Source organism: Lissotriton vulgaris, chromosome 5 (assembly GCF_964263255.1).
Source record: "Lissotriton vulgaris chromosome 5, aLisVul1.2, whole genome shotgun sequence".
NCBI classification, from domain to species: Eukaryota; Metazoa; Chordata; class Amphibia; order Caudata; family Salamandridae; genus Lissotriton; species Lissotriton vulgaris.
The window spans coordinates 1,963,950,177-1,964,094,355 of NC_141693.1; the positions used below are offsets into that span (position 1 = coordinate 1,963,950,177).

At 48.1% G+C, this 144,179-nt stretch overlaps 1 protein-coding gene across 2 annotated transcripts; it reads right to left on the minus strand.

Annotated features, from left to right (window-relative positions):
* Window positions 1–33,088: 33,088 nt before the first annotated feature.
* On the minus strand, window positions 33,089–96,498 carry LOC147717884 (CCN family member 1-like). 2 transcript variants are annotated; one of them, XM_086924653.1, is made up of 8 exons: window positions 96,239–96,498; window positions 88,931–89,150; window positions 78,728–78,907; window positions 71,576–71,833; window positions 65,518–65,697; window positions 47,555–47,728; window positions 39,688–39,881; window positions 33,089–33,700 (listed from the first exon to the last, which is right to left on the minus strand). In XM_086924653.1, exons 1-8 carry the CDS (start codon window positions 96,287–96,289, stop codon window positions 33,380–33,382), a joined length of 1,578 nt encoding a protein of 525 aa, XP_086780779.1. In that variant the 5' UTR covers window positions 96,290–96,498; the 3' UTR covers window positions 33,089–33,379. The 2 variants fall into 2 exon arrangements, with proteins under 2 accessions (XP_086780779.1, XP_086780780.1); XM_086924654.1 differs by lacking the exon at window positions 78,728–78,907 and having other exon boundaries at window positions 96,239–96,497.
* Window positions 96,499–144,179: the final 47,681 nt, after the last annotated feature.

Genomic DNA, 144,179 nt, shown 5'->3' on the forward strand with positions numbered 1-144,179 from the left:
CTGTTTAAGAAGAAAAAGAAGTCCCTTGTCGCCAAATGTAAAGTTACTGTCTCCAGGAAACTCAGGAACATTCAGAAGACGTTGTAGTTGAGAAAGGTGAGTTTATTCTCTAAAGTACTGAGTATCACAGGAGCACGTCTGCACACGGCAACCTCCAACTGTAGAAGTCACAGACCCACAGTTGAAGATTGCATGCGAGAGATGCCACGAGAAACGCATCTCTTGAATACAAACATTCTTCAAGAGATGCGCATGAACGATAACATTAGGCACGTGTATAAGAACATTAGGTACGTATGAACAAGGAACACTTAGCAGGATCTAAGAACTCTACACAGCCATATGCAAATCACCCTTAATCCTGCTCCAATGGGAACAGTCCATCCTGAACTGCCAAGGCAGGTCCTCCCTGATCCGGAACAAAAGCAACCCAGGACTGGTGTCACCCTCAGCCTCACTGGGGCTTGTCAGTCGGGTGTTGCTTAGTTCTAGTTGCACAGTAAGCATGGGGTCCACGTCTGTCACACTTAGGGAGTTATAATCCACATTTGTAAGGCGCACAATCACCCGTAAGGGTCTCTAGGCGCTGGGGGCCGTCGGGAAGATTAAGCAAGCTATTGCCCAGAGTTACATGGTGCTGGGCTGACCTGCTGCCGGTGCTGGGGATCGAACCATGATAAGTGTATACCAAAAAAGCGATTGGTCAAATGTTTGAATTAATCTCAGCCACTGGTAATTACTCGGGACACATCCCAGTCCTTGTTTTTTTGCCCACCATGCTGCGTCAGATTAGACCCAGCCATATGCAAATCGGCACTGCTCCTGCACCAGTAGGGACAGTCCAGCTGCTACGTTGTGTCGTATCTGAACCAGAACACGAGCAATCAAGGAAAAGAGTTCCCACGCACAGCCGCCATGATTCTTCAGGAATGGCCGACGGCCACTTGAGGGAACAGACACTTTCTGAAAGGGATCTTATCTTCTTCGTAGGAGGCATTCTGAATGAAGAGGTTGGAATCATGGCCGTCTCATGGTACAAACAAGTCCTGGACTCTGTACATTCTTCCGACTGTAGATCACAGATAAGGGCAATGCGGTCTCCACTCATCCCAGACCAGCTGCGGGCTGGAAAATAGAGTGAATGATCTTGCATAGAGGGTGTGGGACTTGCTGGTCAGCACCCAAAGCAGAGCCCAGCAACCAGGGGCGGCTCCTCCTTAAAGGCGGACGCTCGTCGCCCCACAGGAAAAATAAAATGATCACAACAGTATGTTATAATCATTTTATTTTTAAGTTCTCCTCTGTAGGGGCGAGGCGGGCTGGACTGCCCACAGAGCAGGGAGAAGAGTGATGTCACTCTCGAGTGCGCATGACGATTTGGCCAGCCGGCTTGGTCCAGCCGAACCGTCATAGTCACTTGGCATGTTCTATACCGGGCTGAATTGCGCAGCCAGGGTGGAGAACATGCCCAGTATTCCAGTGCCCATCTCAGCGCTGAACCACAGCGCTCAGACCAATCACAGTGCTGCTATGAGCAGCGTCGTGATTGGCTAGGGGAGTCTAGAAGCCTGATTGCTTCCTGGTCCTGCCTCTTGCGTCGACAGAAGAACATGAGGACGGAGGAGAAGCAGCGGCCGGCAGGTACATTAATTTATTTTGTAACACCCCCTGCCTCATCACTACTGCCCTGTAGCAGCTGCTACTGCCAGCAACAGGTAGGTGCCAGCGTCTGAACTGAACCTGGAGCCTTGTGAAGAAACTGTCTGCTCAGCCTTAGACGCGAGTGTGAGAAGTTAGCCTGACATATGATGTCCACTATTCTAGTGGGCACCCTGCAGCAGTCTAATCGACCCTTATTGATGGTGGTTGTAAACTCAACCTTATAGACACGCTATCCTAGTGGTAGCATGGACCAGCAGTCATAGGCTAAGACTTCAGAGAGCATGTGAAGCAAGCTGTTTTACCAATTATAATCCCTTGAATACCAAATGAAAAGACACCACACAAGGTATATATCAAATATATATGTATTTATTCTAAACACAACCCCTGTGCACTCTTTATGAGATCAGAGGTAAAAGTACATCACAAGTTACTCAATTAGTATCCAATAAGTTGCACAAATACAGTTATGCCCTAGGGGCCTCACAAACCATATACTAAAGAAGTGGTATAAGAACCACGTGAGAGTTAGACAGCAGGCCTAGGGCCTGTAGAATCGCTGGGGCTACACTAAACAACCAAGGGTTAGGAAGTAGGAGGCCCACGGGAGACGTGTGCAGTGTCTAAACACAGTTGCGAGTTGCCATTGACTTATAATGGAAAACGAAGAAGTTACAAAGTTACTGTTTTAGGACACTTCCGGATTGTCTACGATAAAACCCCTTTAGACTAGGACACTTCGAGAGTCAAGACCCACGGGAGCACTGGAGTACTCGTGTTACCTCACCCAGGGAAGCCGAGTGCATAGGTGCCTTTTGGTGTCGGGTTTCGTCGTCGTTTTCTATGGAGATCTGCAAAGAAGTGCTGCAGGTGACCAGAGGAAAAGTGTCCGGGTGGATCCAAGGGTGGATCAGTGATGTGAAGAACATGAAAACAGAGGGGACAGAGTCTGGGTCACTATCCAGTGACCAGGAAGGAACCAGGCGATGTTGCGTGCTTGAAGGTGAAGAAGGTGAGCTTGTCTCTTCAGCCACAAGGTCCAGGAGGCATCGACGATGACCAGGCGCTGGGTTCGACCTGTCCCACAAAGGATCTAGTTGACTGCGGTGTCGGTATCCGGATTGGACCCAACAAGGCTTGGCAACTGCAACCCACGCAGGATATCGAGATTGGCTCTGTTGCAGACCGTCAAGGTCTGTGGCGTTTCTCCTTTTAAGGGAAGCTGGAGCAAGCCTGGAGCAACCAGGAAAGCAGTTTAGTTCAAAAGAAAAGTCTTCAGGGGGTTCAATAGCTAACAGGCAAGAAACCGGGAAGACGCATCAAGCTGAAATGCAAGAGCGGGCCCCACGCAGCACTCGTGGAGTGTGGAGGGCTGAGCTATGGTGCAAATGGCGCTCGGGTCTGGGGCTTCTCGTACCCCAATGCACAACTGCGAGGGTACCTTGGTAGTTGAGCTGTTAGCAAAATGCAGAATGTCCAGAGTGTCCGGTCCCACGTCTCTCGTGTCCGCCACAGGTCTCAGCTTTGCTGTGGATGTGGGTCGGAGATAGAAAAGTCTGAGAGTCCAGTTCCTGTGTCACTGAGTCTTCGGGTTCCGGCAGGAGCATTGACAAAGCAGACCAGCAAGTTACTAGTGGTGCCTGTTTGCGCAGGGTGGTCACTCCTTGACCACAAGGGAGATGTCTTCCGTCTTCTAGTCAGAATAGAATGTCTAAGGTCCAAGAGTTCTGTATCAAAGTTTCTTTCCAGGATAATCTAAAGTCCTTGGGACACAGCTCCTATACTTATACTAAGCTAAGGGGCTGGATTACCTGCCTAGGTCCCTCCTATGGGTGGACCTGAGAAGGGGGTGGTTACACCCCTTTCCCTTTGTCCAGTTTCGTGCCAGAGCTGGGGCTGGAGTGCCCCAGCAACTGATTTGAACCGGCCTATGCACGGAGCACCTTGTGTGCCCCACGCAGTGTCTCAAAAAGCATCTGCTGATGCCGCCCTCCCTGTCCCAATACACATCTGCCTGTCTGGGGAGGTGCTGGCACCTCCCTGGACAGGAAACCTATTGTCCAGGCCTCCCCTGCTGGAGTTTCGTCCAGCAGCAGGAGGTCAGACTTGTGTCTGTGGCAGCAGCATCCATTTTGTGATGCTGGAGCGCTGTTTAACTTTAATCGGCTAAAGCAGTAACATACATGTCTTTTCCCTCTAGAAGAGTGGAATGCTACCCCGCCGCCAGAATTGGCAGAGGGTAGTATTCCAAAGTGTTTGACACCTGACACGACATGTTTTGATAAAGCCAAACCAAAGTTAGCATTAACCGCGAGGATTATAATGCACTTAAGAGTATATTGTATGGATATATCAGAACAGCTATAAGGAGATGGTTCGGAAGCTGCAGAGGGGCTCAGCTCATGCTAGGGTACCCTCTCACACAAAACCAAGCACTCTGCCTCCAGGATTGTCGAGGCCTACCATAGGAGTGACTTATAGGTGTATATGTGTCTATATATAAGGTAGATATAGGTATACTATATCTAAGTAAGGGGTGATTACACCACCTTACCCAATCTGAGTGATTAGCCTGTGGTGTCAGTTTGGAGGGCCAGCCAGGGGTGGTAGAATACATGCTGCAGCCCCTGGTAGGCCTTGGATGCACCTATGCCCTGGGTACCCATGGTACACTATACAGGGACTCACAAAGGTGACCCAATACCCAATCTTGTATGTACCTAAAGTACATGGTATCAATTTATAGAGAGAAAAGCTGGGCTGTGGGTCTGATTAGCAGGCCCACAGTCACACTAAAGTCGAAAAACCTGAAAATCACAGCAAAAAGTGGGGGTGACCATAGGAAGCAGACCCTACTCTCCTGCAGCGAGCAGCAGCGACAGTGGCTACAAGTTGGAGCAACAGCAGAGACTTGTGTTTGTACGTCACACAACAAATACCTCCTTTAACTAATATTTGTTGACTGGGAGAGAAGTCCCTTGTACAGCGTAATCACTTAATAACCAAAACTAGATGACATCACATAGTGGTGTGTAGTTAAGTGAGACAGCCTAATCCCCGATGAAGACAGTTGGCACAAGAAATTGTTAAAGGGCATTATGCAAGGCCTGCCCCTGTGTGTCGGCACAAAAAAACACAAGATTAACATCCTACAAAGCCACATGAGAGGCTTGGGATCAAAAGAAAAAAACATGATAGCAGTGCTCTTCTCAGAGAGGTTACATGCCAAAACTAACATCCACATCCTGTAAGTTGACACGTTTGGCCTCCACCCTCACAGCATACCTTTACACTTGTCTCTACAACAACGAACCACACCTTGTTAGTACACATTGTTGCTCCTATGCACATGGTCCCAAAATAGCACTGATGAGATTGTTCTCTGGTGACAGTCCCAGTAATAACAATGGCTGTGACTCCTGAAGCTAGTGTTCACCGGGTGTTACTTCATCCTCTGTTAAACCCTCACAACAGGATTGAGCATTGGAAAAAGGGATTCATTAAAAAGTGTAGGATTTTCACTCCCAAACGAATGCTATGCATGGTTCACCGTGCCAGGCACAAGGAAGGCCCCCGTACCCTTCATCCCCTGAAGAGCCCTTATTGTACCAAAAGAGAGCTAGGATCCAGTAACCTGAGCCTTCCCTCCATTCCCAGGGTAGGCGCTCTTTTGCCTATATTACCCCCAAACTTCTAACCCTTAGGCAGAGCGATAACTTTAGGAAACAACTCAAAACCTCTCTGTGTATAAGATCAGCTGAGCCTAGTAGACCTCAGCGCTGAGAAGCCTGTCTGGGTAGCCAAGCGCTCGGTAAATCCTTTTGAATTGAATTGAATTGAATTGAACGAATAAACAAAACTTGTGTGGATGCTGAGGTCTAATTTGTTCAAGGTTCTTCTTTCATTTACAACAACCAATAGACAGACGGATGTTACTGCCTCACACGTGACACTGCACACGAGGAACCCGAAAAGGAGGATCCCCCATCAGCAAGCCGTGCTCGCCCTTCTAGATGTACATCATGGAGGACAATATTCTACCATTCTACCACCTGCATCATCACCACCACCACCACCATCACCACCACCGCTGCTGGACCAACACCAGCTGTACCAGTGCTCCCACCGCCTCTACTGTAACCGTATAAGCAACAACCTCACTGTCCACCAACCCTGCTGGAGCAGCAGCTGCCATCGCTGCAACATCTCTGACCATCACATCTCTCACACGAACCTCTACCTTTTCGGTACCTAAAACAACTCCAAGAACTGCACCCACATCACTGCCCCTTGGTGTGACATCCCAAGTGTCACACAACCAGGATAGGGCACCTTAGGGCAGTGGGTGAGGGGTTGCTCCATGAAGCTTTTGCTGGGCAGAGACAGAACGGCACTGAGCCTGGTCAAGGGCATACAACAACCTTGCCTAGCGATGCACAGGTCCACGGACACAGAGACCTGCCCAGGAACCCTCAAAGACATCAGTGTTATACTCAGGAACACCACAGAGTCAGGAGTCAAGATCAGATCCTTGCCATGTGTACAACAGCGGAAGGTTTGTACAGGATCACACTGTGCTAGAGCAGCATCTCTGGAGAATCACCCAGTGGTGTGGCACCCTGCTCACCCTGGGCCTTTCATGTCACCTCTGGTCTTGGTTCAGCTGCTGCACTCACACTTGCAGTTCCATGAGTAGAAACTCAGACCCAGATGTATGTATCTCTCACGCACCGCAGCGCAGCACCCAAAGTTGCTGCATGCGTAGACTGCAGGACAGTGCCATAGCTACTAAGATACAGCACCCCTCCCCCTCCCAGGCACGGGTGCACAATCAGGCTTCTGAGCACCACGCGCACACCTTTGCAACTCGGTGCAGAGGTCTTTGCGTGAGTCTAGCATAGGTTTTATAATGGAAGGGCGCACTCCCCGTACAATATATTATACTTAGACTAACCTTACTACCTTTCCCACATTGTGTGTGTGCAGTACAGTGCAGCACGCATGCGAAAGGAGAACAATTAGGAGAAATAAAAACATTCAACATTTTTATCACATGTTTTCAAGTGGCGTTCATTTTTGGTGCAAAACGTTGCCTACTATTGTTAGTAGATAGGGTTTTGCATAAAAACCATGGGTGGTTGCGCAGGAACGCCCATGTACCACTCGTGGAATGCCCCCTTGATGCAGAGTAATGCAAAGGAGCGCTTCACACTGGTTTGCCTTAGATTTTCCACAAACCAACGCAAATACCAATTTGCGTTAGTTTGTAAATCCTAAGAAGGATTTTGCCTCAGGTCTGTGTTATTAAAGTAACACAAAACCTTTGTAAATCTGACCCAAAGTGTTCCCTTGATGGAAGTGACACTGTTAGTGCTTCGTCCATGTTCTTCCGTTTACTTTCCACACACTTTATAAGTGCATAACTTCCCTTCTATATGAAACATTTGCGACCAATTAAACAAATATTATTGTTATTTTTAACTGAAAATTAATATTTAAGGAAGTTGTCAATCCATAATTGCAAATTTAAGGTTTGATTTTACTCATTTCGAAAATGACCATTTGAATAAGCTGATGGTTTACAATTACAAATCTGCACAGATTCATGCTCCAATTTTGTATGTGTTCAATACTTCTTATAATACACTGGTCATTCCTTAATTTAAGGTATTTTTCATTTTCAATTATGAAATACGTGTAGGAAGCTGGCTCTGTATATACTATACCAAAAGTGAGGTATAGTGTGCACAGAGTCCAGTGGAACCCCAAAGGTAGGCAGAGGTAAAGTAGATAGCACCTCACTCTCTATTTGTGGTAGTGTGGGCGAGCAGTAAGGCTTTATCAGAGGGTAGTGTTAAGCATTTATTATACACACTCTGGCAAAAAATGATTTCACACACTCAAAGACTGAACACTGACCAATTTGTTTTGTATAAAAATATTATTTTGTTGTATTTTATTTCTAGGACCAAGCCAGGCCTGGTGCAGGTAAGTGAAATAATACTTTACAGGAACAATTCAGTTGAATGCAGTTGTATGGAATTGGTTTGGATACAGGTAGGACAATTCAGAAACAGTTGAAATTAATTTTCAGTTACTTTGCAGTTACTGTAGGATTACTTATTACTTTTCAAGTAACTTTTTCTACTCCGTGTGATATGCCTATATATCACACTGAGACATTTCCTAAATAAAAGGTAAGTTTATCAGATTTTGTAAGTTTACAGTTTCTTAAGGTTTCATACAATTTTCCAACTCCACACTTAGAAGATTTTTCTCAGAAAAGCAGTCAATGCAATTCTATGGGAGGAAATGAAGTTATTGGTTTAAAGGTCAGTTCTTAGTTTTGGGAGTTGGATTTTTGGGGTTAGAACAAGGGTTCCCCGAGGATCAAGGATGCACTCCAAGAGCACCCTCAGCGGCACTAGGGTGGCCGGGTGCAGAGTGCTGAGGCCCAATGTTATCCAATTGGGAATAGGGGGCCTCCACAGGGTGGCTACTCACAAGCAGGCCACAAGGTTGAGGGGGGCAAAGCTCCTGGACTTAAGCTCAGGGCAAAGGGGGCGGGGGGGTTCAAGTTAGCACCCAAGGTGCACCCACAGCGGCACTAGGGCGGCCCGGTGCAGGATGCTGTTTTGGCATCGGGTGCCCTGTGACTTTCAGTGGGGATTCTCCGGTTTGAACAAACACTGCAGGCTTGGGCACAAAGATCTTCTGGTGGTGACCACCGGTTGGAGAGGTAAGTTGGGATATCGTGAGATGCCGGGACACCGTAGGTTGGGCCGCTCAAGGCCGTGGGGTGCAGGGGTGTGTTTTGGCGTCAGGTTTTTCTTACTGGCTCTGGTCGCTTGGGGGGGAATCGTCCAGAAAGGGGTTGCAGGTGACGTTGGGAGACTCAAGGCAGGTCAGGGATCACCAGATCCCAGGTCAGGATCACCGGGGAGACCTCCTCGTGGTGTGGGGCCACTGGAACCCAGGCCGTGATCATCCTGTGCAGAGTGGTGCAGACTCACGAAATTGGCTGGAGCCAGAGTCTGTTGGTGAGCAAATCCAGTGCTCACAGGAGACAAAGTCTGGTTAGGGAAGGCAGGGCAGTTCCTCCAGGTTCTGAGGCCGGCTGGCTGCAGGACACACTAGGATTCTGCTGGAGCAGGTTGAGGTCGCAACAGGCCCGTAGGGCTGGGGCCGAGTCATGGTGTCCTCCTCTTATTCCTTCAGTACGGCTCTTTGGTCTTTCTTCTTTCTTCTTGTATGAGGAGGCAATGTTCGCGGTTGCCATTAAATACAAGATTTAAGGGTGTTTCAGGTAGGTAAAGGTTGGGACCAATGCGTCCCTTCCTTGAGGTGGGGACATATCCCCCCTCCAGTGGGAGGGGGGATACGCCTCACTCTGGTTGGCTGGATCTCCCCATCTTCAAGATGACGGGGACTGCTAGTTGTGCTTCATTTCACTTCCACCACCTGAGGGGTGGGGTTGGCAGCAGCAGCGGTGCTTCCATTGGGGCGTAGGGGCGTAGCCCCACCAGCCACCATGGACCCGCATCGCGGCCGCCGGCTAATCTACATTGCATTGCAACAGATCAGCCGCCGGCCGGAATTGCACAGGGGGGGTGGCCTGCTGCAGCTTGAGTGACAGTCCACACTCAGGCTGCAGCAGACCGTCCCGCTGGGGAACTTACAGTGCTTGGGAAAGTTGGTAACTTTCTCAAGCATGCGCACTGTAAGTTCCCCAGTGGGACCCAGAGGTGGTTGTTTGCTGCCACAGCCCAAGTTTCCAAAGGGCGACAGGGCGAGCAACAAATGTGCCTCCCTAGCCAATCCTGGCGCTGCTCCAGCGCCAGGATTGGCTGAGGACGGAGGGCGGGGTTTCTGCTCCAGTGAAGGCAGAACTTAGAAGATGCAGGCGGCGCTGATCGGCGGTCAGGTAAGTTTTCCCTTCTTTATTCTAATTCCCCGGTCCCCCCTCCCACCCCGCAATTGTCTTTCTTATGTTTTGGATATCGGTCAGATGAATTAATACTTGGGGGAGGCGGGGTGTTAATTTTATGGGAATATGGAGGTTCCCTCAATTGACCCTCTTTTCTGAGCATGGAGCTCTCATGTTTGCCAGAGGGGGCTCTGTCTGCCGATTGGGCATTGACTGGTGAGGGATTACCCTGTCTGTCCTGGGAATGCTTTTGTCTGTGTTTTTTGCGGGCGCGGGGGGGTGAGGGGGGCTGACCCTGGGAGCTGCGTTTGCCTTAAAAATAAAAAAAAGCCCTCGTCGTTATCGGTGCGAGGGTCACGATTTCGGTGCGTGGTGCCCCCATAAGATCTCGCTGCGTTTCCAATTACCGCCTCCTGGGCCGATTGACAGCAGAACTGGTCAGACCTTCAGTGTCCGGTTAATTTACCCGAGAATAGAAGTGTGCATAATAAGTTTCAAATGTTTGAGCTATGGCCCAATCACCCTTACAAATTGCCTATATTATCACTGGAAATGTATGAAACTGAATCATGTTTAGACATGTTATGACACAGGTGACATACGGTCTTGCCAGCTTTGTCCCCCACTGACAGACAGGACTTTGTGTCACAAGCTGAGCCTACTTCGCCTCATCTAATAATATTTGGTGAAGTAATGTTTTAGTAAGCAATTATGGCGGATGGAGAGGCAGAGTGTGTGTGTGTGTTAGCGCCCGAGTGCAAGGAGACGGATATCCATGTCTATCACCTCCCGCTGCTACCAACAATTTTTCCTCAACTTTAAAGCGGATCGGGTGCCCTTGCAAAATGGCTTCAAAAGCTTCCCACAGTACCCCAGGAAAAGTCATCGATCTTTGATTATCTGTGTAGTATGTGTCAACTGCCTCTCCAATATATTTTCTACAATGTTCTTCTTGTAGTTATGATGCACTTAGGCGCCACCCTAGTGTGGTCCTTCTCGAGCCCATCAGTAGGTCAAGCTCCACAGATGAGTGACCTGAGAGACCACCAGCTAAGATGTGAACCCGCCACCCCGGGTAACTTAGCGTTTTTTTAAAACAAACTGTATCGTTTTTCCTTGTGTAGACATAGGCCATCGTGTGGCTGGCAAAGGTACACTATAGACATTGAGCAGCAAAATAAATTAAAGTATGAACAATTAACTCCCACCCTCCCTGCCCCCAAACCTGTCACAGTCTCATGTGCAAATGTGTACCACATGAAGGACTGGGTTCTCTAAGACCCAGCGGTGCCAGGGCACAACACCTGAAACCTTCGTGGGTAACCTGCTCCGGCGTACGAATCACAGAGACACGGGACACTTCCTTCGACGTCAAAGAATCAAGGTTTATTTGCTGCAGGGAACACAGAGATCACGACAAGTACACAGCGTGCAACTTGGGGAGACTGCTTCAAATTGGTTCTGTGGATCGCTCCTTTTATACAGTTTTTACCCATAGGATTACATTGAACACAAAAGTTTACAACCCGGTTCTCACAATTATCCCCCAGAGGGGTCGCTTTGGTCACTTTGAAACACATGAGGTCCGGAACATAAGTGCGGAAACATTTGGCGGTTCCCAACTGTAAAAACCATCTTCCCACCATTAGCAAATTCCAATCAGCAGTAAAACAGATCGAAAATAGGAACAAAGACAGGTGCAGAGGAAGACGGAGACAGTGGGGAGAACGGAAAGGGTGTAGAAGGGGAGGTATCGGGAAACACGAGATACAGGCATCAAAGGGACGTGCCTAATGAGATGCACGGCTGAGACAATAAGTCCGTGCGGCAAGATGAGCCTCGAGCGGCGCCATCTGCCTTACAGTAGCAACCCCCTCGTCATAAAGACACTCACAAAGAACATGTGTCTTCCGCAAATATTTTGGGAGTCCCAGGGTCGCGAAGCGGACAACGTCCGTTCGCTGGCTACTTGAGGGCAAGAGACAAAATGGATGCCGTATCTAAGATGGAACCCGTGGGCACAGATGAAAAAACCCACATAACAAACGAACGGTTTAAGTTAGCACAGCGAAACTGCGCACACTTACTAAACTCGTCATTTGCGGTTCAGAGATACCAGACTCGACTATATTCGTGCGAGTCGAAAACACCACTTACAATTGTCACGGAACCTCAGACGCTCCTTTTGCCCTCATGTAGGCAAGCACTAGTCGGAATCATATTCGATATTCATCAGACCATCGAGATGTTGTTGCAGCATAGCTCTGTCCAACTGAGTCCCCTTGGTAACAGATGGTTGTCTCATACACGTTGTAGCACAGAGGCCACATAAGGCAGGACCACACTGCACACAAAGGCAACACGTGAACAGGAACACTACAACGACTCCGATGATCATCAGAATTTTCCAACCCCAAGTCGACATCAGGCCCCAAAACCATCCAAGTAGCGTCCAATCCCCTACATCCACGTGTATGGATTCGGAGAGCTTATGCAACCTCGAGATGGCTTGATAGACAGTAGGAGCATTATCTGGAATGAAAATGCAGCAGCTCGAATGGATCACCTTACATACCCCACCACGATCTGCTAAGATGACATCTAAAACCATACGGTTTTGTAACGTCATAAGTCTCTCCGCCTGAAGTTCTGTGGTGATATTACCAAGGGCACTGGCAGTAATATTAGCTGTCGATTCTACCACTCGAGTCAACTGTCTCAGGTTCCTACTATTGACCATAGGTCCCCAAAACGGGAGGAAACCCTTGAAAAAGTCTCCTGCCTCTTGACCGGCAGTATCCTCTTCGCTAATTACGCCTCGTACAACTCTAGTCTTGTGATAATCAGCATCTACAGTGAACGTCGGAGGCAACAGATTTGCAATGAAACATGAGCCCATGAAGTCAGCGGGCAACCATGTGTATGCACGATCATAGCAGATAAAGTATGTACCCTTGGCAGCCAGAAACACAGGGGACGAGGACATCGGCAGAATGTAATTTTCAGTGCAAGCACTTGCTCCAAGTCGGGCTTGCGATCTTCGGCCACGACCCATAAGACAAAAATTACCAGTGTGGGGTACGACCCATATCGGAAGCGAGCTTTTAAGCTGCTTTTCGCTAGTGAACACACTATATTCACCTCTACTTAGGACCCTATAGGCCTGTACCTCTTCTTCGGGAATAAGCGAGGGATCATAGATCTCACTATCTAAATCCTCTATTGCTATCGACAAAGGTTTTTGATACGAGGTAGGACCAGAGTAGGGGGAACGTGGTTCTCGAATGGGGTGGAAACCCAGTGCACTTCGAAACATTGTTTGAAATGCTCGAGCTGACCCTTGGGAACTATACGGTAACACCAGATATGGAATTCCCTTATCCGTAGTATGTGGCATCAACCCACACACCCAACAATTAGTAGTATTAACCACTAACTGATGCTGATGGAGGAGCTGAATAAAGGAATTGTTGCGGAATTCTACACGTCTAGCCTGTTCGTGTTCCGGTAACATGTGAAAGGAATGGGGAGAGGGAGTAGAGGTAAGATTAGGGTAAGGAGTAGGAATAGGTGTAGCAGATAAGAAGTAAGACATCGTGTAATACACCCCACCCGCCAATAATGCAGAAGCAGTCAAGAACAATACAAACAATTGGAATATGAAACATTTGGTACGACTGAGTTGCTGCAGCTTGAATCTGTGGACTTGAGCTCCCTCCAAATCATTTAGCTTCGAGAATGCCATTCCCTATGACCGTCCGCAACGTTTCTTGACGCACTTCGTTCTGTGCAGTAATAGTCAATCCCTAGGAGTTCCCAGGAACCGACGGCCTTTAACCTAGCGTCAAGACCTACTGTCCAGAAGGAAGTACGCGCGCGGCCCTACGGCTTTCAATGTACAATATGTATGTATGCAAAAACAAAGTCTCTCAGCTGTAAAGGCAAAAATACAAGGAATGAAGCTCAATATATATACAAAAATAATTACAGTAATACGAAGAGTTCAAAACTGATCACGGAAAATGGGATAATGCAATCGTCGGTACAGCAAAGCAAGATCTTTTTATTTGTCCTTAGTGCGAGATCGCAAAAAGTATCGAGTTTTCCCAGGACGTGTCTGCTCGTCAAACAAAGGATCCGTTGAAGAGACAGCGTCCTGATGATCAGTTGAGCGTTCTGGTCTTGAGTCTTTTAATGCTAATTGTTCAACAGTGTCTTTCTGCTGCGCTGAGGGTTCTTCAACAAGCTGTGCGTCGCTAAAAGGCACAAACGCCGGCAATGTTTCTGTTTCAGATGACGCAATGCCTCTCCTTACCCACGGGTCTGCCGGCAAAGGGATGGGGACTCGTTTGGTGTGCGTAGCATGCACCCAATTTTTACGTCCCTCAAGACGAACGGCAGTCCTCGTGGCCAGGAGCACTTGATGGGGTCCGGTGAACCTCGGGTCCAGGTTATTTTTGCGTGAAAAGTTCCTTGTCACCACCCAGTCTCCGGGCTGGAGCTGGTGGCCTGGACCCTCTGTCTGCGTCGGCAATGCGTCGTGAACCTGTTGGTGAATTAACCTCAGTTTAGCAGTCAAGTCATGTAGATAATCGATCAACATTGGATACTCAAGATCAGAAAACATTCCTGGCCTGGGAACCCCCCACACATTCGCAGGACGGCCGAACACTATTTCATAGGGACTAAGCCCTACTCGGGAGTGTACAGTCGCCCTAGTTGACAGTAATGCTAAAGGTAAAGCGTCAGGCCACGAAAGACCAGTCGTAGCCTGAATCTTCGCTAACTTTAGTTTAAGGGTGCCATTGTACCCTTCAACCAATCCAGCTGACTGGGGATGATTGGCGCTATGGAATTTCTGATTAATTCCAAGGCCCTTACACACACTCTTCATCACACTTCCAACAAACTCACTTCCGTTATCTGACCACACGACTCTAGGCATTCCATACCGAGGAAAGTATTCCTTCAGTAGGATTTTCGCAGTAGACAAAGCAGTATTGTCTTTGAGAGGATAGGCCTCGATCCATCGGGAGAATGCGCAAACCACAACTAAAACGTATTTCAGGTTATTGCATCGCTCCATATGGATGAAGTCCAGTTGAATCACCTCAAAGGGATACGAAGGGGGAGCAAAACTGCCAGGAGGAGTTGGGGTTCCTTTGCCAGGATTGTACATTATACACACCATACAATTCTTCACCAAACGTTCAGCACATTTCGTAATGCCATCATTCTTCCATACAGCAGCCAGCAACTTGCAAATACCTTTCGCGCTAATATGTGCTAACCCATGCGCCATTGTCACAACGGCCAGCACATACGCATCAGGCAACAGCCATCTTTTCTGATCCGACAAATCAATCCAACAACCATTCGCATCCAACTTTCCCGTACTTTCTTTCCACTTCGTCTTTTCAGTCTCGGTGGCCTCATTCTGAATTGCTTTCACACTCTCAATAGTGTCTTCACACATACTCGATTCTGTAGGCCACCTAACCGAACTCGTCACATACATTCGAGTGCTAAGGTTCCGGGCAGTCTCCTTAGCAGTCTCATCCGCAAACGCATTACCACGACCAACATCATCCGTCACCTTCCGATGCGCACTACATTTAACAATCGCAACTTGCGTAGGCAAAGTCAATGCATCCAAAAGATCATTCACAAGCTGGCCATGCTGTATCTTCGTACCGTGCGACGTCAAGAAACCTCTCTCTCTCCACAATCGTCCAAAACTATGTGCAAAACCAAACGCATATTGACTGTCGGTAAACACATTCACACGTTTCCCTTTCGCCAACACACATGCTCTAGTAAGAGCAATCAGCTCCGCAGCTTGGGCAGAATTCTGATTCAACCTTGCAGTCTCAACAACAGTATTCAATGTTACAACAGCATAAGCAGTAGTCTCATCACCATTCGGCAACTTAAAACATGACCCATCCACATACAGAGTGCCATCCGGATCTTCCAATGGGGTGTTTTTAAGGTCCACTCGACCTTTCGTTTCCTCTTCAGTCCTCAAGTAGCAGTCATGTTCTGCTACTTCATCTGACTCTGTGCTAAGTGGTAACAAAGTTGCCGGGTTCAGAACGTTACAACGTTTTATCTGAATGTGGCTTGCCAAGAGCGTCAACTCATACCCAGACAACCTCGCACTCGTCAAGTGCTGAGTTTTCGTTCGATTCAAAAGAGTATCGACTGCATGCGGAACCATCACCGTAAGCATATTATCCATGACCAATCCTGCTGATTGTCGGATGGAGACCGCAGCTGCCGCTGTTGCTCGTAAACAACTCGGCAATGCTCTAGCTACTGGGTCCAAGGTCGAGGAAAAATATGCACATGGACGTTGCTTACCACCAAAAGGTTGCGTTAAGACACTCAACGCACAACCTTCCCTCTCGTGAACATATAACGTAAACGGCTTACTGTAATCAGGGGTACCTAACACAGGAGCCGAACACAATGAATCACGTAGTTCAGAAAAACTTTTCTGACATTCTTCCGTCCATGGTAAAGGAGTTGAAACATCCTTACACGTAAGAGCCACCAATGGTTTCGCTAGCAATGAAAAGTTAGGAATCCATTGCCTGCAGTACGACGTGATACCTAGAAAGGCACGCACATCTCTTTGGGTTTTTGGCACAGCCATTCGCGCAATCGCTGCAATTCTCTCTGGGGTCAATCTCCTTCCCTCCTTTGACAATAAGTGACCTAGATAGGTTACTTCTTGACAACAATATTGGAGTTTAGAAGGTGACACCTTGTGATTTAACTCACAGAGATGTTGCAGCAACGACACTGTAGCAATTTTGCAAATGTCCTGAGTATCAGCAGCCACCAATAAGTCGTCGACGTATTGGATCAAAGCCGCACCGACCGGCAACCTAAACGCATCCAGTTGACCCTTCAAGGCTTGGCTGTAAATAGATGGACTTTCACAGTAGCCCTGAGGAGCGCGTTTGAACCGGAAGCTGCGTCCACCGAGAGAGAAACCGAAAAGGTCCCTGCTCTCTTCGACAATCGGGATGCTGAAAAACGCATTTTTCAAGTCAATCACCGAAAACCATGATGCAGAAGCTGGAATCAGAGTCAGTAGCGCCGTGATGTCAGGCACAACAGGAAATTGAGGAACCACAATTTTATTTACCTCCCGTAAATCGATAACAAAACGATAAACAGGTGGTTTGGAAGGATCTGTACGTTTAAGAATGGGCAGTACAGGGCTGTTGCACACGTTTCCCCGAGTCTCTTCAATAACATCCTTCTCGATCAAATCATAGATGATCTCCAATAGTGCTCGTTCACCATCAAGGGAGATACGATATTGGGGAATACGTGGCAGCCGCACATTAGATTTCAACTGAACAACATAAGGGGAGATATCAAGCAGGCCCACGTCATTTGGACCTGTTGCCCACAAAGACGCAGGAAGAGAACTCAATTCCGGTGGGAGCTTATCAAGGGACAAATACATGGGAGAGACAACCCTCTCTCCTAACGTAAGCTTTACACCCGCAGGAGAACAATACAAAGTTGCGTACAAACGTTTAAGCAAATCCAGGCCCAAAAGATTTTCACCACAACCCGTGGTTAAAATCAACGGAGCTTCTAGCTCACGTGGCCCAATTTTAAGGGGCAAGGGGCGCGAAACTGGATTGCTAACGGGGGCGCCAGAGAATCCAACGGAAACATTTGTTAAGCCAGACAAAGGTGCGCCAGGGAGTTTCGAATGCATGATAGAACTTTTCGCTGCACCAGTGTCCAACAGAAAAGGCTCAACGACGCCCGATGTAGCAACTGCGACATAAGGCCCTCTCTGATCAACCGGAACTGATACCACTCCCTCTCCTTGTCTTTGGCTGTCCTAGTAATTACTGTCGTCAGTTCCCTGATCGACGTAATAATCGTCTACATTGTACTGCGCAGATCGTCCTTGCGATGATCCACGTTGATCGAAACAATTATTAGAATTGGATGAATTATCTGAGCGATCGTTCTGAGCACCACGGCCTCTACCTCGTGACGTTTGCTGCGAACCATCACGACCTCCTCTAGATGAGTTACCATTGTTACGTTCATTCAAAACAGGGCAATTGAATTTAATGTGTCCCTCCTGTCTACAATAAGCACATTGATTGTACCCTAACGAGGATCTTTGGGAGGAGGAATCGTTACGGGTTTGGGATCTGTTCGATTGTGGCTGCGACCTATTCTGTTGCGGATTATTCTGATTTGAACGTGGAGGATACGCTTGCTGAAGCAACACTTTAGTTTTTAGCTCTTTCGTCTTCTTATCCGCACGGTCGTTCTCTTCTTTTTCTCTATTCTCATAGTATTGTGCCGTAGCCAATATCTGAGCCGAAGTAGAAACGGCCCATGCACTCTCCGAATTTCTCAATTTAGTGCTCAAATCGGGCAATAAATTCGAAACAAATTTATCCACAAACAATCTCTGACCACCCTCGGTGCCCATATCCTGACCACTATGGTCGATGAATGCTTCCTCGAACCTCGTAAAGAAGTCGGAAACACTCTCATCTTTCTTCTGCTTACAGGCTGACAATTTGTCCCAGTTCACCTTCATAGCTGGCATAAGAGTCTTCATTAGCGTAATAATTCTTTGAGGAAGGTCAAGAATCAACTGATCGGGTTTAGTAGCCGCTACTTGTCCGGCGTCTGCCGCTACAATGGCAGCCCAAGCACCGCCTAATTCAGCCGGGTGATTTTCCTGTCGAATCTTTGCCCATACCGGTTGCGGCACGACATTGCCAAACAACATATCGATATCGGCAAGATTCATTACCGTAGCATCTACAAGCTGTGATAATTCTTTGTAATACCCTGTAGGATTCTTGCGTGGGTCAGGCAAAGATTGCTTCACCTGTAACACTTCCGAGCGTTTCCATGGGAGATGTATCCATACTTTCTGAAAATGCGCCAATACCGGAGGTTGAGCATTCGGATCAGCTGGTATCCAAACCGGCGGAACTTCACGCATAGGATATTGGCCAGACTCGTCTGGTTGTTTTTCAATATCCTCAACAAATAATGCATGAGGGATGGGAGCGGGACGAAGAGATAGCAATCGTTCAACAGCACGTCGAACGTTGGTATCCACTATCAGCCCATTCGCGAACTGAAGCTGAAGATCAGACAGAGCGGCGAGCACCTCGTCAGGCGCATCGGCCACTATTTGATCATAAAGGAACTTACACATTTCATTAAACACATATCTCTGGGTTGGTATATTGAATTGACAAAATGTTTCGAGGACAACACGGGGTGGACATCTAACAGGATTTACCATCCAACCCATCGCCATATTATATAGGGCAACGCGTTCTCTGTTTCCAGGAAGCTGACTACGTCTCTGAGGACCATCGGAACCAGCGGACCCATGAACAGGTCCGAGCGAATGAAAGAAGCTAGTCGCAAGAGGAGAATTGCGACTACGAACAGAGGGAGAAGAATAAGACACAGGGCTAACAAGAGAAGGAGTAGAAACAGTAGCAACAGCAGGAGTTAACAAAACAGGAGCAGTAGCAGGAGCAGTAGCGGGAACAGGAGTATGTGGAAGCGGAGGAGCAGTAGGAATAGAAACAGACAAAGGAGCAGGAACAGTCGGAAGAACGGGTGCAGGTTGAGGAACAGGCGGAGGAGGAATAGGCGGAAGAACAGGTACGGCAGGGACCACAGGAACTGCGGTACCCTGTACGTACGGAGGTGGCGACTTCATAAGATAAGACATTAAGGGATCCTCAACTGGCTCTTCCTTCTTTTCCGACTCCGTAGGTAAAGCGGGGTAACATTTATCTACAGTCATATGCTGTAATCGATCAAACACTTCCTTATCCTTAACCTCCTTATCTCGCTGAAATTGCTCTGCTTTCTTCACTATAGTAGCAACGTTATCTCGCTGACTACGTTTAGTCTGTCTGATTTCTTTCTGTCGGGCTTCTTTGCGCCACAACCGAAAGGCATCAAACATGGCCGGCCTTGACTTTCTTTCGAACAATTTAATCTCTAGATTATCTAAAATCGGGGCCTCGAAACTACCATGAGGTGGCCAACGAAGGTCGCCGTCCTTTTTCGTGTATTTAATCCAGTAATCGTTAAAGGTAACTGGGCCTAGCCCATGCTTACTATAGAGTTCATACGTGGGAGTTCCAACCGGAGGTATCGGACATGAGTCCTCCAATCGGGAATCCATACCACAAGGTCTGAAACAACTAAACAAAGTGCTACGACCAGGCATCTTGCACACTAGCCGAGTTTCACAAACTTCAAGGGTTACGGGATTTACCAAGTCCCAGCAAAGAACAAAACCCTCGGTTTTTGGCGGCTGCAGTCGTCAAACAACACAACAAAGTACGCTAGCAAAGTGTCACCGACAAAAACACTCACACAGCGCTAACAACAAAAACACTCGCTAAAGTGTCAACAACCAAGAACTATGGGAGCGACCCACAAATACTTAACTCAAAAATCGATGGCGTCTCCAGGAAGGCCCGTCAATCGTCTCGCTATACCAAGGTCTACGCCAGGCGCCAAAACAGGTCTACAGTCAGGGCAGCAGTCCGTCGCAGCCGTCCGGAGGCGGGAATCTTCGCGGGAAAAGTCTTCGGGCCACTTATTTCGACAACAGGATCGATGAAGCGGAGTGCACCTTCCCTCGGAGATTTCACACGAAGTTCCTCACGATCGTCGGGCTTGGACCGGTACCACTGATGCAGCCCCACGTTGGGCGCCAACTGAAGGACTGGGTTCTCTAAGACCCAGCGGTGCCAGGGCACAACACCTGAAACCTTCGTGGGTAACCTGCTCCGGCGTACGAATCACAGAGACACGGGACACTTCCTTCGACGTCAAAGATTCAAGGTTTATTTGCTGCAGGGAACACAGAGATCACGACAAGTACACAGCGTGCAACTTGGGGAGACTGCTTCAAATTGGTTCTGTGGATCGCTCCTTTTATACAGTTTTTACCCATAGGATTACATTGAACACAAAAGTTTACAACCCGGTTCTCACAATTATCCCCCAGAGGGGTCGCTTTGGTCACTTTGAAACACATGAGGTCCGGAACATAAGTGCGGAAACATTTGGCGGTTCCCAACTGTAAAAACCATCTTCCCACCATTAGCAAATTCCAATCAGCAGTAAAACAGATCGAAAATAGGAACAAAGACAGGTGCAGAGGAAGACGGAGACAGTGGGGAGAACGGAAAGGGTGTAGAAGGGGAGGTATCGGGAAACACGAGATACAGGCATCAAAGGGACGTGCCTAATGAGATGCACGGCTGAGACAATAAGTCCGTGCGGCAAGATGAGCCTCGAGCGGCGCCATCTGCCTTACAGTAGCAACCCCCTCGTCATAAAGACACTCACAAAGAACATGTGTCTTCCGCAAATATTTTGGGAGTCCCAGGGTCGCGAAGCGGACAACGTCCGTTCGCTGGCTACTTGAGGGCAAGAGACAAAATGGATGCCGTATCTAAGATGGAACCCGTGGGCACAGATGAAAAAACCCACATAACAAACGAACGGTTTAAGTTTGCACAGCGAAACTGCGCACACTTACTAAACTCGTCATTTGCGGTTCAGAGATACCAGACTCGACTATATTCGTGCGAGTCGAAAACACCACTTACAATTGTCACGGAACCTCACACATCGTGCTGCTGGGTGAATGTATCTATGTGCAGATAGGAGCAGTGAAGCATAGGAATCCATCTGGAAATGGCTGTTATGGAAGAGAGTATTATATGACACCAGCCATTCCGCTATATGTCACCACAGATCATAAGTGGGTCAAATAGGGGTGGTAATATTCAAGAAAAGTTTGTGGTGTTATGCCTTTGACCGAAGATGGGTGATTTAGCATTTGGCATTGATAAGTAGTTGACATGGAAGAGAGTTCTGTGTGCCACAGAGTAAAATGTAAAATGCTTTTCTTTCTGATGGAAGGTTTGTCAAATGTCAACAAATCTCAAAGACCCAGATTGTGGAATCGGCACCCATCAAGAAGTATTTTTCCTAATAGTTAGTGTCCTTCAATCAATAATTAGAGTCCATTTCAAATGAACAGGTCCGAACTTGATAGTAGTATACTTTCAATTCTTTATTATGATTTTCAACAGTAGAAAAACGATCCAATTCACAGCAGATTTTCTTTTCTAGCCTCTTTTTTAGCCAACGCGTTTCGTCTCAAAAATGAGACTTCTTCAGGGCTAAAGATAAAACATACAAAATTTCTTTATAAATTCACATATATATATATATATACACATACAAGATATTTACATAGAAACATTTTAACATATATATATACAAATGTTTAAGACAAACTGGATCAGTCCGAGTTATTCTAAGATACAAGGTGGACTGTATTGGGTTTTTTTAAAAACAAAGCACATCTTTATATTTAAAAATTACATTCTTAAGACATGATGACATTTCTGCACAAAACTTACATGTCGGTTTCTCAATGAGCATCAGAGAAGAGAATGTTACGGCGAATATGAAAACAATATTATATGCATAGTACAGATCAACCACATATTGAAAACCATACCTCAAAAACCTGTCTTTGTGAAGTTTAGTGTGAGCAGGAAAGTTTCTTTAGTTCAAGCATATATTGGAATGGTCTGAAAGTGTACATAAATTATATTAAGGCGATGATTCTATCACATGTTTTATACTCACAAGATCAATGTTTCAGTACTTTACCTAAGGAACATGTTTAAAACTTACAAGATCAATATTTCAGTACTTAGCCCAAGGAATTTTATACTCTTTTAAATATAGAAAAGGAACAGAATGTGCAAGAACAAAAATAGAAGTAAGCGATTCAGAATTAAAAAGACAATTTTCTTATCATGTAATTCTATGTGGAGTCAAAGCGCTTTCAGACTAGGAAACAAGAATTAACCTTCTACCTGGAACACTTTGGTAATTGTTTCTCAATATGGGTTGTACCATATTTATTGCAAACATAGCTTATTTCTATACTATATAAGATTCTCTTGCGATTACAGGAATTTCTGTTATATAAAAGTCATCCTGAGCCACCTGAATATAGATATAGTGGTTACATTCTTAAACATATATACACAAGCCATGGTGGTGTTAATACAAATGTAAGTGCCTGATTATATGTTTCCAATATATCTCAAAGAACTCTCATTTTGTGATAGTCCAGTTTATGAATTGAATCTTTGAAAAGATAATGCGTATGACATTGACAAAGCTTTGGAGAAAGAGTTATGCATCACAAGAGTATATGTTTAGGTTTATCCCAACTAAACAATAAAGACCTCAATATTTTTTAGACAGATTTGTGTAACGAGACACCTCAGTGGATTTGAAATTACATCCCACGTTGTCAAAATCAGAAGGAACAACCCATGTAGAAAAATATTATTTAAACATATAGACCTATTGTTACAAACAAACTAAGAAAACAACTGCATCTGAATGCTATAAAAAATAAGTGTACCTTTCATTTCCGATGAGTATTCAGAAGAGACTGTTGAAGAAAACAAGAAAGAATATATATGTCTATCAGTGTGTAATCATGAAATGAAATAAACCCAGTATCATAAACTATTCCCCTGAGAGTAACTTGGACAAATGGACAGTTTCCTTAAGGTTATTAATCAAAAATGTCTGTATTCTTGGTTGATCTTGGAGTAAAAGCGGTCGTTTATAACTGACCCGAAACTCAGAGAGATTGTTAGACACTTTTTATACAGCTCAAAACATCACATTATAAAGCCTTACTTTGCAAAACGTTCGATACAGAGGAAGACCTATCGAATTCAGCCGACTGGAAACCCTCACAAACTGTCAGACATCTTGTAACGATTTACCAGCTCACACAAAGCAGCCTTGTATTGTGAAAGCCACTCAATAGCCGATTAGAAATTGTACTAGTTCAAAAAGTATGGAGTGAATTCCTAAATCGCAAATCACTGACTAAAAACCCAAAGAAACTGTCGGACCACTTATAAACAGCTTTACGCATCGCATAACCTTATATTATAAAACACCACTGGATGTTACCCTCGTTAAATGCAGAGGAAAGCCGATCGTTTTTAACCGACCCGAGACCCACGTAAACTGTAGAAGTATAAAAAGGATACTTCTTTTTTGTATTATTGTTAAGTAAAACGCATTGTGTATACTCATATAATTGACCTTACAAGATGGCCGCTAAATTTACCTTTCACCACTTGCACTGCTATTCATTTCCGGTTTACGTGATCGGGATTCTCTGTCACACAGGTTCAATTAATTAACTCATCTAGTCTCCTATATAAACCAGTGGCTCTGCCCCTTTTTGTTCGTCATTGCAGAACTTTTACTGTTCGTGTTTCTCAGGTTACCATGCCGTTTTTTTGGGTCTGCCTCAATACCAGGAGGACAGATTTTGATTTGGTGTTATTTCGTTCCTACTTGGACATATCGATTTTGTGATTTAGAAACTCCCTTTGTTCTTTTATTCAACATCGTTTTTCAGTGGCCTTTATATTTTAAGGGTGTACTGTGAGAGTTGGTAAGCCTTTACAAGATGTCCGACAGTTTACGTGGGTCTCGGGTCGGCTTTGACTCCACATAGAATTACATGATAAAAAAATTGTCTTTTTAAGTCTGAATCGCTTACTTCTATTTTTGTTCTTGCACATTCTGTTCCTTTTCTATATTTAAAAGAGTATATACTTCCTTGGGCTAAGTACTGAAATATTGATCTTGTAAGTTTTAAACATGTTCCTTAGGTAAAGTACCGAAACATTGATCTTGTGAGTATAAAACATGTGATAGAATCATCGCCTTAATATAATTTATGTACACTTTCAGACCATTCCAATATATGCTTGAACTAAAGAAACTTTCCTGCTCACACTAAACTTCACAAAGACAGGTTTTTGAGGTATGGTTTTCAATATGTGGTTGATCTGTACTATACATATAATATTGATTTCTTATTCGCCGTAACATTCTCTTCTCTGATGTTCATTGAGAAACCGACATGTAAGTTTTGTGCAGAAATTTCATCATATCTTAAGAATGTAATTTTTAAATATAAAGATGTGCTTTGTTTTTAAAAAAAACAATACAGTCCACCTTGTATCTTAGAATAACTCGGACTGATCCAGTTTGTCTTAAACATTTGTATATATACGTTAAAATGTTTCTATGTAAATATCTTGTATGTGTATATATATGTGAATTTATAAAGACATTTTGTATGTTTTATCTTTAGCCCTGAAGAAGTCTCATTTTTGAGACGAAACGCGTTGGCTAAAAAAGAGGCTAGAAAAGAAAATCTGCTGTGAATTGGATCGTTTTTCTATTGTTGAAAATCATAATAAAGAATTGAAAGTATACTACTATCAAGTTTGGACCTGTTCATTTGAAATGGACTCTAATTATTGATTGAAGGACACTAACTATTAGGAAAAATACTTCTTGATGGGTGCTGATTCCACAATCTGGGACTTTGAGATTTGTTGACATTTGACAAACCTTCTATCAGAAAGAAAAGCATTTTACATTTTACTCTGTGGCACACAGAACTCTCTTCCATGTCAACTACTTATTAATGCCAAATGCTAAATCACCCATCTTCGGTCAAAGGCATAACACCACAAACTTTTCTTGAATATTACCACCCCTATTTGACCCACTTATGATCTGTGGTGACATATAGCGGAATGGCTGGTGTCATATAATACTCTCTTCCATAACAGCCATTTCCAGATGGATTCCTATGCTTCACTGCTCCTATCTGCACATAGATACATTCACCCAGCAGCACGATGTGGTACACATTTGCACATGAGACTGTGACAGGTTTGGGGGCAGGGAGGGTGGGAGTTAATTGTTCATACTTTAATTTAATTTTGCTGCTCAATGTCTATAGTGTACCTTTGCCAGCCACACGATGGCCTATGTCTGCACAAGGAAAAACGATACAGTTTGTTTTAAAAAAACGCCAAGTTACCCGGGGTGGCGGGTTCACATCTTAGCTGGTGGTCTCCCAGGTCACTCATCTGTGGAGCTTGACCTACTGATGGGCTCGAGAAGGACCACACTAGGGTGGCGCCTAAGTGCATCATAACTACAAGACGAACACTGTAGAAAATATATTGGAGAGGCAGTTGACACATACTACACAGATAACCAAAGATCGATGACTTTTCCTGGGGTACTTTGGGAAGCTTTTGAAGCCATTTTGCAAGGGCACCCGATCCGCTTTAAAGTTGAGGAAAAATTGTTGGTAGCAGCGGGAGGTGATAGACATGGAAACCAGATAGGGTTGTGTTCCTTGGTTTCCAAAGCACCATCACAATATTTGTAAGTCACAGACCATAACAGGTGCAGGTTTTTTGCCTCAACCCTTTTGTTTGTAAGTGTATTTCAAATCTCAAAGACCCAAAGAACTTTGCTAGTATCGAAGGGTTACATTAAAGAACCGCAAACTCACTTCACCCTTAATGGTTCCTGTCAACCAAACCATTCAGATCCCAAGAAGCAGCCACTCTTAGAAGCCTACTAATAATAACTTCCAGAAAAGACATAGATAAAGGGGCTTATGTGGTGCGTATATACTAAAAAGGGACAATGGCCTTCCATACAACAATCTAGTGACCATGACATCATGAGAAAAACGATCATACATATATGTGTAATCTGCAGAGGCAGATGATGATGAGGTAGGATGGCAACTCCCATTGAGCCTCTTGTGAAACTTTAATGGACCACCTACGAAAATTCCAGGCGAGGCAAAAATAAATATTTATTGCCCATGAGATGGGCCTTTTACAGAAATATGTCTGGGTTTTGGTATATTGCGGCCTTAGGTTTGAACCCCTTTTGACTTTGACTAGCAAGCCGTTTACTTTCCAAGTAAGTGTGCCTAATTGCCCTTTCTCAGGTTCTATGTCATGACTGACAATAAGGGGTAGACAATACATAGATTCCTGTGATACATTCTGTGTTGCTTTATGCCATAGTAGTATAATGAATGGCATCTGACAAACACCATGTCACTCTCTCCACCCTACACTTCTTGAAAATGAAGTATCTATCACTGGAATGAACCAATACTGCTGCCAACAGGGCAGAACAAACCACGTGTCTCAACTTTGCATATCCCAACCACCCCTACCAATAAAGGGAAATAAATGAGAGAGACAGGAGATAGAGAGGAAAGAAATTCCAAACTATCCAACCAGAGAAGGGGGCAGAGGACCATGCACCCTTAGTTACTGAATACCTAGCTCACACTTAAAAAAATAAATGAATGAATGAAGGTTACGGCTGTCAGTGTCCTAGATAATTCTCGCTAATCTGTAATCAGTAGAACAAATTCGATGCCCAAAACCTTTTTAGTAGGATGCAGTTAAACACTGGGTATACCGATTAACAAGGGCACCTCTTCTCAGAGGCAACAGAGCTATCATCATTTATATGTAGATTTCGGTGTGTGGTGCCCCCATAAAATCCTTAAGTTTGCGTGAGGGGCTCTTGCGTGAGTTAAGAGTTAATCCCTGTGAGAGGTGTCCCCCTGTCTATATGAAGGGTCACCGGCAGGGCCCCGTGTCTTTGCAGCTAAGGAGTTACATTTGTCTGATATATTTTTTTTTAAATTAAAATTAAAAGCGCTTGGCTAACGCAAGACCTAAAAAGCAACGTAGCAAGTGTCACCGAGGCAGCTGGAAATACCGTGGATTTAGGCCCTCCTTGTGCTTGTGACAGTAGCCCGCCATGGGCAGGTTGCCAACCTTGTATCCTTTAGATTCCCCACCCCCCGCACAGCCCCGGCCAAAACTCTACTCTTCCATTTCTATGTGACTCTTAGAGTACATCCATGTGTATCCCTTCCCTATGTATATAGAGATCACAGGTGAGGTCCAACAGAGTACAGTTGGTAGCCCAGGCATTTTCTATTTAAGCTGTGCAGTCTAACAGCCTTGTGGTGTTCACTCAGGAGAGTTTGTTGTTTTGCAAACTCGACCCAAAGGTTTTGGTGGGTATTACCTGTGCACCCACCCTGGCTACATTACACTAGCTCAGAGGTTTGTAAGCACCACAAGGCGAAGCGATTTGCCCCGAATCACAGGATCTATTAGAGCCGGCGCTGAGACTCGAACAGCACTTAGTGATTTTTTGACTTTTTTCACGGACCTCCAGTTAGCCACATGTATACATATTTTCACTGTATGGAGCTATAGTCTGTACATAAATATGTATACATGTAGCACACGACACAATGTGAAACGGAGACTCAAGAAAAAGCACTAAGTGTTCGAGTCTTAGCCTCTGTTGACTAAGATAATTTAAAGGCTTACTGACAAAATGTGTTTGAGCTGGCAACATCTTTATTTCACATTTTTCATAACAATTTGGAAGGAATGTAGACGTCACTGGAATTCAATAGTAATCTCTCGAAGCTCGAACAATGTTTCTTCAGTGCCTCGACTGTGTGTATGTGACAGGACTGCACCATCTTCTGCACATGATAAAAGAGCTCTGCATACGGCGTGCGAACAGCATAAATATTGAAGGCTGCAGTCTGGGAAAGCTAGGAGATTTCATTGTATGAAAGCTTGTGAAGGTGTTTGGCATTTGTCCAAACCGGTGAACCCTTGATTGTCACAACCCAATACTTTGTAAATTGCTGGTTTTATTGTTGGGAAGTCAAATTGTGAGCTGGATGTGTTCCTCCCTGGTGATTGCAGCCTGCTGGAGTGTGTAGAGTGAAAATAAAGGGAAAGGCGAAAGCTGGTCTGAAGTGACATTCACATTTGTAGTAATTAAGTTGCTTTTTGTGAGCTTTTAAGCCTTTTAATTGCTAATTGGTGATCTGACAGTCAAAGTGTTTATTTACAGCTGCCAAGACTTCAGATTGCTTACTTGTGACAGTTCCAGAGTTTCGGTGTACTTATGTCCACTTGTACAAGTGGCTCACTCCAGAAACTGTTGAATGTTTTTAATGCAGTAAGGTATGGGGCAGTTCTGATGTACCAAGTCAGACCCAGACCAGTCCCCACAGTTCCTCCGGATTAAGGGACATTGTCATGTCATCTCAGGCGCGATGTAAAGACTCCCAGTGAGCTGAGGACTATTTTGGCTCAAGAACCAACTAGCTGGAGACCCTTGTGGTTGCTAAGATAAGCCTGTAACTTAGTCTTGAGCTGGGTGGGTGACCTCGATTACAAAGTGGCTGTGCCAGATGTCCCATTATGACCCCTTTTGCCTGTCTCCCCTTCAGGCACACAGGTTATAAAATTGGGGGGTGCTCAACCCTGCCCAAAAACTGACAGCTGCCATCCTATCAGGGGTGGGATGCTTTGGTGTGCTGGTCTGGTTTTCTGGGTGCATTGGCTCAAGTTTTTTTCCCATGTAATTGATTGGGTGTCTTGGTAAGTTGCTTTTATGTGAATGTCTGACTTATGACTGCGCATTCCTTTCAGTGTGCACTTGCTTCAGTTTACTTTTTGAGTCACTGTCTAGTTTGCTGGAAGTATTGCTTTCATTTTTCTTTCATTAAACTGTTTGACTTGCTTGGTGCTTTTATGTTGGTGGCTGCATGCTGAGGTGTACTCTTCTTCAGTTTAAATGTATGTGACTGGCCTGTTGACTAGCACCCTGCTTTCAAAGTGAAGGTTCACACTTGCTTTAGTTTACTTTTGTATGGTTGACTGCATGCACTGTTTTGCTGGATGCATTGCTTTAAGTTACAACTTGATGCATTGCTTTCAGTTTGCTTTCAAGTAATTGCCTCTCATTTTCCCAATGCTTTGTGAAGGCTGTTTCCCAACTGCTGTGCAAATTCTTCTACTCATAGAGCTGAGATTTTCATGAAAGTCTTATAGTCTGAATTCAGCACCTGAGCGTAATAGGACGGAATGTGTGAAGCTCTGTGGTTATACTGAATAATCTGCTACCTATGTTATGCCATCTATTAATGTAATAACTGCACTTTCACAATTGCTTTATTAACCTTCCTGCTTTCTCAAATTTGCTTGAAAATGCACGATTTTTCTTCTTTTTTTCAAAATTTTCTTGGGGGGGTAATCCCCCCAACCCCCCTTTTGGGGTTCAGGCTCAGTCGCTGCACTCGCTCGCTATGGTGAAGTACATGCGGATACCGCTAATGATTTTCCGCATAAAGGTATTTCTAGATTTGGTGTCACATATGCAGAGCTGAAACTTATATAGAATATGTGTAACCTCTCCACTCAACTCATATTCCGAGACATCAATCAGGTTAAGAAAAAAGTTTGTCCCTGGAATTTGAAATAAGGTGTAGATTGAAATTACTGGGTCTAAATCCGATGCAGGGCCCCAATTCTGGGGATAAATCGGTTTCCACCTGCTCTGTGGTGCATGGAAGTGGGAGAGTTTGGGAGTAGAAGATAGGGATTGGAGAGGGTGTTAGGGGACAGCAGCGGCTTTAGGCTGGCAGGGCACAGGGGTGCCATGGAGGGGGTAAGCAGGACGCCAGGTACCCACACCGGGCAGTGCTGGAGACTCGAGCCTCGTGTGATTTTACCGGCCAAATTTACAAGTCAGTAAAATTAGGTGCAATTTTCCTGCACCTTGTAGTTCCGGAATGCTGGAATGCTGGGCTGATTATGAGAAGTGTGGAGAAGTGTGGCTCAGGGGTTAGAGGCGGCAGACCTGGAGCTTGAGTTCGGCCCTGGACCAGGGTACAATTCCCCGCCTCAGCGGGACTTGGGCTCAATAATTCCACGGACTCGTTAATTCTCGCTCTGGTGCCTTCTCGACTCATGGGTTCACACTCTGCGACTCTGGGCAATAGCTAGCTTAAACTCCACATCGGCCCCTCGCGGTGGGATGCCTGGCTTTCACCTTGTGGATACCCTGCCAGGGTTATCTCACAGGGGAATACCAGGACGGGTTCCCTAAGCAAGCGCGGAGATGCCCCAGGGTAAGTCATGCGCTATATAAGCTTCATACATTTACATTTACATTATAATTGGAGGCAGCGGAATCTCACATGGGAATTACGCTTCACCCAACTTATAATGATCTGAATACCACATGCAAATCCAATGCCATGGGGTTTAATGCACACATTTACCACCTCCTCAGAGCAGATGAGTGACTAGTGCCGGGCAGGGGTTGGTGGCAGAGGGATGGGTGGACGGTGTCTGGAATACAGCAGCATTGTATGGTCAGTATGCCTTGGTGGAGAGTTTAATTTTGGGTACTAGGGCCGGGCCAAACCTCAGTCCATTCTCAATAAGATTGCATGAGCGGGTAAAGCCAGGTGCATGAAGAGAAACCCCCTTATAAATGCACAGAGCGGAGTTCCTTCTACCTGAGGTTTCTGATGCGTTCAAGATGCAATTAGGGCCTTCGACCTTCAGTGCTACAACGCCAGGGAACATTGTCGAAGATAATTGCCATAAAATATATGTGTTTGTGTTAGATAACATGCTCCTGAGACTTAGTGTCTCTTGGGCACACAACATTCTTGGTGGATAACCATAACTTGACGTTTGTGTCTTTCTGTTTCACAGACCCAATATGTTGATGCCCCTTACTTCTACAGGTGCAGTATGTGCCATGGACACCACTGCAGCTATAGCTTAGAGTGTTCTGTGCCCGAGGCAGAAACATCAGATCCTATCTCCTGTTCTATGGTTTGCAAGAGCCCTTTGCTGACCTGACCTGTGTGTACACCTGAACCATCATGGAACCCCTGTTATTATATTTTAGGGAATATTTATCAACATTTTGCATCACCCTTGCACCATGCTGAGACTTTTAAAAGCCACGCAAGGCCATCTCGTGTGACCTTGCGTTCTGGAGGTATGAAAGGCAGCACAAGTCACTGCCTTCCGTTACTCTGCACCAGGGAGGTGTTCCCTGCATGGAGCGTAGTGTTCCTACGCATCCACCAATGGATTTTGGCACATTTCCAGATTTACCATGAGTGGTAGGCCTGAGAATGCCTCAAAATGCTACAACAGTGGGAAATAATATTTCTCCTTGTTTTTTTATGCAGCACATGTAGAAAGAGAAAAACGCCTCAATTTATTGTTTTTGTGCAGGAAGGTGTCCCTTCTTGCTCAAAAACAATTGTGCCCACAAAGCAGGCACCCGTGTGCCATGGTGCAAGATTGCCTGTGTTGGCACTAGGCAGCCGAAAGTGCGCCACCGCAAGGAAAGAGCATGAGTGCTCCATATCCTGATAGATATGGAACATTCCTCTCATCTCTCTTTTACACAGTGCAACGCAGCAAGGTGCCTTGAGTTGAGTGAAAAAAAAATGATAAACATTGGCCAGTGTTTGAAATAAAAACACACAAAGGGGTCCATTGCATTAGTTATCAATGCAACAATGGCCATGATAATCTTTAAAGAAGGCCATGGTCTTTCTGCCATATACAGTTTGCTCCATCAGGGGCCTGTGCCAGGTAGCCTCGGGGGGTAAAGTTTTAAGTTTTAGCTTTGAATCCTTTCAAGGTCTACTCCATCTCAGCACATATCCTCCCTTTCGCTGGTGGTGGCAGTGTATTATTGCTGATTTCTAAAACAATCTCTTTTATTGGATACAAGCACACACCTCTTTTTAGCACTCTGTCCAAGATGCCCTTTGTGCCAGGGAAACTGAACTAAATGTCTACTGGGCAGTTAGTGACAGGGGTTTCGTGGCAGCCAGTGGTCATGGTGTGTCACATGGATATCCAGGCGGCCAGCTTGCTAGCCTGCTGGTCACCGCCTGATGTCTTGGCCCCTGCATGTGGACACCGTGTCATGGGAGCATTAGCCAACCACATGGTCGGCTTCAGCAGCAGACGGGCAGCATTATCAGGTTACCTCACTAATCATATCATATGCCGCGGGGGCACGGGTTAGAAGGCTGGTAAGAAGAGGCTTGGATGTTTGGTAGACAGACTGAAAGCTGATGAAGGAGTCTTGTAAATAGCCAAATGATAGTGCCAAATGCCCATGTGGATTACCTGCCGACACTTCCATGAACTGGGGCGCCCATGAATAGCGGCACAAGAATCTCTTGGAGTCAGCTCTGGTGGGTTTTAACTCCCTATTCCTAATACTTCACTTCTCTCCCATCACTGCTTCTCCTGCCATATTGGAAGCTACCAACAGTTCTGAATTTTGGTTTGTTATTTCTTCAGGAGGATATTATAGCTTCATTTGAGGAGAAGAAATGTAACAATTCACCCACATTTGAGAGATCAGTGACCTCAAAGAAGACAGTCGCATCATGATTTGATGTGGCAGCAAAGGTTGTCCAGAAGAACCTTCATTTGAGACTGCAAACCATTATGAAGAAGAACACAGGAATATGAGACAAGCATTAACCGGAAACTACGGTGACATTGCAGCCACCATGAGATCCAGACCTTTCTGCCTAATCTAGAATAGGATATCTCCTCAGTACCTGAGCACATGAGGCGATGTGTGGCCAAATAAGGAACACAACACTTGATAGCATATCTGCTTTATTCCTGGTCGCCAATTTCCCTCCAGTCTTAAGTGGCTGCATGAACATTGGTAGATATGAATGTCAATCAGTTTGCTGTGGACGGAACATGCATGTGTACATATATGGGTGCTAGGTGTGCGTGCTAGTCTGTGTCTTCGTCCAAGTGGCTGTGCGTACATGGGAGGATGGAGATAAGGGCTGAATGGTAAGTCAGCTAGAGCGCACGCAACGTATTTCCGTTCATCTACTGAAGGTGATGGGGCATGAGGGATCAGATGCGTCTGGACCCATCACCCTTCACTCCAGGTGTCCACGCGACGCCCCTGGGCCGGCTTCTTCCGTTGCAGCCCATTGGGTTTCTTCTTAATTCTGGTCTCCTTGCAGATGCAGTTCTGCACCCACATGACTTTGCGCGAGACCTCGGCTCCGCCCTCACACTGGAACTTCAGTGGGACGGTGTGGGTTTTGGAGGGCACGCAGCTGCGCCCATTGGAGCAGTATCCGCAGTAGTTGGGGATCAGAGGACGTTGAGTCTGGCAACCCTTGAAGGTCCACGTCTCAGCCTCCACCGGGCGGACCAGTCGAGTACACTTCTTCCCACCCTTGATGACCTATCACAAAGAAGAAATAAGGCAGGTGAGATGGGGCACCAATAGGAGGAGGTCAAGTCACTCACATTGTGCCCAAGTTTTTAATAAACGAGTGGTCAAGGTGAGTGTGTAGTAGTCACAGTGAACACTGGAGTATGTGGCTTTTTTTCCTCATGAGCCCGCGGCAGGCACATTTCAAGGCCCAGCGTGCCTACTACAGAGTACAAGTCCACCAGACAAAAAAAACACCATAAGCAAATCCAAATTACGGTTATGAGTGAGCAAAATTCTAATTTTGTCTGCAAACTTTTGCAAAGGTGACAATATTGCCAAGTTTGTCGCCAGTTGGTGAAATTTCTGTACCCCAAAAAGGTTCTGCAGGAGATTTTTAAACAAAAACATTCTTGAAATAGAACTCTTCTTCAAGAAAAGTAACTTTTCTGAGAGTTTCACCCTCTTTTGTGAAAGCTATTTTCTTAAAGAAAAACTCGACTACTTTCCCAGTTGGTTTTAAAAACACTTGCCAAAGTTGTAAGAAGCTACAATTACAAATCTTATTCATCCTCAGTTAAGATCACCTGTGCCAGTCCCTCGTGGTGGAATCTGCCCAATAGAACCAATAAGATTTTATCATAAGGGCAACCCTATAGTTTTCAATAAAAGTCAAAGAGGTTCTAATGAGAAGACAGTTAAGACATAATATTTTTTATTTTTGCCATTATGGGTGTTTGCAGCTGAACAGGGTTCAATGGGCAGGCGTGGGCCACAAGTAAACTTTTTAATGGGCACTTTTTTAATATGTTTTAGAAAAGGCCAATATAAATAGCGTTCATCGTTATATGTTTTAGTCGTACTACACCTTGAATGCAGGTGGTCACCATGGCCAACATGATCTTTGTTAGCAAGATAAATAAAAATAGAGCATTAACGTCGCTTTCAGTTCAGCTTGATATTTTTCTGTCTCTGGAAAGCGAGAGTTACACAGCGACTCCTGCAGGTGGTTAGAGTTACTGCACTTTTAGGACTATGCTCCATCTCGGCTAAGAAGGCCAGGCACCACTGGACCTGCCAATGATGGGGGAGCATACACTACACTTTAAAAAATATTTTTACTGGGTGATCAGCATGTCGCTAGATAAAGCCCTGTCACATCTTAACCTAACGCTATTGTGTTTGAAATTGGTTGGAGCCACGTCACCGGACAAATGTGGGTTCGGCCAAAAATAGAGAACCACGAGCCCTCATCCAAAGTTAAAGAAGGGTTTAGTGAAGTCAAAGGCAGAGGGATGCTGCAGACCCTCTGTAGCCCGATGGAGTCTTCCCTAAACAAACTAGATCAACACCTCCACAAAGACATACCCCTCCACAAAGACATACTCCTCCCGCCAATGATGGTAGATTCTCCCTCTCCCCCTCTTTCATGTATAAACGATGGACTGTTTAAAACCATGGCCCATACGTACGAAACTTTCTTGCAGTCGTAAATGCTACGACTTAGACATTTTGACCCATGTGCCAAACTCATCTTAGTAGTTAGACAGACTTGTGAATTGAAATTGCACCTTCCATGTTGGACTGGTAACTCACTGCAGAAGGGAAGGGGGTCCCCTTTGGAGACCTCCCCCTTTGTGTATTGTGGCAAAGGTTTTAGGGAGAATAGGCCATGGCCCAGGAGACCACTTCCAACTCCACTGTAACTTTAGGAAGACAGAAAACTTTTTTTTAAACCAGCCCTATTTCTTTTTTTATTTCTTCTTATTTTACTAAGAAACAAGCACAGGCATGGTGGTCTGCTGCCCCTTGCAGGCGGCCAACCCTATTGCTTTGACCAATCAGAGAGTGTTGCAATTTGCTACAAACATGATGAATATTTATTAAGTAGGTCAGACTGCTACCCACTCAGATTCCTTATTTTGAGAACTGACCTATTAGTACCTAGGTTGGCATGCAAACTAAAGGGCAGATGAACTAACATTTGATGCAGCGCAAAGCAGCACGGCAACAGCCTGCGCTGTGCTACTCTGCGTTAAATGGAGAGGGCAAGAATGCACCATATTTACCAAGATATGCAGCATCCCTGCTCGTTCTCTATGCTGGTGCACTAGTAGCGGCTGAGTGCCAACGCGGGCAACATTACACAATGGTGCAAGGGTGCATAAGTTGCATGGCAGAACGGTGGGTGCATAAGTTGCATGGCAGAACTGTATTTGGGAGGGAGGGGCACCTTCCTGCAGAAAAACATTAATCAGAGCTTTTTTTGCCTTTCTATGTGTGCTGCAAAATAGAAAGATGAAAAAACGAGGAGAAATAAACATATTGCTTCTTGTTATGCCCCACAGGGTGGGCATAGCATATCCACGCATTTGCAGGTTTACTATTATTAGTAAATCTGGCAATGCCCCAAAAAGCATGGGTGGATGTGTGGGAAGGCCTTCCCAGGGCACAGTAATGCAAGGCAGCAACTTGCGTTACTCTAGGTATATTATGCCGTGCAGCGCCACCTTGCGTGACTCTGCGTGACACAGTTGTGTTCACTTATGGCCTGTGTTGCCCATGCTTCAGCTTGTGTGATGCAAGGCGACAGAAGCCTGTAGTAAACCGTGGCCAAAGTTTCAGGCCACAAGAAGACTGGATGAAAACTGCAACCACTTTTTGTGACCAGAACAACAATACTTCTAGTCCAAAGTTCCCTCTCATGCAGCGCTGAGTGTGGACTCTCCCAAATAGGGGACCCCAAATGATAGAGGTTAGGGAAGCAACCTCGGATTATATTTTTTCAAGGCGATGTATTGGTTTACAAACACTGTTTGGAATAACAGACTGATAGGATAAGGAACTTTCTGGAAATCTTGAAAGTTAGTGGTATTATCTTGAATGCTAAGATGTTCAAGCTCTTTTGTTCAGTATGAAACTATCTTAGTCCTGTGATATCAGCTGAAAGAATTTGTAGCTAAGATGAATTTGTCTCAAAGATAAAATTTAAAAATGAAAAACAAAACAGATTTTTTGAAGAGGGAAAAGCATCAAATTTAATGACAGTTCCAAACTTTCAGAAAAGTTTGTTTCCTTGCTAAATAAATATAATTTCAACGCCGTTGTTGATAAAACAAATTCACTGGGAGCTGGACCAACGTTAATCCATTACATAGGAGGCCGCGGTTGTTTAAGTCAGTTCATTTGAGCCTCAGTCGTCTGATCATCTAATGGAAGAGTTTGTTAAATGGGACCGCCTTGCTCCCAGGAACATGACAATTTGTTTTCACCCCAGTAATTCTGGGGTCTCCTTGGGACTAGGATCTAGGAGTTTTCTCCTTATACTCAATATATGCCATCAAGGGAACCCACCTACTCATTGGATAAAACGTCAATGTAGAAACCTTCTGGTGTTGTTAAATAGCGGCTGCGTGTTGCTGTGATGCTTCTACCCTCAACCCGTCAATGCGAGGTGCCTGAATATCCCTTTAGTCAGGGGTGCTTTAAATGGGCAGGTACTATCCGGTACTGAGGCCCTGCACTTCTTTAATTTGAAAGGGAGAGTACCTACACTTGTCAGCACTGCTACAATATATTTAATTGGAGACTACTAGCACTTCTCAGAAGCAATCAGGTTCTCTAAAGAGTGAGTATTTGCACCTCTAGATTCCCATTTGAAGCACTGGGGAACACTCGTACACTATGGCCTTGACTTTGTGCATAGAACAAATAGCCGTACTTTTCTAAAAGTTGGGAACTGACATTTTATGTTTGATGCTCTTTCTTCTTTGGTAAAAATGTGTTTTTGTTTTTCATTTGTTAACTGATTCACATTCACGGGTGGCAGAGTAATCACACATTTCACCTTTAGAGATTGGATATGAATGCATTGCAATATGAATGAATTGATTAGTGTCCAATAAAGCTAGAAATAATAATACATTAAATAAGGTTTTTCTGGGATCTCTACTATATAATACAAATAATTTCCTGTGTGAAGTACTATTTGTGTATGCATAACAGAAATTTGAAGAAATTATCAAATCTCTTGGTTGTGCTCACGATTTACAATGTTTTATGCCTGGGACGCCTTGCCATTTGATTAAAGATGCCAGTGATAAGGGCACAGAAGAGAGAGAAGTTACTATTGCTTTTGCTCCAAGAATTTTGAGAGGAGCATGACAGAACCACTCTACCAGAGAGGAAGAGGGTGTGGCTGTTCCCTGGGCCATCAGAAAGTTCAAAAATCTTTTGTCGGTGATACAGTCAGATGTTTATTTAGACCTCAAACCCCCTACAGGAACTTTTAGGACACTAAAAATGTCTTGATTCTGTGTCTTCTGGAATGTGCAAGTGGAGTGCAACTTTGAAGAACTACCAATTCAGCGTGAAATACATACCTCGGGTCACGAACAAAGCAGCTGATTTCCCTTTAGATTGGTGAAGGAAAAGACTGATGATTGTGAAGAAAGAGATGAATGGTGGACAGATAATGCCAAAGTATGCACGTTTATTGATGGATGTTTTACAGGTTTACAGGGGACGAGTGGACAGAGGAAATAAGCAAGGACATCATTCTGTAGGAGCATGTGGAAAGATTCAGAGCAAGTGACATTGGACAGTTGATAAAGAAATTGTTAAGATGTTTGGTAAAATCGAAGATAAACCTTTTGTTGCAGAATGGTCCACTGTTGAAAGGGACAAGACTGGTACCTCTGGAGAGTTTGAGGATGTGTCTTACTGGGTTGGCGCATGTGGACACCAAGCTGTGCGTAAAACCAAAGAGCACTTGAGAAGTAGTTGTTGGTAACTGGGCATGGATATAGAAGTCGAGAGAAAGGTGAGAGTGTGTAGATGATAATCTGAGCGTCAAGGTGAAAAAAAGGGAGAACTCCACCAGCGGCCTATTATGAGGTTCCAAGTGACCCCTGGGATGAAATTGCATTTGATATTCTGGGACCTTTAATGTAAGGTGCTACGCCTGCATACTTGTTCGTATTATGGACATGCATTCCTGGGGCTCAAAAATTACCATAGTGAGAGAGTTACTCATGTATCTTGTGACTACATTTTTCAGAGAGAACCCCTAAGACACTTCAACCTGATAATGGTGTACAGTTGATCTCAAATCAAATGGATGACTTCTTGAAATTGTACATAAAATGTGCGCTAGGCACCATCTCCAAACCACCAGAATAGTGGAAAGGTTCAATAGGACATTGAAGTAATGCATATGGTTGTCAAAGAGTGTGGAGGGGAACTCGAAGAGTGAAGTTTACAAAAGATGGAAGAGTACAGGTTCACACTGCATGTTGTGACTAGCCTCACTCCATTTGAATTATTTGGTAGAAGGAAGGCTGCATGAAGATGTGCCCTCCAAAATTGGATGAGGGACCTATTTGAAACCTCATTTGAATTTGTGTGATAAAGAACTAGAATATTGTGTCTTTCCCATAACTGCCACAGGGCCATTCTGCATGTTTTTTTCTATGCTATTCGTTTTTCATTACATCGCTTACTGATTTATTTGTTCTTGTATCTTTTCCTTGCCCTTTTTCCCCTTATTTTCCTTTTGTTTGATGTGCAGGGGGATGTGTGGCATTTAGGATTTGTTCTAGTTTTTCTTTAAGAAACACTATTTGGTTCTGATTTGGATCATTTACATATAATCCTGCACTGTGGGTTCTAGTATTGTCAGTTGGCTCAGCAGGACATGTACTAGGGTGGATGAAGCTCCTTGGAATAAACCTGGAGTTAATCACCAGCATTGTCTACCTCACATCTTTGTGTTTCAAATTACTACCAGTTCCACTCTCACTGCTGGGGGTGCCTTTACTGCGATATACCATATGATGAGGCACAATCGCTTGGTTTCTAGCCATTGGTATCTGAATATTCCTCTATAAGGTTCTCCTTGAATTTCAGGAATGATCAGATAAAATTAATAACCTTGAAATTTGGAAAGATTTGCCGACGGTCAAAGATGGTCACACAAAGTGCTTTTTCTAAGATAGTTTAGAAGGCTGAGCACTCACCGTGTACTGACCATCCTGCAGAAACTGTCCACATGGGCGGATCATACAGACCCTCCTCTGAACACGAGGTGTGCAGCTTGCATTGCTCCAGAGCAGGCGGGTGGAGATACCCGTACCGCACGTCTTGGAGCAATGGGTCCACTCCGTGGGCTCCTTCTGGCAGTTACCCTGCGTATCACTGCTGGATCTCGTGCCTAAAAAAAATGAAAAACAAACAGGTTGGTGCCACACTGTGACCTCCATATACTAATAATGTATCTCAAGATCCTTCTATGCACACTGGGACCTCAATCTCTACCTCAAGAACTCCTTCCAAACTGAGACCTCCAGATAGCCTCAATGCACCACATTTTTAGACCTAAAGACACTTCCTTCCACATTGACTTCTATAGACTGCCAATGCACCTCAAACAATGTCAAAATTCCTCCATCCAGACTGGAACCTTTCAGATAGTGGCAATGTACCTCATTTTCAACCTCAAGACTGTTTCTTTCACCCATGGCCCTCTACCCCAACCTCAAGATCCATCCATCCACACTGTTATTTTGCTCACCACGCCACCCTAGGTTGGGCTGTCCCCATGGGGAGCAGGGTCAAGGCTGGTTTCAAACTGCGGTGGCGTGGTGAGCAAAAAAATGATGAGTTAAACTCAGATCTGTGACTAGGGTGAATGTTTTATTTGTTCAGCATTCCATCCATTATCTGTTATTTTTGCTTTTGTCACCCTAAGTGGGAAGGGTATGTCCAGTTATGGGTCCTGTGCTCACTGTGCCACTGGATTCAAGTTACCCTGGCAGATGAGGTGTGATAACCCGAAACCGGTTCCCAGATGCTTGTTTACAGTCTAGGGAGGACCTGGCTTGGCAGTTTGGGCTGGACTTTTCCCCTGGGGGCAGGGTCAAAACTGATTCACATTTGACATACTTCATAGAATCTGGTACAGGGTAATCTTTGGGATGACCCAGAAGAGGCATGTGCCACAGTGTCCAGGAAAGAGTTGAAGGACTGTTATTGGGAGTATAAATTGGCTCAACTCCAGAGCAATCCCTTAGTAGGCAAGCTAACTGCAGCTTTTCTAGACATTAAGGATTGTTATAGCTTAGAGCTGGCACTGAACGACATCAAGCCAGCAACTGCTAGAAAGCTTTACCTGCAGTTTAGATATGGGGTGATGCCACTCCGCTCCTTTACAAACAAATGAGCGGGCTCGCAAACTCTGGGGTCTCCGGCCTGTGACTGTGCCGCAGACTCAGATTACCATGTGTTCTTTTGCTGCCCCGGATTCCTCAAAGCGAGAAAACGGTGGTTGGTGCAGATATGCAGAAACTTAGGAACCAGGCGCTGTTCAGCGGCCTACAGGATATTGAAACAGGACACTAGCCTCCCCATAGTATATTCAGTAGCAGGCTTTCTATTTTCTATGTGGTGCATTTGTAGCGCATTTTTAAAACCAATTTTAAAAAATGAGGACTTAACTCCTGCACACCAGTTGTCAAACAAAGGAATTTTAAAGGAATTAATTGTTTAATTGTTTAATCTGGAACTATTTTAACGGTGTAACCTATTCATACTATGAATTTATTGACATACTGGATTGAAGTTCCTGAGAATGGACCATTTTTACCGGAGAAGATAAAGCCCTGATCTCTCAAATTTTGACTGGTGAACTGTTCGTTTATTCTGCACATGCACTTTAAAAAGGCAATACCGCTTTCTACCTCTGATTGCTACAGCGATATTACATGAATAGAACCCCCACTCATTGAGCTGCTATTATAGATTGTACTGTATTTCACACTCTTCTTGGCCATACCTGGATATGTCTTATTCAAACTCCTATACTGTTCGTACCCGTTTTTTAAAAACTTGATTTTAAAGTAAATGAACTGTATGTTATTCTATATGTGCTTTTAAGGTCAAACTGGCCGAAATAAAGTTATTATTGTATTGAATTGATTTGAATATGGCTTGGTCCAAACGTGTCGAGCAAAATAACATTGGGTTAAACCCAGATATGTGACTGGGGGTGAGTGTTTGGAAAGTTTCAATGCTCCGTCCATCATTTTATTTTGTGATGTTGCTATGTGTGCCCTATACCCAGACGTGGGTCAATTGCTCACTGCACCACTGGATTCAAGCGTGCCTGGCTGATGAGGATTGATACCCTGAAACCGGTCCCAGGATGCTTGTTTCTGGACCAGGAAAGATCCGGTTTGACAGTTTGGGCTGGACTGTTCCCATGGTAAGTAGGGTCAAGACTGATTTGCATATGGCTGGATCCAAACTGGAGTGACGCGTGGAGCAACATAACGATGGATTAAACCCAGATCTGTGACTGGTTGTGAGTGTTTGAAAAGTTTCAACACTCCGTTTATCATTTGATTTTGGGATGTTGCTATGTTCGCCCTAAGTGATGGTGGGTATGCCCAGACTTGGATCCCTTCTCGCTGCACCACTGGATTCAAGCTAGCCTGGCTGATGAGGGGTGATGCCTGTCCCAAGATGCTTGCTTTCTTTACAGGGAGGGCATGACAGTTCGGTCTAGACTGTTCCCATGAGGCACAGGGTCAAGACTGATTTGCATATGGCTGGGCCCAAACTGGGGTGACGTAGTGAGCAAAATAATGGTAGATTAAACCCAGATTTGTGACTGGGTCCACTATCCATCCATTATCTGTTATTTTTGCTCATATCCACAGTACAGAAAATACCTATGCTTAGAACCAACCAAACCGTGCCTAGAACTACTCTCCCTTAGCATAACCACAGTTAGAACCACTTCACTGTAACAAAATGATGCTAAGTATCACTCTAGTGCAACCTGTCCACAACATCAGTGGAATGAACTGCACTCTTTAAAAAACATAAATATAAGGGCTGCAGGCATCTAATAAATGGTAGAACACAGAGATATGAACATGTGAGGGAGAGCCAAAACTTGGAGTGCCAGTCGTAGGAACTCTACAAGTATGCCGACTAGCAGCTACCACTGATCAGTCACACACACACACACACACACACACACACACACACACACACACACACACACACACACACACACACTCACACTCACACTCACACTCACTCTCACTCTCACTCTCACTCTCACTCTCACTCTCACTCTCACTCTCACTCTCTCTCTCTTTCTCTTTCTCTTTCTCTTTCTCTTTCTCTCTCTCTCTCTCTCTCTCTCTCTCTCTCTCTCTCTCTCTCTCTCTCTCTCTCTCTCTCTCTCTCTCTCTTTCTCTTTCTCTTTCTCTTTCTCTCTCTCTCTCTCTCTCTTCTCTCTCTCTCTTTCTCTCTTTCTCTTTCTCTTTCTCTCTCTCTCTCTCTCTCTCTCTCTCTCTCTCTCTCTCTCTCTCTCTCTCTCTCTCTCTCTCTCTCTCTCTCTTTCTCTCTCTCTTTCGTTTCTCCCTCTCTCTTGTATCTCTTGTCAACCAATGATACAACTCTATCTTCATGTAGATGGGTGAGGAAACTGGCAAATAAAATCAAAGCCCACACCCACACTGTAGAGCCTCGCCCCACTTTATCCATCAACACATTTCCCCAAAAGTCCCCAAAACAAGGTGAATTGCCTGAACGGATCTCTCCTCCAGGGCACAGTCTGTACCATTGGAAGCAGGACACAGACACCCTCGCTGAAGAAACCAATAGACGACCCCTTAAGTTTGGCTTATTTCCAATCTCTCATCCAGAGTAAAGAGTCTAAAACAGAAGTCATAGGACAGCAGCAGGAATACTAGGAACAATAAGCATTAGCAAAGCCAATAGCTCGCACCTATTTTACCTATAGGGTTTGCTAATGCTTTTTTGTCAATGCTATGCGCCAAGATAGTGGGTGCCAGTCTTTGAGCAGTAGGTAAAAAAATATACTGGTTAAAAAGCAAATGGCAGCGGCATAGGCCTCCAAAAATCATATATCAACTTTTATAAAAAAGACCATGACAGGAGGGACATGGGAGCAATGCAGGAGGGCTTGGGAGATAAGTCAATGAGGAGTGGACGTGGGCGATGAGCAAGAGTAAACTTGAAGGGAACGGGAGAGAAAAAGAACACATTTGTATTTTTTGTATTTTGTGTATTTTGTAAAGCGCGCAGCTACCCCAACTGGGTGTCCCGCTGCTAATGCTCAGGATACTAGATCTTGTCAGAGGGGGCGATTAGCCAAAAAGAAAAGTTTTAAGGGCTTTACGAAATGGCAGTTCTTCTTGAATCATGCGCAGAGAGGGCGGACGTTTATTACACAGAGAGGAAGCGCATACTTGGAAAGTTCTGCCACCGGAGCGAACTTTTTTAAATCTAGGAGTTACAAAAAATGCCCGTGAGGGATCGGGGCAACAATGGGTGAGCAGAGGGGAGGAAGAGGGAGCCACAAAGCCCACATGGGAGATAGGTGATAAGAGCAACAAAACAAAAGAAAAAATAGTACCCCAAAAGTGAGAAGTGGAAGGATACAAATTATCCAACTACAAGGATGGTAAATAAGTCATGCTCCTGAATTGACAAGAAAGCCAGCCAATAGCAGTGAGCGGCCATCACAAAGCCCAGTGTTAGTTTTGGTTTTGTCTACAATGTATTTTTTTGATAACAGTCAGCTTAATGAGGTCTGCAGGGGAGACTTAAAAAGTTTTTTTTTGTGGCGTATGCATGTACCCCCAAAACATCCTGGACGCCACTTGTCTTCAACATCCCTGTGTACTCACACTCAGATAACTGACCAACAGCACCTACAGTTTCAGGCGCTGGTAGAGTATGTACCAATCCATATCTGTTCATATGATGAGACTGCAGAATAAAACCATTCACACGGAGCATCTGGCGAACACACCTACGGACATTGTTATTGCTCCTTTCCTTTGAGATGGTGCTTGTACTCCTCATGACAGATATAAGTTTACTTATATCTGAGGTCACTGTACTGAAAACATATATAAGTCACCCATATGGCAGGCCTCTTCAGTCCTGAGAGCAGGGTGCTTGGTTACAAGTGTGAGGGTGCCCCTGCATGAGCAGGACACCCATACAAACCCTGGAGTCGATTCTCCAGGCTTTGTAAGTGCGGCCACCCATATTAACATATATAGTGGACACCAGTCATTATGAGATGTCTAACTATATAATGGTCGCACCGAACCCGGTAATGTTTGGTATAAAAAATGTTTGAATCATACCCCAACACCGATTCCAGTGTTGGGGGTATGATCCCATGTACTGGTGGGGGGCCTTACAGGACCACCCTGTACACTTGGTAACAGCCTTCCAGGGTCTGCTAGTAAGCTAGTGCTGCTGACAATTACAGACACAATTCCTGCTCTGGAGTGAAACTGGACAAAGGACCTGAGTCATCCCAACCCTTTGGGGTGAGTCCTCAGATTCGTTGTGGGACTAGACTTAACCCTGAAACTACGTGACTCTTCAATCGTCTGGACACTTGAACTTCGTTGGACTTTGTCTGGAGCCAAGACTGCATCAAGAAAGACTCCTGCTGCTCCTGGTCTCTCTGTTCTTCAAGCCTTCTGCGTCATCTGTGCTTCATCCAGATTCTCCAAAAGACCTGTGGGCATCAAGAACATCTGAAGAAATTTCCCTTGGAGTGAAGGAGTCACTTCCCTGCATCTGCAGGCAAAGCAACTAAGGTAACCGATAGGCTACTCCTGACATCCCATGGAGCCCGAGGCTCAGCAACACAGATGGTGGCTCTGTGGCTCCTTAGAGGCCTGACCTTTCTTCCCTGAAATTTGGAAGACAGTATCCCTCGTCTGGGTTGCTGGGACCGAACCTCTGTGCACTGCGTCAAATTGCCATTGCCAAGGCTTGTTGCCCTCTAGCACCTCACTTCCTGAAGAACAGATTCCTCCCTGCATACCTGCATATCCTGCATTATGGGCCTCTGACTTTGGTGAACTGCTTGAGGTCCTCTTGTGACTCCTGTGCCTCTGGCTTCCGGTCTGCTGGTCTTCTCGATGGTCTTCCTTTGGTTTAGTCGGCTCCCCTGCTTGCTTGGACCTGCTCTTACTCTTGCAGTTGGTAAGTCCCTTGGAGCAAAAGTTGGGACTAGCAAGGTCCTTTTTGTTCTCTACTCCTCCCACCGGCCACCTAGACACCGACATCCGACACGGGACCGCTCGTGCGCGGCTCCTGCTCTTCCTCAGCATCGCCTGGCCCTCACAGCTGTAGTGACAAGGTCACTGTTGTCTCTTCTGAACCTCTTGCCATCAGTGGTCATTGGTTTTCCGTGCCTCCCCGTCACTCCTGAGTGGCATAGACTCTGTCCCCTCTGCTTGCAGGTTCTTCACTTCAACAATCCACCTTTGGATTCTGCTGGCATTCTTCAGAGTTTTCTCCAGAGGCATCTTCTGCTGAGCCTCCCATTGTTTCCTGCTGCAGGTTCCGTAGTCACTTTACCCCTATGCACCTGTGTTCCCTGGCGCAGGTAACCTGGTTTCTGGGGCATCTACGGGCGGGGTGGCTCTCCAACCCTTTGTCTTCCAAATGGTTTCTTCGGGGTCCTATGGGAAGAACCCTTCTTCTTTAAAACTGCAACCACCACTACTCCATTGGCTTTGATTGGGCACACAGCTGTGTTTTCACTCTGCACACAGCCTCTGTGGGGTTCCTGGGTACTTAACTTGGGTGGTTCCTTGTGTCCCCAGCTCCTCTGAGTCTTTTGGTCCAAGTCCTGTTCTCCTTTGCAGTTTGCATTCCACTTGCTTAGTATATGTTTGGTCTCCACCTGGAGACCGCTGTGTTCTGTGCTACTTACCTGATTGTTTTCCAAGTGTCCTTGTGTGTGCTATTGATATCTCTCAGTAGGACATATACCAATGTGTTAGTGATTGTTTTATGTAATAAATAGACTTACTTTTAATGACACTGTGTGGTTCCTTTTCTTCTAATCTACACTATTGATTAAAGTTGATAAGACAATCTGTTTACATTCCGCCAAGATAAGCCTGAAGGCTGCTCTCCACAGGTACCACTTTGAGAGCTTTCTATGGTTATCAAAGACCACTAAAATCACCATAAGGGTTGCCTGGATTAGTCCAAGGTGCATCCCTTGAATAAGTCTGCACCATGTACTAAGCCAGCCTCCTACATGAAGGATCAGAAGATCCAAACAGATCTGATAGGCTGCCACAACCTTAAATAAATAGTGGCCATTACAAGACTCAGGAGGGAATTAGTCCTACTCTGTCATCCAAAAAGGGTACATAAGAGCCACTGTGAGCAGAACCTAACACCCAGGCCCATGTGAAGGAGGCAGAAGGATCCTGAGTTTTTCAGTTTTTCTCTTCCCATATCCAGCACCTGTAAAGTCCACTGATGTGGATATGCAGATCCACCCTGGATGTGAGGATCTAATGGAGGAAATTGGGATAAAAAAATACATTTACAAAAATCTGGCGATCCAAAAATAAATGTCATGTAAAAAGGAAGATGGGTCTGTCCATGCACCAGACCCTGCAGACAATACTAGTTGCTCAGATTTTGCGTAGTAGGAGTTGGCCGCCTGCGGAGGGTTGTCGAGAAGCATTCCAGCTTTATGAACTCAAAACAATGACTACTATTACACCGGGAAGAAGCAATAGCTGGTATTTAACAGTGGTACAAAGTGCTATAAAGACCCACTGGAAAAGGGAGCGGTGTGCTACCACACCGCTCCCTGTTCCAGTACCAGGAGTGGGCGCCACAAACAGCTCTGCTGATGCACCTCAACATTAACTTGCAGCACCCTTACTATTGTAGTATTGGCACTCACACACAGCTGTTTCATTCTTCTTCAATCTACTTCAATCTACTATGCTGGTTCTTGGAGGTGGAACAGCTCTGCTGACTCTCCTCCATCCTACTGCAACATCTTACCTTGGACTCTTTTCCTCCTGGTCACTCTTGCGCCTCTGCCGGACAGTCTCCTGCTCCTCATCTGTAACCCGGTGTCTTCCAGGAGCTGTGCACCCAAGGGAGTCTCTTCTGCCTCCTCCTGGTGTACATTGCTGAACTCCAGGCACCTCCACTGCTTGCAGCACTGCCCGGGCACTAGATGGAGACAGAAAGCAGGGGCACATGAAGAACACTATCAATGTGGTGTCCAAGTGAGACAAGGGTGTAGCAAGGGTGATAGAGGCCCTAATGGAAGTGAGAAAAATACCCCCATCCACTAGTTGGGAAGTAAAATAGAATCAGAATTGGAGTTCAGTGGGTCCCTCAAACCCCTGGGTCTGGGTGCCATTGCACCTGCTGCACTAGCAATACTACAGCAGGCGAATATCTTCTTCCACATGTACACGGATGGCACTCAACTTTACATCAAGTTCACTTCCATTGAAGAGATCAAGATGATGAATCAAGCTCTTGAAAAGACTGTCCACTGGCTAACTGCCAACTTCCTCAAGCTAAACTCACAAATAATGGAGGGCCTCATTTATGAGGTTTTGCCATGGGGAAGCGCAGCGGACCCTCCTGCTGTACTTCCCTACGGCAAAAGAAAAGGGCAGGAATGTGCAGTATCTATAAGGTACGGCACATTCCTGTCCTTTTTCCCTGCGCCGGAGCACAATGGGCTGCCTGCGCCAACGGAGGCACCTTTGCACCTGCTTTCACCTCAGCTATCTCAGAAAAATGAAAACATTCATCGAGAACCCGGACCCTTAAAAGTGCAGTTCAGGCTTTAGTCATATCAAGGTTGGAGTACGGGTGTACCACCCTGCCTGGGCTTCCCAAAATCTCAACAGCCCCTTTAAAGGCTTGTCTCAATGCAGCAGCAAGACTCCTAACACGATCTAGAAAGTTTGACCATATCTCGCCACACCTGAAGGCGCTCAACTGGCTACCTTACAAAGCTAGAATCCACCTAAATATGGCCTGCATCACTCATAAAGCTTTACACCACAATACCCCCCATTACCTATCCCAGAAACTTACTATATTTGGAGGAAACAGACACTCTAGGAGCTCCGACAATCTACTCCTGTAACACTCACGCTACAGCAAGAAAAAAACTATTGAGAGAGTATTCTCTGGATCTGTACGAAGAATATGGAACTCGCTACCTCAGTGCATCAGAAAAATCTCCTCAATACCATTATCCAAAAGGGTGGCCAAATCATTCCTGATGAGCAATTTCCTCCCTCAGCTCCTTAACAATCTTCTCCATTTGAGGCCCTATTAAACACACTAGCTAATTCACTGACTTGCCCCTCACCGAATCCGATGGAGACTCTACTCTCGTTATCACTCCTGCCTGCTTTGAATCATTCTACTACTTCAAACTTGTTTCTACACTTCACTGGATGACACCCTCGCTTCTATGATTTACTCTTACTTGAACTTGTTCCTACTGCACCGAACAAATCATCTCTATTATCGTTTCTGCTATCTGCCGAACCTTGCTAAAATGTTTTTAAACTTTCTCTGCTCTGTATTGCAAAATGTTGTTATACTTACTCTGCTTGGTATTGAAAAGCACTCTCAGGGTCTTGTTCGCGCTATAGAAAACTCTAAAAAAAATTATAAAAAAATAAAACCTAGAGCCCTGTCTGGGCTAAAATACAAGAAAATAGGCACTGTCAGCTGTAGCACTGCCTCTTATTCTGTGGGTTGAGGGGCTCACCTTAAGGCCCCTCAATGCAGACTGACTTATGAGTAGAAGACAGTGCACTTCTTCACCGAAGTAAATTCTACCAAGATGTGGCCTACAGAGGAGGCGGCGCATTCTATCTGGAGCCATGTTCTGCTGAGGAGGGGGCGTGCTCTACATTGAGCCGTGTCCCGCTGAGGAGGGGGCGTATTCTATCTGGGGCCATGTCCTGCTGAGTAGGGGGTGTGTTCTATCTGGATCCGGGTCCTGCTAAGAAGGGTACGCGCTCTATTTGGAGCCGTGTCCCGCTAAGGAGGGGGAGTGCTCTATTGATAGAGATTATCTGGAGGTGTATACTGCTGAGGAGGGGGTGTGTTCTATATGGAGCCATGTCCTGCTGAGGATGGTGCGTATTCTACCTGGTGCTGTGTCCTGCTGAGGAGGGGAGCATGTTCTATCTGGAGCCGTGTCCTCCTGAGGAGTTGGCATATTTTATCTGAAATAATGTCCTGCTGAGGAGGGGGCGTGCTCTACTAATAGAGATTATCTCAAGGTATATCCTGTTGAGAAGAGGGCGTGTTCTATCTGCAGCCGGGTCCTGCTGAGGAGGGGGCGTGCTCTATTGATAGCGAGATTATGTGGAGGTGTATCTTGCTGAGGAGGGGGCGTATTCTATTTGGAGGTGTGTCCGACTGAGAACGAGGCTTGTTCTATCTGAGGTGTGGCTTGCTAAAGAGGTGGTGTGGCCTGTTTGTCTGAAAGTGTACGTTAGAGAGGAGAGCATGTGGTCTATTAATGGAGATTATCTTGGGGCGTGGTCTTTTGATGGAGATTATTCAGAGCAGTGGGTGATTGAGGAGGAGGCATCATTTCCTGATGGGAACTATCTGATACTGTGGCCAACAGGGGAGGTGTTGCTGTAATAATAATAAATTCTTTATTCGGTTTTTATCATAGTAAAACCATAAAAGCAACAATAAAAATTGTAACATAGTACATTTAGTAAGATTTCCGAAAGAGAGGTAAATTCGCTCAAATTTAAAGATTATTACAATGCCTGATAATACATTTTAAAAAGTTCAGTACATGGTAACAGGTGCGCTCAGAGTCTAGCATCTGTAGGGATAGCATAGCCGGGCGACATTGTCTGAAACCCCAAGACTTTAGCAATGGGAATAACCAAATTTTTCTGTGAGAGTGAAAATATTTACAAAACAGTATCGTGTGCATACACGTCTGTAGAGAAGTCTCGTCACATGGACAAAAAGTCAGCTTTGGATCCCAAGTGTTCTTTTGTGGGAAGGCCACTAGTCTGTGGAAAAGGTTGAGTCTGAATCTAGTCAGGAGCATCTTATCATATGTGCTGATTTCCAGTGTGAGATAGGGCTGAATTTGTGGTGTGAGCTGTACCATATTTGCATGTTGTACAGATTGTTTAGTTGAAAGCAGAGTAATTCTGAGAGCCTCTAAATGGCTCATGGCTTTCTGCTTCAGCTCTTTCTTAGTTATCTCAGTTAGAGTTGCTGGGGTGAGATAGTATATTTCCAGGCCCAGGTCTGTGAAGAAGCGCCTGACATAGGTGAGCCAGGCTATTTTGTGCGCACGATCCAATGCCATTGAGTCCTCTAGGATGTTTTTAGTCAGCATGTTCTTGTCCGATAACCAAATGCGTCTCCAGAGTAACAATGGCTGAACTTTTATCAAATCCTCTATGTAGGGGATTCCCAGTTCCGCGTGACATGCGTAGATGGAAGCACACTTTGGGGCAGATAGAAGAAATCTCATAAACAAGTTCTCAGCTATTTTGAGAGATCCAACGTCAGCGTGTCCCCATACACCGGCCCCATATAGAGCGATGGCTTGGCATTTTGCGGTGTAAATTTTTAGCAGCTCAACTGGTGGTCTCCTTCCGAGTCTTTGTGAAAAGTTTGTCAAAGCAACGATAGCTCTCTTAAAAAGATGTCTCCTGGACTCAATGGCTGCTTTCCAATTTAGTCTTTCGTCAATCATTATGCCCAGGTAAGGGTACTGGGGAGTTCTCTCAAGTTTTTGTTCATTTAGGAGGATGTTCTTTGTGCGTTTTCGCCCTCCACCAGCCACCATTACAAACGTTTTTTTGACATTTATGTGCAGATCTAAAGCGCGCATAAATTCAGCATATTTGTTCAGGGATTTCTGGAGTTCTATTGGTGTGCGGGCCAGGATAACTGCGTCATCCGCGTAGAGCAGTGCGGGGATCAGGCGTTGTCTTAGTCTTGGCAGGTCCTGCCCCCCCTCAACATCTTCTCTTCCAGCCCATTTGTATACAGGGAGAAGAGGAAGGGGGCAAGGACGCACCCCTGCCTGTCTCCTCGCTCTACTCTAAATGACACAGTAAGCTCTCCCTTTGTCCCATAGCGCACTCTCGCAGAAGCATCCGCGTATAGTTCTCTTAAGAAATCCAGGAGTGGAGGGTCCACCCCCATGTTTCTCAAAAGGGTCCATAGCTTCGCGTGGGATACGCAATCGAAAGCAGAGGACAAGTCCACGTATACCATGTACATTGTCCCCTGCTTCGCGTGAATGTACTTCGACACGGTTAGGCTTAGGTTGAGGGCCTGTTCTACGGTACCAAACCCTTCTCTGAACCCGAACTGTAAATCCGATAGAATCTTTCTTTCGTCTGCCCATTGCTGGAGTTGTTCTAGGACTATACTACCAACTACTTTTCCTAGAGAATCTAATAAAGAAATGGGACGGTAGCATTTAACATCTTGGCGGTCCCCCTTTTTAAAAATAAGTACCATGATGGAGTTGGACCAAGACTCCATCAATCCCACTTTCGCTGCCGCAGTGCATACTCTTGTCAGTATGGGGGCCCAGAGATCCGGAAGTTGTTTGAAAAGATCTACAGGTACCCCATATGGTCCTGGCGCTTTGCCCCCTTTGCTTAAGTTCAAAGCCTGCACTACCTCAAGTATATCAAATTGTAGGCTGATTGGAAAGTCGACGGGACGAAGGGGATAATGTGATTCTTCTGTTGGGGATGTTAATTTAAAAATATGAGAAAAATGGTTTACCCAGGTTTCCTCTTCTATTGCTACGTCGATCTGGGGTCTATTGGAATCAGAGAGAAAAGGGGTTTTTACTATTCGCCAGAAGGACTCGCTGTTTCTTGTGAGTGTGCTTTTATGTAGGTCGTCCCATAGAGCCTGTTTCAGCTCTTGTTTCCTCAGTTTCCTAGCCTTTTTTTACTGAAGCCTTAAATGCTGTATCAGTTGTTGATCTCTTTTCGATTGTCTGAGAGCCTCTTTTAACTTGGTTTGCGAAATGGTACAATCGTGGTTAAACCAGCCTAATGGTTTTGTGTTATTTTGATAGTTTTTTCTGGTCAACATTACTTTTATTTTATCCAAGATGATCTTAAAATTTTCGAGAATGGTGTTATCATCTGTTTCCAGGTCTAGACATTTTATTATATTAGGATATAATGTCTTTATTAGGTTGTTGGTTAGTTGGATTGGGTCTATCTTCCCCCATTTTAACGTGAATCCATTTATTCTGCCCAATTCGAGTCGATTTTGGGATAGAGTGTGTGCGATTATTGTTGTGTGCGTTAATTGGTTTAAGAGATCTAAATCCAATCTAAGCGCTGAGTGATCGCTTAGAGTGTTTGCCAGTAGGGTGAAGTCCCTAATTAGATGCCTCAGCCATCCGTTGAAAGGATGTAGTCAACGGTGGTCTCGTGCCCCCTCCCTAGGTATGTGGGGTCTAAAGCATTGTTAACAGGGTTTTTCTTATTTACTATTGATAATTCCAGGTCTGTAAGAAGGTTGTTCATTGCTTCCCCTGTTCCATTATGGTGAAAGTGCACGAGAGGGTTATCGTACTCGTCCACTAACCTGCAATTCTGGTTGTTCAAACGTGGGCAGGGGTGTAGATTAAAATCCCCTCCCCATAATAGATGGACAGTGGCCTTTTTTTTGTACTGTTGTCTATATTTGGCAATTTTTTCCTGAATTATCAAGAGGGTGTTAATGAAATGGTCCTCCTCTAAATTATTATAAAAGTTTATTAGGATAACAATGGCCTCTTTACCTACTGATAGGGAAAGCAATTGAAAATTTGGCGTGAATTCTGTTTTTAGTAGCTTCAGGCTGGGAGTTGTATTCGCTATATATGTAGCCAAGCCCCCCTTAGGCCTGCCCGCACTGCTAGGGAGGGCTGGGGAGAAAAATGTTTTATAACCCACAATGTGTAGCTCTTTCGTGGCCCATGTTTCTTGGAGGCATATTATGTTGCCTTCTTCAAGAATCTGGGCAGCTGAGCCGTCCTCTATTTTGGGTCGGAGACCCGCAATATTCCAAAAAATAACGGACAGGGGTTGTGTCCTATTCTCTTGGACTGCGGTCGTCTTCCGTGCCAGATCTAGGGGTAGAGTAAGCTGTTCATCAGTGGGGGTTTCGGGTGATGGTCAATCGACCATTTCTAGGCCGCTAAACCGATTCATGGTCGGTATGCCCGACCAATTTTCCCAGTGTGGTACTTCTCTATAGCTAGATCTGTATGGTCGCTGCGGTGGTGCACCCCATTGCTCCCATTCTCTTCCTCTATTACGGGGTCCCATGATCTGCCATGGACCATCCTGTTGGTGATAATTGGGGTCTACCAGCCACCAAGGGGTCTCATGTTCATTATGTCGCGGGCCATTTTTGGTCTAAGGATGGTAAATTCCCAGGGCTGTGGGACTGCTTTGCGCCAAATATTGTCATTTAATTAAAGTGGTGTTGTAGTGTTTCTTAGGGTAGAAAAAGGAAAGACACTTTGTGTCAATCCCACCACTTGTATTGTGTTGTTCCCAGTAGCATATGTACTCGACAACTCTAGGATCCTCGAAAGTGATCACAATGCAGTCTCCCTGTACTACTTTTTTGGTGTGTCCCACCCATGGGGTCCTGCATACTGTTGCTATCCTACTAGACCAATTGGGGGGAGTAGGTCGATTTGTGTTTAGCCAGTATTGGACCTTATTTTTTAAGGACCAATTAGGCTCTATGGTCTCCCCCGTTAGTTCTGGTACCCCCGTCATCACAACCACGAATGGTGATGCTTCAGGTGGCCGATTCGTATAGAGTCTGCCCTCATCAACTCCTCTCGTGGTTCCTTTGTTCACTATATGGTTTTTTTTTTTTGGGCAGAGTTTGTGGGAGCTGGTGTTTTGGGGGCTGGCGTCTTTAGAGTTGTTGTTTTTGTTACAGGGGTTTTTGAAGCTATATTACTCAGAGGCGTTGATATTGTGGCTTCCGGGAGGGATTTCGCTGCTGTGGGGACTTTTGCTACTAATTGTTGTTTGGGTAGATGACAGGTTAAAGTTGTTTTTTTCTTTTGTGGGACAGGTGCGGGCGGGTTGTCTATTCCCTTTTTTTGAAGTTCTTGAGTTGGCTTGGATTGCATGAATGTTGATATTTTTAGCAATTGATTCTCGATGTTAGTTAATCTGGTTTCAAGAGGTAGAAAGAAAGAGTGTAATAATGAGGTCATTTTGTTTACCAGGTCCGGGGTGTCAGGTTCGTTGCTGTGAGGGATTAAAACAGGTGAACCTGAGACAATGGTGCTTGGGATATTGTTAAATGAGGAATGGTGTACCAGTACCTGATGGTCAGTAATATCAGCCGTTTTAAGGGTAGGACCTACTGAGTTTGAGGTTGCAATTAGATCATTTGTGTCAGCTGTGTCAATAACTGTGGTTTTGTCTACTTTTTCCTTGTCCTTTCTTTTCTTAACAGCCCCCTCCCTCCTCCCTCTTGCTTGTCTTACTTCCTCTGGTGTGTGGTCACGTAGAATTTCGGGTGTTTTTTCAAGATCAGAGTTTGAAAGTGATAGAGAAAGTTGGGAGGCTGAAAGGTCTACAACATTTGGGAGACTAAGTCTTTTGTTACCTTGCAGCGATTGTGCTAAGGAACCCTCTGCCTCTGGGGATCTTGCTGTAGCCAATGGCCCCATAGAGGATCGCCTCGCGATCGCGAGGTCAGTGGATACTCTGCCCTCTATTAGGCTGATGCTTTGGTCGATAAAGGTGTTTGCCTTGGTGATAAAATCGTCCATAGGCCCTAACAGCTGTTCGCCAATCCCGCCCTTTTTTACCTTCTTAGACTTACTACCCCTGGTGTTCATTTTCGAAAGAAGGGTTTCGCAAAGTCTTTTTACGTGGGTGGACAATAGTTGGTGTGGAAAGTATGTTTATGCAGAACTTAGAGGGAGGGCCCGGCCCGGTCTCCTCACGTTCTCGAACGGCCTCAAACGGCCCGCTCTTTGCCCGGTCTTCGCCCCGGACTACGACCAGCGCGCGTCCCGCGATGCGCGTTACTGGGCTTACTTAAATCCGATTTGGCAGAGAGGAGGCGTGGCACTGGGAGGGGGCGCGGCTCAGGCGGGAAGAGGACCCAGCTGTTGATGGTGAATGCTGGTCCTCGCAGTCCCGGGGGCCGTGCCTCTCACCTCCTCTGCGGCCACGCAGTTGGTCCTTTACACACTCTCCATTCAGTGGCAGATGGACGGTCTTGAAAGCTACTCCTGTAGCGAAGGGCAATGTTTAGTGGAACAGAAATCCTCTAGGCGAGCGGCTCCCGCGTAGCGGGGGCCGCGAGAGGTTATCAGCAAACCGGTGGAGGCGTGGCACTAGGAGGGGGCGCGGCTCAGGCGGGAAGAGGACCCAGCTGTTGATGGTGAATGCTGGTCCTCGCAGTCCCGGGGGCCGCGCCTCTCACCTCCTCTGCGGCCACGCAGTTGGTCCTTTACACACTCTCCGTTCAGTGGCAGATGGACGGTCTTGAAAGCTACTCCTGTAGCGAAGGGCAATGTTTAGTGGAACAGAAATCCTCTAGGCGAGTGGCTCCCGCGTAGAGGGGGCCGCAAGAGGTTATCAGCAAACCGGTGGAGGCGTGGCACTGGGAGGGGGCGCGGCTCAGGCGGGAAGAGGACCCAGCTGTTGATGGTGAATGCTGGTTCTCGCAGTCCCGGGGGCCGCGCCTCTCACCTCCTCTGCGGCCACGCAGTTGGTCCTTTACACACTCTCCGTTCAGTGGCAGATGGACGGTCTTGAAAGCTACTACTGTAGCGAAGGGCAATGTTTAGTGGAACAGAAATCCTCTAGGCGAGCGGCTCCCGCGTAGCTGGGGCCGCGAGAGGTTATCAGCAAACCGGTGGAGGCGTGGCACTGGGAGGGGGCACGGCTCAGGCGGGAAGAGGACCCAGCTGTTGATGGTGAATGCTGGTCCTCGCAGTCCCCTAGGCCGCGTCTATCACCTCCTCTGCGGCCACGCAGTTGGTCCTTTACACACTCTCCGTTCAGTGGCAGATGGACGGTCTTGAAAGCTACCCCTGTAGCGAAGGGCAATGTTTAGTGGAACAGAAATCCTCTAGGCGAGCGTTGCTGTAGTCTAATGATATAGATCAACCGGAGGTGTGGCCTACTGGAGAGGGGTGCAGCCTAATGATATAAATTATATGGAGGTGTGGGATACTGGGGAGGGTGTGGCCTAATGATATTGATTATCTGGAGGTGTGGCCTACTGGGGAGGGGTGTGGCCTTATGATATAGATCATCCGGAGATGTGGCACACTGGGGAGGGTGTGGTCTAATTATTTTGATCACCTGGGGGTGTGGCATACTTGGCGGGTGTGGCCTGCTAATGGAGGTTAGCTGGAGGTGTGCTCTACTGAGATGTGTTGCCAAGGAATGCAGATTGTGTAGAGTTGTGCTCTACAGAGATAGCAGCATAAGCTATTGATGGAGATTGCCTGGTGGTAATGTGACCTACAGATGTAGTGTGGTCTACTGATGGATGTATCTAAATGTGTGCTCTACTGTGGGAGGTGTTCGGCCTGTGGATGGAGATTATTGAAAGGTGTGGCCTACAAAGGGGGAGGTTTGGACTACTGATGGAAGTTATCTGGAGTTGGGGCCACCTGAGGAGGAGGCCTGTTAATGGAGGTTATCTGGAGGCATGACCAGCTGAGGAGGTGTCGCTCATCGCCTGCTGGTAAGGAGCTGTGCCTGTTGATGGGGTCTGTGTTTGGTAGACAGGGAGGAGGGGGCAGGTTTCTTCTACAGACATGTTGCTGTAAGAAGATCTGGGACCAGAATATGTAAAGTGCGCACTGCCCTGGTCTTGCTGTGGTGAACCTTTAACTGGGTGCACCGGGCACAGACCGAGCCATTGCACTCTACTACAGTTAATGTGTTGCCCCCAGGGCAGCCACGAACTCAAACGTGCCCTGGGCTGGGAGCAGTGTATTAGAGAACGGTGGACCATCTGTTTGAAGCGGCCAGCAGCGCTCGTCCATCCTTCACTTTGAAACAGCAACAGTAGCTGGTTTTCAAAGGGGGAAAGAGATCCCCCTTGAGGCAGGTACAGTTCGTGTATTTATCCACCTCCAGAGGAATGCCATGGGACCAGGGCTTTAAGTGGGATAAAAAAAACTGCAGGGTCTCTCAAAGGGGCGTGGCCAATGTAATTAAGGGCGGGCTTAAAAACACATAAGCCAACAATCTGTGCTTGGTATAGTGTGCCGCCTGACTTGTAACTAGCTGTTTCTGTTATTGCATCCAGATATATGATACAAGTAACATCATACCAACAACAAGTCAGGACTATTGGCTTTGTCAATGGGTGTTAGTTGCATAAGATAAATAGGCAGCAACTATGGCTTTTATATTATATTGAAAAAGCTTCCACTTAAAGCCCTGGTGGCACCCAGAAAATGTTGCTGCTCCTGAGTTTCAAAAAGAGAAGGGAAATCCAGAGAGAAAATGACTCTCTTTACAGGATTTCCCTTCCCCTACAACGCTCACCTGGCATGACGTCATGCCTTAACTTCTCCACTAGTGAGAAGCTAGCAGTGTGAGGACGCGCACATCGATGTGCCTGCTGTCACTGCAGTCCGTCAAAAAACGGACCGCCTGTGGCAGGGCACAAAACAGAGCCCGATAGAGACCCGTTTCGAGCCCCCTTTTAAAAAACTGCTGGTGCTCAGCACCGGTGAGACCCGACCCATTTAAAGCCCTGCATGGGACCACCTTTCGCTGCTTTCTATGGGCACCTCAGAAGGTCAGTCAGTATGTCCCAAACAGCCCCTTTGCCTCAGGGCCGGACTGAGAACACAAACCATCTCTTTGGACGGTGGGGGAGAGGAGGGGGGAGGTGGAGAGGGGGAGGAGCTAGCAAGAAGCAGCACTGCTTCCACTTTAGCACTGCTGCCGGTTTTGTTACTGATATTGCATCACTGCTGCAAAACCGGTCCCCAGTAACAAAACCTGGCCACACTGCTTAAAAACTGGCCCCACCTTTCCGGCCCACCTGAAAGACACCCTGCGACTGCTACAGCCAGTCCGGCCCTGGTTTGCCTCCTCGCCATGTTTAAAATATGGAGGGGGTGCCGAGGCAAAGCGTTCCCTTTTTTGCATTGAGCCACACTGCAATGCAAATGGAGGCACATCCGTTTGAGACTATGACGGCATGATCTGTAGTACAAAAGAGACTGCACAAGCGTTTGCGGCTGCTTCTGTAAAACAAAAGGTCCCCAGAGGAGCAGAAAGCGGGTGTACACATGCCCACTATGATCTCACGGCACTTTGTGTAATCCGGCCACATGTTTAGTGTGGATGATGTGGGATCCAGTGGAAGAAATCTATACTAGTGTAGAAGGTGTGCTGTATTGGAAGACGACTGGTGTGAGGAGGGTAGAGATGTGGTTTAGTGCAAGAGGCGTTGTGTAGTTGACAATCGTAGAGGGTGTGGTCTAGTGCAGGAGGTGGTCTGGTGCAGGAGGTGGTCTGGTGGAAGAGGTGTGGTTTGGTAGAGGGGTGTCACCAAGTGATATAGGAGGTAAAAGAAGTGTGCTGAAATAAGGGAGAAGGCCTGGTTCAGTGAATGAGGTTGGCTCTAGAGCGATGCTTCAGTGATGGAGATGTGGGCTGGTGGAGTAGCAGTGGCTCAGTAGCAAAGACAGCGTACTGTAGTGCAGGAGGAGCAGTGTCATAGACACAACACAGTGGCTGCAGCTACGTCATGACCTGATAGTCTGGTGCATAAGAAGTGTCAGTCAGTCAGTCAAAAAACTTTATTCGGTTAATTAAAACCATAAAAGCAGTACATGATACATAGAATCAGATTTAAAAAAACAATTAAACAGATGAGAAGAATTGATTGCTACTCCTTCTAAAAACAAAAAGGGCACATTCATTAAGAAAAGGGGTTTGATAGATGTGGGGAGCACCTATATCAGCATATAAAAGACATTTCTCGCCAAAGTTTATGCAGGAAGTCAAATTTGATGATTTAGTGGTGCGGCAGCTCTTAGTTTATTCTGTCTGGCGGCTGCTACTACAAAACAAGCTACGCCATATGCAACCAGCACCGAGTTCAGCATCTGAAGGTATAGTAATGCTGGCCGTACCTGAACGAAATTCAGAGGTTTCAAAATGGGAACAAAAATTTTTTTTCGCGGCACCAGATAGTGCTCACAGAACATGACCAAGTGCAAAGTGTCCTGTGTTGAAAAACAGTCACATGTGCAAGGGGGAAAATTTTCTGGTGTACCCCATTCTGTGTGCGTGCCAAGAATAAGATGGATCAAATTGAATCTAAACCTTATGAGCAAAAAGCGGTGGTAGGGCTTTGTGACATATTTTAAATAGGGTTCCATAGCTGTAGTTGTGGAAAGTTGAAAAAGTAATCTGACCGTAGGTTTACTAAGTTCAACCGATTCTCTTTCGCATTCCAACAAAGTCCGAAAGTGCTGCTTCACCCACTTTACATCCTCTTTTTTAAGATGTTGCGGTAGAGAGTACATTTCCGGGCGCCCTAGCCTCGCACATGCCGCTCTAACATATGCCAGCCACGGAATAGTATGAGCTTTGTCCAGAGATATACAATCTTTAAGGATGCAGTGATTCAAGCTGATTTCTTCATTTGTCCAGGTTTTAATCCAGCAAAGTACTGGGGACATTTTTAGAAGATCAGAGACATAACCTATGCCTATTTCGTTATGGGTTGAATGTGTGGGAGAAGATTTCGGGAGAGTCAGCAGGGCCCGTATGAAGTTGTTTTCAGCGATTTGTATTCCTGGAGTTGGGACATAGCCCCAAATCAACAACAAAAAATACAGAGTTCCCCGGACAAAGTCAACTAAATGACTAGCGTTAACCTCTCTCTCATTGGGTTCAGCAGAAAAAGTGAATGTTGTGAACCCTTTTCAGAATTTAGGGATACCTCACACAGGTCACCGGTTGGACGACACTTGTAATCCCACCCGGTGATCGTCCAGCGTCATCATCGGTATCCTGCCCCTGCGACAGACTGGCGGTGCAATGCCTGTCGGGCAACAACGGATGCTGCACTTTGGCGGGGATCTTCTATTCCTTAGCCAAAGGGTGTGTGGGTGTGAGGGGCCTAAAAAAAGGGGGTGCAATAGTGAGCGTGAGTGTAGTTTAAAAAAAGTCAGTAGAATCCATAGGGTGAAATTTTAATGGCATGGCTCACTGCTTTATTAAAAGGAAAAATAAGGGGTATTGAGGCGGGACAATCAAGGTAATCGAGCCTCATTCAACCCTTAGTGAACGTATGGTCAACATGTTTCTTGCCACTCAGGCAATTCGTCAGGACCAAAACAGTGCTCATATAATTGCTGGGGATCCCTCAGTGATCAGAGGAATCGAGTATACGACCTGGTGTGTGTCGTAGGACAATCCTTCGTCCAGTCCCTTCCCAGAACCGTATTCCCAGAGTAGGAAATCCCTCGCGCTGACCTGGTGGGGCCAGAACTGGGTGTGAGACACCTGTTTGTTGCTGGTAGAGGGCGTCTAGACACCTACCCCTCCCACTTCGGTATTACCGCAGGACATAGCCCCAAATGTCTGCCCCGTAGGAAGCGATTGCCATACATTTGGCTCTGTAGATCCTGGTCATGGCTTCCATAGGTTTCGAGCCCAATCTTTTGGAGAAGCTCAGGAGTGCTGTTGTAGATCTAATGACTCCGTTTTCCTTAAGTTTCATTTGTGGCTTCCAAGTTCCTCTCTCGTCAAAAGTGACCCCCAGGTAGCAGAAGGAGGGCACCCTCGAAATTGGTGAGTTATTAGAGCTGAAAGATCTAATCTTCATATTTTTCTTTCGAGAGCCTACGACCATAACATGGGACTTGACGGTGTTAATTTTTAGATCAAGGGCTTCCATGAAAAGGCCGAAATTGTCCAAAAGTCTTTGGAGACCTATGCCAGTCCGCGCTATAAGAACAGCATCATCCACGTATAGGAGGACCGGGATAGGTAGCCCCCCCATACGCGGAATGTCCAGGGTGGCTGGGTTCAGAAATTTCCCCAAGGCGTTGATGTACAGTGTAAAGAGAAGGGGGGCCAGGATGCACCCTTGTCTGACCCCTCTCCCTGATCTAAACTTTGCTGTACACCTACCATCCCTTGATGCCCTAACAGACGCAAACAAATTTGAATGAAGGTCATGTAAAAAGCTAACCAAGGTAGTGTCCAAACCCAAATTTCGTAAGATAGACCATAATTTTGAACGATTAACCAAATCAAAAGCGGAAGATAAGTCCATAAACCCCAAATAAAGAAGCCCCCCCTTCACCACAGTGTATTTGCTAATGATTAGATGAAGGTTCAAACATTGGTCAATTGTCCCTCTGTGTGCCCTGAACCCGTACTGCAAATCTGAAAGGATCCCGCTCTCCTCCAGCCAATCCCCCATTCTGTGCAGGATGACTCTGCCTAAGATCTTAACGGCAGAGTCCAACAGGGAGATTGGTCTATAGCAGGCCGGGTCCGCCCTATTCCCTTTCTTGAATACAGGCACAATTATAGAGGTGGACCAGGAAGGTGGGAAGCCAGCTGTCGGAATAGCATTAAAAACGTTGGTTAAAATTTTTTACCAGAATTGTGGGTACTGTATATAGAGATCTGCTGGTACCCCATCGGGTCCCGGGGCCTTGTGTTTGCTGGTATCTCTAATCGCCCTTTCGACTTCCATGATGTTAAAATCCATAACCAAGTTGGAGTGGTCATGGGTTTTGGCAGTTGAGGCAGGGACTGTAGACTCATAGATTTTGCCAAAATGGGCTAGCCATCTGTTATCCTCTATGACACAGTCTAAATCCGTTGGCCCGTTGTCAGAAAAAAAGGGCTGATTTACAATGGCCCAAAACTTTTTACTGTCTCTCAGCACATCCACAGATAAAAGGCTATTCCAAGCTTCCTCCTTAATTTGGGTTTTGCGCTTATGGATTATGGTTTTGTATTCCCTCCTTAGCTTGGCCACTAATGACGTGTCTCTGGGTTTTTGTTTAATGGCTTTCAGCAGAGCACTATGTATCCTTGAACATTCCTTGTTGAACCATTTATGGGTCTTTGTTTTCCCTTGCCCAGCTGACCTTCTTTCCAAATTCTAACTGATCCTGGAACAGATCTCCTCATATGCGATCAAGACCTTGGGGCCCTCAGCAGTTGGGTCCAAACACACTGCCATACTGGCCCCCGACTCTTGGGCGAGTGAATGAAAGAATTCGTCTGGAGCAATCATCTCCCATTTCAGGCGCCTTCCCTGCTCTTTAGATTTCAAATCCTTTGTGGCTGCCATACTTGGCGGGCTGCCAGTACAGAAACAGTCTAGGTCCAAGGTCAGGAGGACAGGATAATGATCCGATGAAATAAGGTCAACCACGCTGTACTCATGTGCCTTTGCCAAGGCCCCATTTGAAACAAAAATATAATCTATGACTGTGTTGGCATCTCTCCCAACAAAAGTTGGGGCTCTAGGCTCGCTAATGCCTTGGTCGAATTCGAAGAGGTTTAGGTTAGCTAGAAGGGACTCTAGGTACTCGCCTTCGGTTGTATGCTCGAAATGAGGAATGGCTTCGGATGGTATACCCCCATATCTATCGTTAAAACAACCTCCCTCCCATAAGAAGTGGAACTGCTGATGAGCAGATGTGCCCTCTGCTGGAGAGAAGGGGAACTTCAACTATGGAAGATCTATCTTTAAGTGGGTGATAGATTTTGATATGCCCCCTGATATGCCCCCTGATGGTAAGAAGTGCTACTGCACGTGCAGGAGATCACACAGCTGGGTGTGGGATGGTTGCAGTACCTCACCTGTCAATAGTTCTAACTGTACTTAGAGAAGATCACACAGTTGCCCCATGCTGCGAATGATCGTGTGCAATGCACTGCAGCACGCAGCTTCACTTTGCATTAGGAAGGCATTCCGTGGATGGAGCATGGGCGTTCCCATGCATCCGCCCATGACTTTGAGAAGTATCATTATTTCCTCTTTTCACATGTGCTGCGTTCTGTAGCATGCATAGAAAGAGGAGAATAACTTTAAAGACTCTATTTGTACAGTACAGTGTTCCTTCCTGCACCAAACCCACCCTGACTGTAATACAGGCCCCCCTACACCATGATGCAAGGGTGCCTGCGTTGGTGCTCGGCGGCGCACCATGCGCTAGTACAAGGAGAAATGCGCCTTATGTCAGAAGGAATTGCACATTATGTACTGTGAAAAATGTGTTAAATGTCACCCCATGCCTCAAACACTGCCTGCACCTCTTCCAGACCTGGGTGTCAAGAGCTTACCTGAAACTCAACCCAAAAAAGAGAGAATTCTCATTATTCACCAAGAATTACAGACAAGAAACAGAACAAATCTGGCTCATTGTCATGAAACTTAACAACATTTAGTCCCAACTTTCACCGAATGACAAGGCACTTGGACTCACCCTTGACTCCAACCTCACCCTGCAGGAACACATTGGAAAAATCGGAAAGAAAGCCTGGTGTTAGCTCTCTTCCGATTCTTCGTGAAAGCAACGTCAGAACTGCTTTTTAAGCACTCGTTCTCTTGCATCTGGAAGGTGGTAACACCTTACTCCATGGCCGCCCAGACTGTATACTGGCCCCTCTTAAGGGCACCCTACACACTGCAAGACGCCTGTTCCAGGGCCTAAAGAAATATCAGTGGCGGCTCCTCCGCTATGGTGGAGGAGCTTCACCCCACTCCTTTTAAACAGTGTGAAGAAGAAACATAAAAGGATAATACCTTTGAGTTATCATTTTGTACTTTGTGTCCTGTTGCTTTGCGGGCGGGGCTGCTCTACTCTCGGAGCAGAGCAGGGGAGGAGTGTTTTGCGCACTCCTAAATGCGCAATGACTGCTTGGTCGGCCCTCTCGGGCCTTCCAAACCAGTCATGCGCACTTTCACCCTTCTCCATGCAGGCTGCATTACAGCCAGCATGGATAACATGCCCGCCCCTCCAGCCCTGGCTGAGCACTCTGTCACAGTGCTCAGACCAATCTCAATGCTGTATTGCAGTGTTGTGATTGGCTTAGGGGCGGGAGGCTGGCTGCCTGCTTCCTGTTCCAGGAGCAGAGACGCGGACCCGGCCTAGAGGTAAGTTTATGTTTTTTTAATTTTACACCCCCTGCGCAACACCCCGCCACCCCCCCTCCCCCCCCCCCCCCTACGAGCCATGCCGGCCGCCGCTGAGAAATATGGTCACATCACCCCCTCCTGATGGAAGTCCATTGGCTCTGCTTGCTGTCCATGTCTGATGGATCTAGGCACGCTCCATCCAGACCACCATCAGACTGTAGACTAACAAGTGAAAAAAAGAAACAAACAGGGCAGCAGGTATTTTCCATCTGTGTACCCAGTATCTTGAACAACATCCCTGTATCCATCAGGACCGCCCCGACGCTGCTCTAATATAGTAAGGAGATGACGATTCAGCTCATTAGCGCTGCATTACAATGCATTAATCGTCCACAAAGTGGCTACCTCTCCTGTCACTAATTGGCGTTATGCTGGTCATATGCAGACATATATGTGTCCCTTCAGATGTTAGCAGGGAAGTTGTGTATGTACATAGAGAACGCGTGATCATCTTGTGAGGCTCCAGTGAAGTAGAGCCCATCCCTTTGTATGTATGCGGCATATTTATGAGTGTAGAATTATTTTTCTGTATGAACAGACTCCCTTATGATATAATTTGCGCACCCCTTGTCACATTTTAGAGCACAGAATGGATTTGTTCTGTGGAGAAGGTGAGAAAGTTCTAAAAACATTGAAAGGGACTGGAATAGTGTTTTAACTCATCATACAGGTTAGTCAATGTCTTGAAAGTCTGGTAGTGTATGTTATCAGCGGGTAGTGAGTGTGTACATACAAAGACCCTGCCTGTGCAAAGGCATGGCACGTACCTTCCACCTGCTCCATGACCAGGCAGCCAGGCACCGGAGCGGGTTGGGTGGGTGGACACAGGGACACGCAGGCCACGGATCCATCAGTGCAGACACAGGAGCCTTTGCAGCCTATCTGGAAGTGCTCTTCGTGCTGGTAGGTCGCACCTTGGACGGTGCAAGGCCGGCCATCTGAGGTACCTGTGGGACAGCGGGTACAGTGTTTACATATACCATACATGCCAACATTTTAGGACAGGGACGTGGGAGATTTAAAATAAAAAATCGGGAGAATAAAAATTCCCCATTGATTTCTTTTATAGAAAATGCAATTTCAGGCGGGAGACAGCTCAAATAAAGCCATTTTTGGCTTGAAAAATCGGTAGTCTCCCGCCTGAATCGGGTCTATTGGCATGTATGCATATACAGAGAGAGAGAGAGAGAGAGAGACGGATAGAGAAAACCAGAGAGGAACGTGAGACAGGACCGGTCAAGCATGACATAATGCGTATTTCCCCACATGCACCGCACGATTGTGGTCCGTTTGACTACCATTTACCGTCTGTCTTTACTTCACAGTAGAAAGACAACCTGCTTTGTTTACTGAATGTGCAGGCGGAGCAGATAGCTGTCTTTCTTCTGTGTTAACATAGAAGGATTATAAACTTTGTATAAATGGCATGGACACAGCAGAAGATAGTCTTTCTTCTATGTTTATAGCTCTGGCTAGAAGGTTTTCAAAAAACGAAAATAAACATAAGGTTGTATAAAATACATTTCAAGTTGTAAGTACTGCAATAGTTACACACCTGTTAGCAGTCAGGAAGAAGTAGCTTCAAAGGCCATTGTAATTGATAATTATATTTATTTAATGTTTGCAAAGTGAGAAATGGAGGGAGAGTGAAGAACACATTAAATATGTGTGAATGTCACAGAGACACTGGTGTTTATGGTTCGATTGGTAATTCCATTGATAAAACACACTTTGTCTTCCTTATCTTCGCACAGTGACCCCCCATCTATCTTTCCGGAGGCTCCTAAATACTTAGGGGTATATTATCAAGAACGGCGTTAAAATTGTCACCGACAGGCCCATGTTCACACAGAACATGGACTTCTATGAGAATTCACAAGGGCATAATATCAAGCCTGTTATCGCCGCTTTAGCTGCAATTTCTTGCCGCTAAAGCGGCGATAATTTTAACGCTGTTTCTTCATAATATGCCCCCAAGCTGTTTCAGAATGCGACCGTATAACCACTCTGCCTACTGTTCTGCCTGATGTTTCTAGCGCTGGGATGCCTCTGGGTAGCCATGCGCTCAAAAAATGCTGATAATAATAATACTGATGTTTGATGAAGTTGCACAGTCTCACAAAAATGTATTTCACTTATGTTTGGTGTTTAAAAGCTTTGCTAGGGTGAGTTAAGAATAAGCAGTTCTGGGTGAGTCCAGACCCTGTGGCCAGAGGTCTCTGGCTAGGGCCGGACTGGGAACCGAAACCAGCTATGGCAAACTGCTCGGCCGGCCCCTCTGGGGGGCTGAGGCTGAGCTGTTTGCAAGGGCCAGTTTCGGCCAATTTTGTTACCGGGAGCTGATATTGCTGGCCCCGTGTAACAAAAACAGCCTCCAGGGGCCCAAACCCGGCACCCACCTTGGCAACCCACTGAGGAAACGCCCGGTGCCCGCTACAGCCAGTCCGGCCCTGTCTCTGGCCTTAGTGAAAGGCAGCTCCCAGTCACTTTGGAACTGAGCTCAGGTCATGCTTAATGGCCGTGGCCAGTACCCAGTACCCTTCGGACAGAGCCAAAGGCTGTGCCATGTGGACACTGAGGTCAGTGTATTGGGCACATGCCAAAAATGGTCACCAGTGGACCCAGGAGATGAAGGGAATATGCAGGGTACGGGCTAGGGCTGCTCTTTCTGCACAGTACAAGTTGGGCATGGCTTCAGTGCATGTGGCCGGGTGTGGTACTGGAAGTGAAATTGTAAAGACATTCTCTGAGGACCATGAACGTGCTTCAATGTAAGATGTGTCTACCCACAAGTATATTCTAAATATAAATTACACCTGAACATTGTGTCTGTAATCAAGTTTTTAAACTTTGTACTGTCGTTTTATCATGTAAACTTTGTAATAATTTTAACTAATTATGCAAATAAAACTATCTGATATCTGATTGTGTCTGTAGTCAAGGTAAACACCCCACTTCCCAGGAAATTCCCTTTTCTGTCCTTAATAACGCTGACTCCCCATTACACAATCTGCACCACACTTAGAGCCTATGCTTTTGGTGAGCCGGGTCCCAGCAGGTAGTGATTGAAAACAGACATTGGAGCGGATCCCTATCGGGCCCTCCATTCATGCCTTTAACTTTAATGGCAAACACACTGATCGTATTCTGAACAACCATGTCTACGATTTACTTCCTGTTTATATTTCATATGCTTTACTTAATCTTCAATTCCCTAAGGGTGTTAACTGTTTCTGTATTTTTTCGTGAAGCATATTGCTCTAGTATAGTGCATACTGTGAACTGAGTCGCCTCCAGGTGTTTAGAACGACCAGGATTGAGAGCTATGGAGTTGAGACTGAAGTCAGCGCAAGTGTCATGGTGCCTGCCAGTGGGTCATAAAGGGGTTCAGAATACAAGTGGTCATGCAATCCTTGGCCTCTCTGCATGACAAAACATATATATATATATATATATATATATATATATATATATATATATATATATATATATATATATATATATATATATATATATATATATACAGAGAGCTCAGAAAAGTACCAAAACAGGGGTTGGCTGGCACACATTGGGAAACAGAGAAATGTAGTTAATCTCTTTAAGCCAAACCCTTAATTGCATAGCCCATGTCCCTTTTAGACCCCCCCCGCCTACCCCCTATTTCCATACCACTTAAAGCCTGCTTATAAGGAATGGAAGACATAACCCTACTTCTCATCTCTCATCCTTGCTTCTAATGCATACTCCTCATCCATCATTCCTACTTCTCATCTATCTTAGCTACTTCATCCATTGTCCCTACTTCTCTTCCATAATTCCTATTTCTTATTTCTTACCCTACTTCTCATGAATCATCCATCATTTCTACTACTCATCCATCATCCATTATCTCAACGTCTGATCCTTACTTCTCGAATATATCATCCCTACTCCTCATCCATCATCCCTACTCCTCATCCATCATCCCTACTTCTCATCCATCATCCCTACTTCTCATCCATCATCCCTACTTCTCATCCATCATCCCTACTTCTCATCCATCATCACTACTCCTAATCCATCATCCCTACTTCTCATCCATCATCCCTACTTCTCATCCATCATCCCTACTCCTCATCCATCATCCCTACTTCTCATCCATCATCCCTACTTCTCATCCATCATCCCTACTTCTCATCCATCATCCCTACTACTCATCCATCATCCCTACTTCTCATCCATCATCCGTACTTTTCATTCCTCATCACTCAGTCACACCAACACACCTTGAATGCTGTGAAACACACCTTCACACTGATTGGTTGGCAACAGCCAATCAGAGTTGAGAGAAAGCTGCATTCTATTGGGCTAGCCACTGAAAAAACAGCGTTCTTATTGCACAATGTGTAGCTTGCTTACAGTAAATCCAAGGAAGTACAGCATTTAATTTTATTTGAGTGCTTTTAATTTACACTGGTCTCTGCGGAAAACTCTGATGGTTTGGGAAAGACAAGGGTCCTGGCCTTGGTCATAAATCAGCACCTGGAGACAGGGGTATATGGGTCATCAGAAACCTTGTCTGGTTTTATTTTATTATTGTAACAAAGAAAATGTGTAAAATTAACTCTTGGAGACAGGGTAATACAGTTCATCAGCAACCTTTTCTGATTTCACTGCGCTGCTCTGCGGTTTATTGGAGCATGGAATAGAAGCCCCGCCCATTCTCCACCCATATTTGTCATTGGCTTGTGTCATTGCCCTTCGTAAATGCTAGCTTCGGATTCGTTAATTGTCTTGTAAGTCCCTCCTTAGTACAGCCTTGTCTTCATTTGTAACCTCCGATGAGGACTGGCCCTTTTACTTCGGTTGTTATCCGGTACGTCTTTTTTAGTCTGTAAGCACTACTTTTTTTAATGAGTTTCTCTTACTGAAGGCACAGCATGCATTCCTGCAACATACAGCGCGTCATGCGCGCTTTCACTTTCCGAGCAGCCAGGACAATGGCGCCCGCTTCTCTGAATATGTCTCGCATTTACAAGAGTTTGAGCTATTGGCATTGTAAATGACAATGCCTTTTATTTATGTGTTAATTAGTAAAACAGATAAATAAAAGGCATTGTCATTTACAATGCAAATAGCTTAAACTCTCACAAATGCAAGACCTATTGCATTCAAAATGCTTGTTATCTTTCTTTGCAGTTTCCAGATTTTAGGGCTGGGCTTCAGTTGTGAAGAAACCAGGACATGAGAGGTCTGGAGTTGTTACATGTGAAACTGAAACTAAAAAGGTTTCTGAATGAACTGTAAAGCCCTTTCTCCAAGTGTTGATTTATGGTCCAGGAGGGAGGACCTTGTCTTCCCCAACCCAGAGCTTTCCATAGAGACCTGTGGAAACAGAAAAACACTTAACTAAATAAATCAAAGTGCTCTACAGCCTTGGATTCACTGAAAGAAAACACCAGTTGGGATTTCCTCTCCCCTGTCTTCAACCAGCATGTGTATTAAACCAAGCAAAAGCATCTAATTCAGTAGACTGGGCTGCTAGGAGAGCTATTTTTAGGCAGTTGCACAGCTACCAGTAGCTCGTGAGCTACCCACTGGAAAAGCCTGAGATAGACCAAGATATTACAGTCCTCTCTATTAACTCTGATTGGGTGTTGCCAACCAATCAGCCTGAAGGGGTGTTTCACAGCATTGAAAGTGTGTTGGTATGGCTGAGGGATAAGTACTGAGAAGTAGGGATGAAGAATGAGTAGGAATGACAAGTAGGGAATATGGATGAGAAGTAGGGATGATGGATGAATGAGAAGTAAGGGTGAGAAGTAGGGGGGGTGGATGAGAAGTAGGGATGAGAAAAAAGGATGATGGGTAATAAGTAGGGATTATGGATGGGAAGTAGGCATAATGGAATGAAAGTAGGGAAGAGGGTTGAGAAGTAAGGATGATGGATGAGAAGGAGAAATGAGAATCAGAAATGAGGGTTGAGAAGTAGGGATGATGGAAGTGAAGTAGGGATGATGGATGAGAAGGAGGGATAATGCAAGTGAAGGGGGGATGATGCAAGAGAGGTTGGGATGATGCAAGAGAAGTAGGGATGAGAATCAGGAATGAGAGATGAGAAGCAGGGATGATGGGTGTGAAGCATGTATGAGAAGTAGGGATGATGGAAGAGAAGTAGGTATGATGGAAGAAAAGTAGGGATGATGGAAGAAAAGCAGAGCTAAGTAGCAAGGATGAGGGGTGAGAAGTTGGGATGGTGGAAGGGAAGTAGGGATGATGGATGATAAGTAGGCATTATGGGTGAGAAGTAGGGATGATGCATATAAAACAGGGAAGGGAAGCAGGGATGAGGAGTGAGGAATGAGGATGTCCTAAAATGGATGGTGTACGCAGGAGATTGTAACTTTTTCCCACAAACTCTGCCCTTGACTAGCTGCTCATTTATTTTAAATCCCACCCCCGCACATTTTCAGTCAATTTTCCGTCCCCTCCCAATGCTGGTGGTGGCTTACCCCAGTATGACTTTTTAATGTAATTTTTTAAGAGGGCCCTAGGGCTGCAAAACGCGGCAGGGGTGCTGGCAACGGTCTCGTGCTACCTGCACTTATTTGTATTTCTTTTTCAAATATTATAATTTGCAGATCTATCATGGGAGTTACTAAACACAAACCACGACATACACACATGTGCTGACACAAGCCACGGGATGGATACACACGCACACACACCCACATACACACACCGTTGCTCTTCAATCCTGGCCTCTAGCTGCCATTGCTATTCCAGTGGTAGGTTCCACATTCAGCGCTTAGGTTCCCTGACCCACAGCCTCGCAGCACCTCTCACCTGCACCGCTCCCATCTGGGTCTTCCTCTTCGGCCACGAGTGCCTGTCCCCCCTCGGTTTCCAGTATGGCTCTGCTCCTGAAGGATTCAGCGGGATGATGATGGTCCCAGCTGGTCCTGGTCTCGACTCCCCATGCCCTCCTGGGGGTCTCTCCGATGGCATTCCCCCTGGGGGGTCTCTGCATGTCCGAGCTGTGCAGCCAGTCCTCCAGCCTGTTGGACTCCACGCACCTCCATCGCTTGCAGCACTGCCCGGGCACTGGAGGGGAGAACGGGGTCAAAGGTTGGCATGGTGTAACCAGGCAGCGATTGATGGCATTGGACCCGGGAGTGCATAACAGGTGGACTGGCCTATCATGGAGCTGGGAGAGTTCCAGATAGGTCAGTGCTTTCCGCAATGCTTCTAGTGCAGGGCAGTCAGTCACCTGCCAGTCTAGTCTTGGGGCAACTATCAGCCACAGGGGTCAGTACTGCTTCGGTTCCTCTGTCAGACAACTAGTGCCCAGTCACTGTATAGATCTGTCGGGGGAGTCTACCCTAGGCTCTAACGGCATGACAGGGTCTGTCTGCCTGGAAGAGCAGTGCCACCTAGTGGCCAGTTATACACTATGCCATTGAATAAGGGGCTGTAGTTTCTCTTTCAGCCAAAGGCGGGCACCTTCAATCTGTCTCTAGCACTGAGTAAATGTAAATGTACATGTATTTATATAGCGCAAATCACTGACTGAGGTCGGTATCTAAGCGCTTGCTTAGGGAACCTGTCCTGGTATTCCCCTGTGAGATAACCCCGGCAGGGTATCCACAAGGTGAAAGCCAGGCATCCCGCCGCGAGGGGCCGTTGTGGAGATTAAGCAAGCTATTGCCCAGAGTCGCAGAGTGTGAACCTGTGAGTCGAGAAGGCACCGGAGCGAGAATTATCGAGTCCGTGGAATTTTTGAGCCCAAGACCCGCCGAGGCGGGGAATTGAACCCTGGTCCAGGGCCGATCTCAGCTTCCGGGTCTGCCGCCTCTAACCCCTGAGCCACATTTCTCCAGGCAATGCCACCTGGTCCTTCAGCCGCGTGTACCTCTCCTGTCCTACCATGTCTATAGATAGGATATATGACGGTACCACGCGTACTTTTACAACGCGTACCGTTACAACGCTACTTTTACCACGCAAGTCGTTACAACGACTTGCGTGGAGGGGCGCTGGATAGTACATTTTTTAATTTACTATTGCAACTCCAGTACCCGTGGACTCTTGGGAAGGAGTTGGATAGTAAATTAAACTATTTACTATCCTGGAGCGCCCTCCAGCGCAAGTCGTGGTAACGACTTGCGTGGTAAAAGTAGCGTGGTAACAGCACCGCGTTGTATAAAATGCGTGCTAACCGCTGTATACCCTATAGATACTATGGTACCTAGTGGGCAGCCACTGTGTGGCACTTATTGAGGCCACACAGGGGCTGTTGTCTTCTTGTAAGTTGCAGAGGAGTGGTGCAGCGACCAAGGCAGCTGACTTCGGAGTACACAGTTCGATCCCCGGCTCCAGCGGCAGCTCAGCTCAACACCATGTGACTCTGGGCAATAGCTCACTTAATTTCCATGACAGCCCCAAGCGCCTTGAAACCCATAAGGGTGATTAGTTCGCGCTTTACAAATACGGATTTACATTTACATTTTTACATTTTAACCTGCCATTACCATTCTTGCACCTTCCAGGGCATGGAAGCGGTGACTCCTGGTGGACTGTCACGGTATGACATTGGATTCCCTTTTTCAGGGCTCTACAGTCTCTTTCTCAACCACATGGGTCCATCTCATGCATGCCCATCTATGAAAACAACACCTAGTGGACAGTCATAGAATGACATTGGATCAGTTACTGCAGAGCCCTTCTGTCTGCTTCTTAGCAACAGTGGTTCATCTTCTCACTGCATTGTCCATGGAAATAGTGACACCTACTGGACAGTCTCAGTATGACACTGGATGAATTCTTCCAGCAGGATCCGACAGTCTCCTTCTCAGCCACAGTGTGTCTCCTATGTGGATGCAGTGCCATCTAGTGGTCAGTTACAGTAGGATAGTGTAATAGTACACTAGCTTTGCATAGTCAGGGTCACTGGAATTGTGTGCCAGGGTTGATTCAATTAAACGGCAAGGAAGGGCAATTTATGTGGTGTAATGTGGAACATATTTATTGTTTTTACACAGTTTAACACTGTCTCTGCAAAGTTACTCCCTCAATAGTCCCAGTTTAACACGCAATTATAGCAATAAGCAACTGAAAAGAGACCAACACACCTTTGCAAAGGGCCTTCTATACCGCTGCAACACATGTCGCCGTGCTTTATGTAACTTCGGATCCGTTTCAGCTACACCCAGCATTGTTTTTAAATCTACAAATTACGCAATGGATGATGGATTATGTGAGAAATGCAACAAACCAATAATTATGTGGAAAACGTTACAGCCACTTAATCGCATAACACCAGTGAAGTAGTGTGGCTCACTGGTTAGAGGCGGCAGACCCGAGAGCAGAGGACAGCCCGGGACCAGGGTTCGATTCCCGGCGCGGCAGGTTTCTGGACCAGGGTCAGCGGACTCGATAATTCTCTCGCCTCGGTGCCCACTCTGATCAGCGATCACACTCGGCAACTCTGGGCATTAGCTTGCCTCATCTTCACTAACGGCCCCACCAGACCGCCGGGGATGCCTGGTCTCACCCTGGAGATACCCATTAAGGGACCATCTCTCAGGGAAGCCAGGAAGGGTTTCGCAGCGGTCGAAGCGCCTTGGGACCCTCCGGGTAAGTAGTGCGCTATATAAATGCCTATACATTACATTACATTACAGTAGGGTGGTCTGAAAACTGGTTTCAAGCAGATATTCGGTGGAAGTTCTAATGTTATTCAGATTTTTGGCTTGGACCCAGGACGACGGGATAACACATATATTTGTGATCAGGACTGAAAGATCAGGGGCCATATTATCAAGAAAGGGCGATACATTATCGCCAGGAAACTGCTGCTAAAGCGGCGATAATGGGCTTGATAACATGCCCTTGTATATTCCCATAGAAGCCCAGGTTAACACCAGAACTTGGGCTTCTATGGGAATTCACAAGGGCTTTTTATCAATCCCATTATTGCCGCTTTAGCGGCAGTTTCCTGCAGATAAAAGCGGTGATAATGGATCGCCCTTTCTTGATAATGTGCCCCATGTTTTTTTAGGGGTGGGCGGAGCTCGCGATGTTGCACTATGTGGAATTCTGCGGCGTTGCTTAAGAACTCTGTGGAATTCCATGGAGTTCCGCCCTGCCCTACTTTTGAACAAAAGCTGGCGAGCCCACATGCTCTGGTGTGGGAAGCCTGATGTCTCTCCCTATCTCCCGTCACATCAACGGGCTCTTCGAGGAAAAGGGAGGGAAGAACGCATGAGTGGAGACAGCTGGATATCAAGCCAAAGGCATGGGTGTGGCTCCACATGGTATCTCTAATAGCTGAAACAACAACTGACAAACAATTAACAGTCAATAATAGTTGTCATTTTTTTCTGAAGACTCTTGTAGATCTTTTACAGTAAAATATTCTGCTTCCCCATTGTACAGTCTGGTCTCTTCAGACATGCCATTCACTCACTCTGCAGACTTTGAAACTCCTAAGAAACCAATGTGACCAACTTGTCAAGTGCGGAAATCAGTCTGGGCAGTGGAGTGGCTCGAAGACCTTCTCCCTGGGCTGAAGCTCCTTCAGATTGGCTCCTGCAGCCGGCCTCTGGATTACCTCACCCTGCCTGTTGCTCCATATCAGTGATATCACTGTATTGTGGTGTGAGTCCTGCATATCCTCTTGTCGTTCGAACAGTGTAGCTTGCAGGGGGATACCGGATATGGTGTCCTGTAGGGATTATTCTGTTGCCTCGGTGGGGTGTAGGCAGGGCCGGACTGAGAACCAAAACTGGCCCTGGCAAAGTGCTCGGCCGGCCCCCTGGGGGTGTGCAGGGCCGGACTGAGAACCAAAACTGGCCCTGGCAAAGTGCTCGGCCGGCCCTCTGGGGGTGCGACTGTGCTCTTTGCCGGGGCCGGTTTCGGCTGATTTTGTTACAGGTCCGATTTTGCGGCTATGCTACAAAAACGGCCCCCATGGCCCAAAACCGCCCCCCACCCTTGCGGCGCACCGGGGGATTGCTCGGTGCCCGCAGCGGCCAGTCCGGGCCTGGGTGTAGATTGTCGTGGGGTCTCTCCGGCTTGTCTCGGAGATCCTGCAGGACACCTCGCTGGTTGCAGGGTCTAAAATGTAGTGGTGGGCGCACCAACTCCTGTCCTTATTGCACGAAGAGGTTGGTGAGGGTAGCGTCCAGCAGGGCTCTGATGTCCGGGAGCCGTCCGCCCTACACCTCTGAGAGCCCGAAGATAGGGGACACCCCCTACGGGGCTATGACAACATCCAGGCCCCCTCCAGCTTACCCCCGTACAGCAAGGGACTTCTGGGAGGAAAGGAGGGAGGAGACTTGCCAGAGTCTAGACAACGCAGGCGTGTCTTCAGAGTCAGGGGCAGGGTCAAAGGGGGTTGGTGCTCCACGGCGCAGTCTGACGCTTATAAACAGGCAGACGGGGCATAACACTCAGGCCCTTATTTATGAGGCCTTGCGTCAGTTTTGCGCCGCCGGTGCGTCACTTTTTGTGACGCACCAGCGGCGTACAAAATGCGCCTTGTTGCGCCATATTTAAAAAGTGACGCATCTAGGTAGATGCGTCACTTTTTAAACCCCTGCGCCACATTATACCTGCGTCAGGTATAATGTATGCAGAAGGGGCGTTCCCCCGCAAAAAGCCTCGTAATAGTGACGCAGTGAAATCTATGAGATTTCACTGCGTCCCTTTTAGGATGCTGTTGCGTCAAAATCTTGCGCCTGCCTCACAGCAGGCGTAAGACTGACGCAAGCCCTTTCACATGGGGCTTTCCCCATGTGAAAGGACGCATTGCTTGAGTTGCGTCACTTTTGTGACACACTCCAGCAATGCGTCACTTTTGCGCTTACAGATGCGTCAGAAATACTGACGTATCTGTAACTCCTTGCGACATGATGCGTCATACATTAAATATGACGCATCATTGGTGTCGCAAGGAGTGCGCAGTGAAAAGTGACGCATCGCTGTTTTCACGCAGCGATTCGTCACTTTTCATAAATGAGGCCCTCAGAGTGCACAGAAAGGGGTGAGTGGCAAGAAAGTCGGGAAACTCCGCTCTGCCGGCGTTACGCAGGGTTTTGCAAACTCCGCACTCCAAATGGAACGCGGAGTGGGCAAAACTCTGCTAATTCTGCTGGCGGAGCGGAGTTTACCGCCCACCCTTAGTTTTGTTCAGTTTATTAGGATACAGATTGAAATCAAACCGCAGTCGCTGGCAATGTAGCATTTTCTATCTTTAAAGGTTTAACGCTTAACTTCTGCTGAAAATAATTCCAGAAACAAAAGTTACAAGAGTGCTTTGTTTTTCTCCAACTTTGTTTACCAAGTTATGAATCTTCGCTTTTAATAAACAGTTTTGCATCTTAATCGGTTTTGTTCCGGTGCTTGCCCACAAAATGTGCTTTTCACTGCTCCCCCGACACTGAGCAGCCTGTGCCAGGGGGCATTCGCCGGAAGCTGTTTCTCAGAGTGGGATAATTCACCAATTATTTTCGCATCTTAGTTCAGCACTTTCCAATACCTATGAGGACCATCCTCATTATGAGATGCACTTCTTTCGGATTCTTCCACAAGTAGGTTTGCACAGGAGCCTAATCACGAGTGTAGTGGTAATTAACGCACTCCTGCAATTTTACCCGGGTGAATTTCAGCAGGTCAAATCTGTTGAAATGTACTGGGGGAACATGTCTGGTAAATACAGGTATATTTGGATGTTGGGGCATGTCATACTGCCAGTCTGGATAGGGAAAACTATCCAAACTTGTTGGACCCCATAAATACTGATGCCTGGGGGGTCGGCAGGGCCACTGGAATTGTGAGCTTTTGTGTCTGCAGCATTTTCCACATAATTATGGATTTGCCACATTTCTGACATAATCCATTGTTTGCTGCATAATCTGGAGATTTTATTTAAAAAAATGTTCTAGCTCTAAGGTCCAAAAGTTACTAAAAACAGAGTGAAACGTGTTGCCGCTCAGTTGGAGGCCTTTCACAAAGGTTGACTGATCCCCTTTCGGTTGCTTATTGCTTTGAGGTCAAACAGGTGCTAATGATGTGAAACCCTTGCCCAGCTAGTGTTACTATTTGAAACAAAAGAATTGGGTAATAATAGTAAAAAAACGGCAGTATTATGCCTCATAATTTGCCTTTTCGTAGCACATAATTTAGTAAAACCCTGGCACTTAGTTTGTTCCTGCTCTGTCGCATACTTTCAGTGACTCTGGTTATTGCTTTTTCATCAGATTTCATTAACATCTTATTCTCCCCAGCTGGCCTCTCAAAATGAGGAATAAAGGCTTAGAATTAAAAAAAACAAAATTGTATGGCAGACAGCCTCCAAGCGCTAACACTGCCGGGCAGGAATGTCGCTCTCAGGAGCATATTTTCAAAAAGTGTTGGAGCGCGGTGTTACGCTGACTTTGCAATGCCGCGCTCCGACATTTTTAAAATGCTGGGACGCACCATATTCCCAAGAATACGGCACACCCTTGTGTTTCCGCTAGCGCTAAAAAAGCTGCCTAGCGCCAGTGCAGGCCACCTGCTGCCATATTGCAATGGTGACTGCACTGCAGGGGTGATTGTTTATGTGCAGGAAGAGACACCTTCCTAGACATAAACAATCAATAATGGTGATTTGTTTTTTCTATGTAAAACTGCCGCTTTATCAGCAATTTTCTGCCGATAAAGCGGCGATAATTTTATCGCCTGTCTTGATAATATGCCCCCAGGTTTTACCTGGCGTTAGTTTTTGGCGCTGCCCCAGCCTTGTAGATCTAGGACAGCATCAAAAAGCAATATATGTTGTGGTAGAACGCCACCGCAACACTCACGTAAGTGGCTTAGCGCCACCTTGTAAATATGGGGAATGCCGATGTGCCACTGGAGCGTCAAAAAAAGTGACGCACTGGTGGCAATAGAGGCTTGTAAATATGGCCCTCTGTGCGGCACTGCGTGCATGATGACATCGCGCGTGCATACCTTCCACCTGCCGCATGTCGCTGCAGCCAGGCACAATGACCGGCATGGTGAGCGGGCAGAGGGGCACGCACCCCAGCGCCCCGTCGCGGCAGACGCAGGAGCTGTGACAGGCGATCTGGAAGTGCTCTTCGTGCAGGTAGACGCTGCCGTTGAAGAAGCAGGAGCGGCCCTGCTGGGAGGCTGTGGGTGCAAGGGACAGACAGTGGACACTCATCACTGATAGAGCAGCTGGTCAATGCGCCTGTGGCAGAGATCTGTGTGTAACTTACAGTTCACGGGCTCCAGTTCCAACAAGATAGCTCAGTCTGACAACACAACTAACTCAGAAATATCCTAGCCACGCCCAATGCACAATTTTTCTTCAATTTCAATATGTGGGTTGCCAGTGAGTAGTGTAAAGGGAGCAAGGACAGTGCAAGAGCCGTGACAGTTACAGACCAGAGGGCTTTACGAGCATAGTATTATTATTATTAATATTATAATAGTTATTAGTAGGACACACTGATAGGTTAATATCCACATTTCTAATACAAGCATTACCTCCCGTCCCTCCCTCGCCTTCCTTCAGTACAATTGAGGCCCCGCCTCCCACCCAGACCCACCCCCAGCATAAAAACTCTGCCCGCCCCCACCTCCACCTGTTTTTTTCTGTCTCACTGGTGAGACTCACCCTTTCAGTTCCTCCCTGTGGCGGTGCCGGGGAGTCTTCGGTTTTGCTCTCTGCTGTGGCGGTGCCCTCTGCTGAGTTCTCCCGGCGGCGCCTCCTCTCCTCGTCTCCCTCGTGGTGTGGGGGCGGAGCGGTGGCTCAGGAATCCGCAGCGGTGCTTTGGCGGTCCTCCTGTGGCTGGGGCTGTGTTTCCGGGTCGGGCTGCGTGGCTGCCTCCTCCCGGTATGCTGTGTTCTCGGAGGCCAGGTAGGACGGGTTTTTGCCCGTTTTTTTTTTTGTTTCTTTTCCATTCCGGTTGGCCTTGAACATCCCCTTGACCTTGTCCATGCTGGGCGACACAAGAGGGCTAGCTGCTGGACCTGTGGAACGCGGTTGTCCGCTCTCCTGGATGTCGATTGCAAAAGCGGTCGGGCTGAGTTGATGTTATGGGACGTGCCCGGCTGCACTTCCGCATAGGCTTCTGGGGCGGATGCGACCCTACAGCCCATCGTGTCCAGCAGTGAGCGTGCTCCTCGAAGAAATGCTTGGGCGTTTCTCTTGCCCTGTGGTACTGGCCTTGGGGCTGTACTTCGGCGGCTGTTCTGGTGCCTTTGTTGGCGCTGTGTTCGCTGGCTGGGGTTCGTTTCCTGCCTGCGCTCCGTGATTCCTTTGGTGATGGCCTTGGCGGTCGTCTTCCTCTGGGTCGCGTGGGGTTGTTGCTAGTGTCAGGGTCTCCGGTCCCCCTGGGGTGCCCTGGTGTCCTGGGCTCCGTGGGGGTTGTTCTGCCTCTCATGTCCGTGGATGGTGCTGGACTTGGTGGTGGCTGCTCTGTCCTATTCTCAGGGGTTCTGTTGCTGCCTTCTGCGTCCCCTCTTCGTCCTGCTGTTCCTGTGGATAGCTGGTTCCCTTCTGGCATCTTTGGGTGTCGTGGGTCCTCCTCCCGCCGCTGGTGCTGCCTGTGGCTCCGGGGTGGTGGGCGTTTGGGACGTGGGTCGCTGGTCTCCTGTACTAGTTGGCAGAGTTTTCCTCTTTCCTGCTGGTCGGGCCTGTGGGTTTCTTTTCATGGTGTCCCCGGCCCTCCTGGTTGGGCTTGCCCCTTTGTGCCAGGGTGGGGGTTGGTGCTGTGTGTGACGTGCGTTGCTCATACTTGTTGTATGTGCGTGGTGCGTGTGGCTTTGTCCGCTGTGGTGCTGCCCTGCTTCCAGTTGATTGGCGGTTTCCTGTGCGGCCTGCCGTTGGCGGTCTCTTCCCATCCCTCCTTCTTCCTTCTGCACTGTGTTGGTCCTGATTGGTTTCAGGTTTCTCTGCGCGCTCGGTTTGCACTGGGGCGTTTGCTTCTGGGCTGCGTGTCCCTGTCTTCCTCCTGTGGCTGTGCTTCTTGGTGGGGGTCGCCCCTTTCCTCCAGTTGTGCAGTTGTCCTCTGTCCTGGCCGCGCTGCTTGGTGGGCCTGTTGTTCTGCTTGGCTGCTGCCGTGGCACTGGCTGGCCTGTTCTCTGCTTCTTCTGTGCCCTCCTTGGTGCTGGGTTTCGTGGAGTTTGCGGTGGCGGTTCGGGGTGGCTGCATGTCGCCACCTTGGGCCCTCTGCTTGCCTTGCCTTAGTTGGGGCGTCCTGCCTTTCTCACGTGCCTTGCACTGGGGCCTCTCCGTGGTCCCTGCTGTGGGTTTCTCCTCTGTCTTTCGGGTGGGCGCGGTTTTGACCGTTTCTTTTGCCCTGGCTGACTGCCTCTTGGTCGGAGTGCATTGCCCTGTTGGGTTCCTGTCACTGCTGTATGTTCTTGGGTGCTGGGTCGGCTTGGTGCGGGTTCCTCCGGTTTGGTGAGGGTTTGGCTGTCTCCGGTGCCTGTCTACGGTTCCTGCTGGGTGGCTCTGCTGGACTGGGTGTCCTGTTTGCTTGCCATGTGTTCCGTCTGCTGGGTTCCTGTCGGTGGGGCTTGGGTCTTGGGCCCGCTCCTTTCTGGTGCTGTGGCTGGGGTGTCCGGCGGCTTTGTGCCTGTCCTGGTTCTCCTGGGGGTCTGCTCCTGGATTTGGCTGGTGCCCTTCCGTGTGTTGGCCCTTCGGGCTGCCTTTCCGCGGGCCCTGCCTGGTGGTTTTTGGCATGCCCTGGATTTTGGGGTCGCTTCTCTCCACTTCCCGGTCACTGCCTCTTTTCTGCTTTTCCTGCGGTTCTATGTGGGGTATGCCCGTTTCTGCTTCCTTCCTCTTCAGCCTCGGGCCTTCGCCCTGGGTCTTCCTGCATGTCCGGGCGCTATTAGGTGGCTCTCGTTCAGTCTGTGCTCGGCCCCGTTCCTTTGTCCGGCGGTTGCCTGGCCTCTCTTCCTTCTTGGGTTCGGGCCTTGTGGCCCCGGGGGCTCCTCCGGCTTGTCCTGTGGCTGCTTGTGCCGGGGTGCCTGGCTTCTGCGGTGTTCCCTGGGCTTGTTTTCTTCTTCTCGGCCTGTCCCTCTGGCTCCTGTTGGGTTGGTCTTCGGGGTCTGTTGTCCCTGCTTCCCTTGTCGGTCGGTCCACGGGGGGGGGCTCTCCTGGTGGCTCGGCCGCTGTTGCCTTCTGGCTCGGTGTTCGCTGGCTCCTCTGGCTCCACTTGTGGTGGCTTCGGTTGCCGGCCTGTTCGGGCTTGGCTGGGTTCGGGTTCCTGTTCTGGTTCCTGCTGCTCTCCCGGGGGTCCGCTTGCTGGTTGCTGTTGCGGCCTTTTTGGCCTTGCCCTGGTGCCCTTTCGGGGCTCTCTGCGGGTCTGTGCGTGTTGGCTCCGTCTGACGCTCCGGTGGCGTTGTCCTTTGCCGCGTCCTGGGTGGGTCCAGGTTCTGGTCCTTGTTCCTTGGTTGCCTGCGTCCTGTTTCTGCGGACTCTGGTTTGGGTGCTGGGGCTGTCGGCTCTCTGCCTCTGTGGGTGTCCTGTGTGCTGGCAGTTCTGTTATGCTGGGTCCTTCCTTCCCTGTGTCTGTACTGTTGGTGGGTCTTTGGGGCCTCCCTGTGGTGGTCCTGTTTGTGGCGCCGCGGTCGGCCTGGGTGGCCCGGTTAGGGTCTCTGGGCTGGGGTCCCGGGTCTTGGGGGGGCGTCTGGCCCTCTCCTGGGCCTCTGGCTCTTCGGTGTGCTTTTCCCTGCCCTGCCTTTTACGTTGCTTGGGCCTTTCTGGTGCGGGCGCTGTGGGTCTGTGCTCGGGGGTTGTTGGTTGCCCCCCGTTGGCCTTGGGCTCCTTGTTTTCCTCTCCTGTCCGGGTTGTGTGTCGCTCGGTGGAGGTTCCTTCTGGTGGCTTCGTGCCCTTTGGAGTTTCGTGTCCTTCCCCTGGGTTCTGTGCGGGGTTTGCCCTGCTGCCTGGCTGTTGTGCAGCTGGTCTTGGCTGTGTTGGGGGTTCCTGTTTCGTTGGCGGTGGCTTGCAGGCTTCCCCTCGGTCCTCCTCTTGGCTGTCCTCTGCTTGGTGTTTGCTGGCCTTTTTTGGTCCTGCTGTTCTGCTCTGGGTGTTGTTCCTGTGGTGCTGGCCTCCTTTTGGTGTGGAGGTTCCCTCCGGCTGGGGTCCTGCTGGGGTTGTCGGTGGCCCCTCTGCGAGTGCAGTGTGTTGCTTTCCAGCTTCTTGGTGCTCCTGGCTTCCTTGCGTGTTGCCTAGGGGTCTGTTGCCTGGTTCTTTTTTTCCGGGTCTGGGTGTTTGTTCCCTGGCCTGTCGGGTCCTTCCCTTCGGGGCCTTTGCTGCTGGTGTTGGATGTCCTGTCCGGTCCTCCCTTTGGGCCCCTTGGGGGTCTTGGGTTGCGGCTTTTGCCTTTGGGCCTTGTTTTTTGGTTGCCATCGCCCCTGCGGGGCGCTTGGGGTTGTTCTGGGCCCTGTTTTTGGATGTTTCCTTTCTGTCTGGGCTGTTCGACTCTGTTGCTTTTGGGTCCGGTTCCTTTCTTTGTCCCTTCCGGTGGCTCGGCGTTTTGGCTCTGTCACAGGTTGCTTTTGCCTGTGTTCTGTCCTGCTCCTTTCTTGGCTGTGGAGTCTCGTTTGCTCGGTTTGGCTGTCCGGCATCTTTTGCTGTGGGGCCTGCTGGTTGTGGAGTCCTTCCGGGTGGGGGTCTCTTTGTCTATTCGCTGTGGTCCAACTCTGGTTGTGGGTTTCAGTCCGCGTTCTTGATGGCTCTTCCTCTTGTGGGGGTGGTTCCTCCTTTGGGGGTTCGGGCCTCAGGGTCTTGTCCTCTTTGCGAGGCCAGGGATGTTGTTCTGCTGTGTTTTGGGCACTGTTTTGTGTTCTTTGTCACTCAGTTGTCCGTCCCTGTTTTCTTCTGCTTGCTATGTCCTCAATTGTACTGAAGGAAGGCGAGGGAGGGACGGGAGGTAATGCTTCCATTTCTAACGATAATGGCATTACTCCTAGTCCTACTCCCTCGCCTTCCTTCAAGGACCCTCCCTCCCTCCCGGTGCGGTTCAACTGAGTGCTAGCTCGGCTTGTTTATGTACAGGTGGAGGTGGGGGCGGGCAGAGTTTTTATGCTGGGGGTGGGTCTGGGTGGGAGGCGGGGCCTCAATTGTACTGAAGGAAGGCGAGGGAGTAGGACTAGGAGTAATGCCATTATCGTTAGAAATGGAAGCATTCCAATTGTCCTTCAAGGAGCCAAACTGACTGCCAGCAACACTTGAACAATGACACAAATTCAGCAAAGGGTGACAACATTACAGACACATTCAAAAAGATATTTGCATTTTTAATTGAACGCAGGTGTGAAAAAGTCATCCTTTCATAGGGAGCGCGCTGATGCCTGGCTCACAAAATCTGGGGTCACAGCCGAACAAGTGTAAATATATGACTTTCCCTTTAGTAATTTTGAAATTTGAGCTCAGTATTCTGAAGTGAGTCTAAACAGGAAGCCATGGAAAAGGCAGCGTAAAATTAAATGTACAAGCAGTGTTCATACTCTTACAAAAAATACCAAGCGATAGAAACAACTCACTGTTCTCAAATGTGCTTCCCCGAGGAAGTCTATTAAAAACCATCTGACCACACACAGAAAACACTTTCAGGCATTGAATAACGGGTAAAGAAATATCCCCACTTACAGCAGAAAGAGAACAGCAGACATTGAGAGCAAAACTGGCGAACTCAAAATAATAGTACACAGAAACACGAGCAACTAAACACATGCCTAAAATATAAACTCTAAACAGGCTTAGAAAAACGAAACGGGAAAAGAAAGTCTAAAGATTCTCAGAAAAGTAATTTTCTGAGACAAAAACAAATATAGGCTTGGTGAAAAAATAGAGATGGACAACATTTTGAATTCACTGGTAAAGTTTTGCAACGTTTTCAAAGAGCACTTTTCAAAGTTTGTAAAGTTCGTACACTTTGGTGATATATTTTCTCACTATTTCTTTTTGCTGCCAGAGGATCTTCACGATAAAAGTGAGTAGTCGCTGATAATTTTAATGCAAATCTTACTTTTGCTGATTTTCTTTTCAATGTATGTGAATATTGCAAACATTACAAACTTTTTTTCAAATCTTCCTAAGGTCTGGAAACAAAAACCTTTATACTACTTAGAACCTTCTAAAAAACATTATATAATGCCAGACAAGGGATGTATTCGTAGGTAAAAAACTATACAGCTTCAATCGACTTACAGAGCTCTTTACACACAAAGATTTAACCTAGGTGCTCCAAGTGCACCATTTACAGGGCAAAGTTTCGTTCTTGCAGTACCAATCAAGGGTGGTGGCATTTTTCCCTTGTAAAGGCATTTAATCACTTATATAATACATGGGAGACGGCAACCCCTGTATAAATGTCAATTTTTTTCCTTCTAAATTTCCTTTTTACAGCCAACTTGTGAGATTTCTAGTCACCTGTAATTAACCTGCTTTTTGTAAGATTTTAATTAATCAAACACATAAAAATAAAATTTGAATTTGAAATTTGAAAAATTTGAAATAGTCACCTGTAATAAAGCAATGAGGAACCGATTAATCTCTAATGATTTATTACATTTGAGTTCTAACATCATAATGCCTGCGACCAGGTCATGGAACATAGTTACAGCTGAATTTCAAACAAGAAAAATCACAAAACCTGCCTCTTCCTTCTTCTGCTCTCTTTTTCTAGATGACCAGTGGTGAGCAGAAAGAAGATATTTATGATTGCACCCTTTAAATAACAATAGGGAAGTAGAATCTCTCTGCATGTTCCTATAGATTCTGGGCTGCAGTGCTTTTTAAAATCGGATTTGTACTAAAGTAGTTCTGGTATCTTTACCCCCAAATCTCTAACTGCTTTTTGGTGAGTTTAATTGTGCACTACAGATTCTATGTAGATCCCTCATATCTGCAAACATCCGATCTCTTTCATTTGAAAAAAGAACACACCAATAATTCCAGTGGTTCGTGGGAAGGGTGATGGTGTGACCATGTATTATAAGGAATAAAGTACACTCTGACGTACTTTACATATTGCAAGTCACAGGGGTTTTCCAAGACCTTGTAAAGGATCTTGACCCTTCGGCTTCATTCCTCTATATAGTCATAAAACTCATCAGTTGCAAATATGGGTTTTGTAATAATCTGCTGATATTTGTTAGGGGGAAATGATTGAGTTTACAAGAATATGCATATTTTGATTGTGGTAACCACCAAAACCCACGCCATTCCCCAAAAATTCATAATTGGGTGGAATTAATCGCACTTCATAGAACTCGGCTCAGACAGATTTTTACCAGGAACTATAAATATCACACCTTTTACCAGACTGCTCATAATTAGGGCCAAAATATCACTGTGATGGATATTACAATTTTTTGGCCCTCGATACAAGGGCTTATTCCAGTCCTTTTGTAAACACATGTTTGTGCAGGGATCAAATTGTGATTTGCATGAAAATGGTATTTACCACATGCAGTAAATATCAGACCCTATTCCACCAAATTTGTAAAGAGTGCCCAAGTATGTACTTTCCCTCCCTGGAAATAGTCAAATATTGACTCTTGATCAGGGGAAGGAGTAAATAGGTTTCTGGATGGAAAGGGAAGGCAATACATCCAAAATTAGTAGAGGTGTAAGGAAAGGGATTTCTATATGGGTAATACATTTTCACCATGGATAAAAAAAGTTTACAAGTTTAAAAGTGTGAATGGACTATGGCCCTTGCTTGCTCAATGGGCAAATTATGAGTTGGGTGATGTTGATGGCATATGGTAATTTTGGCTGAAATTACTGGATGCCATAAATGCATCACCCTTCCTTAAATTTCAGGCAGAATTTAACAGGGGAAAAGTGTGCTGTATTTACTGTAACAAACAGGGTTTGGAATCAGGACCAACAGCTGCGGAAAACTCTGATGTTCTTTCGGCTCCAGCTAGAAAAACCCTAGTTCACGCCTTGGTAACATCTCAGCTGGACTATGGAAATGCTCTTTACTTGGGATTAACTAAAAAATGTCTTCACAGGCTACAATGCATCCAGAAAGCGGCACCCCGTTTGGATCTGAAGCTGCCCAGGAGAGCCTCAATGGGGAAGGCTGTCGAGGACCTACACTGGTTGCCGGTTGCAAAAAGAGTCCTTTTTAGCCCCTTCCGTGCTCCCGTCGGCCAGCACTCCCTCCCCAGTGCTGCCGACAGCCAACGGCCGACGCAGCCCCGCCCACCCTTTAGAACGCCCGCACCGCGGCGGAAAAACCGCTGCGGTTAAAGCGTTAAAGCTCTATGCATTAGCCACTGTATCTTACAGGGCAAAGGTCCAAGCTATCTGCATGGCTTACTCACCCCATATATTCCCACACGCCATCTTAGATCAACCTGGACCTATCTGGCCAAAGTCCCTAAAGTACTAAAAGTTAGACTGGGGGCACAATCTTTCGGCTATCGGGAGCCAAAAATTGGAATGCTCTTCCTCTTTCTCTCCGCTCGGAATCTTCGGAGGTTCTCTTCCGGAAAAAGCTGAAAGCATGGCTGTTCAAGTGATAGGATCTTTTCTCTATCCTCTTTCCCTGTAGAGTTCTGCCCCAGAGCAGGGACACACCTTTTGAATTTGAATTTAAAAACATTTGTACAGCGCTCGCATACCCGGCGGTTTCATGGCGCTAGTGGTGATCAGTGGATGGCAGCAGCAGAGAGATTAAGGGTAGGCTTGTGTGAACAAAAAAGTTTTAAGATTTTTACGGAACAGGGGGTAGGAAGGTGAGGAGCGCAGAGTAACCGGGAGGGAATTCCAAAAAGTTGGAGCCAGGACAGCGAATCTTGCTCCGCCCGCCCTCTGCTTTTGGTGTAACCATGTGCTTTACAAGTGCTATTATTAATATTATTATAGCATGATGTTTTGCACCTGCAGAAAAGAAGATAGTGGGGCATATTACCAACGATTAGCGATATTTATCGCTACTAGGCTTAGCAACGATTTTTTTATCGCTAAGCATCGCCGGAAATTACCGCTGAGATAAAGTGCTATTAGCTACATTTATCTCCAAAGCGATAATTTTTCCGCCGATAGCGTGAATATCTCTGAGAATACCGCGATATTCACGCATTAGTGACTAAATGCTCTTAGCCATGTTATCCACCTCCTATTGGATAACGTGGCTAAGAACTGGTCTGGGCAGGTGTTCGTTTTTGGCGATATTCGCGCTAAGCGCGAATATTGCCATCGCTAAGCCTGCCTTGCTAATAGGCGTTAGCGACGTTAGCGACTGCTTTCAGTCGCTAACGGGTTGGGAACGCCCACATTGCATGTCATTAGCAATAATTATCTCTAACATGCAGAGCGGGCCCCAAATCGCTCGCTATCGTCTCAAAGCTGTCTCTAACATCAGTTAGCAACAGCTTGCTAATTGGGCGATAGTATTATCGCCGCTTAGCGGCCGAAAACGGCCGCTAAAGCGGCGAAAATAACATATCGCCAGCATTGATAATATCCCCCAATATTTCCTTATACATAGATTTTCACACATGCAAAGAAATGTGAGAAGCTGCCAAGAGTACTAGAAGAATTCATAGCGAATTACTGAATATTAACAAAATCTGTATAAATCATAGACACAAATCTACAAGCGGACATTTCTAGCTCCCCTACAAGAAGTATTACGAACCTGTGTGTAGAGGGACCTGCGTGTGCAGCTCCTATGCACATAATCCAAGAGCAGGGCCACTGGAATTATGCGATTCTGCAGCCATGACTATTTTCGCTTGATTATGGCTTTGCCACATTTGCCACATTTTCATTCACGAAGGTTGACTGGTCACTTTTCAGTATTTATTACTATATTTGAATGTTAAACAAGTAAACCGTTGCAAAGGCAGTGTTAACATAGGTTAAAATGACAAAAGTAATGCAGTCACAAAATGTGCTGCATTAGGCTGCATAATTTTTTTTTTTACCAGATAATTTAATTAACTTTGCCACATAATTTGGTCCTCTCACGCCGCATAATTCCAGGAGTCCTGCCTCAGAGGCACATCTTACTCAGCATGTACCCCATGCCCTGGCGCCTCGTGACTGAAAAAGATCACTCACTGGTCCTCTTGGCTACTCCGAAAGAGTGAGAACTGAAGATGGCCCCTGCCCCAGCCCCGCCTCCAGCTGCCCTGCTGCAGCAAGGATACCCATCTCCTGTGTGTGCTCACCTCTGCAGATGCCCCATGACCTCTCGGGGTCAGCACCATAGTCACATATGAGGTCCTGGCTGGGGTCACAGGGTCGGAGGTCATTGCAATCATCGTTCAGCTGCCCCGCACACACCCGACAGCCGCACCCGCAGTCGTCCGAGACCAGGGGCACCCCGGGGGCACATCCTCCTGGCACCTCCCTGGGGCACAGGCAATCAACGGGGCATCCTCCCTGGACCTGAAAGAAAGGACAGGGTGAGAGTATCGCTGAGCCGCCTACACTTAGAATGGGAAAAGCAAAACTACAAGTGCCAGAATGCAAAGCGAGGTTAACTAAAACTCCACAACAGCTCAATACTGTCATTCAGGGTCAGGTGCGCTGTGCAGCACTGCAGGTTTAAAAAGAGAATTCCAAAATGTTCGACTGATTTTAATAGCACGCAGCAGACTTGTGTATGTAATGCCTGTAAAAGGTGTAAGTCACACATCACACACGTGTTTTTGTGCAGTCCAACCTGGCTCACCAAGGTCACCCCTTGCACCTTATGCAAGATGCACTTAACTCCCAATATCTTTGTGCATTTCAGATGAGAGTTGGGGGCATCTGGGGCTGTGCACGCCCCAGGGAGATGTGGCTCTCTAGACCCCGCCCTCACCCCCGCTCCAGACTGGGGGGCACTCCTGCTGCTTTTGGGGTGTTCGAGGGCAGACTCGCGGTGGGTGTATTGTGCATAACTGAAGGCATTTCAAGAAAGGCGGGGGTATGTATTCAGTTAGGGCAGGGGTCTCCAAACCGGTCCTGGAGGGCCGGATCCATGCCATATTTTTAAAGTACCTACATGTATCTCAATGGGGATATCCCAAAAATCTGGCATGGATCCGGCCCTCCAGGACCGGTTTGGAGACCCCTGAGTTAGGGTCACCTCCCAGAAAGAGGCTTTTTGTAAATCAGGGTGCTGGGCTTGTGCTTCGGAGCCCTGCTCCAATCCCCAAAATGTCCTTGCACCCCCCATTCGCCTCTCCCTGAAATACTTTGCACAATGTAAAATTGTTAAAGTGTCCTTGTATTTGCCAATTAGATCCTCATCGGGTATTATCTGCCATAAGCATGTTGGCACAGTCCACATGGACAATAAGCGCCTGAGCAAAGTCCGGTTTACTTCAAATCATGCTTCATGCTTCATGTGCAGATCTGAGTTTGCACACACAGCTGGGTTAAGCCTTGGTTGATCCCAGGAAAGACACACAGGAGCAATGGGGAAGCGAGGCGGGAGACCTTGGTGGCCTGTGTGTATGTGAAGAAGGCAGGTCAGAGCTCGGTGTGTGTGGGACTGACCCACAGGAACAACACGGCTGAGAGGCGAAGGGTGAGCTGGGAATGCTGAGGGTCTGTGGTCGGCAGCTGTTATCTGCTCTTATTGGGTGGCCCTGTGGCCCTTCAGGGGCCACATTGGGTGGCGGGTAGAGCTGGAGACGATACAGGGCGAGACATCTTCTCACAATCGGCGGAAGAGTAGAGCTGCACACTACGATGGGTCTGTGCATTGTCAGGTACAAATTGTTCACATTGGGTGGAAGGGTGGCGCTTGAGACTGTGCAGAGCCTGTGGGTGGTCAGGTGCCATCTTCTCACATTGGGTGGAAGGGTAGAGATGGAGACTCCGCAGGGCCTGCGGGTGGTCAGGTGGCTTCTTCTCGCATTGGGTGGAGGGGTAAAGATGGAGATGACGCAGGGCCTGTGGGTGGTCAGGGGGCATCTTCTCACATTGGGTGGAGGGGTAGAGATGGAGATGGCTCACGGCCTGTGGGTGGTCAGGTGGCATCTTCTCACATTGGGTGGAGGGGTAAAGATGGAGATGACGCAGGGCCTGTGGGTGGTCAGGTGGCATCTTCTCACATTGGGTGGAGGGGTAGAGATGGAGACTCCGCAGGGCCTGCGGGTGGTCAGGTGGCTTCTTCTCGCATTGGGTGGAGGGGTAAAGATGGAGATGACGCAGGGCCTGTGGGTGGTCAGGTGGCATCTTCTCACATTGGGTGGAGGGGTAGAGATGGAGACTCCGCAGGGCCTGCGGGTGGTCAGGTGGCTTCTTCTCGCATTGGGTGGAGGGGTAAAGATGGAGATGACGCAGGGCCTGTGGGTGGTCAGGTGGCATCTTCTCACATTGGGTGGAGGGGTAGAGATGGAGACTCCGCAGGGCCTGCGGGTGGTCAGGTGGCTTCTTCTCGCATTGGGTGGAGGGGTAAAGATGGAGATGACGCAGGGCCTGTGGGTGGTCAGGGGGCATCTTCTCACATTGGGTGGAGGGGTAGAGATGGAGATGGCTCACGGCCTGTGGGTGGTCCGGTGGCATCTTCTCACATTGGGTGGAGGGGTAAAGATGGAGATGACACAGGGCCTGTGGGTGGTCAGGTGGCATCTTCTCACATTGGGTGGAGGGGTAGAGATGGAGACTCCGCAGGGCCTGCGGGTGGTCAGGTGGCTTCTTCTCGCATTGGGTGGAGGGGTAAAGATGGAGATGACGCAGGGCCTGTGGGTGGTCAGGTGGCATCTTCTCACATTGGGTGGAGGGGTAGAGATGGAGACTCCGCAGGGCCTGCGGGTGGTCAGGTGGCTTCTTCTCGCATTGGGTGGAGGGGTAAAGATGGAGATGACGCAGGGCCTGTGGGTGGTCAGGTGGCATCTTCTCACATTGGGTGGAGGGGTAGAGATGGAGACTCCGCAGGGCCTGCGGGTGGTCAGGTGGCTTCTTCTCGCATTGGGTGGAGGGGTAAAGATGGAGATGACGCAGGGCCTGTGGGTGGTCAGGTGGCATCTTCTCACATTGGGTGGAGGGGTAGAGATGGAGACTCCGCAGGGCCTGCGGGTGGTCAGGTGGCTTCTTCTCGCATTGGGTGGAGGGGTAGAGATGGAGACGACGCAGGGCCTGTGGGTGGTCAGGTGGCTTCTTCTCGCATTGGGTGAAGGGGTAAAGATGGAGATGACGCAGGGCCTGTGGGTGGTCAGGTGGCATCTTCTCGCATTGGGTGGAGGGGTAAAGATGGAGATGACGCAGGGCCTGTGGGTGGTCAGGTGGCTTCTTCTCGCATTGGGTGGAAGGGCAGAGATGAAGATGACGCAGGGCCTGCGGGTGGTCAGGTGGCTTCTTCTCGCATTGGGTGGAGGGGTAAAGATGGCGATGACGCAGGGCCTGTGGGTGGTCAGGTGGCATCTTCTCACATTGGGTGGAGGGGTAGAGATGGAGACTCCGCAGGGCCTGCGGGTGGTCAGGTGGCTTCTTCTCGCATTGGGTGGAGGGGTAAAGATGGCGATGACGCAGGGCCTGTGGGTGGTCAGGTGGCATCTTCTCACATTGGGTGGAGGTGTAGAGATGGAGACTCCGCAGGGCCCGTGGGTGGTCAGGTGGCATCTTCTCACATTGGGTGGAGGGGTAGAGATGGAGGTGACGCAGGGCCTGTGGGTGGTCAGGTGGCATCTTCTCACATTGGGTGGAGGGATAGAGATGGAGACTCCGCAGGGCCTGCGGGTGGTCAGGTGGCTTCTTCTCACATTGGGTGGAGGGGTAGAGATGGAGATGACGCAGGGCCTGTGGGTGGTCAGGTGGCTTCTTCTCGCATTGGGTGGAGGGGTAAAGATGGAGATGACGCAGGGCCCGTGGGTGGTCAGGTGGTATCGTCTCACATTGGGTGGAGGGGTAAAGATGGAGATGACGCAGGGCCTGTGGGTGGTCAGGTGGCTTCTTCTCGCATTGGGTGGAGGGGTAAAGATGGAGATGACACAGGGCCTGTGGGTGGTCAGGTGCCATCTTCTCACATTGGGTGGAGGGGTAGAGATGGAGATGACGCAGGGCCTGTGGGTGGTCAGGTGGCTTCTTCTCGCATTGGGTGGAGGGGTAAAGATGGAGATGACGCAGGGCCCGTGGGTGGTCAGGTGGTATCGTCTCACATTGGGTGGAGGGGTAAAGATGGAGATGACGCAGGGCCTGTGGGTGGTCAGGTGGCATCTTCTCACATTGGGTGGAGGGGTAAAGATGGAGATGACGCAGGGCCTGTGGGTGGTCAGGTGGCATCTTCTCACATTGGGTGGAGGGGTAGAGATGGAGACTCCGCAGGGCCTGTGGGTGGTCAGGTGGCTTCTTCTCGCATTGGGTGGAGGGGTAAAGATGGAGATGACACAGGGCCTGTGGGTGGTCAGGTGGCATCTTCTCACATTGGTTGGAGGGGTAAAGATGGAGATGACGCAGGGCCTGCGGGTGGTCAGGTGGCTTCTTCTCACATTGGGTGGAGGGGTAGAGATGGAGATGACGCAGGGCCTGCGGGTGGTCAGGTGGCTTCTTCTCGCATTGGGTGGAGGGGTAAAGATGGAGATGACGCAGGGCCTGTGGGTGGTCAGGTGGCTTCTTCTCGCATTGGGTGGAGGGGTAGAGATGGAGATGACGCAGGGCCTGCGGGTGGTCAGGTGGCTTCTTCTCGCATTGGGTGGAGGGGTAAAGATGGAGATGACGCAGGGCCTGTGGGTGGTCAGGTGGCTTCTTCTCGCATTGGGTGGAGGGGTAAAGATGGAGATGACGCAGGGCCTGTGGGTGGTCAGGTGGCATCTTCTCACTTTGGGTGGAGGGGTAGAGATGGAGACTCCGCAGGGCCTGCGGGTGGTCAGGTGGCTTCTTCTCGCATTGGGTGGAGGGGTAAAGATGGCGATGACGCAGGGCCTGTGGGTGGTCAGGTGGCATCTTCTCACATTGGGTGGAGGGGTAGAGATGGAGACTCCGCAGGGCCTGCGGGTGGTCAGGTGGCTTCTTCTCGCATTGGGTGGAGGGGTAAAGATGGAGATGACGCAGGGCCTGTGGGTGGTCAGGTGGCATCTTCTCACATTGGGTGGAGGGATAGAGATGGAGACTCCGCAGGGCCTGTGGGTGGTCAGGTGGCTTCTTCTCGCATTGGGTGGAGGGGTAAAGATGGAGATGACACAGGGCCTGTGGGTGGTCAGGTGCCATCTTCTCACATTGGGTGGAGGGGTAGAGATGGAGATGACGCAGGGCCTGTGGGTGGTCAGGTGGCTTCTTCTCGCATTGGGTGGAGGGGTAAAGATGGAGATGACGCAGGGCCCGTGGGTGGTCAGGTGGTATCGTCTCACATTGGGTGGAGGGGTAAAGATGGAGATGACGCAGGGCCTGTGGGTGGTCAGGTGGCATCTTCTCACATTGGGTGGAGGGGTAAAGATGGAGATGACGCAGGGCCTGTGGGTGGTCAGGTGGCATCTTCTCACATTGGGTGGAGGGGTAGAAATGGAGATGACGCAGGGCCTGTGGGTGGTCAGGTGGCTTCTTCTCGCATTGGGTGGAGGGGTAAAGATGGAGATGACGCAGGGCCCGTGGGTGGTCAGGTGGTATCTTCTCACATTGGGTGGAGGGGGAGAGATGGGGACTCCGCAGGGCCTGTGGGTGGTCAGGTGGCATCTTCTCACATTGGGTGGAAGGGCAGAGATGGAGATGACGCAGGGCCTGTGGGTGGTCAGGTGGCTTCTTCTCGCATTGGGTGGAGGGGTAAAGATGGAGATGACGCAGGGCCTGTGGGTGGTCAGGTGGCATCTTCTCACATTGGGTAGAGGGGTAAAGATGGAGATGATGCAGGGCCCGTGGGTGGTCAGGTGGTATCTTCTCACATTGGGTAGAGATGAAGACTCTGCAGGGCCTGTGGGTGGTCAGGTGGCATCTTCTCACATTGGGTGGAAGGGCAGAGATGAAGACTCCGCAGGGCCTGTGGGTGGTCAGGTGGCATCTTCTCACATTGGGTGGAAGGGAAGAGATGGAGATGACACAGGGCCTGTGAGTGATCAGGTGGCATCTTCTCGCATTGGGTGGAGGGGTAGAGATGGAGATGACACAGGGCCTGTGGCTGGTCAGGTGGCATCTTCTCACATTGGGTGGAGGGGTAGAGATGGGGACTCCGCAGGGCCTGTGGGTGGTCAGGTGGCATCTTCTCACATTGGGTGGAAGGGCAGAGATGGAGATGACGCAGGGCCTGTGAGTGGTCAGGTGGCATCTTCTCGCATTGGGTGGAGGGGTAGAGAGTTCCAGATGGCTCACGGCCTGTGGGTGGTCAGGTGGCATCTCCTCACATTGGGTGGAGGGGTAGAGATGGAGATGGCGCCGGGTCTGTGGATGGTCAGGTGGCATCTCCTCACATTGGGTGGAGACATGGAGAGGAAAATGACACATGGCCTGCTGGTGGTCAGGGGCCGTCTTCTCACACTGGGTGGAGTGGTAGAGCTCAGTGTGCCACCCAGACTCACACAAGGGCCCCACCACAGGGGACGTTGGCCAAGAGGTGGGTGACACTGGGAGCTGCGCCCATCCTGACATCACATGTAGGCATAGGGGGCACATGTCCCTGCTTCCTTGTGACTGTGACACGCTTAAGGGTGGCACTAGGGTGGATGGAGAATGAGTAAATAGGGTGGAGCACTACCGAGTGGAGAGAGGACAATACCGAGAGATTTAGGAAGGGGAGGGGGCATTATGGAACAAAGACATTTAACGGGAACATATTCAAATCTTCTGTGACAGCTGTGGATGCAGATGCGGGACCCCCCAGTATTCATAGATTCAATTAGGCCCACCCCAAACTGCCCCAGTAGCGCCCAGGCCCCAAACTGCCCCAGTAGGGCCCAGACCCCAAATTGCTCCAGTAGGGCCCAGACCCCAAACTGCCCCAGTAGGGCACAGACCCCAAACTGCCCCAGTAGGGCACATACCCCAAAGTGCCCCTGTAGGGCACAGGCTCCAAACTGCCCCAGTAGGGCACAGACCCCAAACTGCTCCAGTAGGGCCCAGACCCCAAACTGCTCCAGTAGGGCCCAGACCCCAAACTGCCCCAGTAGGGCCCAGACCCCAAACTGCTCCAGTAGGGCCCAGGCCCCAAACTGCCCCAGTAGGGCCCAGACCCCAAACTGCTCCAGTAGGGCCCAGACCCCAAACTGCCCCAGTAGGGCCCAGACCCCAAACTGCTCCAGTAGGGACCAGACCCCAAACTGCCAGAGGAGGGCACAGGCCCCAAACTTCCCCAGTGGGCACGTACCCCACATCTGAAACACATCTTAGAGCATCACAGAGAAGAACCCTGCCCTGTAGAGTGGGGGCTGCAGTGTTTACGGCGAGGTCACGATTGTTCCTGCTGCATTCTGGGGGGAAAAACCTACGGAAATGGATGCAACCTTTCGCTGCCATAGTGCCTAGAAAAATAATGTTAACGCCGTGTACTATCATTCCACTATCCCCGTGTGCATCCAGGGTACAGCCCCCACCCGACACCCCAAGTCTACCCAACTCACCTGCACTGAGGCCAGGCCCCCCACGGCCAGAGCCAGGAGGGTCGCAAACATGGCGGGGGCAGATGCCAGCCTTCCCTGCTGCCCTCTGCGCAGACCCAGGCGTCCTCCCAGTGGGCACCGACGGCACAGCTTTGCCAGGGCGGCTCGGGGCCTGCAGGAGACCTCTGGAGGGACACTACAGGGTGGAGGGGTGGTCTCTGCCACAGACCCCCAAACTCTTCACTGGCCGCTGCTTCCTCCTGCACACAGCCTTCACGAGGGAGACCCCACTGGGAGAGGGACTTAAATATGGTGAAGTCTGTGACCACAGTGCCTGCAGCCTGAGATAAGGCGGGCGAGGCGGGGATGGGACGAGGACCCACTCACCGCAAGAGCTGGTCACTGACATGACTAACACCAGGCCCAGCCCTGCCAGGGCTAGATGAGCCTGGGCCCTGCACTCACTGGCACCAGGCCCAGCCCTGTCAGGGCTAGAGGCCCATGGGCCCTGCACTCACTGGCACCAGGCCCAGCCAGGGCTAGAGGCCCATGGGCCCTGCACTCACTGACACCAGGCCCAGCCCTGCCAGGGCTAGATGAGCCTGGGCCCTGCACTCACTGACACCAGGCCCAGCCCAGCCCAGCCAGGGCTAGAGGCAGTGGCGGCTGGTGACATTTTAAAGTGGTAGGGCGTAAAATTTGTGTGGGAGTGCACCGCAGCGAGCGAGCCTGAAAAACCTAAGGGGGCAAGAGTTGCAAGAGTAAGCAAACTGGGACATCTTAAGGATTTTGTGTACCCTGGGCCAAACATATTTAGGGGGCCCCTGGGCCCCTGTTAGGAACAGCTTTGAGTATATGGTCGGGACCGAATTAATCTAGCATCTGATGAAGAAAAACTCCATTCTCTGCCGGTAGGACGCTGCTGCCTTTTTCATATACAGGCTTACAGCGCCATGGAAATGCATGCCTTTCCAGCAGGTGCTTAAAACCCCGATAAACGCATTTTATCCTTTAAAAAATTGAAGCTTAAAGATGGGCACCCTAATAGGGCATGAATGATCACTTCCAGCATTAGGGACACTTACAGGTCACCTTTTAACATATGATAGGTGGTGGAATGCCGATTTGGACGCTGCATTCCTTTTAGGGGTAAACTGCAGACCACATTTAAAGAACTCTTCAAATTGTGCACTTTACGCACCAGGATTTGGGGAGCGCCCTGTTGCTCTGTCTGGGTAGAGGTGAAAAAGCAGAATTTCATTAACCAATCTCTCCCCTGTAAAAATCAGAAAGACATACTGGAAACGTTGCCTGGTTTGTCTTCAATCTTGCGATGTGAAAAGACGCTGCATACACCATAGGTATGTGTACAGATTCTTCTTTTTATTTAACACCTCGGTTTCTAAAATGGCAGGCATGGAGGACTACTCCAACAGCCCTCGTCCATTTCAAAACCAAACATTCCCACAAACTTTATACATTTTCAATACCTCCTACATCATACAGTGCTAATCCCATACAAGCTAAACTCAACAAGATGGAGACGAGTGTGGTTCACATGCATGACATCAAATCCTGTAGGTGTCTAAGTTGTTAGCAATGGGCCACATAAACATTAAAATGTACTGGGTGACAGAGCACAAATACTCTGCATTTTGTGTCCGATATACTGCAGAGGAAAGCATCCAAATGGATTTGATATGAGCATGTTTTGTAGAAATGAATGAAACCAATACAACCCCGCTCTCCTAAAGCCAGCCAAAGCAGACAGTCTTTCGATAAGCCTTTGATGCTTAAAAGCAGCCCAAATGACTAAACAAATCACTGCATAGGTCTGAGTCCAGGATTTTCAGCAGGTGTGGACCTACGCTCCGATATAGTTTGAACTTACCTTGGCAATGGCTTCCCGCGTTGACTCTCGAGTCCCGAGACTCCTGCGCGCCGTCCTGGATTTCGAATGCCGCCGCTCTCGTCACTGCAGGCTGCAGGCAGCCTCCCTCCCCTCCATGGCAGCCGGCGCTGATTGGTTCGGCCGGCCGCCCTAAATACGTCATTTCTGCTAGTCTGCATTCTGCAGACTGGAGAGTGGGAGGAGGCTTGGGGGAGCGGCTTGCCCACTGTTGCTAATACTGTCTGTTTGGACAGCCTTTTAGGCTGTCCAAACAGTCCGTATTAATAACAGTGGGCAAGCCACTCCCCCAAGCCACTCCCCCCTGCCCTGAGGATCGAGTCGAGTTAGTAACCCAGGAAGCAAGTTCTGTTCTGCTGACTGCAGTGCGTTCTCGCCGTGCGAGAAGGGCAGGCAGAAACAAATGGTAGTTATAAATAAATAACTACCATTTGTTTCTGCCTTCTTCTCGCACGGCGAGAAAGCAGGGGGGGCGGCGCCCAAACGCCCCCATGGGGAAACCGCCACTGGCTAGAGGAGCCTGGGCCCTGCACTCACTGACACCAGGCCCAGCCCTGCCAGGGATAGAGGGGCATGGGCCCTGCACTCACTGACACCAGGCTGAGCCCTGCCAGGGCTAGAGGCCATTGGTCCTGCACTCACTGACACCAGGATGAGCCCTACCAGGGCTAGAGGAGCATGAGCCCTGCACACACTGACAGCTGGCCCAGACCGGTTGACGCTAGAGGCCCATGGCCCTGCACTCGCTGACACCAGGCTGAGCCCTGCCAGGGCTAGAGGCCATTGGTCCTGCACTCACTGACACCAGGATGAGCCCTACCAGGGCTAGAGGGGCATGAGCCCTGCACACACTGACACCTGGCCCAGCCCTGCCAACGCTAGAGGCCCATGGGCCTGCACTCACTGACACCAGGCCCAGCTCTGCCAGAGTAGATGCCCATGGGCCCTGCACTCTCTGACACGAGGCTGAGCCCTGCCAGGGCTACAGGAGCCTGGGCCCTGCACTCACTGACACCAGGCCCAGCCCTGCCAGAGTAGAGGCTCATGGGGACTGCACTCACTGAAACCAGGCTGACCCCGCCAGGGCTAGAGGAGCCTGGGCCCTGCACTCACTGACATCAGGCCCAACCCTGCCGACGCTAGAAGCCCCCTGCACTCGCTGACACCAGGCCCAGCCCTGCCAGAGTAGTGGCCCATGGGCCCTGCACTCACTGATGTGAGGCTGAGCCCTGCCAGGGCTAGAGGAGCTTGGGTCCTGCACTCACTGACACCAGGCTGAGCCCTGCCCGGGCTAGAGGCTCATGGCCCTGCACTCACTGACACCAGGCAGAGCGGTGCCCGGGCTAGAGGACCATGGTTCCTGCACTCACTGACACCAGGCCGAACTCTGCCAGGGCTAGAGGAGTATGGGCCCTGCACTCACTGACACCAGGTTGAGCCCTGCCCTTGCTAGAGGCTCATGGTCCTGCACTCACTGACACCAGGCAGAGCGGTGCCCGGGCTAAAGGACCATGGTTCCTGCACTCACTGACACCAGGCCGAACTCTGCCAGGGCTAGAGGAGTATGGGTCCTGCACTCACTGACACCAGGCACAGCCGTGCCAGGGCTAGAGGAGCATGGGCCCTGCACTCACTGACACCAGGTCGAGGCCTGCCAGGGCTTGAGGAGTATGGGTCCTGCACTCACTGACACCAGGCACAGCCTTGCCAGGGCTAGAGGAGCATGGGCCCTGCACTCACTGACACCAGGCCGAGTCCCGCCAGGGCTGGAGTCCCATGGGCCCTGCACTCACTGACACCAGGCTGAACCCTGCCAGGGCTAGAGTAGTATGGGCCCTGCACTCACTGACACCAGGCCGAGCCCTGCCAGTTCTTGAGACCCATGGGCCCTGCACTCACAGATACCAGGATGAGCCCTGCCAGGGTTGATGGAGCATGGGCCCTGCACTGACTGACTCTAGACTGAACTCTACCTCTGCTACAGTCCGGTGGGCCCCACACTCAGCCCCATGGGCCCCACACACTCACTGATGCCAGACTGAAGCCTACCTCTGCTACTGCCCCATGGGCCTTGCACTGACTGACATCACGCTGAATGGTACCAGTACTATAGAATCTAGACTTTAGGGTGCTTCACTCACTGACTGAAATTTCCTCTGCCATAGCCCCATGGACCCCCCACTGACTGGTACCAGGCTGAGCCCTGCTCGAGCTACAGCCCTATAGGCCCTGCACCCACTGACCCCATAGGTCACACACGCACTGACATCAGACTGAGCCCTGACAGTTCTAGAGAGCCATGGGCCCTGCACTCACCTCCTCCGGTGCAGCTCTCGTGGTACAATGAGCTCTACACTCACTGACCCCAGGCACAGCTCCCATAAGTCCCAGACTCACTGACATCAAGCTAAGCGCAGCTAGTGTATCTATATACATGCTATTTCTATAGCGCAAACCAAGCAAATTGGCAGCAGAGCACTGTACAGAGTCAGAGGCAAGTACACAATCTACAATGAGGGGAGAGGTAGCAGGGCTCTGACAGAACAAATGTACTCCTCCTGCACTGTGAAGTAGCATCCTTTGAAGAAGTGCCTCTTGCGTTGGTGCGCTCCTGATGGATACAGGAATATCGCTCCAGATCCTGGGCGCATCGATGGAAAAGGCCTCCTGGTTTGTTTTTCCTTTCTTCATGTCTTAGTCTGCAGTCTGATGCTATCCTGGCAGCAGGTTTGCCGAGTGTGAGAAGTTGGCCTGATATGCAGTGCTCACTATTCTAGTGATCACTATGTATCAGTCCAGCAACCCTTATTGATGATTGGTTGTAGGTCAACCTTATAGACCAGCTATCCTAGTAGCGTGGATACGAGCAGTCTTCGGGCTAAACTCTAGAGGGCGTGTTAAGCCAGCTGTTATACCATCACATATACCCCTTGAACACCCAGTGAAAGGACACCACACAAGTGTTATGAAAATAAACAGTGTATTTATTTAGATCACAACAGCCCTGTACTCTTTATGAGGACAGGGTACTAAGCACACAACAAAACTCTTATGAAAATACTTCAAGTTGCACAATTTACACAAATGCCCGAGGGGCACGGAAAACCATATACCATGGAAGTGGAATGCGAAATTACTAGCAGGTAAGTACTGTACTAATAGGCTTTGGAATCGCTAGGACTACGTTACTGAACCTTCAGATTACTAGTAGGAGGCCTAGGGGACTCGGGTGCAGAGTGTGCACTCTCACGCGGGATGCGGGACAAAGTCTATGGGAGCTAGTAAAGACAAAGTTAGTGTTCTCGGGCGAACCCGATAAGGTAGATCGAAAACAACAGTGGATCCTGACCCTTGGATAGTGAGGCTATGCTGGGGCACCGAAATGCCGAGTTTACCTAGCCCAGGGGCTGCAGCTGCATATGTCTCAAAAGACGTCGGGAATCCTCGTAGACGAACCAGGAGCCTGAAGAAAGAAGTTGCTGGCAGGCGACCAGTGAAGATAGTTCGAGTGATCCAAGCCTGGATCGAAGATGGATGACACCTGAAAGCAGAGGGGACCAAGTTTGTGACTACAAGCCAGTAGTCAGGTGGCACCAGGAGGGCACCGGATGGTAGTCACCTCGACTAGGTGAGTGGGCGATGCTGTGCTCTGCAGATCTCACGGACCAGGAGGCGTTGTCGGTGACCAGGATGTAGGTGCGAGCTGTCCCACGATGGATGAAGCTGTCGACGTCGCTGGACCCAGGATTGGGGCAACAAGTCTTGGCAAATTCAAGCCCACGCGGTGGACTCAAAATGGCGTCTGGAGTGGACCAGGAGGGTCCGGGGTGCACCTCTTTTGGAAGGGAGCAAGGGCCAGTCTGGAGCAACCAGACCAGCAGCGGTGATGTCGTCGGGCGTCGTTAGGAAGGCCACAAGCCAGCGGGCTAGTAGCCAAACAACGCGGTGAGCAGCAAAAAGCAGAAGGGCCCCACGCAGATCGTGGAGATGCTGGGAGGCAGGACTTCGATGCTGGAGCTGCTCAGGGTCGGGGCTTCTCGGACCCCAAAGCACTCAGCAGAGGATCCCTTGGCGGTCGTGCTGGATAGAAGTCGTGCAGTTCTGATGATGGCCGGTCCCTCGAGGTCTCGTCGCACCTACGGTTCTCAGCTTAGCTGTAGAGGTAGGTAGAGGTCAGAGGTGCCAGGGAAGCTGGGTCTCGTCGTGCTGGTCGGTCGGATTCCTGAGGAAGGACGTGCAGCAAACCGCAGAGTTCTTAGATGGTGCCTGCGGATGCAGGGTGACTACTCCTTAGTCACAAGGGAGAAATCTTGAGAAGAAGTCTTGAGTTCCTTTCGTAGAAAGTAGTTTCAGGATTCAAAGATGATCTAATTTGAAAGGGTCCCCGCTCCTGCCTTTATCCTAAAGAAAGGGGTGGGTACGCGACTAGGTCCTGCCCTATTGGTGGGACCAGGAAGGGTGGTGGTTACACCCCTCTCCCATGCCGGACTTTCCCCAGGCCAGGGGCTGGTGTGCCCCTGGAACTGGTTCTAGCCGGCAGATGCGTAGTGAGCACCAGGGTGCCACTCTGCAGTCACCTTCCTGTAAAGCCCTGCCTACCCAGGATACACAAAACCCTGTCTGGGATGGTGCTAGCACCGCCCCTGACAGGAAACCCTTTGTCCAAGCTCTCCTCTCTGGAAGGACTCCCAGCAGCAGGAGGTCAGACTCGTGTCTGTGGTGGCAGCATCCATTTTGTGGAGCTGAGGCTTCAGTTAACTTTAACCGGGGTTCACAGTTACATACATGTTGTGTCCCTCTAGAAGGGTGGAATGCTAACCCCGTCGCCAGAATTGGCGAGGGGTTAGTATTCCAATTCGTATGACACCTTACTCAACATGTTTTGATAAAGCAATACCAGAGATAGCATTTAACCGTGAGGATTATAATGCACTTAAGAGTATATGGTATGCGTTATCATGGAACAGCTATTAGGACTTGGTTCCGCAAGCTGCAAACGGGCTCAGCTCATGCCAGAGCACCATTTCACAAGATTCCAAGCACTCTGCCTTCCGGATTGTCAAGGCCTGCCATAGGAGTGACTGATAGGAATCTGTGTGTCCATTTTTAGGGTTAGATATAGGTATACTATATCTAAAGCAAAGGGTGAGTACACCACCTTGCCCCAGCTGTCGTGCAGCCAGTTGTGTCAGGTTTAGATGGCCATCCAGGGGTGGCATAATACATGCTTCAGCCCCTGGTAGGCCCTGGGTACACCTATGCCCTGAGTTACAGGGTCTGATAAGGTGGCCCAGTCCCAATTGGATAATGCACCTAAGGTACACATGTCAATTTAGTGAGAGAACAGCTAGGCTGTGGGTCTGATTGGCAGGCCCACAGCCAGAGAAAGTCGTAAACCAGTGAAACAAAAGCAAAAAATCTGGGTGATCATAGGATTGCAGACCCTACTCTCCTACATGACCCCCCCCCCAAACTTTGGGACAATAAACTAACCTTGACCAGGTGAGTCTTCTTGCTCTAAGTGGAAATACCTGGAGAGCCCATCTGCATTGCCATGATCAGTGCCAGGTCTATGCTCCACTGTAAAATCCATCCCCTGTAGGGAAATGGACCACCTAGGCAGTTTGGGGTTTTCACCCTTCATCTGATTTAGCCACAAGAGGGGCTTATGGTCGGTCTGAATCTTGAAATGAGGGCCAAACAAGTATGGCCTCAGTTTTTTCACGGCCCAAACCACAGCAAAGGCCTCCCTCTCAATAGCTGACCAATTTTTCTCTCTGGGGGTCAGCCTTCTGCTTATAAAAGCAATGGGCTGGTCTTGACCATCAAAATTCAGTTGAGATAGAACAGCTCCCGCACCCAACTCAGAAGCATCTGTCTGGACAATGAATGGTTTGGAGTAGTCTGGACTCTTGAGGATAGGTGCTGTGCACATGGCCTGCTTTAGGTCATCGAATGCTTTTTGACAGCCTGCTGTCCACTGAACCTTTTTTGGCATTTTCTTACTTGTCAGTTCATTAAGTGGAGTCACAATTGATCCATAATTCCTGACAAACTTTCTGTAGTAACCAGTCAGGCCCAAGAAAGCTCGAACCTGAGTCTGGGTGGTTGGAGGAGCCCAGTCCCTGATTGACTGTATTTTGCTCTCCAGTGGCTGAACTTGGCCTCCACCTACAAGGTGGCCCAAGTATACAACCTGTGTCTGCCCTATCTGGCACTTGGTGGCCTTGATAGTGAGACCTGCTGCTTTCAGTGCCTATAACACTTTCCTCAGGTGGACCAGGTGATCCTCCCAGGTGGAGCTAAAGACAGCAATATCATCAGGATATGCTGCACAGAAGTCATCCAGCCCAGTGAGAACATGATTCACCAACCTTTGGAAGGTGGCAGGTGCATTTTTCAAACCAAAGGGCATTACCACAAATTGATAATGCCCACCAGGGGTAGAAAATGCTGTCTTGGGCTTGGCATCCTCAGCTAACCTGATTTGCCAATACCCAGCTGTCAGGTCAAATGTGCTTAAGTAGTTGGCAGAAGCCAATCTATCTATAAGTTCATCTGCCCTTGGTATTGGGTGGGCATCAGTCTTAGTGACTGCATTGAGACCTCTGTAGTCTACGCAAAACCTCATCTCTTTCTTACCACCCTGGGTGTGAGGCTTTGGCACTAGAACTACTGGACTAGCCCAAGGGCTATCTGAGGGTTCAATGACTCCCAACTACAACATTTTCTGCACTTCTGTTTTGATGCAGTCTCTAACATGATCAGGCTGCCTGTAGATTTTACTCTTGACTGGCAAGCTGTCACCAGTGTCAACCTCATGGGTACACCAATTGGTTTGGCTGGGTGTTAGAGAGAACATATGTCAGAAGGATTGAAGAACTTGTTTGCAATCCTTCTGTTGATGTTCAGAGAGGCTGCCACAAAAGACAACACCATCTACTGACCCATCATCAGGATTCTGAGTGAGCAGGTCTGGGAGAGGGTCACTCTCTTCCTCCTGTCCCTCATCTATGGCCATGAGCAAGCTCATGTCCTTCCTGTCGACATATGCTTTGAGCCTGTTAACATGGAGCACCCTGTGGGGGCTCCTGGGAGTTCCAAGGTCCACCAGGTAGGTGACCTCTCCCTTTTGCTCAAGAATTGTGTGGGGCCCAGACCATTTGTCTTTGAGTGCTGCTGGGGCCACTGGCTCCAACACCCACACCTTCTGTCCAGGCTGATACACAGTCAGGACAGCCTTTTGGTCATGCCAAGCTTTTTGGAGTTCTTGACTGGCCTTAAGGTTTTCAGATGCCTTTTCCATATACTCAGCCATCCTGGAGCGGAGACCAAGTACATAGTCCACTATGCTGGTTGCAGGCTTTTTGAGAGGTCTCTCCCATCCTTCCTTAACCAAACACAGGGGTCCTCTCACAGGATGCCCATACAGAAGTTCAAATGGGCTGAAGCCAACCCCCTTCTGTGGGACCTCTCTGTAAGCAAACAAAAGGCAGGGAATCAGGACATCCCATCTACGCCTGAGCTTTTCAGGTAGTCCATGAATCATCCCTTTTAGGGTCCTGTTGAACCTTTCAACAAGCCCATTGCATTGTGGGTGATAGGGTGTAGTGAACTTGTAGTTGACACCACATTCTTTCCACATAGCAGTTAAGTAGCTTGACATGAAGTTTGCACCTCTGTCAGAGACAACCTCCTTAGGGAAGCCCACTCTGGAGAACACTCCAACTAGGGCCCTTGCCACTACAGGTGTTGTAGTGGTCCTAAGTGGAATAGCTTCAGGATACCTGGTGGCATGATCCACTGCCACCAGTATAAACTTGTGCCCTGATGCTGTCTGGGGTTCCATTGGACCAACAATGTCAATCCCCACTCTTTCAAAGGGCACCCCCACCACAGGCATTGGTATAAGGGGGGCCTTTGTTGTGCCACCTGACTTACCACTGGCTTGGCAAGTGACACAGGAGCGACAAAACTCCTTGGTATCCTCATTCATGTGAGGCCAGTGAAAGTGTGAGACAAGTCTGTCCCAAGTCTTTGTCTGGCCTAAGTGACCTGCTTGGGGAATCTCATGGGCCAAGGTAAGAAGGAAACCTCTCTGAGACAAGGGGATAACCAGCCTCCTGGTCATGCCAGGCTTGGGGTCTCTTGCCTCAGTGTACAGGAGTCCATCCTCCCAGTATACCTTGTGGATACCTGTGGCGTTCCCAGCAGCCTCAGCAGCAGCCTGCTGTCTGAGGGGTTTAAGGGAAGGGCAGACTAATTGTTCCTTCCCCAGGTCTTCTCTTGAGGGTCCCCCTGAGACCAGAAATTCAACTTGATCAAGTTCAAATTCTTTAGGCTCAGTTTCCCTCAATTCCTGTAGGTCAGCCTCCTCTGAGACTTGATCCTCAACCTGGGGCAAGGGGGAAGGCAATGCCTTAACCCTACTGCTCTTCTTCTTGGAAGGTGTCTTGTCCATTGTTCCAGGATCCAGCACCTGTTCAGTGGGGCATCTTCTGGCCTGTGACTTAGTCACAGCAAGCACATGTGCTGGCAAGCCTAACATCTCCATGTGAGTCCTATGCTCCACTTCTGACCATTGTGATGACTCCAAATCATTGCCCAACAAACAATCCACTGGGAGGTCTGAACTAACTACAACCTTCTTTTGGCCAGTTACCCCTCCCCAGGAGAAAGCTACAATTGCCATACTATGACTGGTAGTGACATTGCTTGCATTGGTCACCAGGAAATCTGTACCTGGCATGATCTGTCCAGGGTCCACAAAGTTAGGTGTCAACATTGTGACACTGGCACAAGTGTCCCTATAGGCCTGAGCCATTTTTCCATTGATAAAAGGTGTCTGTCTGTATTTGCCCAAAGTATTGGGACTGACATCAGGGGATATATCCACATCCCCTGTACAGACAAGGACAGCCTGGGTGAGTGTGCCAACTAAGTTGTCATACCCCTCAGAACCCAAGGTTAACCCAACTAATCCCTTGGGAGGTGCACTACTACTGCTGGCTGTACTAGAGGGCACAGGTGCCTTAGGGGCTGCAGTAGCAGGAGTCTGCCCTCCTTTCTTGGTGCACTCACTAAACCAGTGAGTTTTACTTTTACAGTATTGGCACCACCTCTTTGATTGGCCTTCTTGATTCTTCTTTTTCTGGGAAGGCTGACCCCCCCCCTCTTTGGGTTGTTGGGGACCTGTCGAAGACTTCTGGTCATTTTGTTCACCCTTAGAATCTTTACCCTTCTGGTCTGCTTTCTTCTGACCACCCTGGTTCTGGCCCTGGTTTTGCTTACCTCTTGTTCTGACCCATCTGTCTGCCTTCTTTCCCAATTCTTGGGGAGAGGTCAGATCTGAGTCATCAAGATGCTGATGCAACAACTGGTTCTGACAATTGTTTAAAATCTGTTCTCTCATGATCAAATTATACAATCCTGTGTAATCAGTAACCTTACTGCCCAGCAACCAGCCCTCCAAAGCCTTAGTGGCACAATCTACAAAATCAGACCAATCTTGAGACTGAGTTTTCTGGGTATCCCTGAACAGCAACCTGTGCTGCTCAGTGGTTAGGCCAAACCCATCAATCAGTGTATTCTTCAAGACTTGGTAATTGTTAGCATCCTCAGCTCTAGTAGTGAGGAGCTTATCTCTACCTTTACCTTCAAAGGAGAGCCACAAGATAGCTGCCCACTGACTCTGGGGGACACACTGTACAGTGCAAGCCCTCTCCAAAGCAGTAATCCATTTGTGGATATCATCCCCTTGTTTAAAGGGGGGCACTATCTTACTCAGGTGTCTAGTGTCTAAACTCCTGTTTTCCCTTGGGGGAATGCTGCCACCAGTGAGATCTAACCCACTTAACTTTTGCTCTCTAGCAAAGGCAAGTCTCTCTTTGGCCAGGGCAAGTTCTTCCCTTTAAATCCTCAGATTGACTTCCCTCACTTTGGCTTCATACACTCTCCTCTGAGGGGATGTCATCCCTCTTTGAGAAGAGGCCTGAGAGCCATTGGTTTGAATAGATCTGTTAGAGCCTCTTGATAGAGACCTAACTCGTCCATTCCCAATGTTAAGCTGGCCTGAGAGGGGCCCCAGGGGTCTCCTAGTACCATTCTCATGCCTGCTTAAGTTGTCCCTAGTTAGCTGGCTAACTACTTCTGGACCTTTGTCTGCCTCATCCTCAGATGGCTCTAGATCCTCATCCTCCTCTTCACCTTCTGCAGAGAGATGGATAAGGCCAGGGTCACCTGTGGTTCCCTCTAGGGGAGGCATGTTCCCATCTGGATGAGAAGGTTCTGTGTTACCAGCCCTCCTAGCATCATAAGTTTCTAAGAGACCAATCAGAAAAGGAATGGTAGGGTTTGCACCCTGTTTTAGCTTCCTGGATGTACAGATTTGTCTCATCTCTTGGAAGCTAAGTGCAGCATATCTGGAAGTGACCTGTGGAAAGTCCACTGACACAAGGGGAGACTCAGTGTTTCCTCCTTTGTCTGACATGCTGCTTCTAGTGTGGTGTAAGTGATGCACCTACCTACACTATATGTTTGCCTACTGATCCCTTGCTAAGAGTTGTAGCCAAGGTGTGCTAAGCCTTGGGGAGCTACAACAGCTGGTTCAGTAGAACTCAGCGTATTCTAAGCTAAGTTATATGTACCTGAAGTACTTATGTGATCTTTCACAAGATATTCTTAGGATACGTGTGGTAAAACAACAGCAAGCTCAAATCCCACCGCTGCCACCAATGTGAGAAGTTGGCCTAATATGCAGTGCTCACTATTCTAGTGATCACTATGTATCAGTCCAAACAACCCTTATTGATGATTGGTTGTAGGTCAACCTTATAGACCAGCTATCCTAGTAGCGTGGATACGAGCAGTCTTCGGGCTAAACTCTAGAGGGCGTGTTAAGCCAGCTGTTATACCATCACATATACCCCTTGAACACCCAGTGAAAGGACACCACACAAGTGTTATGAAAATAAACAGTGTATTTATTTAGATCACAACAGCCCTGTACTCTTTATGAGGACAGGGTACTAAGCACACAACAAAACTCTTATGAAAATACTTCAAGTTGCACAATTTACACAAATGCCCGAGGGGCACGGAAAACCATATACCATGGAAGTGGAATGCGAAATTACTAGCAGGTAAGTACTGTACTAATAGGCTTTGGAATCGCTAGGACTACGTTACTGAACCTTCAGATTACTAGTAGGAGGCCTAGGGGACTCGGGTGCAGAGTGTGCACTCTCACGCGGGATGCGGGACAAAGTCTATGGGAGCTAGTAAAGACAAAGTTAGTGTTCTCGGGCGAACCCGATAAGGTAGATCGAAAACAACAGTGGATCCTGACCCTTGGATAGTGAGGCTATGCTGGGGCACCGAAATGCCGAGTTTACCTAGCCCAGGGGCTGCAGCTGCATATGTCTCAAAAGACGTCGGGAATCCTCGTAGACGAACCAGGAGCCTGAAGAAAGAAGTTGCTGGCAGGCGACCAGTGAAGATAGTTCGAGTGATCCAAGCCTGGATCGAAGATGGATGACACCTGAAAGCAGAGGGGACCAAGTTTGTGACTACTAGCCAGTAGTCAGGTGGCACCAGGAGGGCACCGGATGGTAGTCACCTCGACTAGGTGAGTGGGCGATGCTGTGCTCTGCAGATCTCACGGACCAGGAGGCGTTGTCGGTGACCAGGATGTAGGTGCGAGCTGTCCCACGATGGATGAAGCTGTCGACGTCGCTGGACCCAGGATTGGGGCAACAAGTCTTGGCAAATTCAAGCCCACACGGTGGACTCAAAATGGCGTCTGGAGTGGACCAGGAGGGTCCGGGGTGCACCTCTTTTGGAAGGGAGCAAGGGCCAGTCTGGAGCAACCAGACCAGCAGCGGTGATGTCGTCGGGCGTCGTTAGGAAGGCCACAAGCCAGCGGGCTAGTAGCCAAACAACGCGGTGAGCAGCAAAAAGCAGAAGGGCCCCACGCAGATCGTGGAGATGCTGGGAGGCAGGACTTCGGTGCTGGAGCTGCTCAGGGTCGGGGCTTCTCGGACCCCAAAGCACTCAGCAGAGGATCCCTTGGCGGTCGTGCTGGATAGAAGTCGTGCAGTTCTGATGATGGCCGGTCCCTCGAGGTCTCGTCGCACCTACGGTTCTCAGCTTAGCTGTAGAGGTAGGTAGAGGTCAGAGGTGCCAGGGAAGCTGGGTCTCGTCGTGCTGGTCGGTCGGATTCCTGAGGAAGGACGTGCAGCAAACCGCAGAGTTCTTAGATGGTGCCTGCGGATGCAGGGTGACTACTCCTTAGTCACAAGGGAGAAATCTTGAGAAGAAGTCTTGAGTTCCTTTCGTAGAAAGTAGTTTCAGGATTCAAAGATGATCTAATTTGAAAGGGTCCCCGCTCCTGCCTTTATCCTAAAGAAAGGGGTGGGTACGCGACTAGGTCCTGCCCTATTGGTGGGACCAGGAAGGGTGGTGGTTACACCCCTCTCCCATGCCGGACTTTCCCCAGGCCAGGGGCTGGTGTGCCCCTGGAACTGGTTCTAGCCGGCAGATGCGAAGTGAGCACCAGGGTGCCACTCTGCAGTCACCTTCCTGTAAAGCCCTGCCTACCCAGGATACACAAAACCCTGTCTGGGATGGTGCTAGCACCGCCCCTGACAGGAAACCCTTTGTCCAAGCTCTCCTCTCTGGAAGGACTCCCAGCAGCAGGAGGTCAGACTCGTGTCTGTGGTGGCAGCATCCATTTTGTGGAGCTGAGGCTTCAGTTAACTTTAACCGGGGTTCACAGTTACATACATGTTGTGTCCCTCTAGAAGGGTGGAATGCTAACCCCGTCGCCAGAATTGGCGAGGGGTTAGTATTCCAATTCGTATGACACCTTACTCAACATGTTTTGATAAAGCAATACCAGAGATAGCATTTAACCGTGAGGATTATAATGCACTTAAGAGTATATGGTATGCGTTATCATGGAACAGCTATTAGGACTTGGTTCCGCAAGCTGCAAACGGGCTCAGCTCATGCCAGAGCACCATTTCACAAGATTCCAAGCACTCTGCCTTCCGGATTGTCAAGGCCTGCCATAGGAGTGACTGATAGGAATCTGTGTGTCCATTTTTAGGGTTAGATATAGGTATACTATATCTAAAGCAAAGGGTGAGTACACCACCTTGCCCCAGCTGTCGTGCAGCCAGTTGTGTCAGGTTTAGATGGCCATCCAGGGGTGGCATAATACATGCTTCAGCCCCTGGTAGGCCCTGGGTACACCTATGCCCTGAGTTACAGGGTCTGATAAGGTGGCCCAGTCCCAATTGGATAATGCACCTAAGGTACACATGTCAATTTAGTGAGAGAACAGCTAGGCTGTGGGTCTGATTGGCAGGCCCACAGCCAGAGAAAGTCGTAAACCAGTGAAACAAAAGCAAAAAATCTGGGTGATCATAGGATTGCAGACCCTACTCTCCTACATGACCCCCCCCCCCCCCCCAAACTTTGGGACAATAAACTAACCTTGACCAGGTGAGTCTTCTTGCTCTAAGTGGAAATACCTGGAGAGCCCATCTGCATTGCCATGATCAGTGCCAGGTCTATGCTCCACTGTAAAATCCATCCCCTGTAGGGAAATGGACCACCTAGGCAGTTTGGGGTTTTCACCCTTCATCTGATTTAGCCACAAGAGGGGCTTATGGTCGGTCTGAATCTTGAAATGAGGGCCAAACAAGTATGGCCTCAGTTTTTTCACGGCCCAAACCACAGCAAAGGCCTCCCTCTCAATAGCTGACCAATTTTTCTCTCTGGGGGTCAGCCTTCTGCTTATAAAAGCAATGGGCTGGTCTTGACCATCAAAATTCAGTTGAGATAGAACAGCTCCCGCACCCAACTCAGAAGCATCTGTCTGGACAATGAATGGTTTGGAGTAGTCTGGACTCTTGAGGATAGGTGCTGTGCACATGGCCTGCTTTAGGTCATCGAATGCTTTTTGACAGCCTGCTGTCCACTGAACCTTTTTTGGCATTTTCTTACTTGTCAGTTCATTAAGTGGAGTCACAATTGATCCATAATTCCTGACAAACTTTCTGTAGTAACCAGTCAGGCCCAAGAAAGCTCGAACCTGAGTCTGGGTGGTTGGAGGAGCCCAGTCCCTGATTGACTGTATTTTGCTCTCCAGTGGCTGAACTTGGCCTCCACCTACAAGGTGGCCCAAGTATACAACCTGTGTCTGCCCTATCTGGCACTTGGTGGCCTTGATAGTGAGACCTGCTGCTTTCAGTGCCTATAACACTTTCCTCAGGTGGACCAGGTGATCCTCCCAGGTGGAGCTAAAGACAGCAATATCATCAGGATATGCTGCACAGAAGTCATCCAGCCCAGTGAGAACATGATTCACCAACCTTTGGAAGGTGGCAGGTGCATTTTTCAAACCAAAGGGCATTACCACAAATTGATAATGCCCACCAGGGGTAGAAAATGCTGTCTTGGGCTTGGCATCCTCAGCTAACCTGATTTGCCAATACCCAGCTGTCAGGTCAAATGTGCTTAAGTAGTTGGCAGAAGCCAATCTATCTATAAGTTCATCTGCCCTTGGTATTGGGTGGGCATCAGTCTTAGTGACTGCATTGAGACCTCTGTAGTCTACGCAAAACCTCATCTCTTTCTTACCACCCTGGGTGTGAGGCTTTGGCACTAGAACTACTGGACTAGCCCAAGGGCTATCTGAGGGTTCAATGACTCCCAACTACAACATTTTCTGCACTTCTGTTTTGATGCAGTCTCTAACATGATCAGGCTGCCTGTAGATTTTACTCTTGACTGGCAAGCTGTCACCAGTGTCAACCTCATGGGTACACCAATTGGTTTGGCTGGGTGTTAGAGAGAACATATGTCAGAAGGATTGAAGAACTTGTTTGCAATCCTTCTGTTGATGTTCAGAGAGGCTGCCACAAAAGACAACACCATCTACTGACCCATCATCAGGATTCTGAGTGAGCAGGTCTGGGAGAGGGTCACTCTCTTCCTCCTGTCCCTCATCTATGGCCATGAGCAAGCTCATGTCCTTCCTGTCGACATATGCTTTGAGCCTGTTAACATGGAGCACCCTGTGGGGGCTCCTGGGAGTTCCAAGGTCCACCAGGTAGGTGACCTCTCCCTTTTGCTCAAGAATTGTGTGGGGCCCAGACCATTTGTCTTTGAGTGCTGCTGGGGCCACTGGCTCCAACACCCACACCTTCTGTCCAGGCTGATACACAGTCAGGACAGCCTTTTGGTCATGCCAAGCTTTTTGGAGTTCTTGACTGGCCTTAAGGTTTTCAGATGCCTTTTCCATATACTCAGCCATCCTGGAGCGGAGACCAAGTACATAGTCCACTATGCTGGTTGCAGGCTTTTTGAGAGGTCTCTCCCATCCTTCCTTAACCAAACACAGGGGTCCTCTCACAGGATGCCCATACAGAAGTTCAAATGGGCTGAAGCCAACCCCCTTCTGTGGGACCTCTCTGTAAGCAAACAAAAGGCAGGGAATCAGGACATCCCATCTACGCCTGAGCTTTTCAGGTAGTCCATGAATCATCCCTTTTAGGGTCCTGTTGAACCTTTCAACAAGCCCATTGCATTGTGGGTGATAGGGTGTAGTGAACTTGTAGTTGACACCACATTCTTTCCACATAGCAGTTAAGTAGCTTGACATGAAGTTTGCACCTCTGTCAGAGACAACCTCCTTAGGGAAGCCCACTCTGGAGAACACTCCAACTAGGGCCCTTGCCACTACAGGTGTTGTAGTGGTCCTAAGTGGAATAGCTTCAGGATACCTGGTGGCATGATCCACTGCCACCAGTATAAACTTGTGCCCTGATGCTGTCTGGGGTTCCATTGGACCAACAATGTCAATCCCCACTCTTTCAAAGGGCACCCCCACCACAGGCATTGGTATAAGGGGGGCCTTTGTTGTGCCACCTGACTTACCACTGGCTTGGCAAGTGACACAGGAGCGACAAAACTCCTTGGTATCCTCATTCATGTGAGGCCAGTGAAAGTGTGAGACAAGTCTGTCCCAAGTCTTTGTCTGGCCTAAGTGACCTGCTTGGGGAATCTCATGGGCCAAGGTAAGAAGGAAACCTCTCTGAGACAAGGGGATAACCAGCCTCCTGGTCATGCCAGGCTTGGGGTCTCTTGCCTCAGTGTACAGGAGTCCATCCTCCCAGTATACCTTGTGGATACCTGTGGCGTTCCCAGCAGCCTCAGCAGCAGCCTGCTGTCTGAGGGGTTTAAGGGAAGGGCAGACTAATTGTTCCTTCCCCAGGTCTTCTCTTGAGGGTCCCCCTGAGACCAGAAATTCAACTTGATCAAGTTCAAATTCTTTAGGCTCAGTTTCCCTCAATTCCTGTAGGTCAGCCTCCTCTGAGACTTGATCCTCAACCTGGGGCAAGGGGGAAGGCAATGCCTTAACCCTACTGCTCTTCTTCTTGGAAGGTGTCTTGTCCATTGTTCCAGGATCCAGCACCTGTTCAGTGGGGCATCTTCTGGCCTGTGACTTAGTCACAGCAAGCACATGTGCTGGCAAGCCTAACATCTCTATGTGAGTCCTATGCTCCACTTCTGACCATTGTGATGACTCCAAATCATTGCCCAACAAACAATCCACTGGGAGGTCTGAACTAACTACAACCTTCTTTTGGCCAGTTACCCCTCCCCAGGAGAAAGCTACAATTGCCATACTATGACTGGTAGTGACATTGCTTGCATTGGTCACCAGGAAATCTGTACCTGGCATGATCTGTCCAGGGTCCACAAAGTTAGGTGTCAACATTGTGACACTGGCACAAGTGTCCCTATAGGCCTGAGCCATTTTTCCATTGATAAAAGGTGTCTGTCTGTATTTGCCCAAAGTATTGGGACTGACATCAGGGGATATATCCACATCCCCTGTACAGACAAGGACAGCCTGGGTGAGTGTGCCAACTAAGTTGTCATACCCCTCAGAACCCAAGGTTAACCCAACTAATCCCTTGGGAGGTGCACTACTACTGCTGGCTGTACTAGAGGGCACAGGTGCCTTAGGGGCTGCAGTAGCAGGAGTCTGCCCTCCTTTCTTGGTGCACTCACTAAACCAGTGAGTTTTACTTTTACAGTATTGGCACCACCTCTTTGATTGGCCTTCTTGATTCTTCTTTTTCTGGGAAGGCTGACCCCCCCCCCCCTCTTTGGGTTGTTGGGGACCTGTCGAAGACTTCTGGTCATTTTGTTCACCCTTAGAATCTTTACCCTTCTGGTCTGCTTTCTTCTGACCACCCTGGTTCTGGCCCTGGTTTTGCTTACCTCTTGTTCTGACCCATCTGTCTGCCTTCTTTCCCAATTCTTGGGGAGAGGTCAGATCTGAGTCATCAAGATGCTGATGCAACAACTGGTTCTGACAATTGTTTAAAATCTGTTCTCTCATGATCAAATTATACAATCCTGTGTAATCAGTAACCTTACTGCCCAGCAACCAGCCCTCCAAAGCCTTAGTGGCACAATCTACAAAATCAGACCAATCTTGAGACTGAGTTTTCTGGGTATCCCTGAACAGCAACCTGTGCTGCTCAGTGGTTAGGCCAAACCCATCAATCAGTGTATTCTTCAAGACTTGGTAATTGTTAGCATCCTCAGCTCTAGTAGTGAGGAGCTTATCTCTACCTTTACCTTCAAAGGAGAGCCACAAGATAGCTGCCCACTGACTCTGGGGGACACACTGTACAGTGCAAGCCCTCTCCAAAGCAGTAATCCATTTGTGGATATCATCCCCTTGTTTAAAGGGGGGCACTATCTTACTCAGGTGTCTAGTGTCTAAACTCCTGTTTTCCCTTGGGGGAATGCTGCCACCAGTGAGATCTAACCCACTTAACTTTTGCTCTCTAGCAAAGGCAAGTCTCTCTTTGGCCAGGGCAAGTTCTTCCCTTTAAATCCTCAGATTGACTTCCCTCACTTTGGCTTCATACACTCTCCTCTGAGGGGATGTCATCCCTCTTTGAGAAGAGGCCTGAGAGCCATTGGTTTGAATAGATCTGTTAGAGCCTCTTGATAGAGACCTAACTCGTCCATTCCCAATGTTAAGCTGGCCTGAGAGGGGCCCCAGGGGTCTCCTAGTACCATTCTCATGCCTGCTTAAGTTGTCCCTAGTTAGCTGGCTAACTACTTCTGGACCTTTGTCTGCCTCATCCTCAGATGGCTCTAGATCCTCATCCTCCTCTTCACCTTCTGCAGAGAGATGGATAAGGCCAGGGTCACCTGTGGTTCCCTCTAGGGGAGGCATGTTCCCATCTGGATGAGAAGGTTCTGTGTTACCAGCCCTCCTAGCATCATAAGTTTCTAAGAGACCAATCAGAAAAGGAATGGTAGGGTTTGCACCCTGTTTAGCTTCCTGGATGTACAGATTTGTCTCATCTCTTGGAAGCTAAGTGCAGCATATCTGGAAGTGACCTGTGGAAAGTCCACTGACACAAGGGGAGACTCAGTGTTTCCTCCTTTGTCTGACATGCTGCTTCTAGTGTGGTGTAAGTGATGCACCTACCTACACTATATGTTTGCCTACTGATCCCTTGCTAAGAGTTGTAGCCAAGGTGTGCTAAGCCTTGGGGAGCTACAACAGCTGGTTCAGTAGAACTCAGTGTATTCTAAGCTAAGTTATATGTACCTGAAGTACTTATGTGATCTTTCACAAGATATTCTTAGGATACGTGTGGTAAAACAACAGCAAGCTCAAATCCCACCGCTGCCACCAATGTGAGAAGTTGGCCTAATATGCAGTGCTCACTATTCTAGTGATCACTATGTATCAGTCCAAACAACCCTTATTGATGATTGGTTGTAGGTCAACCTTATAGACCAGCTATCCTAGTAGCGTGGATACGAGCAGTCTTCGGGCTAAACTCTAGAGGGCGTGTTAAGCCAGCTGTTATACCATCACATATACCCCTTGAACACCCAGTGAAAGGACACCACACAAGTGTTATGAAAATAAACAGTGTATTTATTTAGATCACAACAGCCCTGTACTCTTTATGAGGACAGGGTACTAAGCACACAACAAAACTCTTATGAAAATACTTCAAGTTGCACAATTTACACAAATGCCCGAGGGGCACGGAAAACCATATACCATGGAAGTGGAATGCGAAATTACTAGCAGGTAAGTACTGTACTAATAGGCTTTGGAATCGCTAGGACTACGTTACTGAACCTTCAGATTACTAGTAGCAGGCCTAGGGGACTCGGGTGCAGCACTCTCACGCGGGATGTGGGACAAAGTCTATGGGAGCTAGTAAAGACAAAGTTAGTGTTCTCGGGCGAACCCGATAAGGTAGATTGAAAACAACAGTGGATCCTGACCCTTGGATAGTGAGGCTATGCTGGGGCACCGAAATGCCGAGTTTACCTAGCCCAGGGACTGCAGCTGCATATGTCTCAAAAGACGTCGGGAATCCTCGTAGACGAACCAGGAGCCTGAAGAAAGAAGTTGCTGGCAGGCGACCAGTGAAGATAGTTCGAGTGATCCAAGCCTGGATCGAAGATGGATGACACCTGAAAGCAGAGGGGACCAAGTTCGTCACTACTAGCCAGTAGTCAGGTGGCACCAGGAGGGCACCGGATGGTAGTCACCTCGACTAGGTGAGTGGGCGACGCTGTGCTCTGCAGATCTCACGGACCAGGAGGCGTTGTCGGCGACCAGGATGTAGGTGCGAGCTGTCCCACGATGGATGAAGCTGTCGACGTCGCTGGACCCAGGATTGGGGCAACAAGTCTTGGCAAATGCAAGCCCACGCGGTGGACTCAAAATGGCGTCTGGAGTGGACCAGGAGGGTCTGGGGTGCTCCTCTTTTGGAAGGGAGCAAGGGCCAGTCTGGAGCAACCAGACCAGCAGTGGTGATGTCGTCGGGCGTCGTTAGGAAGGCCACAAGCCAGCGGGCTAGTAGCCAAACAACGCGGTGAGCAGCAAAAAGCAGAAGGGCCCCACGCAGATCGTGGAGATGCTGGGAGGCTGGACTTCGGTGCTGGAGCTGCTCAGGGTCGGGGCTTCTCGGAACCCAAAGCACTCACCAGAGGATCCCTCGGCGGTCGTGCTGGATAGAAGTCGTGCAGTTCTGATGATGGCCGGTCCCTCGAGGTCTCGTCGCACCTACGGTTCTCAGCTTAGCTGTAGAGGTAGGTAGAGGTCAGAGGTGCCAGGGAAGCTGGGTCTCGTCATGCTGGTCGGTCGGATTCCTGAGGAAGGACGTGCAGCAAACCGCAGAGTTCTTAGATGGTGCCTGCGGATGCAGGGTGACTACTCCTTAGTCACAAGGGAGAAATCTTGAGAAGAAGTCTTGAGTTCCTTTCGTAGAAAGTAGTTTCAGGATTCAAAGATGATCTAATTTGGAAGGGTCCCCGCTCCTGCCTTTATCCTAAAGAAAGGGGTGGGTACGCGACTAGGTCCTGCCCTAGGGGTGGGACCAGGAAGGGGGGTGGTTACACCCCTCTCCCATGCCGGACTTTCCCAAGGCCAGGGGCTGGTGTGCCCCTGGAACTGGTTCTAGCCGGCAGATGCGTAGTGAGCACCGGGGTGCCACTCTGCAGTCACCTTCCTGTAAAGCCCTGCCTACCCAGGATACACAAAACCCTGTCTGGGATGGTGCTAGCACCGCCCCTGACAGGAAACCCTTTGTCCAAGCTCTCCTCGCTGGAAGGACTCCCAGCAGCAGGAGGTCAGACTCGTGTCTGTGGTGGCAGCATCCATTTTGTGGAGCTGAGGCTTCAGTTAACTTTAACCGGGGTTCACAGTTACATACATGTCGTGTCCCTCTAGAAGGGTGGAATGCTAATCCGTCGCCAGAATTGGCGAGGGGTTAGTATTCCAATTCGTATGACACCTTACTCGACATGTTTTGATAAAGCAATACCAGAGATAGCATTTAACCGCAAGGATTATAATGCACTTAAGAGTATATCGTATGCGTTATCATGGAACAGCTATTAGGACTTGGTTCCGCAAGCTGCAAACGGGCTCAGCTCATGCCAGAGCACCATTTCACACGATTCCAAGCACTCTGCCTTCCGGATTGTCAAGGCCTGCCAAAGGAGTGACTGATAGGAATCTGTGTATCCATTTTTAGGGTTAGATATAGGTATACTATATCTAAAGCAAAGGGTGAGTACACCACCTTGCCCCAGCTGTCGTGCAGCCAGTTGTGTCAGGTTTAGATGGCCATCCAGGGGTGGCATAATACATGCTTCAGCCCCTGGTAGGCCCTGGGTACACCTATGCCCTGAGTTACAGGGTCTGATAAGGTGGCCCAGTCCCAATTGGATAATGCACCTAAGGTACACATGCCAATTTAGTGAGAGAACAGCTAGGCTGTGGGTCTGATTGGCAGGCCCACAGCCAGAGAAAGTCGTAAACCAGTGAAACAAAAGCAAAAAATCTGGGTGATCATAGGATTGCAGACCCTACTCTCCTACACCGAGAACCACTGGAGATGGCAAGCTTGTCTGGAATATAAGCAGGGGTGCTGGTTGTGATGGCTTTTAACTAACTGATGCAAGTGGGTTTGCAAATCGTGAGGGCGATGAGATTCCATAAGGATGGGGATGATGTGGTCATGTTTCTTCCGGCCCTGGATCCTCACGCCGTGGTCTGTAGGTTGCCAATGTGTCATCTGGGTGGCCATGCAGTAGGGAATTACCACCATCCAGATGCAAGAGTACAAGGGCTTAAACAGCAGTTCTGAAGTCACTTTCTGGAAGAAACAATTTGACTTTCTTCAGAAAAGAGAAATTCTACCAGGCTGTCCTTGCTTTTCTGGCCTTGTGTTCCTTGAGGGAGAGGTTGGTGTCCAGGGTGAATCCAAGTGATTTGACGTTCAGTGAGAATGGGGATTCGAAGCCATCAAGGTTCATGTCATTGAGCCAGACCAGACTTGTACTGTTTCTTGTTTGTTCTTGGCAAATAATAGGAATTCTGTCTTGGTTGGGTAGAACTTCAGGTAGGTGCAGGACATCCAGGTCTGGGTGATGTGAAGGCAGTGTTTGAGGTGTTGGATGTTGGAAGCAGAGGAGACTTTCAAGTAGAGTTGTGAAGCATCAGATCACTGGTAGAGTATCGGAAACAAAAATATCACGTGGACAGAATATTGTGTCTAAAATATTGAAGACCAAAATATTGAGACAGTAAGTATAGATGTACTAATCTTAACTCCACATACCTTGAAGATATATTATCAAGGTACATATATGTGGAGTAGCATATAGTAACACTTTGCTTACCTATAGAAACTAACCTTTATAATACATTTTTCCTCAATATTTTTGACACTATATATTTGGTCCCACAATATTTCTATTTCCGATATTCTGTCTAAACACCGCAGTATCGGCACAATGGGTGATCTCAATGCTGTTCTCTGTGAATAGAGTAGTCAGAGGCTCCATGTAAATTGCTTATTCACTCCTCGCCCATCACAGTACGGCACACATACTCCTTAATCAATGAAAAGGCACTTACAGTTATTGGCCAGCTCTACTAGCTCTGATGTGAATTCGCAAGATGGCGGCGCTCAGAGTTTCCACCATGAGGAAGGACTTTAACATTTCTCCTTGTATTTTGATGCCAGGGCTGACGACATGCTATGCACTTATTTACTGATGGATGAATCTTCTCTTGAAACAACACTGCAATCAATTCTTTCCTGCTTGTGAGCCTTGGTGGTCTGATTTCCGTAATAAGGCTCATCAAAGATTCCAGGGCAAAAGTGGCCCAGGCTGTCCATTTACTTACTTTAAAAAACGCTTGCTTAGTTACTCACCCACCAAGCCCTGCCTACATGGACCAGCTCATGTGCAGAACCGGTTGAGTTACTGCCCTTACCAAGCACCAGTTATATCATCGAACAGAGCACCCGACTCCTTAGCGTCTGCAGACAGTCTCTACTCCTGAACTCAGCCGTCCGCCTTGCATGATTAGCTCTGTAGCCGTTTCTAGCAGCCGCTCTCCATGGCTATCACTGATTCCAGTGCACCAAGCCCAAAGCGCTTCATGCTCCCCTGCATGCACCACGCATACTTGCATGTGTGGTAAGGCGGCCTTCACATGTACGGCATACATATGGTACAGGAAGCTTGACAGGAGCAGTGGGCTCTCCACCAGGCAGGTTCACTATGATGCGCATGTGCAAAAGAGCATGCCCCTGTGCATGCCCTGTACCTGCCCACCAATGCTTTAAATGGAAACTCATTAAATGGAGCTAAGGGTGTGGCTAGTGAGCGGGGTTAGAGGCGGAGCGACACATGATACAAAAACACTTCTATTGATTATTCATTTTGCCATTGCATTTCCTGGATAGTGGTCTCAAACTTTCCATATGATTAATAGCTAAAACCCTGAATGTGCCAAGCCATCAACAGTACTTTTAGCACATTCAGGCTAATAATCAGTGTGCTCTAGGGTGAGAGAGACTGCCACTTACATCGGTTGCGGGACAAAACAAAACATGTGAGAAATGTATCAATCTAAATAAAATGTGTTAACTTGTTACACAAAATGAAGGCCAAACGCAAAAAGTTCATGTTTCCTTGTTTTGTAATATTTACATCTTCTTAAAATAATAATTCTAATGTTGCTACTTGCTTGCATCTGGCGCAATCCTTACATATCCAAGAGTGCACACACACAAACAAGCATTCCTCACATTTCTTTTCAAATAGTCCCGATTCTGTTCCTCTCAAACATACACTGTTTTCACATCTCAAACCTCGCATTCCCTCCCACACTCACCTCTCTCCCGTTTGTAGCTACTTCTGTCCCCTATTGTATCCTACCACTCGCTCTACCATCACTCTTTCTATTTCTAATCTGCCCTCTCCGCGCCTCTCTATCTCTACCTGTTTATGTGACCTGTCTGGATCTCTTACATATTTATATCTGTGCTTACCCCTTCAGCCTCTCTATGGGCCATATGTAGGTAACTTGGAAATACCGATTCCTAAATACCTAATTTTACCGAATCGGTATTTAGAAATCGGTATTTCCGATATACGTAAAAATTTGGTATATATTACCAATTCGGTAAAAATCTGTAAATATTTACCGATTCCACAACACCGATCGGTATATCCGAATCGGTAAATACCGACTCAGTAAATTTTACGGAATCAGTAAATACTGAATCGGTAAATACCGAATCGGAAATTCCAAACAACAGCAATTGAGGAATCAGCCAATCCTGTGCAACCACCACCCCTCCCAACCAGGAAGTGGCCACACCCAGGCAGGTGCACACAATCAGAACCTTCTGGAGAGGCTGGGAGTGCAGAGCAGAGCAACAGAGACACTGCCTCAATGTTTCCTGTAAATCTTGCACAATGGTCAGTCTGGACACAGAAAGAGAAGGAGGGGAAAGGAAGAGGAAACTGAAATTCAGTCAAAAGGAACTGCAGGTCCTTGTGGAGAAGGTAGTGAAACAGCATACAAAGTTGTTTGAAAAGCAGTCCCTGCAAGTTGCAGAATCAGAAAAAAGAAAAATCTGGCTTGGAATCCAGTCACAGGTGAATGCCGTTGGAGTGACCCCCCGGGACATTGAAGTGCTCAAGAAGCGGTGGTATGATATTAGGAGCATCACCAAAAAGAAGATGGCTGAAAGCCAGACAGGAGGAGGAAGGAACAGGGCACCTGCTCTGTCTGAACTTGAGCAGCTTGTGGAGTCCACGATAGAGCCAGAAAGTGCCTGTGGACTCGGGGATGCAGACAGCTCTGCCAGAGCTGCTACCAAACAAGGTAAGAAGCATGCACAGCATTGTGTACCCCCCCTTCCCCTATCCCAAATCCCCAATTGGGCTATGTGAATCCCACTCCAGTACAGGTTTTTGTTCAGACCAGCAATGCATTATGGGAGATGTCATCAGTGAAACCCCTATCATGACAGGAATCGCACTGAACAACAAGGCATGTGACACACATCAGCGATAAGTGACAATGAGATAGTGTGGCAGAAATGAATTTTTATAATTGCAATGCAGGGCTGCAGGAACACTGAACTAATGTACAATTTCTGTCCACAGGCGAGGCATCGCGCAGGACTGCTCAGGACAAGGGAGAGAGGGCACCCCAGAAGGACATCACAGAGAAGGCCAGTACGAGTGCAGGGCACACAACACCACCACAGCCAGCCTCGCCACCACAGCCAGCCTCGCTATCACAGCCAGCATCGCCACCACAGCTAGCTTCGCCACCAGAGCCAGCCTTGCCACCACAGCCAGCCTCGCTACTAATGCTAGTCTCACCAGCAGCACCACCTGCAGTGGTTAGACCTAGGAGGCATGCTGTTGCCACTGGATGGCAGCAATGCTGGTTTGCAGTCCACTTCTGAGGGAGCACACACAGGTGCCAGACACCGCCGCAGGGCTCGTGAGAGCAGTCCACCTCCACAGGGTGAGAGCCATGGTGTTTTCGCAGGGCTGGAGGCAAACATGGTGAGGCAAGGCAATTCAGTCAGTCCAGCGACAAATGAAGCGCTTCAATGACAACATGACCAACATTGATAAGGGCATTAGCTCAATGGCTGAGGGCATGAAGGAGATGGCTGTGGGCATGCGGGACATGTCCCAGTCTGTGATGCTGCTGTGCAGCAAAATGGATGAGGACAGGGTAACACGGTGCAGGGAGAGGCAGAAATTGGAACACCATACGAGGGCTGTGAACCGCCTAGCAACAGCCACTTCTCTGCTCTGCAGGCGCTCCGTGGCCATGCAGGAGAGGCTGGCGCACTGCAGCACTGATGTCTTTAGAGGGCGAGTGAAGGTGAACGCTGCACTTGAATTGTTTCTGACGAGTCAGTCTGCCACTACTGGTGCTGTGGAAGTTGGGGCTAGTGAGGACACGACCAGTCGGAGCAGCATTACCCCCCCTGTAACAGACAACCGGAGGAGCAGCAGACGGCATGGGGCTGGCACTCGTTCCACAGCCAGTGAGGACAGTCAGATGATGGCATCCAGCACTGTTGTGCGTGGCCGCAGACGCTGATGCAGCCCACACTATCTGAAATGAAATGGGTGAAGTAACCCATGACTTCCTTCTATGGATGTCACAAATTGGACTGCCAAGTGTGGCCGTTTGTGTTGTGGCCAGATATTAAAACAACGTCTTTGCATTCCACTGTCTGTGTCTCTTTACTTACTTAAAAATAGTTGCGTGTGGTCTCTGCCCGTCTCTGTCTCCCATCTGTTGCTAGCGCCACTCCTGCTGCGTTGGGCTCTGCCTGTGCAAATTCATCATCATTGTCCTCAAAATCAGTTAATTCCACTTCTGTACCTTTCTTTGTGGCCAGGTTGTGCAGCATAGCACAAGTTGCAATGATTTTGCAGTAGATAATGGGTGTGTACTGACGTGCGCCTCCGCTTTTGTGGAGGCAGCGGAACCTGCTTTTCAATAGTCCAAATGTGCGCTCAACAACGTTCCGTGTTGATTTGTGTGCCACATTGTATCGTCTCTCACTCGGGGTTGATGGGTTTAGGTAGGGAGTGAGGATAAATGACCGCACGGCATATGCACTATTGCCTAGGCGAGAAAGAAAGTGCCATTAGTCACATACACCAATACACATTCATCTGCAGTAAGTATAAGGGTTTGTCACAGTGATTTACCTAGCAGGTATCCTTCTCCAAATTCTCCCGCAGCCAGGCGTGTGTAGATCCCACTGTTCTGGAAGATGTATGAGTCGTGGGTGCTCCCAGGAAATTTGGCCACGATGTCAGTGATTATGTTGGCAGCATCGCAGATTACCTGCCCATTTATGGAGTGGGTGGACTTTCTGTTGCTGTAGATATACTCAGTGGCTGCTGGTGGGAAGATTGGAATGTCTGTGCCATCAATACACCCTATGACATGCGGAAACTGTGGCATCTGGTAAAAGTCTGTCTTGGTTTTTAGCAGTTCCGCCTGTGTGTTTCGGAAGCTAATGTAGTGATGCATTCTCTGCATCATGGCATCCAGGAACTTTCTGAAGAAACGGGACAGGCAACTCTGAGACACCCCGCCTATCGCAGCTATCACCCCCTGGTAACTGCCAGATGCAAGTAGATGTAGGCTACAGAGCACCTGCACATGTGGCGGTATGGCGTGTGCCCTTGGTGTTGGGTGCGCCAGGAGCGGGTGCAGGTCCCTTATCAAGTCCAGGATTGTGTGAGGGTGTAGCCTGTACCTTTCATGGATCTCAGCCTCAGTGTGTTGGAAGAGTGTGATGCGCTGTCTGTAAATGCGCTCCTCCCTTCTCCATATCCTCACTCCTGCTGCCTGTAGCCATAGCCGCCTTGCAATCACATAGAAAGCCGCCATAGTGATCACACTGTTGCATTTTGGGATTGCTTATATACACTGCATATGATTACCACCTGCTTTCAGTCAGTATTAATTACCAACTCTCAAATACCAAATTTCATGAAATTCGGTATTACTGATTTATCCTACATCTCTTTTCTCGTTTTTACCGTTTCTTATTTACCGATTCGGTAAATAAGGAATCAGTAATTCCGAATCGGTAATTTTGAATTCGGTAATGATGAATCAGTATTTACCGATTCATAATTACTGAATCCTTATTTTTGGCCTCCTACATCTCACATGCCTAAATACCTGTTGGTAACGGGAAATTTACTGAATTTCGTCCGTTACCGACCGGTACTTAGCTACCTACATATGGCCCTATATTTCCATACTTTAAACTCTCTGCACCTTCCCCCCTCACTCTTCACCTTCACTCACCCCAAGTTCCCTCCTCTCCCCTCGGCAGAAAGCCCCATGGCCGGAGAGCTTGCAGTGGCAGGCAGTGAGCACTGAAGGGTCTCGAGCATATGCAGAGTCCAGCAGGGTAGAGGTCAGGAGGAAGAACAATACTGGCCTCCAAAGCAAAGGTCAGTTGACCTCCTCCCATCTCACCTGGGTACCAGGGAGCCCACCACCTTATCCCCGCCCATCATGAACTCAATGTCCCAGCAGGCGGGTGGGGTGGGGTGGATTTGCAGGGGAAAGTGAGAGAGGAGAAAGACAATCGGACCCCACTGGGAGGCCAATTAGGAGTAGGTTATCTACAGCACACCATTCTGCGTTGAACCAGCACGGAGGCTGGCACATGTGACAGGCATGACGTGCTGTTCCTGTTTTTTCAACAACAACCAGCACTGCAGCTATTGAAGCTTGCAGTATCACAGCAAGGGGGCACTGGTGGAGATGGGTGTAGCAGGGCTGGTTTCCTCTGGTGCTTTGGGCAATAATGCACTTCCATTATAGTTCTTGTGGGATTGTGAGAACTGAGACCCATGGGTTACTGGGCTCAAACTGTGACAGCTGGTGTCTTTTGCGTCTGGGGTCCTGGTCCATCTTACTACTGGACACAAGCTGGGCACCAAGTACACCCCTTAAAGGCCAGACCGTCAGCGTAGAAAAGCAGAGCAGTCCAATGCTTACTTAGGGAGACATTATAGGTGGGAAACTCAGAACTCTGTAAAGAACTCAGTAACACATTATAACTCAATGTACAACCAGTATGTTTGCTTTTTAGAGCAAAAACATTCACAAATCTACAGGGTAGCGAAGCGGAACGGTACAAAACTCACTAAGGGAAGTAGTGTGGGTTAGAGACTCAGAACTCTGCAAAGAACACAGTTATGGCGAGGTGTGGCTCAGGGGTTAGAGGCGGCAGACCCGGAGCTTGAGTTCGGCCCTGGACCAGGGTTCAATTCCCCGGCTCGGCGGGTCTTGGGCTCAAAAATTCCACTGACTCGTTAATTCTCGCTCCGGTGCCTTCTCGACTCACGGGTTCACACTCTGCGACGCTGGGCAATAGCTTGCTTAATCTCCACAACGGCCCCTCGCGGTGGGATGCCTGGCTTTCACCTTGTGGATACCCTGCCAGGGTTATCTCACAGGGGAATACCAGGATGGGTTCCCTAAGCAAGCGCTGAGATGCCCCAGGGTAAGTCGTGTGCTATATAAGTTTCATTCATTCATTTATGTTATGTTACATTAATTTATTATGCGCACAGATACTCCAGCCAAGGAGCGTCCCGGCGCAGAGACAAGGTAGAACATAACACAACAGGAGAATGAAAACATAGAAGCAGCTAAAACAGGAAAGTTTTTATAGCCCTCCGGAAAGTCAAGAGGTCCTCCATCAGACGGATTTCAACAGGCAGGGAGTTCCATGCTGATGCGGCCATTACCCTAAACGAGCGGCCTCCCATGCGACTGAGCCTGAATCTGGGGACCACCGCAAGGGCCAAGCCATGGGAACGGAGGCTACGGGTGGGAACATAAAAGGAAAGACAGCTCGATAAAATTTCCGGGCCTATACCTCTCAGAATCTTAAAGGCAAGACAAAGAACCTTAAAGAGGATGCGCTTCCTAACAGGAAGCCAATGTAGGGAGCGAAGGACACCTGCCACCGAGCTGAATCTGGGCAGGCCGACAATCGCCCTCGCCGCAGCATTCTGAACCCGCTGCAAACGGGTTAGCTCGGCCTGGTTAGCCCCAGCCAAAAGAGAGCTGGCATAGTCCAGGCGAGAGATGATAGTAGCCTGGATCACCAGCTGCCTGGTCGGGGCGTCATTGAACTTGAGAACAGGTCTCAGGCCCCTTAGGAGTCCGAAACAACAGGCCGCAGTTTTTTTAGTGTGCCCTACAAAGGAGAGGCCCGCATCCAGCCATACCCCCAGGTTTTTCACCTCCGATACCGGGATCTGAGTGGGTCCCAGCTCTGAAGGCCACCATTGGTCACCCCACAGCTCCACTCCCTTACCGACAACCATCACCTCCGTTTTTGTGGCATTTAGCTGAAGGCAATTGCCTGTCAGCCAGCTAGCCACCGCCTTCAGTCCAGACTGAAACCTGGGGGCCTCAATCTCCGCATCCCCGCTGAGAGTAACCGCCAGCTGTGTGTCGTCGGCATATGAGACCAAAGTTAGGTCCCACTGCCTAGCGACATCAGCCAGCGGTCTCACGTAAAGGTTGAACAACGTGGGACTCAGCGAGGACCCTTGCGGAACCCCCATGGCCAGCGGTTGGAAATTGGACTTGAAGGGAGGGATGGCAACACAGAAGGAGCGGTCATCTAGAAAGGAGCGGAACCATTGCAGCGCCTGACCGCCAATGCCAGTCTCCTCAAGCCGATGCAGGAGGATGCTGTGGTCTACCGTGTCAAAGGCGGCGCTAAGGTCTAACAATATAAGCGCCGCCGTTTGACCAGCATCCAACCTTGCCCGGAGATGTTCCACCATCACAAGTAACGCGGTTCCCGTACTGTGCCCAGCACGGAATCCGTTTTGTGTGGGGTCGAGGGCATTGGTCCGTACCAGATGTTCAGACAGGGCCAGATTGACATGGGCCTCAGTGATCTTGGCTGGCCAGGGTAGCAACGAAATGGGGCGATAACTTTCAGGCTTGGACGGGTCCAGGGTGGGCTTTTTGATAATTGGGGACACCACAGCTTGCTTCCACTTAGCTGGAACAACTCCCGTTTCCAAGGAAAGGTTGACGAGGGAACATACAGCTGGACGTCCCATAAAAGCCTGATCTCGAAAGAGAGCAGGCCTTACTGGATCAGATGGAGATCCAGATTTGACTTGCAAAGCAAGTTTGTCAAACCCGTCCAAGGTGAGGGGGGGGAAGACAAGCAGAGTAGTCTGATGGTGGGTCCCATTAGTGCTTTCCCGACCGGACCCTATACTAGGGAATGTCCGATAGATAGCTTGGACTTTCCCCAAGAAATAGGAGGCAAGGGATTCACAGTGGGAAAGGGAGCTTACGGTCGTAGAGGTAGTCCGCTTTGTCATGAGATCTTTTACGGCCTTAAAGATGGCTTTCGACGGATTAGTACTGTTCCGGAATTCTGTGGCATAAAAAGCCGCACGAGCTCGGCAGATGGCCCGATGGTAGAGCTTGACGGACCTGGCATATGCAGCTTTTAGATCAGCCCCATAGGTTTTCCTCCAAGCCCTCTCAGCCCGTCTACAGGCACCCTTTAGGGCCCGAAGTGCGCCATCGTACCAGGGACTCGACTCTCTGGAGTTGATTTTAGTTGATACAATGGGTATCAGAGAGTCCAAGGCCCTAGTGATCCAGGAACAGAAGAGGTCATACCCCTTTTCTACATCCGTCAAAGGGCCCAGCGGCTCCTCTAATAGAAGACGGTGGAAGTCTTCTAACCTAAGCTTTTTCCAGGCCCTCTTCTGAACCCGTCTAGCCGTGGAGATGGAAGGGGTGGCAGAGACAGGGCATAGGATGGACACCAAGAAGTGGTCTGTCCATTCCACCGGTGAAATAGAGGTGATTTGAGTCCCCGGCAGATTGGTGAACAAGGGATCCAAAATATGCCCCCCCGAATGGGTAGGCTGGGAGACCATCTGGGGAAGTTGAAAGGCCTCTAGGTCAGAGGAGATGGAACGCACTGTCAGGCCAGAGAGGGTGTCGAAATGCAGATTCAAATCGCCCATGATGCAAAAGTTGGCACAGTCTGCGACCAAAGGGCCAAAAATATCGGGGAAAGCATTTCTAAACGCCACATCGCTGCCGGGCGGACGATAGACGACCATCCCGGACAGTGTAAACTCAGGGCTGACAGAGACCTTAAACAAGGCACTTTCACACCCAGAGATGTTTAGGGCACTCCAGACACAGGAATAGGTGGACCTTACCACTAAAGCTATACCCCCACCTCTGGACAGCCTATTCAAGGTGTACATAGAATAGCCGGGTGGGCAGGCTAGATTTGTAATAGCGGTATCCGCATCCTGTAGCCATGTTTCAGTCATGGCAAATATGTCCGGAGCTTCCTCCTCAATAAGGTCAAAGATGTTCTGATAATGTTTCAGCGCAGACCTGACATTCAGATTCAGGATCCGCAAGGAAGAAGGAAGGTCTGTAATACGGCGGGTCTCCGGGGAATTAATCCTTGGGAGAGGACTCGGAGAGTCAAGAGCCCACCCATTACAAGGGCAGTGGTACGGGCCTCGCAATGGATGTACCGGTGGAAGGGTACAACAGCGGCTTACCTGACCGATGGCAAACAGGCACTCCCGCGAGTATGTCAGCATGGTGGCCCCAGGATGGAATAATGGCCATTAACCAGAGTACCGCGACGTCCAGCGCGTCCTTAGCGCGGACGGGCGCAGACGGGCAGGACTCTGGCACGACTCCGGCCACGCGAGGACACGCCCGCTGCGCGATCCCGCTGCGCTAGGGGAGGAGCTTTAAATAGGTGTTCCCAGGCGGCTCCTGCGCACTGAAGCGCTGGAAGGTAGAGACACCTCGATCCACTCACCCCACTCCAAGATGGTGGCCAAAAACGGACAGGGCACCCACCCCAGAACCAGACCCGCCCAAACGGCGGTGCGGGGGCCTATTATGGTGCAAGTGAGGGGCGAATTAAAAACAGGGGTCAAATAACCAAGAAAAACGAAATTAAAATATTAAAATAGCAAAGTTGAGAAATGCGCGCAAAGCGCTCACGCAGCTTGCAGCTACCTTGTCAGGGGCAGTATCAGGAGGGACTCGCCTTAAATAGGTGTTCCCAGGCGGCTCCTGCGCACTGAAGCGCTGGAAGGTAGAGACACCTCGATCCACTCACCCCACTCCAAGATGGCGGCCAAAAACGGACAGGGCACCCACCCCAGAACCAGACCCGCCCAAACGGCGGTGCGGGGGCCTATTAAGGTGCAAGTGAGGGGCGAATTAAAAACAGGGGTCAAATAACCAAGAAAAACGAAATTAAAATATTAAAATAGCAAAGTTGAGAAATGCGCGCAAAGCGCTCACGCAGCTTGCAGCTACCTTGTCAGGGGCAGTATCAGGAGGGACTCGCCTTAAATAGGTGTTCCCAGGCGGCTCCTGCGCACTGAAGCGCTGGAAGGTAGAGACACCTCGATCCACTCACCCCACTCCAAGATGGCGGCCAAAAACGGACAGGGCACCCACCCCAGAACCAGACCCGCCCAAACGGCGGTGCGGGGGCCTATTAAGGTGCAAGTGAGGGGCGAATTAAAAACAGGGGTCAAATAACCAAGAAAAACGAAATTAAAATATTAAAATAGCAAAGTTGAGAAATGCGCGCAAAGCGCTCACGCAGCTTGCAGCTACCTTGTCAGGGGCAGTATCAGGAGGGACTCGCCTTAAATAGGTGTTCCCAGGCGGCTCCTGCGCACTGAAGCGCTGGAAGGTAGAGACACCTCGATCCACTCACCCCACTCCAAGATGGCGGCCAAAAACGGACAGGGCACCCACCCCAGAACCAGACCCGCCCAAACGGCGGTGCGGGGGCCTATTAAGGTGCAAGTGAGGGGCGAATTAAAAACAGGGGTCAAATAACCAAGAAAAACGAAATTAAAATATTAAAATAGCAAAGTTGAGAAATGCGCGCAAAGCGCTCACGCAGCTTGCAGCTACCTTGTCAGGGGCAGTATCAGGAGGGACTCGCCTTAAATAGGTGTTCCCAGGCGGCTCCTGCGCACTGAAGCGCTGGAAGGTAGAGACACCTCGATCCACTCACCCCACTCCAAGATGGCGGCCAAAAACGGACAGGGCACCCACCCCAGAACCAGACCCGCCCAAACGGCGGTGCGGGGGCCTATTAAGGTGCAAGTGAGGGGCGAATTAAAAACAGGGGTCAAATAACCAAGAAAAACGAAATTAAAATATTAAAATAGCAAAGTTGAGAAATGCGCGCAAAGAGCTCACGCAGCTTGCAGTCACACTTAATAAATCAATGAACATTAATACACACAATTAAAGACTAAACATACAATTATTAATGTACACATTGAAAACCAGACCTCTGTATCAGTGTTAGAAGGTCCTTCGGGATTAAACAACGTAAAGCTCCTTCCTGCAGTGTTTGCCAAAGTGATTACATTTTAAAACCCCTTCCTACTGTTTTTTGCCATAAAGTTCATAATTTAAAACCCCTTCCAAATACATTTGTGAGAATTCACAACAGTAAACACCTTTTTTTCATCTGTCTGAGAATTTACAATGTAAAACCCAAGGCAATTAAGTAGGAAGCTGGCTCTGTATATGATATACCTCTAAGTGGTTCTATTGTGCAAAGAGTCCAGAGATTCCCCCAGAAGTGTATGGGCTCACAGTGAACCCAAAGTGCTCTATTTGTGGTAGTCGGTCGAGTAGCTTGAGGGCTAACAAAGAGGAGTGTAAGATGTTTGTTATGCACACAGTGATTGATAAATGATACATGACTTAAAAAGTAGACCCACACCAATTTTATAAAAAATAAGCTTCTTTCAAGATTTTTTTTAAGAACAAGATGTACGTTAAAAGGTAAGTACGTTTCTCAGGAAAAATACTTTACACTTTACAAAGCTGACACAGTGCAATGTTCAGGCTTTGAAATGTTAACTTATGGGGGGAAAACAAGAGTGCAGTTTTGCAGGTAAATACTCAAGACTTACAAATCCAGTCTACAGGGTTTCAGGTCTACACCAGGCAAGGTTCAAATTAGTACCAAGAGTTCATCACCAGCGCCAAAGGGTGCAGAGGTCAAATTCGGAATTGATCACCCAATGTTAACCAATGGAGACCGGGGGTTGTTGAAGATGTGCTCCTCACAGGTGAGCAAAGTGGTATCAGGTTTCGATCTCCCGGAGTTAAGGTAAGTACTGGGGGGGCCACAAGGAAGCACCAACCTTACACCCTCTTCAGCACAGAGGCGGTCGGATGCAGAGTGCCAGCAAAGCATTAGGCACCCAATGCAACTCAATGAGGGAGATAGGTATTGAAGAAAGGCTGCAGGGTCAGGCCAGGAGGCCGGACGAAGAAAACCCACAGCTGTCCAGGTAAGTGGAGATGCTAGGGGTCGTATTGACATCATTGGTCAAGCTCCCCAAGGCCCAGGGGCTTTGGGTGCAGGGGTGTCCTTTGGCATCAGGAAAAGAGCTTTCCAGTTTTCTCAGATACATGTGATTATCGAAATTAGGAGGCAAAAATATGCATCAGCCTATTAAAATAATGTTTAAACAGGCAGAGCATATAAGTCAGGAACATATACATCCACGCCACAGTACAGCTGACCATAACATTTCTAGCGCGAGCCATCAATTTATCCTTAACACCTGGACAGTGCCCATCATGCAAATATATAAGACCGTGGACAGGAGACAAGACATGGCAAATCAAGTCAGGCCAGAAAAGGATGTTTGGGATTTTTTTAAACAAATATTTTTATTAAGTTTTTATAATTAATGCAGGTATTATACACTTAGGAGGGAATATTAGGCCACGTTCTTCACAGACACCGTACGCCCAACAGATCAGCAACGCAAGAATATCAAGAAATTTCTCATCAGTCGTATTATTATTATTATTATTATTATTATTATTATTGCATTTATAGAGCGCACAGCTACCCGGAGGTTTCCCGGCGCTTGCCTTGGGAACCTGTCCTGGCTTTTCCCTGTGAGATAGCCCCTACAGGGCATCCCCAAGGTGAAAGCCAGGCATCCCGCCGCAGGGGGCCGTAGTGGAGATTAAGCAAGCTTAATGCCCAGAGTTGCAGAGTGAGAACCCATGATTAGAGCAGGCACCGAAGCGAGAATTATCGAGTCCGTGGACATTTGAGCTCAAGACCCTGCCGCGTCGGGAATTGAACCCTGGTCCCGGGTCTGACCTCAGCTTCCGGGTCTGCCTGCTCTACACCGTGAGCCACACTTCTCCACTATGACTCCCTTGTGTGAACTCAAGTGCACTGAAATTAAATTAAGCCTACCCTATATACAACTTTAGCAGTATCCGAAAATGGCTAAGTATGCATTAGCCGGATCTGTCCTCTGTCGCAATATCCTCCCATCTACCCCAGATTTAGGAATATCTTTGAGGCAACCCCATGCCTCATAAATTGGGAGTTTGAGTATTCAACATCAATGCATGCTAGGTCTCCATCGGACCACGCTAGGTGTTGTTGTGTTCCTCCCGTTTGGGGCGTTTTTGTAGAATAGGTTTGAGTGATTTAGTGTTAAAGGACTCAGTATTATATGTGATAAACTGAACCACATTATACTGCCAGTCAGGGCTGTCCTTTTGGCTTAGATGTGACTGAGTGGACTCAATGGAAGAGCCCACCCCAGCTCTGCTGGCCAGGCAGGTAGAAGCGCCTCTTTTCCACCCTCAGAGGTATTCTACACAGGGTGAAATAACTTGAGTAGGGGAGAGACAGTGTTCTGTCACCTTATTAGATATTGTCGCAGAAAGCTGCTGGAACCAGAGCTGGGAACAGAAATAATATTCTAAGATCCCTTATAAGGGGAATAAAAGAGTGGGGAGTAGAAAGAGGGTGGAGTCACAGGGGATACTGTTGAGTCAACTTACACATTTATTTATAAAACCTCTGTCCCAAACAAATTAGCCACAAGGATAACTGTGATAGTAAATATGTTCTGGCTTAGCTGATCACAGTCTGCATTTTAACATGTCTCACAGGTAAAGCCACCAGCTGCAAAAATTGTTGTTTACCCAGCAGTTTCCAGGATATAGTAACAGTAAGATAACTCTGGTGGGTATTGAACATGATGGAGAAACATTTGAAAGAACTCCTTGCTTACAAAGACTTCATTCCTTTAGACACAACGAACCCTGGGAAAAAATGACATTGTGTCTGGGACATTTAGACAAGTGGAAAGGAAGAGGCATTTCCCCTCATCCCTAGATCTTGTCTTCAGATGCCAGCGGGTGTGGAATGAGTGTAAGGCTTTGGTTTTTCACCTTTGTTGGTGCAGCCAGTGCTGTGTATCTCTAGGCATGTGTTTCAGGATAGCTGTCCTTCTTCAGTAGAGAGAAACACATTCTTTTTGGGGGTGTTGGAAATGCTGCCCAAAGTCTTCTCAGGTCTCTGTACCACTCGCTGGGCGCAGGCGCATCAACCAGAGCTCGTCAGCTCATTAACTCAAGGGAGACTTTTCAAACAGGCTCCTTTGCAATTCACAGCTTTACCACAAACAGTGCAAGAAGTATATTCTGTCATGAATGGACTTACTTCTTTTGGTAATCTAAGCAAAATGTGTGGGAACTGCCAGATCCAAACCATCAGAGGAGTTTGCAAAAGCTTTCTGGGGCTTTTGTCTAAAAAACAGACTGTGCAGCCTGGTCACAGTTTTGACTCAAAATGAAATACAGTAGAGGGTTCATGTGGCTGCAGCAAAGCACAACGCGTCACATGCAGGATTCGTATTTTATGTAAACAATTCAGAAGGTGGCTGCAATTCTTGCAAAGAGACTCGCGTAACCTACTGGTTACAAGTTAAATTCCTTGGATTTTATAAATCAGTATGTTATTAACCAGCATCAAGGACCTGTGTGAAAACTGGAGAGCATTGGTGTAGAACCTTAATGTTTTTTCTCAGTTAGTTAGTTATTCAAAAATTGCTAGGAAGGGTTCCTTTGGAAGTTAATAAGGACTTATTAGTAAGTGCTATACAAATGGTTATTAGTGTCATTATTCATTTGGACAAATGTATTGGAACTGATTACAGTGCATGAATACCTCTTACATGAGAGTTTCCAGTTAACCCTCAGGATGGGAATAAAACAAAAAGAGAGATGATGGTCCTTTAAGTTTGGCATTTGTGTTGGACTCCACTGGAAGTGAATGTGTATATTGTTCCTTACCTCCTGCAGGTGGCTGCTCTGAACACAAAGCAGTGCAGGTGCTGATAACTTTGTCCCGGTGTCTGCAATCGCACTGGGCTAATGTTAACACACGTCACTGATGCTGTCCCGGATCCTGAATCCGGCTAAATAAAAGCTTCCGGAACTTGGATCTGAATGGATCAGTGTCACTTCCAGCACTGACCGGAACACAGAAGCAATTGAGATGCATGGGGACACTTCAGTCAATCTGCCTCAGTCCAGATGTGCTTGAATGCAACAGATAAACCGATTGGATGCAGATTGTCTGAACCACTGTTTGACTTCTTCGAGCTTCAGCTTTCTTGCAACCAATAATGTGGGCTTCAGACATCACAGCAATATGACCAGTCAAAGAGCTGTCAATCAAGTTGCCTGAGTTCCCTGTGACCTCCTAGGAGATATCCAGGAAGGTCACGGGGTGTCGCACATGGGGCACTAGGGTGATCAACCGTCCGTAAATTTCACAGACTGCCCATAATTAGGGCCTCTTGTCCGTTGTCGATAAGGGTGTCTTCCACGGACACTTTTGTCTGTAATTTCGGGCAATGGCGTGAGCTGCCCCCTGCAAGCAGCCTGTAAGTCTCACTGCAGGGACAGCTCACGCTCCTGCTGTGATCAGTGGCCTGTAGCAGCCCCGCCTCAACCTGGCACAGACTGCTATCAGGCCAATTATCATTCTGTGTGTTGGCCTAATTATCACATACAGAATGGTAATGGGCCTCTCTGCCCAGTGACAGCATGTAGGATTTGGTGGGTTTTTTTCAGCGGGGGAGAGTGGACATGTAAGATCTTAGAAGCCTTCAGCTTTGATCTTTTTCTTCACTTTTTATTTTATATGCATACGCAGGTGTGTTTCACTCGCATACACAACAGTTGCAGTGAGTGCAAGGTTCTCTCAACCTAAAAGAAACTCATTTTGACTTGTGCTTGTGTTGGTTGCCAATTTACTGATGCACCATTGCACGACTTCCTCTGATGTGTATGCAAAATGTACCTTTTGTCCTGAATTCTGTCCTTCTGCCCTGAATTTATGCCCTGAATATTGACCCTTTGTCCTGAATTTTTGCCCTCACTGTCCTGAATTTGCACCCATGGCAGTTGGTCACCCTGTGGGGTACTGGGGGGCTCAAGGTGTGAAGGGGAAATGAAATCCTTTGAGGGAGAATGCCAGCCTTTCTGTATCCTGGTCACAATCCTAGCCCTGCCTCCAAACCAAGACTACTTGTTGCGATGTTTCTTTAAAGATGGATTCGGCCCAGAACATAATTTCCGCAGGCAGACCCTGTTTTGATCTCTCGCCAGGTGTTATATGACACAGCGTAATTCAGTCGCTCAATATAGTAGGGAGAATGAAAATGCCCACGTGACGAGCACCACAGGTCAACAGACTTTCGTCCTGGACTGAACTGCGAGCCCTGCACGCTACTGGACGATTTTTATTTATTTATTTATTTATGCGTTTTTATATAGCGCAGACTTTACCCGAAGGTGTCAGAGCGCTTCACAAAAGGAACAGTAATGATACATGAGGAGAACATTACAAGTGAATAAAGTACAACAGCAAACATTAAGTTACATGAGGTAAAAGTGACAAATGTGAGCAAACAAAATACAAGAGGTAGCAAAGGTACAAGTAGCGGTATAACGATGCAATAAATGGTAGACCCTCAAACACAAGAACAATCGTTACGTAAGCAATGGTGGCACTTGAGCGAGTATCTAATGCAAACAAAATGTAAGAGGTAGCAAACAGTGTGTTACAAGAGAAAAGTGACGTGTGCATGTTACAAAAGAGTACCAAACACAGGTAGAAGGATAATATTGCAATAAATGGCAGACACTCAAACACAAGAACAAACGTTACGTAGGCAATTGTGGCACTTGTGCAGGTATCTAAAGCAAACAGAATATATGAGGTATCAAACAGTGTGTTACAGGAAATGTGAAAATGTGGAAGATGTAGGCATCACTACTACCAGGGCTTTAAGTGGGATGCAAAAACTGGGGGGTCTCTCAAAGGGGCGTGGCCAGTGTAATTAGGGGCGTGGCTTTAAAACACTCTAAAAATCTGTGTTTAGCATAGTGTGCAGCCCGACTTGTATTTTGCTGTTTCTGTCATTGCATCCAGATATGTGATACAACAAGCAACATCATACCTACAACAAGTAAGGACTATTGGCTTTGTCAATGGTTATTAGTTGCATAAGATAAATAAGCTGCAACTTTGGCTTGTTACATATAATATTGAAAAAGCTTCCAATTAAAGCCCTGGTGACCCTACCACAATGTTTCTGCTCTTGCATTTCAGAAAGAGAAGGGAAATCCAGAAAGAAAATTACTCTTTAAAGGATTTCCCTTTCCCTACAATGCTCACCTGGCATGACGTCATACCGTAACTTCTCCAATAGTGAGAAGTGAGAACACGCACATCGGTGTGCCTGCTGTCTGGCTGTTTGTGCCCTAGCACTTGTTTCCGGACTGCAGTGACAGCAAACTGCTGTCACTGCAGTCTGGAAATAAACGGACCACCTGTGAAGGCGCATAAAACAGAGCCCGATAGGGACCCCTTTCGAGGCCTCCTTTAAAAAACTGCGGGTGCTCAGACCCCTTGAGACCCGGCCCACTTAAAGCCCTGACTACTACCCTGTAACATAGTCAGGTGATGAGATAAGCTTTGAACTAGCATTCCATTGCCTTCTCTGCTTCTTCTCCAAAAGTCAGAAGTCACCCTTCGCCCTAGATGAAACAAAGAAAGACTGTTTAACGCCATTAAAATAGTAAAGTACGCAACACAGAATGTTCCGGAAGGAAGAGAAAGAACATACCACGGCCCTCCCCAGTTCTTCCAGCCTATATTTAGCTGTGGCCTGGCGGTGGGCCTGTATCATGCCTCGACAGCAGGAAGTCCCGCCCCCATGAGGCTTGCCTTCCGGAAAAGGGTCTGATAAGCAGCTTCCTGTCTCAGACACGCGGATGAAAGAGGCTTCTGGTTGCAGGAGAGGACAGCCAAAATGGAAGGCTGGGAGAGCGGGAGCAACAGAGAACACCAGGCCTGGGGGGTAGGAAGAAACACTAGGGTGGCCCACGGAAGAGGAAAAATAATAAAAGGAGGAGGGGGGGCAGCAGGGTTTTTGGCTGTGTTTTTAGCAGGAGGGTCGATACTCTGAAAAGAGAAAACATAAGAGGATAGAGAACAATGAAAGAAAAAGAAAAAACATGATGGAAATGAAGGGGTTTTCCGCCTCCAGGAAACAAAAGGGTCTTTGTGAACATCAGAAAAAGGCTTTCAGTGATGAAAAGCACGGACCGGGATGGAAATTCCACTCGTGAAAAATGAAGTGGGTTGGTGGTTGAAGCGAACAGGGTTTACAAGTACGGTTTTCGTTTATTAATGCCATAAAAGCTTGCAATAAGTATATGTCGTGAAACACACTGCATCTTCTTCCTTACTTTTAATTTCATTAATTCTGCACCTGCCTAGAATGTAAACTCTTCAGGTGGGGTTTCCTTGTTCAAACATGCAATCTTGAAAAGTATATTATAAGGCAATTCAAAAATACAAAATGATCGTCAACAAACCATCACATGGGACACACCACAAGCCACAAACTACCCCAGCAATACATCCCCAGATTCTGGTAAAGCTAGTAGAGAACTCAATCTTTCCAAAATGTGCAGCAAAGATAATAAAAGGCTAAACACATTTCTAAATACCACATATTTCCAATACACTGAGTCAAGATCAGTTTTCTTGACTTCGACTACATATATATATTTTTTTGTACTTGTATAGCACACAGCTACCCACAGTGGGTTTCCCGGCACTTGTACGAATACCGCAAGGGAACCCTTCCAGGCTTTCCCTGTGAAGTGTCCACTCCTGGGCACCCCCATGGTGTAGACCAGGCATCCCTCACGTTGTGGAGGCCGTTGTGGAGACTAAGCAAGCTATTGCCCAGAGTTGCAGCATGGGACCCATGATTAGAGTAGGCACCTGAGGCGAGAATATCCAGTCAGGGGAATTAGTGACCTCGAGACCCGCTTAGGCAGGAATTGAACCCTGGTCCCTGGCCAGAGCTCTGCATCGAGGTCTGCCTGCTCTAACCATTGAGCCACACTTCTCCATAAGAGCACTGTAAGCACGAACTGGTGAAAGCCAATAAATCTGCCTTGAATTTTGAGTCCTGTCTAAAACTTTAAAACAACAAACTGCAGAAGTGGAAAACAAAATGCTTTCTGAACACAATGTATTTATAGTGAAAGAATGTAACAGTGGCGTCACTAGGGTTGGTGTCACCCAGTGCGGTAACTCATGGTGTTACCCCCTCACGACTTACCCCATGATGGACCTCCTCCGAGTCCGCCAGTGCCAAATAACGCTCTAGCATAAAGCATGGCATGGCACAAAGAAGATAAAAAGTCCTGAGACTTAATAACACCTTTCATAGAAGGTAAACGTTTCCGGCAAACCACCATTGCTATATTTGCCCCCCATGATATTGATTATTTTTATTAATTAATTTCAGTGCGGGTTTGAGCTCTGGGCTGCCGCACTGTGCTGGTGAGGCCCGGATTTTGAATGCCCACTTTCATTAGCTTTGTAATTGGCTGGACGGCAGCGCGTACCTCAGTGGTGGCTGATGAGGTTTAAAAGTGGCAGGGTGTACAAAACAGTTTCCAAAGTAAAAAAAGTGAGCATGTATGCACTACTATTCTTTGTATATATGTTGCAAACTCAGACCAATGAAATTGGACCAGAGCACTCTGCAAGAACACTAGTTAAATTTCACAAGGTCCGAGTCCTTTTTAAGCATAATGAGATTAATTGATTTGCCGAGAGTCACAGGTTGTTCAGCCGGTGTCAGGAAGTCTCCACCACAGTTCCCCAGTTACAAAAGTTGGTGACGGAACATTATTTTAAAGGAAATTAAATCCTTTTCTCTCACCTGGCTCGAAAGAGAAAATATTCTTATTGTGTTGACCCTGGAGTGGGTTTCCAAACTCTGTGTTTATATCTAAGAACTGTTCATGAGCCAAACGGACGTGCGCTGATCTTTATTCTTTGTGACCTGCCAGCCCAACCAATCCCGAAGCTGTTCTATAAAATAAAGAGCGCATTGTTCTTTCAACAGCCTAGCGTCTCTTTGTGCGCTCTACCTGCACAAAATTGAACAAACGTATTTTGGCTTACGCTCAGCTTCATCTCCATACTTAAAAAATATATAAATGTATTTGTTTCATCGGGTAGTATTTATATGTCACAGTCACACACATATGTTATGTTATGTTAAATAGAGTTTTATTAAGCGCTCAGCTACTCGAACCAAGTGTCCCGGCGCTGTCAGACCCAACACAACACAACCATCACAGCAGAGGGGAGTTAATTGCAAAACAGCCACGTCTTCAACTCCTTCCTAAAAGACAATAGGGCCACGCATTTCCTTAGTGACAGCGGCAGTGCATTCCAGGCTCGGGGTGCAAGGTATCCAAAAGAGCGACCCCCGATGCGAGCACGCCTGACTGCCGGGATAGTAGCCAGTGAAAGGGACGCAGAGCGAAGTGCTCTAGATGGAACGTGAAATCCCAGCCGCTTCCTAAGGAAACCTGCACCAGAGCCATGGAGGGCCTTAAATGCCAAGGTTAGCGTCTTGAACTAGATGCGTTTCCGTATCAGAAGCCAATGGAGGGATTTCAGCAGGCCCGCAGCGTGAGACCTCCGGCCGAGGCCGAAGATTGCACGAGCAGCCGAGTTCTGCACCACCTGCAGAAGTGAGAGAAGATAATCAGGGAGGCCGAGGGAAAAGCCCGTTGGCGTAATCAAGCCTGGATCCTACCAAAGCTTGCACTGTACTTTTCCTGTGGGCAATGGATAGGAAAGGAAGGAATTTCCTGAGCATTCTCAGTATCCTGAAGCATTGGCCCACCAGGCCCAGAATCTGTGGTTTAAGGGGCAGGCTGGTGTCCATCTTGAGTCCCAGATTCTTTGCCATCCCAGTCTCCGCGGAGGGAGGGAGGATATCAACCGGCCACCAGGACTTCCAACATGGGTCCGGTAGACACCCAAAGAAGAGGATCTCAGACTTGTCTGGGTTGCATTTCAGCTGGTTTATATGAAGCCAGCCGAACACAGCACCCAAGCAGTTCTTAATAAGCTCTCCATCAAAGTCCCTATTTTTGCTACAGGTGAAGAGAAGCTGGGTGTCATCGGCGTATGAGACTATCCGGGCACCACAGGCCTCGGCCAGCACCGCCAAAGGGGACATATAGATATTGAAGAGGGTGGGACTTAGAATCGACCCCTGGTGGACTCCCACCTCCAATGGCGGTACTGCGGCCGAGTACGGCGGGTCCCAGACCGTCGTTTCGAGAGAAAGGACTCAAACCACCTAAACACTGTTCCCCTTAACCCAATCTCCCAGAGTCTAGCCAAGAGACGGTCATGAGGAACGGTGTCAAAGGCCGCCGACAGATCTAACAACACCAGCAGTGCCTTTCCTCCCTTATCCTGGACCTCCTTGATCGCTTCCGACACCTCAAGCAGTGCCGTCTCCATGCTCATGTTAGCCCGAAAAACGGACATATTAGGAAATTCAAGGTACTCGACTTCTGCCTCGGTGTAAATTGATTTGTAAAACATAGTGGAGCGTATCCAGTTTGCTCATGTTTTGTTGCACAAACAGTAAACACAGTGCAGAAGAGGATTCACGCTAGTTTTTCACTGTCCACGACAGTAGGAGATTACAACCAGAGCGGATGCACCGTGTAATAACACCAGTGAAATAACATCAGCTAATATCAGAAATCGTGTTCACTATTGTTCCTTCACACTTCACACAAGAGGATGGCTCGGATTCTACTTTATGGCTTATATTTGTATTATTTCCTCTTCTTCTCTTCCTCAACATGGGACTGTAGAGAGGCTAATTGTAGGGCACCAACGCAAGGTGATGATGTCACTTCTGTTTTTCCCGGCTTTTGGCGAGTTTTCTTCAATGAAGGGTAGAAAAGAGGAAAGGATCCCAGCGCTCACTGAACTGCTGCAGCAGGCGCATTAACCGCCTGGGCTTCTGTAAAAGCCGATATTACACCTAAGACATTGAAGCTTTGGTAAACAGGTTAAAGAAACTTAGACCCCATACCTAGATTTTTAATAGAGTCACTGCAACTCTATCAAAACAAAAAAAAGTTCCAAAAAGGCTGGCGATGTCTCTGGAAATGAACACCCCCAGATCTTGGGAAGAGCCTGTTTTGAGCGGTTTTAGATTTGTCAAATAAAAGAAACTCGGCAGAGGGAGATGAAGTCACCAGCTGAGGATCAAACATTTCTGTTAACAAGGAAGAGGGGTTTAGGAATCCGAAAATAGATTATGTAAAGTTTGCACTCGTCCAAAACAAGGAAAAAATCCATTTGCCTCGCGCTGGCTGCGTGCATATTCAAAGTTAATGAAGAGACGTCTTCTGTGTCGCTCCTGTATTTGACAGGTTTGTGGCGCTCTCTCCGTCCTTTGGTCTGCTCCTCTGCCTTCAGGCGCCATATTTCAAATCGCTAACGGGCATAATATCAAGGGCCTTATCGCCGCTTTAGCTGGAATTTTTCCCACTAAAGCGGCGATAATTGTATCGCCCTATTACCTAGCTGTCGCTAACACCAGTTAGCGACAGCTAGTAGGAGATAGCGATCATCTTGGGGCCCACTTTGCATGTCAGTGATAATTATCGCTAATGACATGCAAAGTGGGCGTGCCAAGATGTTTGCGACTGGAAACAGTCGCTAACATCGCTATCTCCTATTACCAACTTTTGGAGATATTCGTGCTAAACGCGAATATCTTCAAAAGGTAACACCTGCTCCTGAGCAGTTCTTAGCCATGTTATCCAATGGTAGGTGGATAACATGGCTAAGAGCATTAGCTCGGTAATGCATGAATATCGCTGACTTTTCAGCGATATTCATGCATTTCGGCCGATTTTTATCGCTTAGGAGATATACCTTGATAATAGCAAGGTTCCTAAGTGATAAAAATCGCCGCAGCTCGCCGATAAAAAATTCGCCGCTAAACCAACATAGCAATAATTATCGCTAGTTGTTGGTAATATGCCCCTCAGTTCCTTGCTGGACCCCTGCTCCAGCTGACAATGTTCCTCAGTATAATACCACCGCTGCCCCTGCCCTGCACTCACTGTGACAGCTGCTCCCGTCTCCATTGGGCGTTAGTTGGAGCTGACAGCTCTCGCAGCTGGCTTACCCGCGGGCTTGGAGATGGATTGGATGGCAGGAGTTAAGGAGTTCCAATACAGAAGTCTTCAAGTTCGGGAGGCTCACGTTGTCACCCCATGTGGTGGTGTCACCCGGTGCGCTTCGCAACCCCCGCGCCCCTCTAGTGACG

Bases quoted from the DNA above. Each gene is read 5' to 3' on its own strand.
- LOC147717884 (XM_086924653.1), bottom strand. From the start codon at position 96,289: ATGTTTGCGACCCTCCTGGCTCTGGCCGTGGGGGGCCTGGCCTCAGTG. The intron at 78,908-88,930 runs GTGAGCACACAC...TTGCACCCACAG, and splicing joins GTCATGGGGCATCTGCAGAG to CCTCCCAGCAGGGCCGCTCC. The intron at 71,834-78,727 runs GTATGCACGCGC...TCTCCCCTCCAG, and splicing joins CGACATGCGGCAGGTGGAAG to TGCCCGGGCAGTGCTGCAAG.